Source organism: Bacillus rossius, chromosome 6, assembly GCF_032445375.1.
Source record: "Bacillus rossius redtenbacheri isolate Brsri chromosome 6, Brsri_v3, whole genome shotgun sequence".
Classification (NCBI taxonomy): Eukaryota; Metazoa; Arthropoda; class Insecta; order Phasmatodea; family Bacillidae; genus Bacillus; species Bacillus rossius.
In genome coordinates this window covers 15926679-16059581 of record NC_086334.1, presented here as the reverse complement: position 1 = coordinate 16059581, position 132903 = coordinate 15926679, and the positions used below count along the sequence as shown (strand labels likewise).

At 39.8% G+C, this 132903-nt stretch overlaps 2 protein-coding genes across 6 annotated transcripts in view; both read right to left on the bottom strand.

Annotated features, from left to right (window-relative positions):
• LOC134533395 (ketosamine-3-kinase-like) overlaps window positions 1–5029 on the bottom strand; it is a 15734-nt gene extending 10705 nt beyond the window's left edge. Inside the window, 6 exon segments of the mRNA XM_063370915.1 lie at window positions 1118–1174; window positions 1177–1350; window positions 1352–1384; window positions 1386–1445; window positions 3461–3616; window positions 4785–5029. Of these exon segments, the coding sequence (XP_063226985.1) occupies window positions 1118–1174; window positions 1177–1350; window positions 1352–1384; window positions 1386–1445; window positions 3461–3616; window positions 4785–4787 (483 nt within the window). The 5' untranslated portion in view covers window positions 4788–5029.
• Window positions 5030–15112: 10083 nt separating this feature from the next.
• On the bottom strand, window positions 15113–96019 carry LOC134532710 (scoloptoxin SSD14-like). 5 transcript variants are annotated; one of them, XM_063369477.1, is made up of 12 exons: window positions 95745–95846; window positions 80284–80387; window positions 72813–72999; window positions 34128–34364; window positions 26996–27216; window positions 25716–25908; window positions 24012–24212; window positions 22136–22385; window positions 19717–19907; window positions 18258–18498; window positions 16414–16527; window positions 15113–15476 (listed from the first exon to the last, which is right to left on the bottom strand). In XM_063369477.1, the coding sequence occupies exons 1-12, from the start codon at window positions 95750–95752 to the stop codon at window positions 15330–15332; spliced, it is 2094 nt and encodes a 697-aa protein (XP_063225547.1). In that variant the 5' UTR covers window positions 95753–95846; the 3' UTR covers window positions 15113–15329. The 5 variants fall into 5 exon arrangements, with proteins under 5 accessions (XP_063225547.1, XP_063225548.1, XP_063225549.1 ...); XM_063369478.1 differs by lacking the exon at window positions 95745–95846 and adding an exon at window positions 84911–84998; XM_063369479.1 differs by lacking the exon at window positions 72813–72999 and having other exon boundaries at window positions 95745–96019.
• Between the last annotated feature and the right edge of the window lie 36884 nt (window positions 96020–132903).

Here is a 132903-nt window from a genome sequence, read left to right as displayed (position 1 = left end):
TGAGAAATTTCAATAATCTACATTATTGAAACTAACTGGATCACTATATAACTATTACTATTAAGAATTAGGACTTGCACGAAGCAAAATAATACAAGTCCTCATACTGTAATAAATAAAGTATTTTGGATAAAAAAAATTAATATTCCTAAATAATTGTGCAATGGAAAATGGCCACAAATAATGAAGAATTAATTTTGAATTATTTCTTTGAGGCATAAAAATAACATATGATATGATTTATTTATTTTTAACATTTATATATGTACAAATTAACAGCAAGATTGCACATGGTATCAGTGCTAACATCAAATATTAAAATTAACATTTATCAACATTAAAAATAAGCCTATAAAATAATTAATTGAACTCTATCTGCAGGAGCCAGGGCATATTCTTTGGAAATTCCTATTTAATGATTTTTTTTTTTTTAAATTTTGCCTATGTGTTTGGAGTTTCTATGTTATTGTTAAAAAAAAAAAAACTTTTTTTACTTAAAATTTTTTAGAAACCCAATTTTAGGTTTCACACATACTAATTGAAAATCACAATGAATTTCCTGGAAGATAGATGGAAACATTTCATGACATGAAAATTATATTGTTAATTCTTTAGTTTTTCTAAGCACATTCTGGACTTTTTCTAGGCTTATGGATAGAGACCCGGAAATTTCGCGGATTCATTTAGTCGCAACCTAGAATGCAAACCTTCACACTCTCGCACCGTGTTCACGATCGGCACGCAGTCATTGGGACACGCCCCTCTGCGACCGTAAGAGCCGACGATGCCCAGCTGGGAGGGAAGTAAGCGGAATCAGGGTAGTGCCAAATAACGAGGATGAAAATGTTCTCGCTAAGAAACCAACCAAATGGGAAAGTGAACACATGGGTCGAGCACACCTACAACTTTGAATTCCGTCCTGAGGCCAGAGGAATCCGCGAAATTTCCCGGGACTCTACTAATAACCCAATTTTTTTTTATTTCACACATACTAATTGCAAATCACAATGAACTTCCTGGAAGATGGAAAATTTTCACAACATGAAAATTATATTGTTGAGCACATTCTGGACTTTTTCTAGGCTCATGGACTTGTCCCTGGTGGGACGGCACTCACGGGCCAGTCGTCGCTCCAGGTGTTGTCCAGCGGCAGGTAGCCGCAAGCAGCACGTGGGGCACGTGGAACCCGAACCGGGCCTCGTGCGCCGGCGCCCCGCCCCGGAAGGCCTCGCCCAGCCCCGCGTTGTGCAGGTGGAGGCGGGCCAGGCTCTCGCCCAGCTGCCGGGAGGACCCCCGCAGCCCGCACATGTCCACGTACTCCAGCACCAGCGCGGCGCCCCCCCGCGGGGTCGTCCACCAGGGCCACGGGCTGCGGGACCCGCACTCGTGCGCGTGGCCGCGATGGCCCGCAGGCCTTCGAGCTCCCCGTCGAACATCAACCTCGCCTTCACAACCCGCCACCCAGCACACCGAGCACTTCAAACACTGCACAGTGGCATTTCTTTTCTAACCAACAAAGGTTCAGGGAATGAACATCAATATATGCATACCAGTAAATACCTTTTTTGAATTTTAAAGTACATCATTGTTTTTCTTAATAACTGAAAACGATAACAAATGGGAATGTGCAAAAGTATAATTTTTTACAAAAATCATGTTTGTGAGTGTATGTGTAAGGTAGGTATACTAGAGAAATATGATATCTTATCCCATACTTAATCCACACCTCCTTCTCGTTACTGCACATTTATACGAGTCATTCAATTAAGTAAATGAGTTAAATCAATGTAACTCAAAAATGGTTTATTTAATAAAAATAAAATTTTACTTGTTTTTGAACATAATCCCCCCCCCCCCCCCCCCCCCCCCCCCCAACAATTATACACTTATGCACTTCGGAGCCACATTTGCGCCTGAATCTTGACATCTTCGTTAGAGCCAAATCTTTTGCCATGTAGAGCTTCCTTAAGGGGACCAAACATATAAAAGTCTGAGGGGGTGAGATCTGAACTGTAAGGGAAGAGGGGGGGAGGAATCTCCCAGCCCAGTTTTTGAATGCATTCTTGCATTATCTCTGCTGTATGCAGTCATGCATAATTGTGAAGTAAAGTCACACCTTTTTTTTCTAAAGTTGATGACTTTTAGTGCAAATTGCAGGCTTTCATTCAAATGAAACAAATGTTTTCCTGCATATCAGTGTAATATTTATTGACAGTTGATTGTTCGTTGATCTTCAAGAAAATCGCATAAAATAGGGCCTTGTGAGTCCCAGAAAAGTGTGTCACTTTACTAGTAAATCACTGGGTCTTGAATTTATTTCGCATTGGAGAACTTATGTGTTTCCACTCAAGGCTTTGTCTCTTTGACTCAAGCTCGTAATAGTGTATTCATGTCTCATCGCTCGTTACAATTCTTTCAAAAAAAGCTTTCTCAGTGGAACATCGAGCTTCCAACTGTTAAACTGATTTGAAGTCTCGTTTGTGGGTGTCCGTAAGTTGTCTCGGCACCCATCTTCGCGGGTTTTCTTGTATTGCAGTTTATTTTGAATGATGTTATGGACAGTTCCACCACTTGCAGACACTTTTGCCGGTATAATTTCAACAGTGATTCTTCTGTTGTCTCGGATTATCACGTCAATGTGAGATTCAAAGGAGGAAGTGGCAACTTTGACTGGTGGTACACTTCGCTACTCATCACCGATACTTTTGCGGCCACTTTTAATCTGTTCTACCCACTTGTTTGAACGGTTTAAACAATTCTCAATCAGACTTGACATCTTAAACTGACTAATTCATAGGTCATGTTTACAAAATCTTATCCAACAGCTGATCAGAAGTCATTACAAGGATGCCAACTTAAACTTTCACGTTTATTAAATTAAAAAATTTTGAGCTGCATCGATTTGTTTCGTTACTTATTGAATGACCCTCATAGTTTTTGAGACGCCATGTATCAATTTGTTGCCAAGTGATTTGATAAATGAAATTAATATTTTATTACAAAATATCTTGACACAAAGTTGATTTTAAACAACTCTAAGAGTGTGTGTGTGTGTGTGAGTGTGTGTATAGACACACACACACACACACACACACACACACACTGTTTTAAGCGTGTGCGCTAACATACATGTGTGTCTATCTTCTGTACCGAAATGCTTTGCGCAGTTATTTCGGTTTTATCAGAATTCACAATATCATCTTGTCCCTAGTAGTCATTACGTCACCAATTTATAATTTAACCACTTTGGCCGAATCAAGAATTTACCTCATGTAACTCACATTGCTAGCAATATTAAAAATCTGATACTCTTATCTTTATATTCACTTCTTAATCAGAAATTAAATTAGAAAACATTCCAGACATGAAGCGTGCACCATGATTATTCAGCCTACGTCATAATGCAGATCCAACAGAGCAACATAAAGGATAGGTACACTTATTTCTATTAAGTACTGACCTGCGACTTCTTGTTGCGTTTCACGAATACTGTTCCTGAATCAACGAGGTACGCTTCACCTTCATTTATGCATCCACCTCCTCTCTTTCCCGTTGGTATCAGTGTGAGAGTGCTTAGTGCTTCCTTCAGAATGTCGTCCATCTTGAGACTAGCAACCTTGGGAAACAAAAAAAAAAAATTGTCTTGATATTAACACTACAAGTAGTATCATTTCACTGCACTCAAATATAAACCTAGCAGTTATAACAAAATCAGTCATATATATATATATATAAAATTAGACATACATTCTTCAGAAACTGCAATAGTAAAAATTTTTTTTTACCTAATTCAAAATTCATAAAAATAAAAAATAGTGAAAAATTAAATATTATGTGGAAAAAAATTTAAGTTCCACACTTGAAACCCAAATGATAATCAAATAATAAGGCATGTGGATATTTAGTTAGGTTAACTACATTTAAAATATGTATAATGGTATGACCAGTTGGTTGGACAGGTGTTAGACATTATAAATAATAAAACTTTTTGTAAGGCTATAAACTAACATTAGTTTTAAAAAATCTATTATGAATTTATTTTTCCATGGAAATCTGCACTCATGCAGAATTACCCAGCACTTATAACCTAAATTCCATACATTATTAAAATGGGTAATGAGTAGCATTCCATCCTTTAGGACTCTCCATGGGTCCGTGATTAAAAACCCGACAAAGCACCCAGATCATGAGGCTAGTTATCATTAATATGACAATTTTCTGCATAACCTGTGCAGCATTGTTCAGTAAGAAACTATTCTTAGTGAGTGACCATTGTCGATGATAGAAAATTGACAAGGTCTAGGGACGGAAAATTCGCTTCGTGAAATGTGGACGTAACCTACACCAAGATTCGGAGGTAATGACATACACGACTCCATGAAATTTTTTTTTCTTCAAAAAAATGAAAAGGGTATTATTTATTTTCTGTAGTTAGGTACCTGTAACTATTCTGTGAAAGGGCGTTTTGATATACTGGGTAGTTCAACAGTAATTTACTGTTATAACAATTTGTTAGGTTATGTTCGGTATATTACATATAGCGCTACATAGTGTGAACAGTTGATTTGGTTCGATTCGCTACATTAAAAATGCTGTGAAATCGTGCGAATCGTTGGTTAGGTTAGTCCTATTAAAATACTATGAAAACGTTTGAACAGTTAGTTAGGAATTATAATGAAGCTAACAAAATCTAACCAACCATCTACACAATTGTACAGTATTTTTAACACTTGAACGACCTCTCACACACAGAAAAATTTTCTGGTACATTAAGGAAGTAATACCATTCTAGATATTTTAGTATTTATTTTATTGTGAAGCTCCACTTATATGTTATTACCGATTCGGAAAAAATTTTGATTTCATTCCAACTTATTATTAAATTACACCATAAGCATTTAAATAAATTTCACTAACAACGTTTATAATGAATAAAATGAATCACAATGTTCAACATCTATATATTAAATCATAATGTTTACCCGCTCCCACCTTGACACCAATGTTATTGAAGAAAAAAAAACAAGTAGACAAAACACGCAAGGAAGAAACAATGTTTTAGTTCGGGTATGTTGTACGTTTTGCAACTTATCAACACTTAGTGTCGATAAGCATTGAATAGGAAGGTGTAGAAGAAAAAAAAAACGTATTCCAACCGAGCAAACAACAGCCTGCCAGCCGTCAGCATTGTTGCGAGTCGCTCTGTACTAGCAATGTTCATTGTAATAGTGGAATTCAATGTTTAAATAGCGCAGTAATAAATAATCTTGGCGTGAAGTCATTATTTATTAATTAATTAATAAATACAAAATTTCAAGATGACATGCTACATTCACGAAATCATTAATGTAAAAACATTTACTCCGGGAGGAAGTTAGGAGCATTCTCTTTAAATGCTAATCAATGGCGGACCATTAAAATTTTAGTATTTTCAATTATACAAATAGACAATTTGATTTCAAAATATGTCATAACTTTGACGCCAACCGCCGGTGCTCCCTCTGGTCCACAAAGGTCGTTATGTCACAACAACACTTACTCTTAAGTGCCTCGAACACGCCCGAGCGTGATGTCCGCCGAGTGTGTAAAAGTGCGCCGCGACGAACACCAAAGCGACGACAGCGCCGGCTGGGTGTGTTAATGCACCTAATTAAATATGTCATTATTCTGTTAAAACAAAAACAATCATATTAATAACAATTAAAAGAGAACTAATTCAAAGGAAATTATGTCTAATTGTTCTATAATATGTATTGTAAAATATGTCATTTAAGTCCAAATCTGGTCGTAGCTGTTTTCCCGCGCTTCACGTGTCGAGGCGCGAGGCCACAGGGTGGTCCGCGCTCAGTTACCGTCGGGAGCTCGCAAGAGTCGGTCGCTCCGCGAACGCAGAGCCTTCAACTTTCGCGCTACATCCAAGTCTCAGCAATAGTGTAAGTTCTTCAAATCCTTTTTACCAGCTCTGCGCCGACCCCACTCAGTCGCACGATATTTCGTGCGACTCGTTAACTAATTATTTTATCCCAACAGGAAGCTTTGCATTTATTGCGTAATTTCATTTCCAGAGTTTAAGGACAGCGTAATAGAGTTACGCAGTTTTCGGCTACAAGCCAAGTAATCGTTATCGTCGAAGATTCTTAGCAATGTGTGTCGAGTTCTTACTCGTTAATTTACGTCTCTTAACTTTCATCGTATGTAAATGTGTAACTTGTAACGTGCAATCTAACCGAGTAATAACTGATTAATAAGTGACTGTAACGTGTATGTTTCCATCTTACCGGGTCTACGTACTTTTCGGGACTTTAATATTCTGCCACAGGTTAGATCGCAAATAACTTTAGAATATTCGTTTGTATGTGCCGTTTTCCATGTTAACGTAAATGCCTGCATAAGCTGTTGCAGCACAGTAGCTCCGCGACTATCCACCGCATCTTTCACGTTGATAATCGGCCACTGTATAAGTCCGTGCATACCACTTTGCAACCTATCCTGGTCACGCGCACCGTTTACGCATAGAGACTCGCGTGCCGCAGAGGTCAGACAACAGACGCGGCCAGTACTGGGACCAGTGAGTGTAACGGTTCTGAATAAAGTGCAGTGTCGTGCCAATCAGTTTACCATTTATTTATAAGGCGTCCTGGGTGGCCTGAACAGCCTAGGTAGGTTTCGAACCGCGACGCGCTCCTGCCTGCAGCCACGAGGCCGAACCCCCGTTAAAATCCCTGGGATCACTTTCCAAATTAATAATTACTTTAAAAAAAACTTAGACAGGCAGCGGGAGTAGCGTCAACTCTGCCGTCGTCCGGGGTCTCGGGCTCGAGTCCCGGTGTGGCTCCTAGTGGGAAGAGGCGGTTCTTGATCTGTGTTGTCCGGGTGGGCGCCAGACTAGCTCGTTTCTAGTCGTGAATTTGGGGTCGTGGATGTATGTGCCCCTGCGTGGCCCACTAGGGCCGGCGGCGGTGTTGCGTGAGATGATTTTAAATAAGAGACGTGGAGTTGAGGTGGTGGTGTCGTACCTTTTATTCAGAGGAGCGAGTCGTACACAATACAACACTCTACAGAGGTCCCCGGGGGGTTGTTACTTGTTATTCCGTGGCGCCGTATTGTTTGTGTTCCGCGTTACGTGGCCTCGGATGCTGTTATGTCTCAGACGTCTCACTGGGTACGCAGGTAACGTAATTTCGTAACACAAAGGCGGGACACAAAATACGCTGAATTAAGGGGGCGCGTACAGGTTACGTGGCACTCGTTACTCGGGTAACGTAAGTTAGCAATACAAAATACGGGATACAAAAATACACTGAATTAAGGGGGTGCGCACAAGTTACGTGGCACTCGTTACTCGGGTAACGTAAGTTAGCAATACAAAACACGGGATACAAAAATACACTGGATTAAGGGGGCGCGCACAAGTTACGTGGCACTCGTTACTCGGGTAACGTAAGTTAGCAATACAAAATACGGGATACAAAAATACACTGAATGAAGGGGGTGCGCGATTGGAGACGGCCAATCCCGTATGCAAATGTCTCGGCGCGGGTGTTGTGCCCACTGTGGTGAAACACGCACCGCAATTAAGTTTGTCCAAGTTCCCTTGCGGGTATTGTGGTCAGCGCCGTGCGCGTGACCTTAAATAAAGTTCTGTACGTTGCGGGAGACGGCCCGTGCCGTATGCTGAAGAGCAGCCCCGTTGACCAAGTGTGGTGCGGGGTGTCCTTAAGTTGATGCGGCCGGATTAGGTCCGGGACCGAAAAAAGGGACCGGGTACTCACGGAGAGGTTAAGTAATAAAAGGGGTTTGGTTAATTAGTGACTATATTTACCGGACGTTACTTTCAATGTAGACAAAGGATGTTGCCTCTCCGTGGGACGTAGGTCCGCCCCGGTCCATGAGCTGCGCTGAACTGCCGAACTGGCATGGCGTCCGAGGGAGGCTCGGCCTCTCTCGCGCCAGGCGTGACCTCATTACGCTAGACTCCAAACGGGTGTGTCTGGAAGAGATTTTATTGTCGCTAAAATCCTCATTTAATGTTTCAGGAGGAATGGGTACGGTTCTTCTCTTGTCTACTCAGGTTTCCGCGGCTTTGTCTTTAATTGCTGTTCGGGTCGCCTGACTCGGGTGGGCCATGGCCAGGGGTGTGTTCCGTTAGCGGGAGCGTATACTGGCGGGTGCAGGTCGGGCTCTGGGGTGGTCGTCGGCCAGACGACGTCAACTCAAAAATCGATTCAGCTTGCGAGAATGACACTGGCATGTTCGGGGGCACCCGAGCTGAAAAAAGAGCTGTAAACTGCTCGACTAGGTGTGATATGTTCCCCCTAGTCCAGTGGTCGGGGGAGGCCCTCCAGCCTACACATGACTGGACTGTTATGTCTAGCCAGGGCTTTCTGCGTTCGCCGCCGGATGAGTCCAGGCACATCCGAGCCTTAATCGGCTGTAAACCTGTCGGGCCGAGGTACAGCAGGTTGGAGGGTAGTCTGAGGAGACGAGGACATCCAATGGAGTAATTCTGATGAGTGGCGGTTGGCTAGCCTGTTGGCGAAAGGTCAAGTGCCACATAGACACCAAGTTGGTAGGTAGTAGTACGGGAAGAATCCATGAGAGATTGAATGGTGTCCCGTTGAGGTTTTCTCCAAGGCCCAGTATTCTGATTAGGTAGGACTTGTATGTACTTTGTAGTGGTGCTCCGATCGCTTGGAGCAGGCTGCAAGTGTTTTCTAGCCCGATGCGGAGTCGACGTGGTGAGCGACGACACAGCTCCGGTACTAGCCTGGACAGCTAGTAGAGGTTAGATAGGCCACAACCGGACCAAGGGTTCACTGGGTGTTTTGAGGGGTCCCAGTGTGATATGGGAGATTGGGATAGGCGCCAGCAGTGCTGATAGTCTTAGATCTGAGGACACAGCCAAAACTGTCTGGTTAGCTGAGTGAGGCAGGGGGCTAAAATGATGACTTCGGTCAAGCTGAGGCTCTAACACCTTCCTAATCAAAGAGGTGAGTAATCCCTTGACAGCTCTGTCGTAATTTTACTTGCTCTGGAATTAATAAAAGGGTCTGTAAGCCTCTCCCATTCTACCCTTATAGGGCGTACATATGGGATGACTGGTGGAGGATGCTGACTAAAAGGTTGGAACAAAGCTGTGTAATAAGATGTTTACTTCGAATTTATTTGGCCCTTAATTAAATCCTGGGTCCCAGCTCTGTCCGCAGCACGCCGCAGCTGGAGCTCATCTCGTCCAGACTACTGCCATCAATGGCATCAGTCTGCCAGATGTAGTTCCGAAACTGTATTGTATAATTCTTTAAATGTACCCAATTGTTAATCAAAATATCATCATTTGTCTTGCATAATTAACCAAATATTATTCAATGTGCGACTATGCCACAAATCTCAGCCCAAGTCGTTCCTGCGCTCTGTGTACTTCGCGAAGAAAATGCAGTCTTCGGTACCTAGCGCAGAGGAGCCGGAAGCGCGCGAGTCGTGGCTCGCCTGGCTCAGAAGTCGGTCACGTCCGTGCACCATGGGGTACTCAACACTTTGTATTCACAGCTTGTAACCACCATAATGTAAGTTTTTTACTAATTCTTTTTCATCGGCCTCGTGGCCAGCCCCAACTTCATTTGTTGGAAATAAGTCATCGCACATCATTACATTATCATTCGCAACTGCGCTTTCGAGAGTTCTTTTGCCTTTTTCATCCGTAGTCAAAGATCCTCATGTGTGCCACATCCTCGGATAGAAAACTGTGCTTTTGAACTTTTCATTCTTCGCCCGCACTCGGCCATCCACGGATGAAACGTGCAGGCTTAAAAATAAGATAATCGTCGTATCCTGCGCAACTTCGTCAACGTGGCGATTCTTAACATAATGGAACTGAACTCTACTTTGCATGAGATACGTCAAATGTTTAGCAATCGCACCCACACTCTGAATCAGGTACTGACGTCCCTCGGCTTTAAGGCCCTGATTTCCCGTTTACGTAATTGTCCTGTTATGCCCGTACTGCTCTCGTCGGTGAGGTGTGGGTCCAGGCCGACGTGGCCGGGACCGGTAAATGCGGGACCTGGAGGGAGAGTGAGGGGGAGAGGAATGTTGGTAGGCTGTCGCAAGGAGAACACGGCATTGACGATTTCACGAGCCTCTTTTATTAACGTCTTAAAGCCTGCCGCAGCCTGGCGGAACCGTCGCGGAGCAAGCGCCCTACCCGCGGCGACCCGGACTCCCTGAAGACCGAACTGTCCGTGAATACGTTTCAACACGAATTGGAAAGTTCCCAACGTAAAACTGACCCCGTTAGAGATGACACGGTGACGATGCGCTGTACGTACGCGGCCCGTTACGTAATGTTCCTTAAGGCGGCGAAGGTTCAGAAACCTGTAACAACACGTTCGCGTTCCAGAACTCTCAGCTGGACACGTCTCCCGAAAAACTCGTAAATTAAGCACGTTGATGGTTCGCGGAGGCAGCTCAGCAGCCGCGGCAATCTGTGAACTGAACGAACGACTAGCCACGAGCTCAAGGTACGCGCCTCGCGAGCAGCGCGGAGCGGCGTACACGTCTGTCTCCGCTCGAGACCAGGACACGACTGACTCTCCCCGCCCGCCCGCGGGCCGCGGGGAGGGGAGGGGAAATCGGCCGGCGTGGGAGAGGTCCCATCCCGCGGCGCGCCAGGCTGTGGTTACATATTAACACGGCGAAACCCTTCAGAAAAGTTACAAAATTATTTATACAACTTAAACGAGACATTAATCAAACAGCGAATTTACACAAGAATTAATAAATAAATTAAGTTATTTACATACTTTTAAGACCCGTGATCGTTTGAAAATATATACACACAGAATTACAATTACACAGAGAAAACCTCACTGGCATGCTAGGGCGCACGCGGGTGCGTCCCTGGCCGTCGCACTTCACAGGGGAAACAAGGGAGGACGTTGACGAGGCATAACGGCCTGAAGGAGCCGAGGAGACACTTGGGTCGACGTCAGTACCTACATATGCAATTCTAGTGTTTTTGTAACACCACATATTATCTTGCAAGACGACCTCCAACACCACAGTATACACAATGAGATTTGGTAAGAACTATTTTCTGCTAAATGGTAGCAAGGGACTTCATCCATTTGCATCACCAAACTGAACTTGATCTGTTAACGTAATTCAATCTAAATCAATTTTATATTATCCTCGGGGCTCGCCTTGGCAGGTAGGCTGTTCAATTCAGTATTTTTTAACACTTAGAGGGACTTTGCCAGACAGTTAAGCAATATCATCTTGTGCGACCACCACGTGGTCCAGCTCTTGCCTAGCTCAGTTCGTGCTGTGGGTACTGTGTAACCTAAAATGAAACATAATAAAAACCGTACTGTGTTCACTGTGTTATTTACTGACCATGTGCCAGCTCTCCCAGGTATCAGGCTTGCGAGCCGTCTTTAAGAGCCCACTGGAGTGTGCAACCATCTTCATCATGTGTAAGCGTGCTGGACACAGAGCGGGCCAGGTCTGTGCAATAGTTTGAGGCTAGGAGGGACCAAATCTCGTTCCCCATACGGGCGATGTCGCACCCCGAGAGGAGTGTCTGCCAAGGTCCCCCGCCCTCATCATACGGTGGCACCCAAATTCACGACCGTTGACGATTCACACCCTGCAGAACCACAACAGGGCAAAAAAAATCCTACATTTCCATAGAAAGGGTTGCCTGTGTGTATGGGTAGCAGGACCATACGTCTTCACTAGAGTTCCGTGGATACAAGTGGTGTTCCTTTTCTCTGATTATTGGTGCGCAAGATTGATCCTCAGCTCTTTTTTGGTTTGTTTATGGGAGGGTGTTAGGCGGTCCAATCCCCTCCCCCTTCAACAAAATATTTACGATTCATCCAATTCCCGCACTTCCCAACGGGACAAAGGAGAAGACTGCAACTTTTTATACCCTTGTTTTCCTTTCCTCCTTGGAATTTTATTTTTTTACCCATCCCTTTGCAGCAGAAAGAGGCAGAAAGCTGCGCTTTGTCAGTTCCGTCAATAAAAACTACCACACAGTTTACCACGAGGCTCGAGGATTATAAAAGGTGCTCTTATAAACACCAGCTATGACTTAAGTTTTGTCATAGTATGTTCAGTTAAAAGCATGGGAAATCTCATTCAAAAACCAATAACGATTGGGCACAGTTGCATCATGAACTGTCGAGATAGACACATTAATTGTGTGGGTGCCAGTTCGCAGGACATTTACCAAGAAGAGAGGGAGGGTAAAACCATCAACACTGCTGTCATGTCTCCTCCCCCTCCCCCCATCAACACACACATGCACCCACCCATGCATGCACACACAAGCACACTAGCTCTATCTCTCTCCTCTCTCTCTGGCTGGTTTATTTTTAGACTTTCCTCTCTCCTCTTCCTCACAGCACAGCAGACGCATCACTTGCTGGCGCCATGACAGGTCGGGCGGCGGACAGGGCACACAGTACACACACAATAACTACGCTGTTCACGGAACTTCACACGACTGCCGAGATGTTTTGATTAAACAATTTATACTTACTCGTGGTATTGTATTTATTATTAACCAACATAGTGACGACAATCGTCGTACCCTCCCAGATGCAGAGGCCGTACCTGTCCACCGACGTGGTCCTAAGGGAGTTTTGTCCCCCCAGTGCACCATCTGTGAAGTGCTACGGCCAGGGACGCACCCGCGTGCGCCCTAGTATGCCAGTGGGCTTCCTTTGTGTTGTAAATATTTATGCTTATTATGTATTTTTACATGGTCACGAGCCTCAACAATTGTGTATATTTTGTAACGTAACAAAACTCTCACGTCTGAAACACTGTGTAAATACTTCGCTTGTCATGTAATCGTAACTAATTAATTCATGTGTAAATTCGCTTTTAAATTAATTACTCGCTAAGTTGTGTTAATAATTCTGTGATTTTTCTCAAGTGCTTATGCCGTGCTAGTAATGTAATCGCAGCCTGGCGCGTCGCGGGGCGGGCCTCTCCCACGCCGGCCGTTTCCCCCTCCCCTCCTCCGCAGCCCGCGGGCCGCGGTCCGTTGGCGGGCGGGGGAGCGCAGTGGTGTTCAGGACACGACAGAGAGCAGACGTGCGCTCCGCTCCGCGCTGCTCGTGAGGCGCGTTTTCTCATCTCCGTTCGCCGACATTGAAACATCACGGGTCGTCTCTGCAGCTGAGCTGCATTCGTTGTATCGCTGGACGTATTCAGTCTTAAGAGTTTTCCCGGAAATTCACCAGCCAAACGTCATAGGCCGTGTACGCGCATCTACGGACTGCCGAACCTCTCAGTCAGGACGAATACTCATAGGACCTTATTTCTCTTACGTGACGAACCGCGCACGCGCTGTGCATCATTACAGAACAATTGTAACCGGAACCATAGTTACGGGATTACCTCCCCTGTTCGTGTCGGGACGTATTCTAATGACGAGACTTGTTTCCGAGAGTCCGGGTCGCGGCGGGGAGAGCGCTCATTCCGCAACGTGCCAGCCAGGCTGCGGCAGGTATTCTGTGCGAAAATAAAAGGGGCTCGTGGAAACGGACATCACCGAGTTATCCTTGGAGCTGCCTACCATTCCTCCTTCCCACCTAAAATTCCCTCCAGGTCCCGTATTTTCCGGTCCCGGCCACGTAGGCCTGAACTCACTCCTCACTGACGAGAGCTACACGGGCAAAACAGGACAATTACGCAAACAGGAAATCAGGGACCTAAAGCAGAGGGACGTCAATAGATTAGTTATTTACCCACATATTCAACCCCAAAATATAATATTATTTTCTCAAACCCAAAATTTGCATATAGCTCACGGTACTTTTTTTTTACACTAAAAATTTGTATAAAATATACCACTCTTACGCGGGTAAATACAGTAACACATTTTACATTACAACATTAATAAATTTTTCAACACAGAAATACTTAACGGATTAATTAAAATTGTTCCAAAGATTTATACATGCTTATTTTATAACAAACTGTATTTGGAAGTTCATATATATCAGTAAAAATAATCATTTTTTTGGAGAAATTAGTATCAAGAAACATTTAAGTGTCATATTTGTTCAGTAACATAGTATAGTTTTTAATAAATAATTTTATAAAAAAATAAGAATAACAACACTGAAATCTCCTGTTTTAAAAACTAAATAGGCCTGAAAGTAAAACCATAAAATCTTGTCTGACTATATCTTAAATCGCAAAACAAATATGAACCAACAATATCACTGATAAAACTGAATATATGGTGTAAACTGATGTGAAGTTCAATCCAACCATTACTATCAAACAGATGGACTTGTTTTTTTTGTTTTATATAGTAATTTATTGCATAAAAAAGGGACAGTTTGGGTTAAACTAGGTGAAACTGAAGTAAAAAAGGTAACAGAACAAGGATGGAAGTTTGTAGGAACAGTAAAAAACTTGCGATGGGATCAACATGTACCTAATGAAGAAAAAAAAAAGCCAGTGGAGTTAAATGTAACATAGATAAACTGAATGTAAATGATGTGCAAACTGAATGTAAATGATGTGCACTTACCACAGGATAAAATAGTTTGTAAACATATTTACCTAAAATGAAGAAAGTGACCTGACAACAGACTTAGAAGTGAAGATATCAGAAAAAAATTAAAGCACAAAAATGAGTACCAGACAGAAGGTAATTCTCATGATTCATCCTCTAATGTGAAAAGGAAAGCATAGAAATCCCAAGGAAATAGGTACTAGTTAAATGGATATGATGATTTCTGGAAAGACAAAATATAAGGAATTCCAGGGAAGAGGATACTTTCAAGCTAGACTGATAGTTAACAACCATAGAAACTGAATTCAAATAAATACTGTGTTATACTATGTACAAGTGCAATTGTGATTTGTATGTAAAAAAAAATTGGTTTTCCTTGGACTTTCAACTGCATCAAATTTTAATTAACGTAATGGTTTCTAACATTTCAGTCAAAAATTATTTCTTCAGTTTAAACTTTACCATGCTAAATTCCACAAGCCAATCCAGACAATGGCAGGCAAAAACCTGCAAATGGTAATAAATTGATTCAAATTATCATTTACACCAAATGCTGAAATAAAAATCCAACAATTTCAAAAATAACATATTTATAAGAATAAAAACTATGTCTTACATATCAATAAATACAGGTTTCAACAAGCTAACAATGTTAAAACACACACACAAAATACAACAGGAAAAAAAAACATGTCTGTAGTAATAGGATGTCGTTCCTTTCAGAAGGAAACAATGCAACACAAAATTCTTAATACTGTCGAAGTTCCGTGCAGATCCAAGTACACTGCCGTTACATGCCGAACACATCCCCTCCTTTCCTGTAGTCAGCGTTGGCTATTATCGCATCCCCTTGCTTAGCAATAGCACAGATGATCGACCCTCGATTCCTGTACCGAGTCATGTTGTGGCCGATCTTCGCTAAGCTTTTGACAACTCCCTGAAAAAAAATTCCAATAGTGTCATTACTCATTAGTGCTTTAATTCTTTTTAGTATACAAAAATTACAGATTATATCTATTCATGTTAATCATTTGGAGTTTTTGCATCCAGACTTGGGTTGCACATTTTGCATTAAATGTCAATTATCAAAAAGTTCTAAAACATTATTGATTAAACAGCTGTGTTAAGAATTAAAGGTATTAGGTAAGTAAATTACATTAATATTGTATTTGTAACTGTAATACATGAAAATAAAAACCATGATGTACATTCAAGAAAGAGATTTCTAGACTGTAAGACAATGAACAATAGTGTATGAAACAAAATTAATTGCAGAACTGTCTAACATGTTCATCAGGACAGCAGAACTAGAAGATCGGGGAGTCAAATGACCCCCTAGAAAACTATTGTAGGGGTTAGATATTTCAAAAGAAATAATGAATCCACAGACTGCAGCAGTATTTTTAGACTATCTGATCCAATATTTCTTTACAAAAAAATATCAGTTACCAAAGAAAATTAAAAAAAATTACTTTTAAGGTTTTGTGTGAATATTAATGTTAAAACACTTGAATAATTGTTACAGTTTATCAACTAAAAAAAATATATTCTTTAATTAAATGTAAAAAATGTCTCTTCAAACCTCAAAACTTGTCTGACTAATGACCCTTCCTCACCCCTGTTGTACAAAAATTAACACTTAGTTCAGCAAGTTAAAAGTGACCAAAAATTTGAAATGTTTCTGATAAAAACAATTTTTCCTGAAAACGAGACAAAAATTGAATATGAGTATTCTCCCAAATCTGGAGTATCATTTTCGAGGCTGTTTCTGATTGAGGAAAAAATAATTACAATACATATTACATTGTCTTCAAACCATTATGCAAGTCAAATTGACCTTCATTTATTATATGTGAATGTTTATGTCAACTTACATCCAAAACACCATACTCGTACTGGACTTCCATTGGGAACAACTGGTGGTGTATCCGGCTGGCATCAACAGCCTCCTTTATGGTGTTTCCAAACCAGATGTACCTCATTATCACCTGCAAAAATATTTTTTTTTACACATTTCATTAACATTAAACAATTTTGATTACAATAACAGCCTTCATTCCATAAGCGTTACATTCTGCAAAGTGATAATTTAGTTTTAAATAATTAATCTGTTGTATTTCAGAAGATGTGCACGTGGTGAGGAAAATGTGTAGTCGATTCACTCATTTCATTTGTCTCAACTCCTCACCTAGCCACTTGCACCAGTTGCACCAGGAAAGGATTTGTGAGACGAGTCTAAGGCTGCACAAGACAAATGGTGAACTCGGTGTTTACAGTCACCGTTGAGTTCACAAGTGTTCTATAACAAGTAATTTTTTTTTTGTAATATTTTTACAAATGAAATGGAGTAACCAGGTACATATTTTAATTTTTTTAACTGTACACAGTTTTCAGATAGTTGTCAATACTTAGCAAGTGCTAGTGAATGTCACCATAACCATGGCAATGTCCAGAGAAATGAACACTCGAAGAGTGTGTAAACGGTCATTCGCATATATGGACGAATGCGTGAATGCCACTCATGAATGTTGGTGAATGATGAGGCGAACCACAAATGCAAATTTGTAAATGCAGTATAAGATGTATATCTTATTAAATCTTCACACTATCTGGTTATTCTGCCTCTTCCACAAAGCAGCTAGTAATTTTCTGTAAAAATAGGTGAAATCACTGGAATAATCCATGGACGCATATCCGCAATAATGCAAAATTCATGCAAAACGAATTAAGAGTTGCATGGCCAATAACCTTATATCTAACATGAACACTAAGAAAAGAAACAGCTCAAAAATTGTTTGTTATAGGCAATATGCTTTTGTTTGTCTGCTACTGCAGTTTCCTTACACTTGTCATCACTGTATTTGTCTAAAGTATGAAGAGATAAGCATGCAAATGTGTGCATCAGAAATTAAATCCATACAACAAGCATGCCTTTTTTTTTAAAAGATATTAAACCCACAAGCAGCATCAAAGAATATTAAAGAATGTGTCTCACTAATGCATGTACAGGAAACAGCTTTCTGGGTTGTGCTGCACACAACACGGGGCTTATAACACGGGCAATTAGTGCCAGCTGCCCCACCCGAGGTACAGACACACTGTGGCAACCAGTCTGAAGCAAGGGTGAAACAGATGAGCAGCAACAGAATGTGTTTGGTGGGGCATGTACATGGTAGTTGCAATGCCCTTGGGAATGAAACCTGGATGTGATGTGGGTAAGTGACAGGATAGCCAGATGACCGTATAGTGGCTGAAAGAAAAACCTCCAGAAAGTTCCGAAGGCAAGGAAGAAATTGGAGTGCTATTAAGAAAGGAGTAACTTGGACGAGGAGCATGGATTTTGAAACAGTTCAGGAGAGAGAGGTCAGTGGAAAGTAGGGAGGATTGCTTGCATCAAGAGTGTGAACGACATAAATGAAAATGATGGATGATGATGATGGTTGATGATTGATAATATATGATGGATGATGGTTGATGATGATGGTTGATTGATAATATATGATGGATGATGATGATGGTTGATGATTGATAATATATGATGGATGATGATGATGGTTGATGATTGATAATATATGATGGATGATGATGATGGTTGATGATTGATAATATATGATGGATGATGATGATGGATGATGATGGATGATGATTGATAATATATGATGGATGATGATGATGATGATATAACAACAATGACAACACATCCACTCATGACATTCACCAAAGCAGTGGCTGTAGTGATCTTGGTTCCGCCAGAGGCCCCGATCACCAGCCGGACGTCTCCGTTCCGGTCGACCAGCACGGAGGGCGACATGGACGACATGGCGCGCTTGCCCGGCTGGACGGCGTTTGCCGGCGAGTACGGCAGCCCGAAGTAGTTGTTGAACTCGGGCACTGAGAAGTCATCCATGCCGCTGTTCAGGATGATGCCCGTCCGGTCAGAGGCCACCCCGGCACCAAAACTGAAGACAAAACAATTCATAATGTAGTACCACATGACGTCGCAGGAAGCATTACATCTGTTAAAAGTACTGTATTTACCTGAATAATCTGCGCCCTTAAAGGAGCCTCGCACCTCTAATATTTAGATTGTAACGAAAAATATTTGTTTAGAAAAAGCTTCCCACCAAATTCTTAAAAACAGAACTTGGGACTGTATTTCAAGTTTCTAGTAAATGTTTATTCTGGACTTACGTAACCACTCTAAATTGAAGTTAAGACCGGGCAAATGACTTGTTAATACGAAACACAAAATACATAAAAACATGTGAGAAACAAGCTCGGGCCAAGCAGGTGCCCATAACCTTCAAGAAAGGAAAAGCATTTAAACACAAGGTTATGAAAAGGCACATGAAACTAACCTGACCCAGCGTGGCCTTACGGGTGTTCCATAGGACAAATGGGTCAAAAGTACAGTGCCACAACCCACACAAAACGTCTATACCGAACCATAATTTAGAAAGGTTGTGGCCGAAAGGTGAATGAGAACAAAGGGAACATTAGGAAGTAAAGTTAATGTGCAACCACAATGCACGCAATCAAAGAAACAAACGAACATACCCAACATACCTTGAGGCCATGCCTGGTAAGATGATCCTAACAAACACCCCCCCACCAGATCAAGCAACGGACTTAGTCTAGCACATAGGTGAGTAGAAGTGAAGACCGGCCTGTAGCAGCGGGGGGGGGGGGGGGGGGGGGAGGGGGGGGAACCAACACAACCTACCATCTGCACATGCAGAGAGGCGACTGGGGAGGAAGTGGAGGAGGGGGGTGGCAGACAAGGCATGACAGGAGAGGAGTGCAGTCTGGTTATAGTGGACTTAGAAAAAAAACAAATGACTGCATAAGTGACAAATTAAAATGGATTTGTCTATTATGATTCTAAACCAATTATAGTGTAAATTTAACATGTATGGTCAATTCAAAACTACAAATAAACTACTGACAATCTCAAAGAAAAAAATACTATAGAAATATGTCTGAATGATTTTGGTATGATATTATTACTACAGAAAAAATGACTGCCTTCAAGTTTCTGTGCTCCATGAGCTAAAATAGTGGGATCAGAGAAACAGAAATCATAAGTGGGTTCACAAAAATCTCACCACAAAATCGTAGACACCACTGTTCAAAGAAAAAATTGTTATGCTAAATCATTGTATGATTAAAACACTTACTAAATGTTTACTGTACTTGTAACAGACACTGCATCACCGTTGGGAGCAATTATAGAAATGTGCGAAGTGCCATGGTCATCTTGATTGTAGTACACAGCTCCATACTTGGATGCATCATCCATCGTGGCATTGTCCTGGATTTTCTTCCGTATTAAAGCAGCGTACTCCTGCGATGTCAAGTTACGGATCAACTGGAAAAAAGAACACAAAATGTTGATCATTAATACTGATTCACCATCACAGAGTTAAGTGCCGCAACGGTACACGTTTGACTGGTATTTGAGGGATCCTAGTTTGAATACCACCCATCACTCTGGTAAATTTCACACAAATCATCTATGCTTATATAAATTATATAACATTATATTTTTTTGTTTGACATTTTTTTGACCATTTAATGGAGTTATAAAAAAGTACTTGATGGAAAAGACAGCTGTTTTTAAAGGGAAAAATGTCTAAAAATTTCCAAAAAGTGTATTTTTAAGTATGTTATAATGATACTATATTATTTTGCAATGGGGCTTTTTTTTTTATTTGAATAGTTAAAAAAAATTAATTGTCTGAATTTTAACCTGAACAACTGTCCTTACTAATTTTATAGTACTTTTAATGAAGTAATTATAACCTAAAAAAATTGTCAAACAATTTTACAGTATTTTTAAAATAGTCAACTTTATCTAACCCATGAAAAATGTGTATTAAAGTTACTATCAATTATTTTTTATTAGTTAATTCACTAAACCACACAATTTTCCTTGACTTCGAAGGCCTTTACACCTACTCAATTTTCCAGAATCCAATGGGAATAAAATAATTTTACAAGCTTGTAATAGGTGGGGGCCTATTAGGGATTGAAGGAAGACCAGAGCCTGGCTAGGACTGCAGATTACGTGAATGGAGCAGTTGGGTAATCAAGGTTAAAGGTTTCAGGTACACAGACATTTTATTCAAATTCAATATTAATTCATAATCAATATTACGTTAATATTCAGATACAGTTACGTTTAACGCAAGAACAAATTCAATATTAATACATAATAAATATTACGTTAACATTTCTGACAAAACGAGTTAGTTGACAATTATAATTTGCATGGGTAAGCCGGCTACACAGTGAACGATCCAATCAACGATCGTCAAAAAGGGACATAATTTCCTTGTCTGAAGTTATATTACAAAAAAAAGTTACATTTACAAAACTACTGCAAAGTGCAGGTACACGAAAGAAAGAAGTTACATTATTCTTTAAAAAGCAGTACCAAACAAATACGTGCGACGACGTCTCAGGGGGAGACAGTTACAAACAGAAAAACGCAAGTTAAGTTAAATTTAAATTTAAAGCAGAAATCCAAACAACTTTTTGATGGTGGCGGCCGAAAAGGAATTTAGACAGAACAAATTTAAACAATACTGATTCTACATTAGGGTGAGGGCCACCGCCTCACTGACGACTGGAACCAACTTACATTTCTCCCCTGAGGTCGCACACGCACGAAGACTAAGTCGAAGCTCTCGGACTACATGCTAGTGAAATTAACAACTGGTCAGCTACTGCTGACAACCAAGCCTCACAAAGGCTACCAGTAGAAGAAGGCCCTCATCATGTCTGCAGCTGGTTTTATAAACTCGCGCCGCAGCGCGCGCATGCGCATATTGAAAGGGTGGGGGAAACGAGTACAAATTGAACAAACACTAGGAGGGGGAGAAAAGGAGGGAGAAGGATGAGGGGAGCGAAGTGCCGGAGGCCCGCGATGACGCGCGCTTTTCAAATCGCTACAAGCTACATATCATAAATATGTATAAATGATAGTTATATTTTACTTTACTTAACACAAATGACTAACTCATTGAAGCCATATATAAACTTAAAAATAATGCTAATGGTACCTAACATTAACAACATACCTGCATTCAGCCATTCATTGTCCGCTATTAGTCTTGATTAAGGAGTTTAAAGAATTCTTAGTGAAATATAAAAAATAAGGTATTTTAAGGGCCCTTATTCAATTAAAGACAAATTAAGGACTTTTATGGATATAAAGGATGTGTATGAACCCTGATAACTCCCTAAATACCAATTTAACATAAGAGACAAAAACATAACTTGTGACTCGAACTTTACTATTATGGTTGAAACAATGTGAAAATAGTGTTAATGCCAATATAATTTTTCACTCAGGAGATGTGAGGATTGCCAATCAACTTATTAAACCAAATAAGTTAAGAGCTTTGCTATTGTGGGAATTATATTGGATACAGAAATCGCTTGGACGGGAAAAGACATGAAAAACATATACAAAAAGTAAAAAAAAATTGACAGAAAGTGAGGGTCACAATGTTTGGCAAACAGGCAGCCGACAGGTATCTTCACAAAGGCACACGGCGGTCCCAGCTGCAGGCGAGGAGGAGCGGGACTCACGTCGTCGACGTTGACGTATCGCGGGTCCCCCAGCTCAGTCCTGCGGGCGTACGCGTACTTGAAGGCCTCGATCACGCGCTGGTAGGTGGTGGTGGTGGCGGCCACCGAGCCAAGGTCATCCCGCGTGAAGTTGTAGCCGTCCAGAATGTTCAGGATGAAGGCCAGCAGCACGCCGCTGCCCGGGGGCGGCACGCTGAACAGCCGCTCCCCGTCCCTCAAGGTCACCTTCACCGGCTCCTGCCACTGCACCCTGCGGCACACGTCGGCGTCACCACCCGGATCCCGCTACGCCAGGGTTCCAAGAGGCCCTTCGGCACGCATGTTAGCAGCCAAGAGTGGTTGGAGTAGGATGCGTGTTCAGGGCCATATGGTGCCATGGCTGCAAATGTGGCCAAAGGGCACATCTCGAAACAAGAACAGCATGGTTGGTAGGGCACACGAAAAACAACGGACACATAGAAAGCATTGGAAAAAAGCGGTGTGACAGTGCAAGTGGAGAAACTTAAAGAGGCCCGCTAGTGAGGGGAGTATTTGTGTTAGTGAGACGGGATGATAAGTGTGACGCTCGCTGGTTCCCCCAGCAAGGCCGTGAAGTGGCGCGCAGACTTATCGTCGTGCATCGGGCAACTATGAAATTTGAGCAATAGCCACAACATCATATGGCGGACCAATGAAGATAAAGGTGTAATGCAGGTCCCTGAGTTCTTTCAGGAGTCTGTACTGAGTGTTTAATGTCAAACAATTATTTTGAACACACGAGTTGTAGACATTTTCTCTCTTCTACAGATAACAGTTTAAAAAAAGAACGAAATACGGAAAACAGAACTACTCATCTGCCCTCCATATATATTTAAATACTTTTTGTAACCAGAAACTACTCAAATATCTTGAGCAGTTTTCAAAACGTGTAGTTTTTTTCTGAAGCTCTGCACACTGTGTGGCTGTCCAAATAGGCGGGACCTTCAAACTATTATTGAAGCACGGTTGGGAAAGGGTAGGGTATATTATTAAACAAACAAAATTACTGGTTTGCTGGGTAGTAACCAGGATTACAGCACTGCCATACTGCTCTGGTGGTGCACAACCGAACAGTGTCTCTCACCCCAATGGACTGAATTTTGTCTTCAGAACTACCTATACTCAACCATGGCTCACAATATAGCAATAGAGCTGCCAAAAACAGCTGCTTTAACAAATGACAAGTTCATTCGTTTACAAACAGTACCTGGTACTCCCAACAGACAATTGTGTTAATATTATAAAATCCAAAATTGTATTTTGACGGTGGTCATTTTGGACTAGAGGATCACAATATCAAAAATGTACTGCATTGATTCCAAGACATACAAAGTGAGACAATATTTTATAATCTCAAAAAATATGCTAGCACCATCCGCCATGACATGAGGTCTGGACAGTTCTAATGTTAAATAAGCAGTTCTATGTTGGGGCAACAAATATTTTTTTTTTTGCTGTGCAGTCATGCCTACTTAGTCCACGGTGACGACAGTGTCGCTGGACTGCATGCTGGTGCGGTGATCATAAGCTTCTACAAACTTCATTGAAGAATCCTCCCCTGGAACGAGTTTGTTGAGAAATAGTAAGTACTGAGGCAGAACGTACAAATTGTTACATTTCATGGTTCTCCCCCTCCCGCCCAACAGCCTTATGGTGAAAGTATACTCCAGCAAAAACATATATCGCCTAAAATATGCTAAATTCTGATGAATAAACATACTACAGTTAACTTTTAATTGGCTGCCGTACCTAAAAACTGTCGGAATCATCTACCAGACTTGCATGTTCCATCGAGTGAGCGTTGCTGTTTCTCCCTCGCTGAAACAAAACGTTCCCCCTCCCAGCGACACCGACTCACGTGTAGTCGCGCAGGTCGTCCTCCGTGATGATGCCCCCCATGCTTGCTATGTCCTCGGCGAGCGTCTTGGCCAGGGCGCCGGTGTACAGGTCGTCTCCCCCGCGCTCCGCGACGGCCCGCAGGGTGGAGCAGATCTTCCCCGGCCGGATCAGCGACCCCTGCCGCTTCAACTTTCCCGTCGCCGGGTCCACGAACATGGCCCTGCGACGCAGCAACAACAGCCCTCCCTTCACCGCACCACTACTTCCAAGTTCTCGTACACCTTTGCACCGTGGCACATTGGTGATGGGTCGTGATGAGAAACAAACATGTAGTAAGGAAATGCGTTGAATCAAATGGTAAGTTGAAACCGGTAGAAACCTTCAAGTATCTAGGAAGTGTATTGGAGGGAAAAAAATTGTAAGGAGATAACAAGGAGATATATTCTGCATGTGTGTGAGGGATTTGGTACGAAAGATGGAGGTGCCATTAAAATGCAAACAGTGTTGTATGATACTTACTATGTCCCTGTAGTCACTTACGAGGCTGGGACTTGGAACTGTAGGTAAGAGAGATGCTGGGAGGATCAGAGCAATAGGAATGTAGTTTATGAGTATGTATTTCGGTAGTCGCAAGGCGAGATAGGATCAGGAATGAAATGGTGCAAATAAGAGCGAGAGTATAAGACTTAAATGAGATCATGGAAAAACCAATAATGAGATGGTATGGACATGTCCAGAGAATGGGAAAACAGAGGCTGCCTAAAAAAATTATGCTACACAATCAACAATGCCAGTCTGTTAAATAAAACCACTATATTAAATCCAACTTTTTAAACAATACATTATTGATTGTAACTATGTGAATGACTATCGACATTTGATTATGCTTCAAATTATTAAATCAACAAACACTAGGTTGGTTTATTAGTTATGTTAATTGATAACAGATTTGTGATGAAGTACAGATTGAGGTTTTTAGGACAGCAAAGAAACATTGCAGTATTAAAAAATTACTAACCCAGTTTGGTAATTAACATTTTGTCAATTTCCCTGTTTTTTCCAAGTTTTGAAGACAACTTTTCAATTCCCTGGGATTTCTCTGTTTTCCAGATTTTCCCTGTATGCAGGAAGCCTGCTATTACTATTCATAACATGCAGCAGTCAAAATCAACAAGTGCGCAAATCCACCCTAAAAAAACTCCAACAAGAGCAGTCTGATTGATGCCAGATTATAGAATGTGCCGAACTAAAGAAATCAGGTTTCAAAAGTGCCATCTGTACTTTACAGTGAGAAATCCTAAGATACAAACATAATTATTAAAAGCTTGGATGCAATCCTGTGGCTACGGACAGGGTCGCTGAGATGGGGGAGACAGGATAGCCAAATACCGGGGCACAGGCATAGTTTCAAGATTTTTTTAAAGCTAGGGTTTATTCTGACAGAACGAAAATTACAAGCTGTTGTTGACAGAATCTGTTGGAAACCTTAAAAAAAACAATATGCATGTATCATTTATATACAGTTACGGCTATAGTAACATTTAAAATCTTTATTTTTTTTATTTTTTATTTTTGAAGTTTCAAAAAATTGTACATTAAATAACAAGGAGGGGGCCAGACAAAACTGTTCGTCCCCAGACGCCTTTGTTTTTCTCGACAGCCCTGGCCACGAATCAGTTTTAAAGTTTTCTCCGGACGCGGACCCCCCGGGCCGGAAGAGTACCTGAGGGTGGAAGAGTTGAATATGCTCTCGGCCCGGATTTCCAAGGTGTCCTGCACGTGCTTGGTCATGTTGTAGCCCTGCTCGCAGATCCTGATGGTCGGCTCGACCAGCGCCGCCCACTCCAGCCGGCCGTGTCTCTTGTGGGCCTCCCAGTAGCCCTTCAGCTCGCCGGGCACCCCGATGGCCAGCGGACCTGAACGGCAGAGCGGCGAGACACCTCTGGAGCCCTGGAGCCTTGCGCCCACTGCAGACCTCGAGTCACCTGGTCGCTCGCACCACGAGTCGCGCTGTTCCCGTGACACCTGAGGCTCGTCATCTTGCCCAACCACTTCATGTCTGGGCTTAAGAAGGAGTTCTATAGGATCCACAGGACATTGAAGGGTCCTTAAGGAATAAAACATCAATTTATAGATCTTAAAAGGAAATCAAGGAGGCGTATGAACTCAAAACAACTTATTAATGAGGACGGTTAATCTTAAAGATGACATATAATTTTTACGGACCCAAGAAGAAGTCTGGAGTTCGAGCAACAAACTTTAATTGATGGTTCATCACAACGAAAGAAGTTTTAAAAAAATACTTCACTCATGGTCTAAAGTGCTTCCCAAGGTTAGTTGGAGCTGAAAATTTTTTATTGTAAATAATAGAGAAAGTATTTAAGATGGGACGCTGAGAGTCTGAATTATTTGTAACTGAATGAAGTTTTACAAGATCCCGAAAATTTTGTAGCCTGTCCTAAAATTATTTCAATTTAATAATAATGGCAGATAATACCTTTAACACCCACATACTTTTGTGACATGTCAATTATTTCAATGACATACGTTTGTGACAGTGACAAAATTTGTGGTGGTTGTATAACTTAATTCAGTTGAAACACAATCCAGACACTATTGTGTTCCATCTTAAATACCCTATTGTTTACAATAAAAATGTTGTTCAACACCAACTTCCAAGCATTGGGAACTACCAGCACTGGAGAGCACTGAGTCATGTAATAATTTTCAACTTATTTTGTCGTGATAAACCAGCAGCCGAACGAAGTACGTAGGTCAAATTCAGACTCTTCCTGTATAATTTGATGGTTACCGGCTGAAATCTCACAGCTGCCCAATGCAAGACGAGAAGCCAGCACACAAGTCCACAGCCTTGCGCTTGAAGCCCCAGCGGGCATCGCAATCATCGTCCCGCCTCGGCGACACTAATACACCCCTGACCAGACGGGCCCACTAACGACGATCACCTCGCACCGCCCCTGAACCAGCCTCCGGCTCACTCACCCGTCTGGGACGACTCTGGCCTGCCTCGGAACATGTCAGCCGTGGCGGCGGCGGGGGCGGACTCCCGGGCGTCCAGGGTCTCCGCGGTCTGGCTGCCCCGCAGGTACAGCGTCATGAGGAAGCCCCCGCCCAGCCCCATACTCTGGCTGGTCACGATGCCGTTGCAGAACATGGTCGCGATGGCCGCGTCCACCACCGAGCCGTTCTTCTCCAGTATCTCCCTGCGCATCGCGAGGCGACCGTCACAATTACATTGTTGCTCTGTGCTTAGTCCCACCCCACTTCAACATTCAACAGAATAGGCACTGCAGTGAATAATACACCAAAAAAAAAAGTCTACTAATACATGAACCATTTTAAGGAATTTTAAATCAGGATTATACAGGATGACTTGTAGAGGGTTAGCCAAACTTAACAGAATGTTGGTAGACCCATTTAGATAATACATATAGTGCAAAAAAAAGCCCTGGGGGTTCTAATTTTTTTTTATTTCTTTTTTTTTTTTTAATTTTTATGAAAATTTGACCTCTTAACCCCTACAGCTTTTTTTTTTGTCGCAAAGGACGTATCAGCGACCAAACGTAAATAAAAAGACCAAATATAAAACACGCAACAAAAAATCTATCTGGCCAAATTTAGGTAAAACTTAAAATAGCTTTTTGTCATGTTATATATACGTGTGTGTGTGTTCCATGTAAAATAATAATAAGAACCAAATGCAGAATTTCATTACATTGATGAGGGGTGGTGGGGGAATATATCCACTTTGCCCACCTGTTTGCATTCAAATTATTTCCTTTTGTTGATGGAAATGATATATTTAGGATTTCAGTGGTCAGAGGGCAGGTTATATCCTATCAACCTTGTCCACCCCCTGTGTAAGCCCCTGAATGTAATATGAAATATATTCTCAGAAATACACTGATTTCAGCACTGATCCCTCTATTTGTATTTCTGTGCAAATATAAACTGAACTGATGTGTAAAACAAAAATTGCAGTTTAGCAAAAGGATGCTGAAAATAATGTTTTTCATTAGTTCCAGCATCATTATTGTTAATTTTGGAACTTTACCCACTTTTGTGAACATTCCAGTAACCTTACTTTTCCAGGACTTGCAACAAGCAAAAAACCCTGATAAAGGAAGCTACAACCACATTGAAAAATTCCTATGAAGCTTTACCTACTGTTATTGGCCTTTTTCATTTGTGTTACTGTGGGCAGGCCCATTGCCAGGCCAGGAACTTTTTTTTAAAGGCAGTTTAATTTTATATGTTCACGAGTATTGGCAAAAACATGAGATCATTAATTCAAATTACATACTATAATGCAGAAAAATAGTTGCAAACTCACAAAAATTGTATAGGGTTGTTTTTTTTCTCTTTTATTTTTTTAATTTACTTAACAGCCTATTAAACTCTCCTTGATTAGATTTTATAGCCAGGGGTATACGCAGAATTTAATTTTAGAGGTGATAAAACCCCTTTGCCTGCCATTTGATTTCAAATTCTTTCCTTTTTTGTTGGTGGGGATATCATTTTTATTGATTGTTTTAGGATTGGCAGGGAGGGGAAGAACATACATTCCCTATCCATCTACGTACACCCCTGGTTATGGTTAACAATGTTTACTTTTAAATTGCACAAAATTGTTGTATCTTGAAATGTAACAATATGAAATACATATCAATAATTATAGTTACAGCTTCTTTATATTTTCAGGTTTTATCACACACTACTGTAGTACAATGTAATGATAAATCAACATCACCTTATATTACACTTACCTGCATCTTCCAATTTTTTTGTGGTCCTTCAAAAGTATTAATTAAACAAGGGAGTTCAATGTATGTACTTGCAAGTGTATAATAGCAGGAAATACGAAAACAAGAGATTCAGTTTAATAAGGGAATTAGTGTGTGATAATGTCCATGGTAACCGCCATTTATTGATTGCAATGCACAATCAAATAAGATGTTTCACTATCAAAAATTCAGAATTTTCATCTCTAATAAGTTTCACTACATACCATATGTCAATTCTATCAGCTTATTGAGTAAAAACATACACTTGCCCAAATCACAGATGTAAAATGAAGTACAATTGCATCAGAAAGTGTTTATATTAAGGTGCAAAAAAAAATCCAATTTTTAAATTTCTAGGAAAAGGTTAAAGCTAATTTTATGAATACAACAAAGTTTAAGTTAACATTTTTATCCTGATTCCCATAAAATAAATCAGCAGGGCAAGTGATATTTTCACTCTTTTTTTTTTTGCTAACTCCAGATATTTGGAAAGAAATATTTAAAAAATGAGAATATATGAAGTTAACTGTACGTACTGCTCAGCTGTTGGGAAATACGAAATTCACTCCTGGTGAGTGACCATAGGAGTCTAGCAAAAAATTTGTTAAATATAAATTATTTACTCAACTATTTACAAACTGCATATAATGGTTAAAGATTGAAACATTTAAGTATAGGTATTGCGATAAAACAAAGAAGTCAAAATGCACTAATCCAACATGAAGGGTGAACTTGAATTATTCTGAACCAACCAGGGGGAAAGTATAATACATAAAGACTGTGTCCAAAATTGCCTAAGTAAATACATACAAGTTCTTGTTCCTGGAAGACACACCATAAGGACTGCCCGTACTGGATACAAAGATATATGGAATCTAATCTGTTTTTTTTCTAGCATACTTCAAGTTAAAGAAATGTTGCCATTTCTACAATTGTTTAGCAGGTTCTATTTAATGTAACTAACATTATTTAACATAATTTAAAGACTTTTAAAATAATGTTCACTTTATATTTGACTGGCATTAATAAATTTAATAAAATATAAATATTGAAAAAGTTAACAAAATATGCATATACATGCACATATGAATCTTCTGCATGAAACAAAGGTAGAATCAAAGTGATTTACCATAAATCTGGCACGATAGTAATCAAGTATAAAAAAATTACTAGGGCAAATCTTGAACCCATATCAGAATTCGTCCGGTAGGCTACACTAGCCCTGAAAGTTACCTGGATCTCTTAGGTCTTCTATTTACCACCTGGATTTGAATATAATTACATATTTTAATTACTACATAATATGTGTATGCATAAAATGTATATAAGTATCTAGTTACATTAAAATAAAATGGTTCAGTAATACTGATAGAAACCAGTAAAACTTGCCAATATTTCAAAATTCTTAATAAAATAATAAAAAAAACACCAAGTGTATCGTATTCAACTTCAATGACATGTAGAACCAGACAAGTTTTTTTAATTATATAACCCAATATTATATTCAAAATAAATATTTTCTATACATCAAGACTTTAATTATGAAATATGTACAAGAATTAGAATCAGAATTTGTGAAGCCATTGCAACAAATCACAAGTTAACTCTATTCTGTACTATTTCACTGGGTTAAAATTGTCTGGAGCAAACACCTAATTTAATACAGTACTCATATTTACTAAAAGATATTAATGAGACTCGTTTTAAAAAGATTTCATTTCTAACATTTAACTAAATCAGTGTGTTACAACCCTATGTGGATATACCCTGGTAACAAAGATGCATCTAAAATTAAAGCCACTAAGGTAATTATCTAGGAGTGGTACATCCAAATATATAATTCTTTATATGTATGTGAATTGCTTTACCAACTTTTTTATGATTTCTCTGTAAACCCATCAAGTTATATTTGTATGATCATTTCAATATCAGACAGATTTTGATGACACCAGTAAACTACTTGTACTAATGCCATTTTGACTATACTCGTTTTTGGATTTTAATTTTCTTTTTATAAAAGTGCCCCTCTGCTGGATATCAACTTGCACCTATGATAAAAGTTTATGAACAATATTATCACACTTCGGTTGTAGTTTTGATGATACTTAAAAAATTAAATGCCATAAACAATCGAGATTAGTTCTCATGACTTGTAAAATAAAATACCTATAAAAATTATGTCAGCTATAAATTCATCATTCCTTTACACTTCTGTCAAACTCAACGATGGCAAACTAACCAAACCTTTTAAATTTCCACTTAAAGGGCAGTTTGAAAAAAAATAACAAAATTAAAAAAAAAACATTGGGTTTAATTTACTTTATACGCCAAGTAACAGCCCATTGAGATTTCATAACATGAGTAATATAGTTTTATGTCCGATCAGCTAGTGCAAACACAGATAAATTTAATAAAACCTACTTCAATAAAAATCACACTATGCACATTTCCATTACTACAAACATTGAAAATTATAATAAAAATTGTACCAAAACGCTGATGCGAATTTGTAGACTTGCACAATTAACTTAAAAAGTCTTCTCGCCCCTTCAAAAAGTTCCACCGCAACCGTCCTTGGAATAAACCGAATCACTAAACCAAAATTTCACTGCCATAAAAACGTCAATGTTTTGAGTAGTCCACATTTGGAACAACGCACACATGATTTAATTCTTCACTTTGTTTTCAGTCTTCTTCTTCTGTTCGCTGTTTTGCAGTTTAGTAACTATCTTGCGACTATGTCCAGAGGGATCAAAATGGTTCGTGTGTTCACTAGCTTCTTTCTTCGAACGCTGCTTACCGCTGTGGCCCGAAAATATATGCTTATCATGCTCAAAGTTGTAACGGTCGTATTCATCCAAATGATTTTCGGACATCTTGAAACAAACACGAATTTACTGCGCAGCCAAATACACGACGTAATCGAACGACAACAACTTTTCTTCTGTTCGTTAAATGGAACGTTAGCGCTTTATAACGCCTTCTTTGTTGCCTTCTACGCTGGTACGCTTCTGGCTACCTCTACTGCGCACGCGCAGGTTTATCTTCCTGGCGTTTCATTGGCTGAGATCGGGAACGCTGCTCTCCGGATAAGACGGTTTCAACTACCATGCTTTAATACAAAGGGAAAAATCTCGAATTGTTTTTTATTTTTCTCTTGGCATTGAGTTCCGTTAAAAAAAAAAAAAAAAAAAAAATGCCACGTATCTTAAAAATAATTATCGAAGTGATTTACAAATCTTAAATAAAAATCGTAGATATTTCACAACCGTACACTGGCAATGGAAATGTGTCCTACGAAAGACGTGGAAAATTCAAGAAATGCGTCCTCGTGGTCTCGTCCAGAATGTTTTCTCTCACTTATCTCTCACTTGTGCAGCTAGGACTTACGTCACATAGCCTACTCACAACTTAATCAGCATCAGTAACGGTTGTTGTTCAACGCTAACGAGCGAACTTTTTTTTACAAACATGTTGGTATACTTTAAAATTTAATTCCTTTCAGCAAATATTTTGTTTTATTCTTTTTTTACTAAATAAGTATAAACACAGGTTATATGTATGGTATATACATGTCACTGTTAGTAAACAAGCTGATATTTTTATTTAAAATATATGAAACAAAACATGTATGTATTATTAACACGATTAGAGTTATAACAAAGTAAACAGTAAATTAACGCGTGGAGTTCCACAAGGCTCAATTCTTGAATCTCTTCTCATGATTTTAACAGTAAGCAGTGATAATTCTTTCACAATGTACCTAATTTTTGTTGTTGTGCGTTACCGTCTCTAATGAATGCAGACGTCGCACGGCTCCTCGCGAATCTGCCCCCCGACGAGCTTTTGTTTTCCACTAAACGTACGTCATAGCACATACGTCAGTAATACCCGACAAACTGTAAAATTGAATGGATTTTTTACTATGTACTTCTTAACCTCAACTATTCGCGTGCTTCTTTGTTATTTTTAAATAATTACAAACAGCTTCGCCGATTGGTTAAAGCGCGGGCAGAAACTCGGTGCTCATAATTTTGAGACATGCCTACCGTGGTGCCAGGATCGAACCCACGACGGGCATGGGCCTTGTGGTCCGAATTCTTTGCAAGGCTATATATAAATTATAACCATCACCCCCCCCCCCCACCCTAAAACCCCCGAATTCCTAAGAAATCCTAAAAAAAAATATTCTCGCCAACAAAAGGAAACATTTTTAAAGCAAATTGTTGGCAAAAAACGTGCCGTAACACACACACACCCTTCGCCGCGAAATGAAATTTTGCATACGCTCTTGTGTGTAGTTAGTTGTAAAATACAATATTCGCCAACATAACCACACTAGTTACAAGATTTAACAACAAAACAAATTTCTACTTCATCTAAATTTTTTTAATATATTAACCTATAAGTTACAGAAATAGACCAAACTAGCAGTATTATTAGTAAAATTGTAATTGAAACATAAGTACACACTTAGTAGGTAGAAAATAAGTACTAAAAGAGTGTCATCTGCAAGTTTATAAGCTACAATATTCAATAATCCAGGTTTTTGTAGTAGCTTAGAAGTAAACAACTTGTGAACGTGTGAAAATTCACTTGTAATTATTCAAGTTTACAAAAGTAGTTTTGATGATATTTTCGACTCGATATTTTTCACAAACTTAACAATTTTCCTTTTTCTTTTACAGATAAATAGACACCAGAAAGGGCATTTAAGTAGTGTTAGAATTCAAGTACGCAGTTGCGTAATTGCGACCTTGAGTACTTCTCTTGCCATTGTGGCGTACTTGACGAGTACAGACGGGTTCGACGTAGGCCTTTTTCAAACAGCCAGCCAAACAGGCTGTACAATTTGTTTTTTTTAAAAAATCAATTTATTAGGAAAAAAAAATACTATGTTTAACTGAAATTAGAGAATTGTTAGCACTTCTTTAGTAACACGCGAATCTACGGCAATTTAATTTATGATTCTTTCTTTAAAGGAGAGAGATGGCGCGAACTTACGGTCGCAGATTCTGACGTCCCTTTACGAGAGAAAAGTATGTACTTCCCAATAGCAATTTACCCTGTGAAGGGGAGAAAACCAAAGGTGTTGATGTAAATATTCTCACTGCTATGTAAATAATGGAGTAATAATATGTAAAAATTTGGCAAAAGAGCAGGAAACTGCTGGTGTGTCTGTATAAACTTGTAAAACATGTACCATGACAAAAAGAAAAAAGAAAAAAAAAAACCTATTAATTGTTGTAATTGTTGTCCGACCGTTGTGAATGGTTGATGGAGTCTGAGGGAGGAGGGGTGGCGGGGGGGGGGGGGAGGGAGAGACTCACTTGCCGACGGCGGAGCAGGGCGCGCCGTCGGAGCAGACGGCGGCGGTGCGGAAGCGGTGCTCGACGGACGGCGACGGCGGCTGCGGCAGCTCCGGGTCGGGCGGCTCGAGGGAGCGGCTGCCCGCCCCCGAAGACGACGACGAGGACAGGCTGTAGCTGAGCTGCACCACGCCCGCCGCCGCGCTCACCAGCAGCACCACTCCGATCAGCAGCACCAGCCGCTTCTGCAGCTTGGGCCTGCACGCAATCGTGTCTCTGCACGCACCGGACACTGGACACTGGACTCTACCACCCCCCCCCCCCCCCAACAGTTTCTTTCACCAAGCATCCCGCCTACCTGGACACCAGGGACGTCGGAACAGGGGGACAGCAGGGGCGAGTCGCCCCCGTGCTGTTATGCATGGGGGGACGGGGACGAGAGTAGCATTTCGCCCCCCTCCTTTTCCCAGAATAAATGTTTGGTCCTAATAGTATTTTTCTCAACCAGTAGTTACAAATGTTGCATTAGTGATCACATTGAATATAAAATCAAATTTATGATTGTCAATATACTGCAAATTCATAGATGGTATTTTATTGAAATTGTACTACATCTACTGTCAGAGTATCAAGCCATAACAATGTTCACATGTTAAGGAACCAAAAAAATATCTATTGACATTAAATTCCAAAACCGAAGCTAAGGGGTAGATCACATGAGTTAGGTTATTTGTCACCCACTACCCACGACATTATAATCCATATTTAATACATACTACTTCATCAAATTCTTGAAATGGTAAATTTAAAATTTTGGTTCGGAAACTCATTAAATAGCACAATTTTTCATCTAAAATTCCAAAAATTTCCGGGGGAGGGCCCGGACCCCCGCTCTAGGACTGAGGTTAGTGTGATACTTCTTTTCGGCCCCCCCCCCCCCCACCCACAACTCATGAAAACGTTCCGACGTCCCTGCTGGACACACACACACCGTGTGCAGAGCTTCAGAAGAAACCACTCAATTTGAAAACTGCTTAAGATATCCGAGTGGTGTCTGGTTAGGAAAAATATTTAAGAATGTGGTTCTGTTTCCGTATTTCATTTTTAAACTGTATTTTTAGCAGAGTGAAAACCGTGTTTTCAAATTATTTTTTTAATGTGAAACACCCGGTAAAGATTCTTAAAAGCAACCTAGGGCATTGCATTCCCACTAGTGGTTCTCGTGTAAAAGCACAAATTTACAGATATCTGTCATGAATATTTCTGTTCCAGTGCATCAAATGCGCTTTGGAAGTCGGCTAAAGGTTCGGTTTCAGGTTGTAGCCGTTGTTACCATAATACGACTTCCGGTAGTGTTTTATAGCTATAGCTTTTCGTTTCATGGTACATAGACCCAAAAACAATTTTCAATTCAAAAGTTTGTGTGTATGTGTGTATTTGTGTGCATACATAGGTGTATAAATGGAAAAGTTTTTTTGAAAAAAAAAAAATCTCTGTAACTCCCATAAAATTACACATTTTTTCGGATCCATTTGAACGTATAACTCGCAGGAGTACCTAATTAATAAATAAATTTTTGATACAACCACCCGTAACTGCAAGAGGTGAAAAAAACGTGTTGTATGACAAAAAAAAATTCATATTATTCATATAATTCACCATAGAATCAGTTAAAACTATTTTTAATCTTATAAATGTTTACCTTAAACTTTTATCTGAAAGAATTTTTGAAAATACGAACCAATGCTGCAGAGGGTTGGAAAAAAACGTAGAAATAAACATGTCTTACCATGTACCGTTCTTGAAATGTCCGGGAAAAAAAATTCAATAAAGGATTTTGTAGCAAATAAAGAATTACTTAATACAATAAAACAACGTTTCTTAATATTGAAAGTTACAAAATACCGCTTTAAAATTACATAATTTTTATTACCAAAAAAAGCAAGTAACAGAGTAATGTCACACTTCTGTATTTAAAAAGCCACATAATATTACGTTAAACCTTAATGGAATCATAGATTAACTAAAGGACAAATTTCGTCGCGTGTAGCAGCATTTGGGACCACTATGAGACGTCGTAAGGTGTCATACCTGCCACCTTTCTCCGCGAGTCGAACGAATTAATTTTTTATGTGGGTCTTACGTTTCTTATCGGAGGCAAGGTCGTGACAGACCTTCTAAACTTAACATAATTATCAACTATTCAACATTACTCTGTGAAATTCTTTATTTCCCAATAGACCATTGTTATTAAAGGGCAGAAGAATTTTTTTAAGTCAAAACGTAATTTTTTTTTTTGTGAATGATAAATGCAATTTGAAATATTGGTAGGGCGTATAAAAAAAATTTGGTTTTATATGTGCAGTAAAATTTGAACTCGTACAGACCCAGGTGGCGGACGCAAGGATGGAGGGTAGGGGGAATATATCTCCACTTCCCCCTTCCTCCCTGAAGTTGTTAAAAAAAAACATGAGAGATCTCGGTGACGGCAGTTTGTGTTATTTTCAATAATGCAAGGTGAGATGTTAGGACCACAAATCACAAAGGCAGTTAGTTATGTAGGTTGAGAAATATAATATAGCTGTCCAAAACCTTTGTTGTTAACGTAGGTGTTTTTAACACAAAAAAAAATTTGTTTTATAAGTTTTTTTAAACCCCCTCCCGAAATAATTGCGTGTATCCGCCACTGTACGGATTGTTTTCGCAAGCTCTAAGCACGTGACAGTGACTGACGCGGGAGTTTCGAGCTGAAGGCTGACGCGGCAACCGGCCGGTCACGACCCGAGATACGCGTCTGGCCAGTCAGCTCGAAGCACGAGCCATGCTTCCGGAACTCGCTTGCCCACGGCATCGGCTGCCACCCAGGGTGTCCACAGTTAGTACTTTCGTACTAGATCTAGTACTTTTATAAGTTCTTTAGTGGTCGAGTACATTCACGCTCAGATCTAGTACTTTTTTCTTTAATATAATATTACAGTAACTCCAATATGTTTTATTATTAAGCGTAATTATTTTTAAAAATTATGGAATGTATGTGTGTGTGGTGTAATATTTAAGTTAGAGCATTGCAATGTCATAATAACTTCCTAAATTGTTAAAACTATAACAAATTATAATTTAGTACTATTTTTTCAAATCTAGTACTTTTTTCTCACCTAAATTGGTACGAAATATTTTTTCCTTGTGGACACCCTGCTGCCACCATGGATCACAACACGGCGACGGCGGCGAAGCCGAGATTCCTTAACCAATCACGTTCGACACATCTATGAACGTCAGCGCTAAAAAAAAAAAAAAAAAAAAAAAAAAAAAAAAAAAAAAAAAAAAAAAAAAAAAGATGGACGCGACAAAATATAATTTTGAAATGCGTGTATGAATTTTTGTTTTCGAAAGATGGTTAAGCTGGTGAATTGGTATTCATATTCATATTATTATTATTATTATTATATTTTTAATCTTTTTTTTTTACTTAATTTTCCTGAGAAATCTCTTCAATGTGTTTATGCACAGTTTTTTTTTTTTTTACAAATGAATGTTAAATTAGAATTAAATTACTTTCGTATATATTTAAAAAAAAAACCTACAAGCATTGATGTCTGACGTATGTTTGGTGTGCACGTAACAACAGGAAACATTTTATGCACGACCGTTCATTGTTAGTTGTGCGGATAAAAACCGTATGTTCACAATAACGCGACATTTTGCTGTCGCGTCGCCATCTTCGCATCGCGCCTTCGCGCTATTGTGATTTCAACATCACACAGAAAAAAATATTTCTGTACTTTTACAAAAGATTCCTTTGGAATGTTATTTAAACTTTGAATAACACATTTTATAAATGAAACACGTTTTTTGAGATAATACCGAGTATTTCTTACGAAAATTGGCGCATAATTTTATATTTTAATTGATTTTTCATTCAAGCATATTGGTTTTAAACCACGGAAAAGATGATCTAATATTAAATAATTTGACTTTATATTGTTTTTAATTATGCTTTTTAAGGTAAGCAGTGAATAATGGAAAGCTATTCAGGGAACGGTTTACAAATAAGTTAACTTTTAAAGGTACTGGGACAACACACAGAAAAAAATTGCCTGGGTAAGAATCCGAAACAGTGTTACTGCGAACTCTAATTTTGTAGTGATGTAGTGGTTCTCGTGTAAAAGCACAAATTTACAGATATCTGTCCTGAATATTTCTGTTCCATTTACAAAAAAAAATTGGTTGTCTGTAAAGTCGGTTTACGGACGATAGTTTAACGTGACAACGTCATTACAAAACATTGATGAAATTATTGCATACTTTAATAAATCAAACTGAATAATTTTTATTGAATTATCACTATTTTGTATGGATACAAAGAAAGACTGAAATGAAATCTACAATTTAATTGATAAATTTACTTTTATTTGCACTCATTAATTCAAATATGTTTATTACTTTAGCGAACATATTATTTTAACTATAACTTTTATACATGTTTGCTATTTAACTTCTTCCAATCTGGGTTTATTCTGTTAAGGATAGGACGATGATAGGAAAAGTAGGAAACGAATGGGAGTGTTTCAAGTTTAATGTGCTTCGAAAAAGTCAAATCGATGGTTTTTCCAATCGAGTGGAAGAGAGATAGATGCGGCGCAAGCGTACAATGAGCGTAACGGGACACAGCGGTAACGGGACAATGTGCGTAACGGGACACTTTTTCGTGCGTGCAGCCGGCGTTCATCGATTTATTAGACGTTGTCACGTCAAAAAAAAACAGTGCAGCCACGTACACAGAAATGAACGTCGCCACACAGTTTCGAGAGAAAAGCACGTCCGCTCTGTGGGCTGTTGCAAGACCTCCGACGACGGACACCCGGGACTCAGAGTTACCGACCCACTGGGTGTCGTAGTTGTGGGGGAGAAGTACTGGGAGAGGGGAGTGTGTTCCGAAGGCGCCAACAGCGAGCATGCTCCAGGTTTTCGGTGACACCTGTATCGCTGCAGGCACACAAGAACACGTACCCAGCTCATGCGGATCAGTGGTGTCATCTACATATATATATATAAAAAAAAATGTAATGTGCGTTCGTTCAAAATCTAAAATATTCGAAAGTTCTTAACCGATCGCTTTGAAATTTTGACCCAGCGTTGCATTCGAATAGCGCATGTTTTTATGTACTATAATATATGTATAATAAATGTAAGCGTGGTTTTCCGTGCGCGCCGCTATAGAGATAAAGATTTTATAAAAAAATAAAAATAGTGCGTGGAGTCCCTCCGTGCGGAAGAAGTGAAACTTCGTAATGTGGAAATGAAAATAGAAAGGGGTAGACATTGATTTTTAGTGAAATGATATTGTATCAAATCAAACTAAAAAAACAAGTAAATGAAATAATGAATGTTATAAATTAAAATATAACAATAAAATAGAACAAGTACGTATTTCAGCTAATTTCACGACGCTCACACTGTTTACTTCGCTGCATAGCAAGAATACCACGCGCATGTGCTTGGAATATTGGACGCTACTCGTTGCTAACGCTCGCGCTGGCCTGTAACAGGTATACTACGCGCATGCGTTCGAGAGCCACGCATTCACTCTCGCTCTGTCTCTTTCTATTCCCCCTCCCCAGGAGCGTTGAACGTTTAACACAACAGTGCTTTCATACCCCCTCCATTGTAGCGTTACACGTTTAACGCAACCTTGTTGGAAGTCGCATTAGAAGTTTCACTTCAATAAATATTTAAGGGGAGAGATAGAGAGAGATGCTTTGTATATGTGTACTTACTTGAAACAAATTAAAAAAAAAAAAATAGAGAAGCATTGCAACGTATGCTGGGCCTTAGCTAGTACAGTAATAAAAAGTAACAAAAGGATGAACGTATATATATATATATTATATATATATATTTTTTTTTACTTTTCGCAGATTGTGCTTCTTATCAATGTGTTAATACACAACAGCGGAAGGGCATCATTTCTACCACTCCCATGCAGGCATCATAACAAAACAAAATTAAGTACTTTGGAGTAACATCCGAGACACATCCTGTTATTCAACACAGTTTATATTTCCCAATCATCTCTAAACCGCTCTTACACTATGGAGCATAATGTTTTCATTTCATGCTGCCCTTCACTTTGGGGTGAATTGATGTAAACGTTTATCAGGATATTTTGCAGCCACGAGAAGCAGGCTCTCGAACGAACTAGACCAGGTGACAAAAGATTAGCCACCTTTAAACACAGGTTGTAAAAAGCATCTTTGAAACACCTACTCCACATGATCACTTCGATGCCTGCATACTGCATGAATCTGTGTGACTAGTAAAAGAGTAGCTAATGCCATTTTTTTTTCTTGGATTGCCAAAGTTTGATATTTTACCCTTAATTTTATCCAAGCAGATATATGCTTATAGTGAATATAGTGTAATTTGTAATTTTATGAGTAACAGACTCCCAAAAGGAAAATGTAGGGGTGCTGTAATAACTTAGAAACATACAAATTATAAAAAAAAAAAAAAAAACATAACTCATAAAAACACAAGCAAAAATTGTCTTAGTTATGCTTGCCTAAGGTATGCAGTTATAACTTGTGATAGTTCTTAAGTTATGAGTTTATAACTTATGACAGTTCCAAGTTATGTGTTTCAAAGTTTTGACGGTTGTGATGATTAGTCACGAAGTTTCAAGATGAGATTTCCTGAGTTATGGTGGTTCAATGTTGTGGGTTTTTAAGTTATGATCTTTATAAGTTACGTAATTTTATTGAGATCTAAGTTATAATTTCTTTAAATTGCGACTTTTCGAGTTGTATATCCCGAAAATATATTATCACAGTTTTGTAAAAAGACGCAATGCATTCGTCCCCTACAATCCGAGAAGTAAAACATTTTAAAATAGGTACATTTATCAGATAAGACAAACATACAAACAAGATAAAAATGAGTAACAGGTCATGTTATCTGTGCTGAAAAAAAGATTAAAAGCTGATAACACTTAGGTTTAAGAAGAGGTAAAACGTCTTCCTGTTATGAAACCGAAACGTAGAATAATCGAGGCTAATAAACTTACACGTGAAAAAGATAAAAATTTACACGAAATAAACAGATAATACAGAAAGCTTTAAGCTTATCAGCAATTATATAGTTGCTACGCATATGGTTACAAAATCCACACAGGATTTTCAGATATTTTTTTACACGTTTTTGTCTAAGTTTCCATATAAACCTTCGTAAGAGCATTTCTGTTGAACTAGACAGTGAGGAGGAGTAGGAATAGAAGAAGAAATGAGGCGAAAAACAACAAATTCTTATGAAAACATGAGTTTTCGGAAAGGAAAAAAAAAAGCAGAATAAGATCAAACCTTTTATAAGTTTATTATAAATTATTTTAATGAAAATGAAACAAAGTAAACTCTACAACTGACTTTAAAACTCCTGGCGGGTTCACACCCGGACTTTTTTTTTTTTTTCCGCAAGTGGGAAACATGTATTTTTTGTCATAAGCACACCTCGAGCATTTTTCAGGCTAGCCGAAACGACAAGCAAGTTACTCTTGCAGGGCAGCCAACTCCTACGAGGGCCTGCCCTGCTCCATCCATTAGCGGGGAACTACGAGTAAATGTTTGGCGCTATAAATACTAGGTAATACACATCCAAAATCCTACAATGCAAATTTAACAAAGGAATTTCAAACATAAGCAACATATACTAACCATGCAGAGAGACAAACCTTCATAAAATACTAGAAAAGACGATAAATGTCAAGAATAATGTAAATAACAATATCATTGTCTATAAAAAAATGTACCTTGAAGATGATGAGAAGGGCGTATCTTAGACGAGGGGGAAGCATCTGCTCCCCAAGCCCCTTTCCGAAGCGAAAAAAAAATATATAAAAAATAAACACAAAGCAAGGACCAGTACTTAAAGGAACATTTTAACTAATTCTCACATACTATTTCAAGATATGTGTTTTTTTTATTGTTGTTTATTACTGTAAGACCGCGTGGACTTTCCTCCCCCATGAAAGAGGTTGAGTTCCGTCCTTCTGTCGGATGCCCTTCAATGATGATAAAAGAAACAAACTGCAACAATGCGCTGAAGACTACAGTCCGGTCTACGTAGTGACGACTCTATGGTTGCGGCTGTACCCAACGCGCCGCCTAGCCCCGCCCGTGCCGTTATTGGTGTCAGGGCCCGCGTGACGCAACGTCTGCTGAGCCAACCGACTTCTGGCCTTTGTTATCTTATCGCGGCGCGCATGCGCACGCGTGACTGCGACACGCGGGACGAACAGAACAGACGTCCGATTCGTTCCTGGCTGGCGAAATGAACTTCCCCGTCGGCTTTGGGCCTGCGTCACGCTATGGGGTTGACCCGGAGCGGTTGCCTTTTTCTACTCGGGTTATTTCTTCTAGATATCTAGATCAATAATTGTTTACATGTTGGATTTTGGTAAATCTACTTAGTGCATTCTTTAAAGACCTGCATTATATACGATTGAATATTGATTGAAGGAATATTAAGCCATAAATCGCTGCGGAAGTTTTAGCCCCAGCGAGCGGCAGAAAAACGCTTTGTGTGACACCAGCCTCGTCCTTCTCGGCCGGGGGGGGGGGGAGGGGGGGTGGCCATGCATGCATTACTATACCTGCGGGTTGTTTACGAACACTCACGCAGACATGCGGTATATTCTCCATGCTCTACCGGAACACGTACCGTATTTGATGATTACGAACCAACATCCGCGGGACTTGTAGGCCACGGTAAAATTCAGTTACGTCAGAGGCAAACAACCACTGAATATTTAATGTATATGTTAATATATGTTTCAGTGATATTTAAATATATATTTTTTTTTAATTTTTAAATACAATTTTTGTTCCAAGCATTTAAAACTATCTGTGTTTTATTCAATAATTATTTAATTTAAACATGGAGTAAAATAATTGTTTTGGTCGTCAAATTTCAATACCTGTTTTTGCCATAGTAGGCCTAAACATAAAACCATAGATATAAGTATTGCGGTAACAGTTCCTAACTTCAAATACTGTTTACGTTCAACTTAATTGTAAATAGGTTTGGCTCCTAGCACACTCAGCTATGTTAACAGAAAATCGCGACACTAAAATTTCACATTATTCAGTACTTATTATTGTTAAATTACATCGCTAACCTCTTACTCGTTTCACGCCACCAACGATACACACGTGGTACACACATAACGTAGCACCAATGCGATAAATACCGTCCGAAATGAGCGATTACGATACACACAGTCAAGTCACAGAATAAATTGTTTATTCTGTGGTCAAGTCATCAATAGTCGGAGTTTAATGAAAAATGTTTTGTTCTTAAACAACCAGATTCTTCTTGCGGGTATCTCCACGACTATCGTTGCTTACCGTATTATCTATCGCAAAATGTGTGTTCATAATCAGCCCTCTGGAAACGGCGTTTTTCGTTCAGCCATGTTTGTAGGGCACAAAAAAATATTGTGAACAACTGTGAAAACAGTTTTAAAGGTTTGCTCTGTTTCCGCAATATACGCCAGTCTACGCGCCAGACCCTTGGCGTGTCCCCGGTTTTTAATATTAACGAAATAAAAAAATACGGAAAAAAAAATCGGTTGAAACCAAGATGGCGTCTTTCTGTTATATTTTCCTTAAAATACATACTTTTTTATTATTATCATATGATGCTCTAAATGAAGTACACAATAAAATGTATTTTAATAATTCTCATTTCTAATTTTGCTTTTAAAAATAACATTTCTTTTGTGCGTTTAAAAGATTTTGTCTAACACCTTTGTTATCTTTGGATATATCTGGCAACAGAGCACACTGAAACAAGAACAGCGCTAATAGCAGACATCGTGCATTGGGGAGAGACAGCAACTGCCCATTTAAACTGCACACTGCAATCTAAGGATGAGAGAAGTTATAGCTGCAGCTGGGCTATCATCACAACAACTGCTTACTCCGAGGATGAATGCCAAACTAGGGCACCAAACCGCGGAGTCCGCCGGAAGTACTAGTACCTCCAGTGTTGAATTTTATTAGAGCTAGGTTACGATTTTCCTGTTTTACAAAGAAACTGGAAATGTAAAGTAGCATATTTGAATTTATTTTTTGGTCTCAGCCGTGGTACGGGCCGATAGTTTCACATAGGGAAATAAGGTTATTTTTTAAAATTGAATTCACTGGCAGATGAACGGGCCAATAAAAACTCAGCTAGTGTAAACGTATATGTGTACATCATATGACGTCCATGATTCGTCTGTAAAGAACTACGGCATGTTAAAAATAAATATATAATAAAAATTCTTCCACGGCCATGAGTACCGGTGTTTTGAAAACCTACTTGGTTTTAAATGTTTGTGATAAATCCAAATATTCACGAATAAAGTCTTCCCAGGTTCGTAAAATAGTCATTCTTGTATAGTAGCTGTAGATACACATATAGGGCGAGTTCAAGTTTCTGCACATAGTGTTAAAATTAGTACACAAAAAAAAGTATTTTAAATTTTTGTAACATACTATGTTTATACTGAGTGGTTTTGGGTGTGTTTTCTGGGTAGGAAGGGAGGCCGTCAAGCAAACGTGCCACATGTTTGTAGGCACCGCAGATGCTGGTCACAAAAAATTCTCCTCCGCGCTACTCCTCTACCACTTCATCGACTCTACGGCCAATTTTCCCTTGCAGCCGTGACGGGAAGATGTCGGATGTTCGATGCAGGTGGCCTTGGCGAGCGTGGGCGAGCGAGAAGGGGAACAACCTGTCCACCAAGAATAGACGTGGGGAGGAGAAGGGGAGGCGCGCGGTGCTCTTGGCTCGCCCTCTAACGAGGGCGTCGACTCGCCCCGCGCAGACACCAAGCCGTGCGCACGCGCTCACACGCACGCACGCACACACGCACCATCGGGGCACGTGCGCCCGGGCGCACGGGAACACCCGATCAGCCCCGAACACTTCCGAAGCTAGCCGCTCGCCCATGCAACTTTGCGGTCAGAAAATATAATTTAAAAAAACAACACTCGGAGTGGGAAAACAAAACAACTGTTGGAGTACACAAAAAAAATCGTAACTCCCTTCGTAGGCACACTCATCGAATCCGTTCAAGTTGTTTATAAATCTTATGATTTTTATTTAAAACCTTTGTCTGAGACTATTTTTGACGAACCACTATTGCAAAGGGTGGATAAAGAAGGGTTAAAATACAAAAATAAATTCATAAATACCTTATTGATCTCACCATTGAATCCGTTCAAATTGTTCGTAAATCTTATAATATTCATTTAAAAATTTTTGTCTGAAACAGTTTTTGATAAGATTTTTTTAAAGGGGAAATGAAAAAACCGAGGGTAGAATTTTAAATATATATATAATATCCGTACCATGTACACTATCAAATTCGTTCTATATTTATTGTAAAACCATAAATTATTGTCTACAACTTTCGCCTGAAAAAAAAAATTATACGATGTACTATTCCTGCAAGGGAGGAATAAACAGGGATTTAATAACAAAAAATAAAATATAAACCCTTGCTAGGCACACCATCAAATACGTTTAAAAAAAAATTGTAAACCCTACAAATATTATTTTTAATTTTTTCTGAAACCATTTGTTATAAAACCAACCATCGCTAAGGGTGGGAAAAAAGGGGTAAAATACAATAATAAATTAATAACTCTATTAGTAGGCACATCATCAAATCCGTTCGAATTGTTTATAAATCTTAAAATTTTTTTATCTAAAACTTTTGTATGAAACAATTTTTGATAACACAAACCATTATTGGCAGCGGTTGAAAAAACCTGGTGTTGGAATAAGCAAATAAATAAACCTTCCCCAGAGTTGGAATAAGAAAATAAATAAAACTTCCCTACCATGTACACTTTCGAATTCATTCTTATTTTCATTTAACTTTCTAAATATTCTCTAAAAATTTTGTTAAAATTACTTTATATATATATTCAACTATTACTGCAAAGTGTGGAAATAACAAGGGTTGAAAGTAAAAAAAAAATATATTTTTTTAATAGAACCAAATCCGTTGTAATTTATTGTATAAATATTAAAACTTTTGTTAAAATTACTTTATATATAATCAACTATTACTGCAAGGTGTGGAATTAACAAGGATTGAAAGTAAAAATATATAATTATATATTTTTAATAGAACCAAATCCGTTGTAATTTATTGTATAAATCCTAAAACTTTGGCTGAAACAACTTATGATGAAAAAAAATTATTATTTTAAAACAGGGGTTGAAATAATAATAAAATCACGTCTTCCTCAGTATAAAATTCGTTTGCATTTAATTCAAACCATCTTAATAATATCGTAAACCTTTGTGCAAAGAAATTTTTAATATGACCACGTTATTAGTGCAAGGAATGAAAAATAGCGTTTAAAGGCCCAAAAAAAAAAAACTACCTAAGTTTGCATAATATGAAATTCGTTTTAAGCTATTCAATGCTGGATGCATTGAGTTAAAAATATTCATAATATTTTCACTGCATAGAAAATGTTTATTCGATTTTTGTTGTAATATTGGAGAACATAAAGATGTTATGTACATTAAGATATTAAAATGTTCCAGAAGTTTATAGAAGTTTCCAAACTATTTCCAGAAGAAATAGGTACTTCGAAATCTACCTACGTCTGTAGGCTGTGCCGAAAGGGATTTCTTGTTATCATAATATCAGAGTATTTTAAATGTCAATTTTCTTTAGGCACTGTGTCCATCTGTGCTGTAATATTTCTGACTAATTACTTCCGCGGAATTTTCTGTGCTTTCTGTTTTAAACTTTGACACACACTGGTTTTGACTTGTTTTATGTGTGTTTACATAGTCATATTTTTTGTCGTTATTAAGCTTTCTTATAACATACAGTGTAATTTGCAATATCGAATGAAAAAATAAATTTTTAATCAATGTGTATGCCAAAAAAAAACATTTGAAATCAATCTTCCCCATTGTAATAACCGTTGAAAAAACGCATTTTAATGTGTTATGCAGCAAATTACTACTTAACATCAATAACTTTAACGAAAGTACAGATTTATTGGTGTACCCTTAGTAAACAAATGAACGTGGTAATGTTGACATCATGGTTCTGAAAGTTGAAAGCTAATCGTAAGTCATTTTCCAATGGAACTTTTCAAAATATACAGATGTAAAAATGACACATACGTTTGTTTACAAATACTTCAATATATACATATTTTTGTTAAAATTATTAAATGCATTTTATTTGTACCTAATTTGACGGAGCAAATACGTATTTTAACACACTTTCAGCAATGTACTTTCTGTTTCTGCCACTGGAAAAGTTTTCAAAACGTTCATTAAGGAATTTTTTTTTTTTCAGTTGTGTTCAAACGCACGAAATGCAACGTAGCACGAGGTTAATTTTAAAAAAGTTAAATAGTTAATGCAACAAAGCAATTTAAAAACACTTGCTCATATATTTTTTATATTTAACTAATAACTTAAACTACTAGTTTGAATTTTTTTAAATGATAAAACCATGAATGCTATTTGATTTTCTTCAGGATTACATACACATTTTTTTTAAACTGAGATAACTGTGTTAGAACATAAATCGATGTATTTACCACTTTGTTGGTTCTCTTTCATATGACAAACGCTGCACTATCTCTTCCTTTTGATGTTAACTATATTTAGTTTATTACTTCTAACACACGTATATAAAGGCACACACTTTTTATTTATTTTTAAAACACATTTTTGTATTTCAACAGTCTGTGAAAATTTCATCGACCAATAAAAACATATAAATGGTAACGAATAGTGACGAAATCAGACCATATTCAACGTATCTCGCTGGAGCACAAATCTGCGAGGGTAATTTGGTTCATGCGATGCTTTTACTCTGAGTGGATGTGCAGCGTTCAACCCACTTTGTGTGGGTGGGGATAAGGACTGAAAAGCCAGACTGGAAAAATAAAAAAAAAAGCTAAACGGAATTACAAAAGGGGGAAAAAAAATGAACTAGCCGAGTCAGATTCAAGGCTGTCCAAACTTTCTGTGTCAATTCCTTCAGAGAATCTGTCTTCGTCAGGCAGTTGTAGGGTCTAACATCATTTATGTATGTACATACCGTACAACATAAGTACAGGCGGCTCATAATAATCCCTTTCCTCCGTAGTAATAAGAGTATTTTTAAAAAATTAATTATTAAAACAAAAGTTTGGCAAGCTCTAAAGGCCCACTACGATCATTCCGAATTTTAAGTTTGGACTTATCAGTCGGAACTTATGGACTGACGAACTTATGGCTGTCCATCATATCTGACTGAGGGCTCGAGAGCTGAGTGTCATGGCAAACATAATTGTTTGTACTCTTTGGTTACTTTGCTGTTTTTCCTTTCTTTTTTCTAACTGAAAGTGCAACTGCAGTTGCAACATCCAAAGTTTATTCCGTATTCTACAATAAAACTATACATCCAACAGAAACAGCAACCACAAGACTGATCATGTGTGGTAAAGGCTGTGACCTATTAGTGCAAGACTAAAGGCGGATCCGTCGAACACAGTTGTGAAAAACTAAACCCTAACTGCACCATCGAAAAAGCTGAGAAGGCATTAAAATACATGAAAGATCACCAGACGTCGGTTGTACCTAACAGCAATGTTGCAACGTGTTCAACGGACTTGCAGCAAGTTATTTTTCTTCCCTTTCCGAAACATTACAAAATGTTTTATTTAAGACAGTTTTAGAACTTCAATTTTGCGACGCACGTTGGGGGATTACGGTGCGGGTTTCATGCACCCCTGGCATGAGAGGACCACAGGCCGTGGAGGAAATGAAATCGCCTCTTGTGTCCTAAAAACATTAGACTTCGGAAAATTCGCAAGAAAAATCTGATTATGGGGAGCCGACAAACCAAACACAAAATGATAGTGTTTCTTTGGATTTATATAGGGACAAAGAAATATTTGAAGAGCATTAATCGCAAGTTCCTCGTGTCCAAGTCACTCATTATTGTGCTGCGACCGTGATTTTGGGTTGATTGAAAAGCGTAAAAAAATTCAGCAAATGATTGGTGCAAAGATATCTGGTTTAGATGATAAGTAATTCCAGGCATGCACGCCCCGTATCAAGTCACAGTTATGAACAGCGTGGATTTATATGACTTCAAAAACGCAGCCGTAAACTGCATTCATACTACCAAACTTTAAGATATCTACAGTTCAATGATTTCAGGTGTCTGGTGACAACTATAGAATAATAAAAACAAAACGCACTTTGAACAGTTTGGAATCTTAGTAAACGTTCAACGTCCTAAAGAAGGGAGTTACTGTCAACAAAATAAAATCTATGACGTTACCTCAGCTGGAATCAACTAGTAATATTTCTGAAGAAAATAAGATAGATTTCGAGCAAATGCTCCCATACTTGGATTAAGATAAAAGGCACACCTTTTATTCAAAAATCATCAGCGTATGAAACGCTTAATTAGCCTCAGACATTATTTTGACAATGGCAAATACAGCCTTATTCAAGAAAACGACATGTAGACTTTCATCTTTTCAGTTTTTCTGGTGTTATAATATATTTTTCTCATTTTCCTATTTATTTATTTTTATTTTCAACCATAATTTGTTTTCAAGGTACATTAACTACCAATTATAATGTTAATTTTTTTTAAATGAATTTGTATTAAGCGAGTGTTAAATTGATTTTTCTCAGAACGTTCAATTTGGCCCTTACAGTATTTTTTTTTTTTAATTTTCAGTCTTTAATTATTAGTAAACTATTAATATATGTCTACCAACCTTCAGAGATAGGTTGATAACAAGTGTCAGCTACACGTTTATTAGCTACAGTTGTAAATAACCCAGAGGTTTTAGGTAGCCTACAAGTAAATAAATGGTAAAGTTTTGAAAAAAAATATTCACTTGAAATTACGAGATTACAAGAGTATTTTGGTGAAACACTTGTAACTGAATATTTTCACGAACTTGTGAAATTATACTTGTTGGTTGCAAGTTTGTACTCGTTTGTGGAATGGGCTCCTCACAACACGTCGTCAGAAAACACGTCAGTCGAGCTGCGCGAGACAACCTCGCTGAAAGCTTCACACAGTTCTGGGAACTGCGGCGGACAGCGGTGACGCACTCACTTCAGCTTCAGCGCTCATCGCAGATAAACCAAAGTTGGTTGCACACGTTGTGAAACAGAGACGTCACACGTCAATGTTGTTACGTACATGACTGCCAACTGCCGCCGGCAAGGTGTTATGAATCGCCGCAAGGAGTTTGGGTCCTGTTTGCTTATGTTAGCTTCACTTGTAACTAACTAAAGAACTATGTAAACAAATTTTGGAAGGGCGATTTTAACTACTAGTTGTATCGATTTGAAACTGTGCAAATGTATGTACTCCGGATGACAATACAATAATTTGGTACCATCGAACTGGTCTGATGATGGAGCCAGGAGGTGGTAGTGGAAATCTCAATGACTACTAGTAAAACCCCCTACCTTTTTAGTCCGTTACTGTCTAAATCGAGTATTTTAAAACTACAATGTATGAACTTTTTAGTTCGTAAATGATAAAAGCGTGTTTTTTTTCTTAGTTTTTAAACTATAATTTTTTTTCTCGCTTGTACAAAGCCAGCCAGTGCATATCAAACCGAAACCGGAAGTTCCTTCGAAGGTACAGAACCTTCTGTGACATTATATAGCATTCTTTAAAGCCGTGGCACATTAAAGAACATTCTCAAACGTTCAAGAATATTAAAGAGTCTACAACATCTAGAACGATTCTATAACATTCTGGAACATTCTCCAACATTCTGGAACATTATGGAACATTCTGGAACATTCTCCAACATTCTGGAACATTCTGGAACATTCTCGGCCACTTCTGCACTCGATGCCGAGCTGCTTCACCGACTTCCCATAAGAAGTCCATGCCATATTTTGACACCCGTATCCTCGAACCTAGCCCCTGCAGTTCCAAACCGAAACCCTCTTCAGGGATGGGGGATGTAGGGCTACCATACCATACCATACCATACCATACCATACCATACCATACCATACCATACCATACCATACCATACCACTCCTAGATGGTGCGCGGGTGGGTTGCGGAATTAAGCGGCACGCAAGGACAAACCACGCTTACATTTATTACATATATTGATTTATAGTGGGTCAGAATTCAACCGAAAAACTTAGGTTGCAGGTTCATAAAGTATAAAAATAAATTGAAAACATGTATTTACGACGTATGGTGCTACCCAAGGCTGCTATACGACTTTGAAGTTAGACAGGAATTTTTTTTATTGCAAATAAAAGAGAAAATATTTAAGGTGGAGCACTGAGCGTTTTAATACTACAACCACCGCAATCATTGTAAAATTATTTCTTTGAAATAAATACCGGTAACATCCGTAACACCTTTATTTCCATGCATTTTCTCTTCCGACAAATTTTTACCCCCAATTATTTAAAATAAATCATTTTTCGACAGTGGTAACGTTTGCTATTGTTGTCGAAATTTCAATGAAACAATATCCAGATGCTTGGTGTTCCAGCTTGAATTATTTCTCTACATTATTTGCAAAAATATATTTGTTCAGCTCCCAAGTCAAACGTTTGAGACGCACTTTAGACCATATGTAGTATTATTCTTTCAACTTATTTTTTATTTTCATGCACTTCCAAGTTTGCTGGTCGGATCCTGACTCATACCGTTCAACAATACGGCCAACAGCTTGCGTCAACTGCCACTCTTCTTCAGCGCGTGGGAGTTGGCATGTACGTTTCGTATGAGCGCTGCTTTTGGAAGAAGTTCGGAACAACCGCCCTGCATATTTCAAAGCTTCTGAGCACTCCGGTATACAAGAGCGGCTCCGGGAAGACTTTCCAGAGAAATGCTATCGTGTAACGAAGGATGCAGTTGATAAAATTACATTAAAACAAGTCATGGCATATTTACAATATTTATGGTCTCGAATAGTGGACCTTTGGTCTTTCTTGAGATTTATTGAAAGAAAATGTTAACCCACGAATTTAAGTATTTAAGGAAATATAAATACACTCTCTAAGATAAAAAAAAAAGAAATTATAGATTGGGATACGGAGAGGCTGTCGCACTTAAATATATAAAAATATACTAATAAAAAATTTAAGTTATTGCTAGATACCGGAGAAATTCGCGGACTCTTTCACAAAATGCTAGAATCCAAACTCAAGTACGTTCATGTTGCTCTCTGGACTCTGAGCAAAAAAAAAAAAACAACTTTGACCAAATAAGTATCTGTAGCCAATGAGCAGATGGCATTTGGCCGAGTACGTAGGGGATTGTGGTCACCGAAAACGCGAAATTGTTCCAGTCCCTAGTTATTGCCGCTACCATGTGTAACGAGACTAATGGAAACTGAAGACTGAAGGCGCGGTTGGCAACACTGCAGGCTGCTGCGCCAGAGACGCCGTCGAGTCGGGCCTCGAGACCCGGCGCGGTGGCCTCGACGGTCGTGAAAGTTGTTGTTTTCTACGTCGCGTCGCTCGCGCGAGAAGGCAGCAGCCGCCTGCAAGGTCAGAGTGGGCAGCTGGGCACCGGGACACCTGGTCCTCCCGTCATGGGCGTCGCAGACGGGGACGCAACACAACGCCGAAATACCACAACGCCGAACGTACAATAACGCCGAAAACCATAACGCCGAATGCCAAATTGACTACAACGCCGACAGCTAGAAAACTGATGTGTACCACAACGCCGAAATACATTAACGCTGAAAAATGTCATTGCAGAGCTGCCACAAAGGTTAGGTTAGGTAAGGTTAGCACACAAATTCGGCGTTATTGTACGTTCGGCGTTGTGGTATTTCGGCGTTGTGGTAACGACCCGTCGCAGACACGAACTGTCCTCACTCCTGGCCACGAAGCAAGGAGGATGAGAGTCGCAACCCAACGCTAGAACCATTGCATATATATAATGTATTTAATGCTAGAACTAACGCTCTTATTTTCTTTGGAAATCAGAGCATTGTGCGGTGTTTGCTAACAACCTAAAAGCGGTTAGATTTTCGAAATTAAATGTTGGCATCATTGATTTTTATTTTGTTGTCGTTTTTTTCTGAGGCTTATTCGCCATATGTATATGTTAAAGACTATCTATTTTTGCAATACGGAAAAACCAAAACACTATGCTAGAATGCTTTACCTTTCGTTTCCAATATTATAAATTGCGTAGCCACAAAGTGTAAGTGTTGAAAATCATAACCTCAGTTTCAATTGAAAAAAAAAAAAAAAGCACACACCAGCACACTTTTGCACATGGCAGCCATGCTCATTTCATTGCTACCAAGACAACTCAACATTGTCAAAAATGTAAAAAAAAATATTCCACACTATAATATTTTGCAATCATATTCAATACTACCACTCCTTTAATACAGAATTCCATGAATTCTGAACTAAACATGTTTGCAAAAGTTTTTTTAAATTCAAGTTATTATGTTTAAGAAAATTTTATTTTTTCTTTGTATTTAAAACTTAATTTTTTATTGTTGGCAACTCTCAACCGCACAGCCTTTTCAGTGGCCATATTCCGCCTGTTCAGTTGCGCCCCCTGCTCCTAGCCCAGTCAGCACGACAACCTGCGTGGCAATGACGCAACGACGTAATAACTTGTTTTATAAAGCACGCCAGTCGCAAGACGTCACCAACCCTACAACTTGTATTTGTTAAGACAGTAGGAAACAAAATTTTTTTTTCTCCGGGCTTCTTTTGACAACTCACGTTTATCACAAAAAAAAAGTGAAAAAGTTTTATGTAAGACTAAATAATAAAAACCACACATAATATCTGCAAATTTTAAATTTTTTGGAACACTTCCACTTCAAAATGGAAGGTGGAAACGCAAACCAAAACGCAAGAATTTGGAAGCTGGTCGATGCTTGCGTTGCGTTTTTGTGTCCTGCATAGTTTATGAAAGGACTTTATACTCAACCTTTTTTTGTCTTGCACTTCTTGCTTTCTTGCGTAATTTATAAACCCAGCCTAAATCTGAAATCACAACACTCTTTGAACGGAACGCGAACGGGACACCAATACACAGAAAGCAAGAAGAGAATGGCTAACATTTACAACAAAACGATACCGCGATGGCCTGACTATTCGGACCCCTTAATAATTTACACTCCCAGATACTACTTAACTAGATTAATGAATACCATATTAAAATACTTAAATGATATAAATATTATAAAGAAACCAATATTACTATTTATTTAGGTTTAGCTGTTTATTGCTTTGTGAATCACGTTGGTGTGGAAGCGAAGCATGGAAACCTGATAAAGGAGCGTGCGAAGGCGGAATCCTTACGGTGAGAACGAGTTCCATGAGCTTACCTGGTTTCTGCACTGTTCACCTACGAGGAAAAACCGCGCAAAGGGACAGCTATTGAGTTCATGGCTATAGCCTAAACGCTGAAGGGCGGGCATTCGTTCCCGCGGGGAATAGATAAATATACATGCACCCATTAAACGCAAAACCTTCAACAGTATAACCTAGTACATACTAGCCACATGTGGGACTACAGAAAATCAAGCCTAGTTCAAACATGATAAAATTCTGCCACTGAGATGAAATGAAAGACCTACCTAAAAATTTATATGCAAACATCGACTTTAAGAGATATTTATTTTCTTTATTTACCAGTGTAAAAAATTCAGCCAAAGGCTATTTTTTCCACAAATGCGTGTATCTCCTACTACTGCATTTAGCATCTTCAATGATGATAATTAATATTATAAATAATAATTGAAAAAGAAAAATATTTACACTAACTATAATTACGTAACCATCGTTAAACTAGATTTTATTGACATTTTTCTGTTTATCTTTTATCTTTGAACATTTAGTAAGTATTCAAGTTTGTTTTCTATCATAGGTAACAATTTATCATCAAATTTCTTTATGCTGTATTGCTTTTTTTGTAACATGCAATTTAATGCAGAGAATATTTTAATGTGGTTAAGTGTGAAAAAAAACGTATCGCCTTAACTTCGCCACCAATAAATACCATAAATAAGTAAAAATAAAAAGTAACACTCTTAAATATATTTTTGTATGAATTATATTGTTTGGTTAAGTCATTCCCAGTCTGCTGACCGAGTACATAAACTCTTAAATTGTTTTCTTGCCTAGTGAAATGATTAAATAATAGCTTATTAAAGAGATATTTAGGCTTCCAATGAATTTTAATTTTGACTACCTGCCTAGTGCCTAGTTAGTTGGAGCAGTCATAAATATTCTAGGATATTTTGTCAATTATTCAAGTTTTATGCATATCGCTGACATACGTTCTGAAGTTTCCGAACTCTACACTTAACTGCACAGAAAAAAAATTTCGTGGTCGCAATGAACACACCCTACCAAATATGTTGTGATAACGAAAATTATTTTCGACTAGTAGAGGCACAATTGATTAATTACAGCAAAATTAAGTGGCAATGAAAAAAAAAATTCATTGTGCATGTCAATAATTCAAACAACTTAAAGGTTTCATGAAGTTTAAAATTAAAAAAAAATTATGCAAATTTACAGTAAATACAGAATTTTCCCCTGTAATGAATTTAACAGAACTTTATATGTGATACTTTTTCGTTAATAGTATAAATATTAAAAAGGAGGCTAAAACACAAAAAATAATGTTCGATGTTAAAAGTTTAAGGGGAGAAAAGTAACCAGTGATGTATGATGTAACTACAAAACAATAAAATCACGGCATAAAAAGTTATAGTTACTCCATGCTACATATTGGATATACTGCAGTGTACGGCCGTGGGAAAGATTTATTGACATAGTGAGATACTTGGTTTTCAATCAAACACTTGCACGTTGTGAACAAAAACGATTCATATGAAGACCTTTTGTGTTTTGATGTCAAGTCTAGACAGGTCTTTCAGAAGAGATTCGTCTTCCGGATTCTACAACCTAGCAGCCCACCTTGACGAGAGGAGCAAGTGGAGTCACTCATGTCCAACCTTCAAGGTTCCCTTCGAATTGCAATTTTTCGCAAAACGTGTTAACTGCGAATCACAGGGGACAATTGCGACAATTCAGAGAACCATGGTAAACAGGTGCACAATTTTTGATGATTAACATCTTAGCTCTCGGTATACGGCATTTGGTAGGAGAAATATCGTGAATGGAACGGAAATCACATGGAACGGAAATGTGTAACCACGGTGGCAGCACTGCCATCTGTGGCGGAAGGCGCGAACCAAAGTTCACAAAGCCAGAGAACGTTATATTATCAATAAGATATGCATTATTTTAATACAATTCCTTGTCGAAAATTAGGTCCAAAGCCGGGGTTTGGTATTTTTTAAAGTCTTTTTCGCTTTTTTTTCAGAGCCGTTTCATTATATAGTTTAAAATTGCTGTTTGCTAATGAAATGATTCAATAGTCGACGTAGCTGCTCCGGCAACGAAATCTAGCGGCGGGTGCGGAAACTACATGTGATTCGCGTCAAGAAATGTATGTTAATCTCGTGTCCGAGTTTCTTATTTTAAATGGATTTGCAACATGAGAACACATGGAATTTGCTTGTTACTGAGGTTAAATGTTACTCTTCTCTGGCGAGTACAAAAGTCTCGCTCACGTGTTTTTTTTTTTAAAGTGAACTTATTTACAACCGGTTGGGTGTATGACTCATCAGAGCGCTTCGAAGAGTGCAACATCCAGGCTGACGTGTGCTGGATATATGTAGTTTGTTACAGTACAGTCCAGAACACAGTTGATGTTCAGCTGATGTCCTTGGAGGCAACTTTCCACCTTCCAGGCCCCTACCACTTCACTGACAAACACACTCGTTTCAACACACACGTACGTAATTATGTACATTTCGACCGAGCAGACACGTAAAGACACTGATACCAACTCCATGGAACATGTCACTAGAATACATAGGATGGGATAATCAAAATGCATGATGTGGAATCAAACATGTAGTTCGCTTCCCGATGATGACTGAATCATAGAATGCAAAACTTGTGTTGATAAACCGTACTGTTCGCAGTTTTCACTAAATTCACACGTAAATTAAAAACAAAACTGCCACACACTCATATTACATAGGGGGAAAAACCATTCGACATGAGCGCTTTGGACGAAGGAATTAACTAACGTGCAAACTTTAGGATTATAAGGTGTTAAAAGCAAATGAAAATATGTTACTAAACACGGTGCTACCATCTGTGGAAGTCTCGGAAATCTCTAAAAGATGGCGGATCAGCGTTTTTCATACGTTTATTTGAATTTCTGCGAACATCGGGGGATGTACTAAGCGAACTTGTGTGCCAAACTTAACTTTATAATAGAACAACTATCCTTAAACACTTATGTTATAATATAGTGTCGAAAAGAAATAATAATAATTTAAAAAATACGCATTGCAATTTGGACAATCCTTGGTTAACATTGAAATGTACAGCTAGCGTAGCTTCATATCTTAGAAACACAAGACATTGTTGGCCTACATATATTCATGTTGAATAAAATATGTTAAATCTTAAATCTTGAATCAGCTCAATAATTTTGTTTCTAAGAAAATATTTACAGAATGCAACTTTTAGTTTCAAAAATATAAAAAGATCACGCCACGTTCGTAATACTTTAGAGAACCAACAAAATGTTTTAAATATCTTTGACACCGTGTTTGTTCCAACACAATTTTTCCAGATACTAATCTATCGGTATTTCTAAAGTTTCAATTATATCTGGTTATGATTATTCAAATTTACAAAGTGTAAAAAAGGGGAAAGTTTTTCCCAAAAAGAATATTTTTCGTATATTTATCACGCTCGGAATATTTTATTTAAAGAATTCTCCGTTAAATTTCGTGTCCGTGTTTCATATTATAAGTTTATTTGCAACATGAGGACACATGGATTTTGCTCGTTACCGAGGTTAGATGTTAACACATCACTGGCGAATACTGAAAGACTAGATAACATTTTTTGTTGTTGCCATAACTGTTCATCGTTCAGTATTGAAAATTAGCCTTTGTTAAGGCAAAAATCACACGTTCAAGAATTTTTGAGGCTATAAAATAGAGTCCATTGAAAGTATTATTTCTGTTGTAGTCATACTCATGAATTAATTCAATATTAAACTCCAATAGCTGTACAACTATTAGTAGCAGCCAGACACTACTGACTTCTAGCACATTGTTTTGACGAAGCCTAATATTCACAATTAAGCTATAAAAAGTAGTTATGGCTTAAGAACTGCTGAAAAACGGATCACATCTCTCCTTATGGCTAACTGTAAAACGAGCGTGGGGGACAGCCTACAATTCACGGGCAGCCTTCTTTTCACAGACGAGAGAGCCAAACGTCCGATCGTGCATCTTAGTTTTTTTTGGTTCATTGTAAATAAATATGGCGGTGTTGATAAAATGATACTAAAGTCAATTAGGTTAGGTTAGCTACATGTTGAATACTTTAAAACATTGTGGACGGTTGATTTGGGTAGGATAGCTACATTAACTTACGGAAAATAAATAATAGTTCAAAAAACTAAAAAAAAAAAACACGCTTTATATAGAAAACCAAACTAAAATGTAGAAAATAAATTTTAATAAATTTGAATTAAGAATAGTGTAAAATTTTTGTATAAATATAAATTAATAATATTGTAAATAAGAAATTATGTATTTTATTTTTGTATAAATATAAATTAATAATATTGTAAATAAGAAATTATGTATTTTATTTAAAAAAAAGCGTGGGGTGCATGGTGTCAATACATACAAATATTTTATTGACAGATATGAGTAGAAGGATTATCATTTCGATAATATCTTAAAAAGCACCCCACGCTTTTTTTTTTAAAATAAAATACATATTTCTTATTTACAATATTATTAATTTATATTTATAAAAAAAATTCACACTATTCTTTATTCAAATTTATTAAAATTTATTTTCTATTTTTTAGTTTGGTTTTCTATATAAAGCGTGTTTTTTTAGTTTTTTGAACTATTATTTATTTCTACTTTTTAGTTTGGTTTATTTATAAAAGTGTTTTTTTCCCTCAATTTCTTCCAGGTAAAAATCCTTAAACTGTAAGTTTTTCTCTCTATCCAAATATGTTTTTTGATATATCATCTGTCAAACTTATACATATTTTCCGTGTTTGATGTCTTTTATTTAATGATTTCCTGACCTTGGCATAGTTTGGAGTATTTGTAACTGCTTGGTGTAGATTTGCAGGTTGGTGTTCGAGTGGAATTTCAAAATTCTGCTAATCAGGTGTAGCTATTGAGGTTTCACAGCTAAATCAAACCTCAATTTTTCCATGTTTCGTGAAATATTTGCATAAAATGTTGTTTTATAATAATGTTTCACTCTTGGTTAATTGGTAAAATGAAACAAAGACGTAATTGTGTTTCTCTATTTAGCGAAAGAAACAACATTTAAAGCCCTTATTTCAGGATTTTTTTTCTTCATATTTTTACAAATATAGATAATATTCTCTTCAAGAAAGTATATATTGTTCACAATAATCATAACCCACTCTCACTTTTCATTTAATTAAATGTCACAATATTTATTAGGCTTTGTTTATATCGCGCCAAACACAAACTGAAAGAAAAGAGTTCGCACATGAGCGAAATGGTTTTCTTTACATATATGTCTTTGTTTCATTTTACCAATTATATAAATTGACAAAAATCTTATTTTGCAAATTGAAAAATGGAATAATCTTATTAAATTAGTGTATTGTCATCGGTCCTCGATAAATCTACAAAGTTTCAATGAAATCTGGCCGTTTAAAGTGGGTCAAAATCGCTCCCAAAGAAGTCGGTTACAAACATACAAACAAACATACAGGTGAAGCTAATAATAAAGCGTGTAAAAACATTAACTTCGGGGAACTTCGAGTTTTGGCTCTCTCGTCTGTGAAAAGAAGGCTGCCCACAATCACAACCCGAACAGTTCCGAAGTAAAATGTTAGGTTCGGTTCGGTTCGGTCAGTGTAATAAATGTTTTAATTCTTTTTTCCGGGAGGATATTTTAGGTTAGGTTATAGTAACTAAAATGAAAAAAAAAGTTAGGTTAGATTAGCGTGATTATAAATATTACATGACTGAAAAATATATAAATCTTTGCAACATTCTTATTTTTTTTCACGAACGGTTCGCAAACTTCGGACAACTTCGGAACTGTTCGGGCGTGGCCCTCGTCCGTGTTGATTTCCGGGTGCTGGAATGAGCGGTATTCGGCGGTACACGCCTATCGGGTCATCAAGTAGGCCGCGCCCGCAGGGGGGAGCTTGAAGGAGGTAACGGAACAGCGAACCCACGGCCCGCTGACAAGAGCATCAGCAGTTGCGCGTTTCAACTGAGTTACACGTTGCAGTCCGTTACCATGGCGCGACTTCGGAACATTTCCACCCAGTTTTTTTTTTCCTTGTCGTGGTCCCTAGACCCCAAAACCATCGTCAACGACGGATTTTTATATAAATATAAATTTTTGACGTGACAACGTCTAATAAATCGATGAACGCCGGCTGCACGCACGAAAAAGTGTCCCGTTACGCACATTGTTTCGTTACGCTCATTGTACGCTTGCGCCGCATCTATCTCTCTTCCACTCGACTGTTTATAAAGTGAAGTGAAAAGTTAATGTGGTTTTCATTGCTTATTACAACAACAATTTCGGCAATAAAGGTTAATTATTTTTGCATTTTAAAAATCTGATTACTAGTATAATTTCAAGTATTTATTCTTTTATTATTAAAATAAAAATGATTCAATTTTATTCATAAAATTATGCAATAATTTCATCAATGTTTTGTTATGAAGTTGTCACGTTAAACTATCGTCCGTAAACCGACTTTACAGACAACAAATTTTTTTATGGACACAAGCACCTACCTTATCTCTACTACGTTTGAGGTTTCTGTGATAAAAAAAAAACTAGCACTTACATTAAACTACACGAGTCTACATTACTGTACCAGGTATTGGAATTATCGTAGGCTATCATTCGGGATGAGGTAGTATCTATCGATGGCCATATTTCAGACGACAGCAAATTACATTAATTTGAGCTAATGTGAGGCCAATACAAAGATCGATATACTGTGAACACCTGGAGAGAAGATTAATTATTTTGAAGAGTGAATTTTTACGATGGGCGCGCACCATGAAAAGATATTTTCACAGGCTACATAAATATAAAATTTATATATGTGCTTTTAAATCTTATACTTAGTTATTACTGGTCCATATTATTAAAAATTAATTTATTTGAAAAAAAATATAGTGATAGAAATTGTGTTGATAAACATTTTCAAGTGTATTTATATAAGTTAGGTTATGTTCCGGTATGAATAATTTATTGGCATTATAAATTATTACATGATTATTTAACACATATTTGAAACTGATACATTAGAATAACATTCCGCATATTTTATACACGTGCTTAAGTTAATATTGAATAATGAATATTTATTTAAATTTTCTAATTTGGTCGAATTTATATTTTACAAACCGTTTTTGACGTGAAAACGTCTAATAAATCGATGGACGCCGGCTGCACGCACGAAAAAGTGTCCCGTAACGCACATTGTCCCGTTACGCTGTGTCCCGTTACGCTCATTGTACGCTTGCGCCGCATCTATCTCTCTTCCACTCGATTGGAACAACCATAGATTTGACTTTTTCGAGGCACATTAAACTTGAAACACTCCCATTCGTTTCCTACTTTTCCTATCATCGTCCTATCCTTAACAGAATAACACAGATTGGAAGAAGTTAAATAGCAAACATGTATAAAAGTTATAGTTAAAATAATCCCTTCGTTAAAGTAATAAACATGTTTGAATTAACGAGTGCAAATAAAACTAAATTTATCTATTAAATTGTAAGATTTCATTTCACTCCTTCTTTGTATCCATACAAAATAGTGATAATTCAATAAAAATGATTCAATTTTATTCATAAAAGTATGCAATCATTTCATCAATGTTTTGTTATGACGTTGTCACGTTAAACTATAGTCCGTAAAACAACTTTAAAGACAACCAATTTTTTTTTTTTTTTTTTTCGGAGCAATATATTTTTTTTTTATAGTGTGCCAAGTAGGTGTAACTTCTAACGTGCCCATGGTGAGAAAGGAGGGGGGGATCGGCCGGCCTGCCGTGCCCGGATCTGAGGACAACGACCTGCCTCACTCCCACGCGCCGTGCGAGGGCACGGGGGAGCCTGTTCGCCCGAAGCCCCGCACGACTTCCTGTCACGAGGGAGAGCAGGGCGGCCCAAGATGGCCGCCCGCCCGTCGCCTGGGCGCAGCGCCGTTCAAACGCGCCCTCTTCGCACCGACACTTTTATTTTTAATTTTAATGCGAAACGGCCACCCGATTTTGCATTTAAAAAAAAATTTGAAAATATCTGGTAATTTTTTTTCCCTTCGTAAATGAATGATTTTTTTTTAAATGCGAAACGGCCACCCGATTTTGCATTTAAAAAAAAATTGAAAATATCTGGTAATTTTTTTTCCCTTCGTAAATGAATGATTTTTTTTAAAATGCGAAACGGCCACCCGATTTTGCATTTAAAAAAAAATTGAAAATATCTATTTTTTTTTTCCTTCGTAAATGAATGAATGAATGAATGAATGAATGCATTACCAGGGCCGTCGAACTAAACTTAAGGGCCCGGGGGCAATAAATTTATTTTTGGGACCCCTTTACCAATTTCATTTGAAGCAACAACTTTTCCAACCCCAGAATTAAAAAAAAAAAAAAAAAAAAAATTTGTAAACGTTAGCATTGCCGAAATCGTAAATCTGATCTGCGGGGTATCGCATAAAACATGAAATTACCATCCCACAATCAGGTAAAACTCACGTATTAAAAATATTTGTGGAAACTAAAACCTCCATCGAGGATTTTGCCCCCCCTGCCCCTCTCTACCCATTAGGGCTTAAAGTCCTTACGACACTGATATGTCATCGGAGACGATGAGAGGCGACGAGATGCGAATGAGGCATTGACGGATTGAACGGGTTGATGACGGAAAAGGGGGGGGGGGGGGGAAGCGGGAGCGCCCCGAGCAAACCCACCACTCGCAGCAACGTCCGCCACGTTATCTACTGGCGAGGACGAAGCCTGATCAGCTCAGTGGGAGACTCCCCGGCAGTCTGGCCACTGCAACCTCCAACCCACAGCATTACAAAATACTACATTACGGATTCACGATATTGATATCAACCTTTACAGTAAAACGCACATATCTTAGTGAATCCACAAATTAGGCGCGTTGCGATCAAAATAAATATTATAAATTACAACTACCCAAAATTGGCTTTTTTTTCTTAGCACAACTGTTTAAATGAAAATCAACAGTGGTGCAACAATTATTTTTTTTAGTATAGTTGCGTTCGGAGAATTTGAGTGACATATCAAATAAAATAGTATGTTGTTTTAAATACTTAAATTAAGTTTTAAAATGTTTAATATTGATCGCATAGTATAAAAAAAACAAGTGATTTACAAGTGCATACGAAATAATTTAAATTATCAGCAGTATATACAATTTTCTGTCTGCTTTCTCAAGCAAAATCACTACATACTTGAATTTCTGTGCGTAGAAAGGTTGGAGGTAAGAAATTCCCTGAGATTTTAGTGTGTCAGTTAATATTCTTTTAAAATTCAAGTCTAAAGCAAACTCTCTAATGGTTATACTGGACCGTGGAAGCCCCTCCTTCACAAACTTCTGGTTGGGGCCCTGGATATAGTTTTATTGCGAGCATGAACGATTAGAATTCAGCCGTTTTTGCTCTCACAAGTATTATCTTGGTTATCCAAAAAGTTTATCAATCATACTGAAATGCCACAAGAAATCTCTAGAGTAAACACCTTGAACACAAATTATAAGTGGTACTGGCGAGTTGAATACGACGCACTATCGATACTGAAAAGTCCACTTATACGGTTGTTGTCGACATCTATGGCTAACTGCGCAGGATTACTGCGTAATTGGTCAGGGGAGCTAACAAAGGGACATAAAGATAACAATAATGATACGGAGCAAAATAAACAAACCGGTGAGGTCAAGTATTGATAGTGGATCCGTATAACTAAACATTTATGCTCTTTTAAATTTACCGCACAATAATCTATAGGAATATAGGCATATATTTTAATGCCTGATACAGTATTTTGTACATTGTGAATATAACTAATCATTAAAACGTTTGTTAGAAACCATTATTTTCATGTAATTTGACAATTTATTTCTACTAAGGCCCGTTCTACAATGGCGCGGAAACGGAAACGGATTTCACGGATTAGTTCCGTTTACGTTGCTCCGTGCGAACAATAGAAGCCGAGAACTTGGTTGCGGTGTTAGCCATGTTTGTTTATGATATAAATACGTTAAAAATTGTTTCAAGTACATACAATGTAGTGTTATATTACTTTGTGGTTAATTTATATTATATATGTAAATTCTGCTCATGTTTTTTTTAAAAATTAAATTCATTATTCATAACTTTGAAATGCAATATAATTGGTTGCTATGTGTTACTTTTCCGTTAATTGTGGAAGCAGCAGACGTGATAGTATTGAATATAATATATTATATATATATATATATATATATATATATATATATATTCAATGGTGATAGTGAAATGTTCCGGGTTTTCCATCTCCGTTTACGCGAACCGTTTACGTTTCCGTGCTATTATAAAACAGGTCTAATTACGCTTTTCATTGGCGAATAATTTTCAGGAAGTCAGATGCACACGATACAGTTGTAGTCTGACCTCCAAGGTTCAAGTTTACCAGATGTCAAACAAATGAGCTCCACGCAACTGTCCCGTAGGAATCCTGACGTCACGACGATAGATTTTTATCGGACCAACTATACAACAAATAGGTATACATATAATATATAGAAATATATAAGAACATTCACAGTCTTTTTAATATTAACTTGTGCATCAGGAGAAGTTGAAACAAAAATGTAGCATAAAGAGTACCTTATTCAATACAACAACCAATCCATCATATAGGATATAAGGGATGTAAACGTAAATTATAATCTCAAAGAATTACACTTCCACAAATAAGTTCAATATAAAAGTTATAAAAGTGTTAAGATCCTACTTTATTCGGATATCATAAAAAAACAAATATTTATAATATGTTAGCTAACACACATAATCCACTTTACAAGATTTCAAATTTATGAATGCAGTAACAATACCTTTCAAAGTTCAAACATTGTACCGCAAATTACATGGTACCGCATATTATACTAAACGTTTGGAACAACAACATTAGAGAGCACATAAATTTGAGAGCCGATTTTCTAAATTCTTCAGGTAATATTTAACCATTGATTGAAAAATTTTTATTTTGCGAACAATTAATTTTTTTTTTCCACGGGTTAAATAAAAACTTTTTTTTCGTACACGACAAAACGAGTACCATTACTACGTACGTAGTGATGGTGCTGGTCCCATAGTTATGGTATGGGTAGCGATACGAGAACATGGTACAGCTCCTGCCATCTGTCGGAGGTTCCGCGTACCGCGTGGATCATAATGGCGGGAGACTGAGTTTTTCGAACGTCGCCCTCGCGGGCGAGCGAAGGCGGGGAAGTGACGGAAGGCGGGGAAGTGACGGAAGGCGGGGAAGTGACGGACCGCGAGGGGGGGAGAAGTGCGCGTCTTACTCACGTCCAGGGGCGCCGCCACAGGGACGTCATGAGGCCGGGCGACGTCTCCCGCGGGCTTGCGGTCGGGAAGGCGACGACTGGCGTCGGTTGGCGTCGGCGTCTGGCGGGCGCGCTCCTGCCGACGACGACGAACAGCTCGCGGCCCGCCCATGCCACCATGCCGGCGGCGCGGTTCACATGGCGGCCACGCGTCCCCGGTCGACCGACCCCCTTCCCCCCATCATAACACTCACAACCCTTACGTGGCAGTCGGCGCCGCGATCAATACCGGAGGAGCAGGGCGCAGCGTCTCTGCGCACACTCGCAGTGGCCGCGAGCAGCCTCGGGTATGGATCCTCAATGCGTGCACCGTCTCCTTCACAATCATCTCTATGTACTAACCGAGCAATTGTCATTGTGTTCTCATGTTGAAAATACACTTATAATACGAAACTCGGACACGAAATTTAAATTCTTTGAAATAATGCCGAGCGTGATAAATGTACTCAAATTGTGTTTTCTACTACATTTCTGAACGCGAATCACGCGTTGTTTCCAACACCCGTCGCTAGAATTCGCTGCCGGAGCAGCCACGCCGACTACTGAATCATTTGATTAGCAGACAGAAATTTTAAACTATAAAATGAAAAAGGCCATGATAAAAGAGAAAAAAAAAAAGAATTGAAGAAATACGAAAACCCGGCTTTTAACATGAATTTTTGTCAAGGATATAAACTATAGTTAGCACTGAGTATAAGCACAGGTTATTTTTGGCTACAGATTTGGATCATGAATGAAAATAGGTAGAGGTGATATTTTAGAACTGGTTTAGGTGTAGGTCATAGGTCAAATTTGAGCGTGGGTAACAGGAAAAAAGTAATTAATTAGTGGGGGCGAGAGATATAGCTGCTGAAGAGCTTAATGTTGAGGATCTCAAGAAGATAAAGGCTATCCTGGAGAAAATATTGAAGACATGAGGGCAATTAATACCGGTATGAAGAACTTCGTGAAAGAAATGAAGATTGAAGGTAAGAGTGAGATGAAAAACTGCCTAGATGAAATTATGAGTAATATAAAGTTGAAACAGAAGGAAGAGAAAGGTATCCAGGAAGACACAGATAACGAAATTAAAAGTGAAATGAAGGACAACCAATAAGAGATGAGAATGGTAATTATTAGCGAACATCAACCAAGAAGAGACGAAGAGAGACCAAGAATAAATAATGAAGAGAGACAAAGACGAGATGAAGAGAGATCAAGATATAGGCTACAAATAAAAGATAAAGCTGGACCAAAGATAGATGAATATGGGACAAGAAGAGCTGGAGGAAGCCGAGAAGATTATTAAAAATATGATGAAGGATAAGGCAATTGAGCCATTAGCGAGTCCCTGAGCGTTTCCAGTCGTTCTGGTAGCAAAGTAGGATGGCAAAATCGAAACTACAAGAATAATGAATATTAGGTTGTCAGATAAAATGTGGGTTCGAACTGTGGTCTGTGATGTTGCTAGAGAAATGCAAGAAACGCATTTTATCTACTAATCTATTTTTAAGCTTCCCTTTTCCTCATTCAAAATTAGTGTGATCTGTAAAAAAAATATACGTATATAATTTCAAATTAGGGCACACAATGATCCAAATAAAAAAAGTTTGGTAACTAATTTTAAATTTAACTCTTACAAATATTTATGCTGACGGTGTATAAATTGCTTCTTACTAAGGTTCATTTCGAAATCCAGAGCTCGGCCTAAACACATGCATAAATTTTCTTGGTTTTATCTTTTCCTACGTAGGTACTACTTGAAAGACTTTCTTCGAGATTCCGTTGTATGAGAACCAATTTAGCTTATTGCCATCCCCAGGCCACCACTTTCCAAAAAAAAAAAAAAAAAAAATTATAATAATTAAAAATAACACATGACATGCGGCTCTCATTTCGAGATGTTTGTGGTGATTATGCAATGACGAGGTATCACCCATCTGTGTCTATACTCGAGCACTTAGGACGGGAAGCCACAGCGAGGGGGCGTAGCAACGGACTTTCTTGCGGCTGGCCGACCCGACCCGACGCACCTGTGGAAACACGCGCACAAGTGTTCGGTGTTTGACGGCACACGCGCGCGTGCCCCAAGAGACAGCAGTGTTGGCGCCGACTGCGCCACGAACAGTGACGAACAGTGACCGCCATCTTACAGTTCGCCACCGGGAGTGGGATCAAACCAAAGACCATTTCTCTCTCTCTCTCTCTCTCTCTCTCTCTCTCTCTCTCTCTCTCTCTCTCTCTCTCTCTCTCTCTCCCTCCCCCCTACCTGTTCCTGAAATGAAAATCACGTGCAGAAGTCTCTTATTTGCTGCTTGGAGGATGTCTGTCAACTCGAAACTGGAGCGCGTCCACCGGTGCAAGAACGTGTTTCTTCATACGTTTATGTGATTCTTCTGCTTCCACGCATAGTCCCATTCAATTGCAGCAATTTATTATCTCACGGCACATGTTCACACTCACGGTAATAGTGACGTATCCAGTCTTGAGAATACGTGCACTTTTATTGACACGTGTATCCACTGTAAGATCCATTAACTTTAAGTTTTGAACTTCCTCAGAAATAAAAGGCGCGACCACACTTTTACCATGTGATGTTTGACGACAAGTTGTGGTTTGTTCGGCATTCAAGTTTATGTGCTTTAATCTACGTCTGTAGTTGTTTTAATTTAATTATTAGTTCAATGTTTTCTTCAAAATACATAATTGGCGTGTACATAAACAACCAGGGAACCTGATTTTAGGCAGGTGTTTCAACCTGGGTGATGTGAGAATTGCATATCTGCCAGGCATCGAAGTATTTCGTTCTAAATAATATAACTAGTTTTACTCGAAAAACCATTTCTTCAAAAACCTTTATTTTTTTTTGTACTTATGACGTGAAGATTAATAATCAGCCTTTAAAATACACATTCTTCCTCCACAATAAAAATAATACCGTAATTAATTTTAATTAAATAATATTACTTAAGCAACAATGTGTGCTGTGTTTGTAGAACTTTGTTCGATTAGAAATTATCCAGACGATTGGCATTCCGTAATACTTCCTTTACTATTTTCGAGAAACGACTGGTTCAGCTGCAACTTTAAAGGCGTATACCAGTTTTGTAAATATATTTAGATCATAAGTCTTATATGTTTTCGACTTATTTTTACGCGATGAACCCGCAGCAGAAGTTTTTCGGTCGAATTGCAACTCACTTACATCCGCTGTGTTCGAATTGGTCAATTAGAAATTTTTGTAATTTACGGTTAGGTAGGTTCCAATTCAAATGCATTCGACGTGCTTCCCCCCTCCATCCCTCCCTTGAAATCACAACCCATGAAATATGTTAAATTTATATATTTTAAAAACATTTGTACAGTTTTTCAGAGTTATAATCTCGTGCCATGTTATTAAATGCATCACTCAAATGCTTCAAATGCTACTATATTTAATTTTTTAGATGCATCACCAGTAATGGTTTTCATTAAAATAATTTTAAATCATTATTTTTTAACCAAGTATCGTGGCTCATTAATGGTATAAGTACCATTTAAATGGCATGTCTTAACATTAATGGGAACCTTTTACTTGCTCAGTACGATAAATATCGAACACTCGAAAACTGTGTGTTGAGGTGCTGCTCGCGCGCTCCTACGGGGAGCGTACGAACTATCAGCACCATTAGTTCCAAGAGTCAACACAGATGACTCTCTTATCAACTTTCACGTAAAGTAATTGTCTAGTCATCGCGATCACATATTGATAGGACATAAAAAAAAATTGTTTGTCTGTAAAGTTGGTTTTCGGACGATAGTTTAACGTGACAACGTCATAACAAAACATTGATGAAATGATTGCATACTTTTATGAATAAAATTGAATCATTTTTATTTTAATAATTAAATAATAAATACTTGAAATTATACTAGTAAACAGATTTTTAAAATGCAAGAATAATTAACCTTTATTGCCAAAATCGTTGTTGTAATAAGCAATGAAAACCACATTAACTTTTCACTTCACTTTATAAACAGTCGACGAAACAGTTCACGTGTAGATGACTTGTAATTAATTTTAAAAACTGGTGTTCAGCTATAAAGTTTAAATATGATTATGAACAAGTATTCATATAAATAAACTGTAATCAAATATCTAACATAACCTATTATTACTGCACTCGCCGACAGATGCTACTTTTTTTAATAATAAAAGAATAAATACTTGAAATTATACTAGTAATCAGATTTTTTAAATGCAAGCATAATTAAGCTTTATTGCCGAATTTGTTGTTGTAATAAGCAATGAAAACCACAATAGCTTATCGTTTAAATATAATTATGAACAAGTTTTCATATAAATAAACTATAATCAAATATCTAACATAACCTATTATTACTGCACTCGCCGACAGATGCTACTTTTCTTAATAATAAAAGAATAAATACTTGAAAATATACTATTTATCAGTTTTTTAAAATGTAAATGCAAATTGTTGTAATAAGCAATGAAAATCACAGATTAAAATTCGTCGAGAATATTTTACGTTTTAATGTCATCCAGTGCTCAAAATCATATGCAATTGTGGCCCCGGGCACAAAATTTTATTTATAATTCATTAATAATAACGCCCCTCGCGATAAACAAAGTAAAATATGTATTAACCAGTGCCTGGTTCCCGCAACAGTTAATAGATTTCATTAGCACGATTCGTTCGGTTCGCGTCCGTCATCGTAGATGGCAGCACCGTACTGGAATAATATTATTTCGTTTTTATAATACGATTTTATAACAAATATGCATCCCAAATACACCAAACTTATTTATAATGTGTTACAATATTTTTTAAAACATTGTGCAATAGATCCCGGGTGTAATTTGAATTATTATGTGTAACTGTAAAACACCATTGTTCGTTAAAAACGCATTTGAATAATCAACATTACTTTTAAATAACCATACCGATTGTGCTGAAAATCGGTGGACGATCGTTAAATTACTTAATATTAGTAATTCAAACGACGAAAACATGATTGAAAAGTCAAATCGATGGTTGTTCCATTTGAGTGGAAGAGAGATGCCGCGCATACGTACAATGAGCGTAACAGGGCACTTCCGTAGTGGGATAAAGTGCGTTACGGGACACTTTTTCGAAAGTGCAGCCGGCGTTCATGGATTTATTAGACGTCACATCAATAATGTTCTAAACTAAGTTGTTTAAAATTTTTCAACAAAAAAATATAATAACCTTTTATTGATTTATCGTAGTCTGTTTATCGCAGTAGTTACTATGGTGAAACATCCGAAAAATATCGACATACTTTTTTATCATGGTCCCTAAACATAAAAACTGTAAACATTCATGATGGAAATCTTGGTCGATTATATAAAATCCGATTAAGGTGGCCGCCCGGTAGGACACACGAGCTTTATGAGCGCGGCGGCGCTAAGGGCGACAATGGCCCGCGCATCACATACCTCTTCGCCTCTACGCAACAGGCACATAGCTGGCGTGCAGTCTTCACGTGCCTCTGGTGACACTGACATGTTATAATGGGATATGAAATATGAAGGCTTCCCCGCACGTGACCTATACCACGTACAATACTGTATGTTAGAATTTTTCATACTGAAAAAAATGACCGCGAACTATGTCCAAACAATACACGTTATATAGATGACACCGTGGAACAAACTTGTATCATTGAATATATATAGGTAATATATTCAATGCTAGTATGGAAACATGCAATGGATCTTAAATGCTATTCGTACTACTCAGACACTTTGAATAAATGTTGACCGGGTTTAAATAGCGCTATAACATCTGGCACCTTGCACGTCGCTCCTGCCAGGTCATTATAATTCCTTTAAAATAAAAATATTGTGGCTGTATACTATACCTCATAAGATACCAAAAAACCTTTATTCGAAAGGTTTTTTGGTAACACCACACAAGGGCCTTACCTTTGAATATATATACTGTATAGAAGTCGCGAGTGGATAGGATTTACTCTACGTTTTTCAGAGCAGCTTGGGAAGTTCACCGCTGCAGTGTGCTGCCGTAACGCCCTGTATCGTCTTAGTTGTTATTTACACGTTAGAGCGCAGCACTGTCGCCCGCTGTCATTCCCCGCACCCCCCATCCATCATTCACTGCAGCTCAACGTCGTTCAATGGGAGGGGGAATGGGTGTTTGAAGAGTTCGACACTTATCCGCTAGGGACCACTACAAGTCGATGCCCTAGAGATGGTGGCGATTGCGGCGGTGAATTAACCAACTACCTCAAAACCGTATTAGAAATTTTAACCTGGGCTGGCGACTTCTATACAGTATATATATTAAAAGGCCTTACCGCGAAGCCTAGGGAGTATAGAACAGCTCCCTAATAAAAGCATCGAAGACCATTTTAAAAATAGTCTTGTAAACCATGTTTTATCTTAAAAAGTTCGATGTTTTTTGTAGAAAATTTATACTCTGTTTAGTTTCATTAATGCTATCGATCGGATTCCGGTGAAATAGCGTCATTATACGAGACAATAAAAACATTTGAAGGTTTGTACTTTTTTAGAAATCATGAAAAATCAATTGAAATCTTTAAAGGTATTGCACTTTATATTAGATGCGATTAAAATTTATTTCGCACAGAAATACTAGACAAACGGTTTCCCGACTTTAGGTTACGACTTTTGGTTACGATCTTCATATAGAGGTGCGAAAAACCACTCTTCCGTGCGGAGGGGGGTTTAAGAACAAAATTTTGCGAGAATATGTTTATGTAACACCTAAACTATATACCCTTTTGCTTTTACAACAGTGATAAAAAAAAATATGTAGATGCCCGAATGTGGATCATTCGGGGGTGAATGAGTGTTGGGTTCCTCCGCGGTTGCCAAGTCCGGACCTGAACACGGCGCGGCGTCTAAGAGGCGGGAGAGTGTCCGGGCACTCACCAGCGCTTCTGGTCGATGCCGACGGCGCTGTAGCCGACTCCGGGGCTGCGGATGTGGTAGTGGTGGTGGACTTCCTTCGGCGCCATGTCCCGTCGGAGCCGTCTCTTCGGCGCTGCTGCTGCTGCTGCTGCTGCTGCCGCTGCTGCTGCTGCTGCTGCTGCTGCTGCTGCTGCTGCTGCTGGGGTCCCTGCCGTCGCCCACGCAACCTCGCCAGCGCGCCGACAAAGCAGGGGTTCACAACCGGGAAGAATGACCGGGAATTTGAAATCGATACCAGGTTTTTTTTCTCGGTACTTTCGGGACTCCACGTTTATTGCGTTGTTATTGCGCGCTAAGGTTAGGTTCTTTCATTTGTTACTCTCTGGCGAGGCGATCTCAGCGGGCGCGCGTTGCTCCTCAGGTGCCAGTCGGTGTGCAGACTTTCACTTTTGCTATGAAAAGAAGAAATGTTATTTTAAGTTAATAATTCCGTTTGTTTAAATGTTTTTTTTTTCTTCGCAAAGTTAAAGAATTGAGAGCAAGGCTGTGAATAAAGCTTTTTGTTCAAGTTAGCAGATACTTATTTAAAAAAATGTAACACAAATGTTTATCATTTTACTTTTGGTCACTAAAACTTGTTTAATCGTTTCAGAACTATTACTACTTCAATCACCGACTGCTGCACCGTCAATTAAAGAAGAAAAAAAAACTACCTAGTACCGAAAGTACCGGGAATTCTCGGTTCCAGTTCCGGGTACCCTACCGACAGGCGTGTCGAGGGATGGGCACGAAAGAGGGGGGGGGGGGGGGGGGAACGTCACAGGTCTGAAAGATACACGTGAAGTTGCTGTAGTCGCGTGTGTTTTGTGCTGAGCGGATTCTGATTGGTTGAAACCATTCAACATCAAAGAATAATTAGAGCGTGTTATTAATTGAAAAAAAAAAGAAAGGATGAAAATGGCCAACATTGAATTCCAATCAGATGAGTTATGACGTTTCAGTGACGTCAATTGACGTCAGATTATATCTTAAGTCGAAGAAGAAGCAGTTTGACGGAAAATTCGATAATGAGAGAGGGGCTTCATTGGCCGTCATCGCAGGTAATGGAGAAGGCACATCGTTTTCCTAGCATGGGAAGGAAAACAATTTTTTGAAACAACCACCTCCAGAACAAGCGGTTGGCTTGTCCGAACCGAACCAGATCTATGGAAATACGGTGGGAAGGAAAAACTAATTGTATGTCACGTGCGGAGCAGACAGACATCGCGGTGAACGAAGGAATGGTTTAAGGGGGGAGTATACTAAATTATTTTCCTTCTAATACGTCGTTTTTTGTACAATATTCCAAATAAATTCAAAATATAACTATATTAAATTGTTTATCAGATTTTTTCTACTAATCATGTCCTTATTTAATGGTTTTTATTAACTTAAACTCGATGTAGCATGTACTGAAAGCGTGTATTTATATAGTATGTAGCCTTCGTCTTGAAACTATTTTTAGTACATCAGTGATAATTAAATAAAAAAATGGTTTTCCTGAAAACAAAGTAACTGGAGTTTCTCACGGTTGTGGGAAAAGCGAATTTTTATTGATTTACGAATAATATACTACTAAAAATGAAGAGTGTCAAAAGGTCCACATACGAACGTTTAATCAAAAACTGTATGCTATATTATTTTATGCTTTCAGTACATGCTAGGACTTACACGAAAATGTGCTTTAGGTCCATAAAAACCATTAAACTAGAACTTATTTACTAGAAAATAATATTATATAAAATAAAACCACGAAACGTTATAAGCAAAATTTTTTTGGGATAGCATTTACTTCAAAGACGTCTACGCCACGACCACAGAACACACAGACATGCAGAAGGGAAAATGGCCTGTTCACAGCCAACTTATTAGCGCGCGCGTCAGCAATATGGCCGACTGGCCGGCAACACGGCGGAACGCAGCTTACAGATCAGTGCCCAGGCCTTCTCCAAAGCGTGGAGCTGCCAATCAGACGTTAAGACCATTTCGGCAGTCGTGCTCAGCCAATGAATGACAAAGAGTAGCCTACGCCTACTTCGAAGGAGTCTCTCCCCCCCCCCCCCCCCCCCGACAATTCACCTCTGGTAGCTCAATTATGTTGCGGTTAGACAATACCGTAAGATAATAAGTAGGGGTGTTATGTACTTGTAGCCAGGGGCGCAACAACAGGGGGGGGGGGAAGGGTATTTTGCCCCCTCCCCCCCTTTTCTGAAACCTTGAAGTGGGAGCAAACGGGGGCAAAAAAAAGTGCTGTGTAATAAATTTTTAGATAATAAAACTGCTTAAATAGCACCATTTTCCACCTTGAAATACAAATTTTCCTGGGGAAGGACTCCCGGACCCCCCGCTTCAATAGGGGGATCGATGATTCTTTATAAAAAGGTATATTGCCCCCCCCCTCTTGGAAATTTAGTTGTTGCGCCCCTGCTTGTAGAGAAAAGATTTCCAGACCAGCCGTGTGATAAAACTACGTATCATTGTCTGTGTTTCGTGGTCGGCTGGGTTTGTTTCAGGCGCATGTCCACTGTCAGCACACCAATCACAGCCGTCCAGTGCGGAAGCACACGAGTCCAATCAGGGCGACGGCTTCTCTTGCAGACGGCCGGCAGTCACAAGAAAACAATTGCTATCAGGACACGTATTTCTCGCGAAATAATCCTATCGCTAGCGATCGTTCCCTTCCAATTGGCGGTCGTCTGCAAGAGCAGCCACTGCCCTGTTTGGCCGGGTCGTTCAGGATGGGCTTGCTTCCCCACTGGACGTCTGTGGTCGGTGTGCAGACAGTGAACATGCACCTGAAACAAACCCAACCATCAACATGACACAGAAGATGCTACACAGCCACACGGCCGGCGTGGAAAAGTACACGGCTCTAGCCATCAGATCGCATGCCCCTAATGATAAGGCATGCTATAGAGACCGGAAAAATTCGCGATTTCAGTGACCTCTAGGATTGACTCCATGCACTCGGGAAAATTTACATCTGCTCATTGGCTACTGACTCGTGGAAACTTTTTTTCTTTAACCGGGATGCTCGTGATTCGATGCTTGTTTGTTGGGAGTTTATCATTGGCACAGAGTCCTTCAGATGAACTGTGTACCAATCACTGAAGCAGTAAAAAAGGCAAACGTATTTGGATTCCAGCCAATCGCGAAATGAATCCACGAATTTTTCAGGTCTCCAGCGCACGCAGAACCGAAGCTGTCATGTTTGCGGCGAACATGACGTCACCGTAACGGCCGGCAGCGTTGGCGGAACGGAAACCGCGACAGTCCACGGGGCCCGACGCGAGACCGACCCAGACAGCGCGGCGGGCCCTCTCCGCTTCTGCAGGCTCGCTTGTTCTGTGCCGCGCGACCGTACCTCTCTGTATCTCGCGCCGCCTTTCAGCCGACCAGGGTCCCCGCGCGCGACTGAGCGGTCGGCGGAACCGAGCGAACACGAAGGTTTTTTTTAATCAGCGGCGGGCGATAATTGCCTGCTCTTCCTTCGTTAGCGCGCCGCGAATTGGCCTTCGGGGCGCGTCGCCCGCCCTCGCCCGACGCGTGATCGGGGGCCCGGCCGTCTCGCCCGCGCTTCCGGCAGCTAGGGACGGCCACATCGATACATCCTTCCAATTATATCGATTATATCGGCTTGGAAATACTGGTAATTCCGATATATCGGGTGGGTTACCAGTAGACCATATAGGAAGAAACTCTCAAACCTTTTCGCTTAATATAAATTCAATATTAAACGTATATGTTATACTGAGCTCTTCATACATCTAATCTTTTACGACGCATGGAATTACGTAGTACGAATTTGGCTATTACTTAAAATAAAGTTAATTCAACTGTGTGGATATTAAATTTACTTTGTTTATTGTTCAGTATTCTATTCTATACATGCTTCGACGGCTTCTTTCACGCCATAGTTCTGTTTATTTTTTAAAGTAATTTTTAGGTTCCTGAATATGTTGATCGAAAAATAAGTCAACAAACATGTAAAAAAAGAATACTGAATAATAAAAAAATTGAAAATTTATTTGGCTGTATTTACTATTGCTAGTATTTTTTTCTTTAATGTTCTCCTTAGAATGAGAGTCAAGATCAGTATCGTTGCTTTTTATGGAATGTTTATACTATAAGGAAGTATAATCGAAGTGGGATTATATATTTCTCATAATTGTCTAAATAACTATTATATATAAATTCGATAGGCACCATCGGGACAAAATATCCAAGTTAAATACAGGAATTATTATTATATAAATACCAAAATATCAATATTTTGACCGGAAATATCGATAATTTCTATATATCGATATATTGATACCATCTCGACCGGGAGTCGAGCCAGCGCCGACGCGACACCGTCCACGTTTCACAACGACCTACAATTACCCGGCGAATTAATTTAAAAAAAAAGTTTCTTGACGTGTTGGGCCAGAGGTGAAGAGTTCACCAACTTTTCGGTCGACATTGCAGTCTCTTCAGAAAACTAAAAAACCAAACTCTGCAATCAGCAATAAAACAGATTGCCTCTGACTCATTAATGCTTTTGTGTTGTCCCAGTACAGTACCTCCAGTAGTTAAAAATTCAATTATTGAATGTTTCCATGGTTAAAACAAAAAAAAGCTTGAATGAAGCTTCAATCAAAATATAAAATTATGCTCCAATTTTTGTAGGAAATACTCGGTATTATCTCGAAGAACGTGTTTCACATATATAAAAATAACCATAGCCATGTGTTGCAGGTACAAAGTTACAATATCTTTCTTGTAGTTTTACAGCACTTTGGTTTCTAAAGGAATCTTTTGTGAACGCGCAGAAAATCTTTTTTCTGTGTAGCAGGCGGCAATCCGTCACATGGAACTCCCCGCCGGTCCTCGGTTCGATGTCCGATCCGGCATCCGACAGCCGGACCAAGTCCCGCATTGTGGAAACAGTTTTACGTTTATGGACATACGCCGTTTTTTGTTTACACTGTAGTCATAGGAAAATCTAAAAACTTGTCAACAAAGACGAATACGTGCATCGTCGGAAAACTAACCAAAATTATCTGATGTAAAATGTTAAATGCCCAGATAGCACGGAGAATCAATCAGTGAAAAAGAATTTTAATCAGAAAAAAATATTACAGTGCAAAGGAACACAGAAGGCAACTGTTTTTGTCGTAGGAAGCCTACTGCGTGTTGCCCCGAATATCAGTTTAGTTTCATCGCTGTGTTCGTCTGTGCGTCGTTGTGTAGTCCAGATTATCTGTTTAGTATCATCGCTGGGTTCGTCTGTCACTGTTTTGTCCAGGACTGTTTTTTTTATTGTTACTGTTTACTGTTCTCGTTGCAACTGTCTCATCGTTGACAGCCCGCTGTGTTCGTCTGCTCTGTAATATTTCTTCCACGGAATTCTCTGTGCTGTCTAGGCATGTAACATTTGACATCAGCTGATTATTGCTTGTTGTCTGTGTGTTCGTGTATTCATCTTTGTTAACCGTTTTTGGGGATTTTCTATGACGAAAAGTGTAAATCATCAACGGCGTATGTCCATAAAATTGTATTTAAATTTCTCTCTCCCCCCCCCCCCTCACTGCCAGAATCATTACAAGGGCCAAATCACGTTTTGCATTTAACACTGATTAATTGGTTACGACCACAAAATAAATTGAGCAAGGTATATATTGACAAAACCTTTTTTTTTTTTCAGCGCGTGTGTGAAGTACATTTATCACAAGATTGATAAAAATATACATTTACATTCAATTTAGTTTCACATAATTGAACAGAAACCTCAGTCTCGATTCAATGACTGTTACATACACGATGGAATTATCACAGACATCTGACATATTAGTAAATTATTTTATACGAGTATCTGGGCTTAGGCAAGCATTTTTTTTTACTTCAGAAAAAATTATCATCTTTCCCATAACCTTCTAGAAGCAGATACAGTATAATGTTATCTTTCCCACTTTATTCACAATTATACTTAGATAAAGTTTGCTATCTTTTGAGAAAAGTAGGTCAGTGATTATTATAAATTTCAGAGTTATTACCAACCAAAAAAAAGTACTTTCAAGCAGTGTGTGAACAGATATAAAAAGTTACGTAAAATGGATGACATCAATCAATGTAATTATATATATATACGTACAAACATACTTACATATAGGAGTTATATACTTACATGCACACATGTACATTCACATATGCAACAATGAGTAAAAATCTCCCCGATGGTCCGATTTTTTTCATCAACAAACTCAACCGTAATTTGCCATCTCTATATTTTAACTATCAGTCTGAAAGTAATTCCCAAAAAACAATTACAGCAGTTATCGTGTCCATCTGAAAGTATAGAATTCTCGGTGGATATTTGAGAGATAACCAAAGCCAAGTGTAGCGAACAAATACCGATATTTTTACTGCCACGTTACTGAATGGGATAGGAAAACGACGAAATTTTTCTTTGGTTGCGTTGCCATTCGTATCAAACTCGTGGTAAGACACCGAAGAACATTCCACGGATATTTCAGAGTTATGCTGAATTTCGTTCGATTACCGCTCCAAAAACAATGTTACGAGTGCAATGGCGGAAGCAAGAAAGAAAAAGGAGAGGGGATTGAGGAATATTTCCTTCCTCCCCCCTCCTCCGATTTATGAAAAAAGTGAAAGATATCGGTGAAGGCATGTCATTTTGGGTGAAGTGAGGTGAGATGTCAAAACACACCTGCAACTACAAACCACACAGGAAGTGACATAATTTAACTGTCAAAAACCCCTTGTTGACGTAAGTTTGTTGAAAAAACAAATTACACTGTAATTTTATTTTGCAAATGGAACAGAAGAAAATTCACGTAAAATCACAGCTATTTGTAAATTTTCACACTTACACGAAAATAACTCTATCACTTCAAGATAGTGCTCGCAGTAATTCTGAGCTCGGATTCTTACCCGGGCACTTATACTTTGTGTTGTCACACTACCGCCAATAGTTAAGAGTTATTTGTAAATGTTCCCTGAATAGCTTTCCAGTATTAACCGCGCACATCAATGAGCACGATACAACAACGACAACAAAAACAACAACCAACAACAGTTGAATATTCGATTATATTTTCCATGGTTCAAAAATATTATAATTGAATGAAAAAATCAACTAAAATGTAAATACTCAGTGTATTATCGAGAAAATAAAACGTATTTCATACATACAAAAATAACCGTAGCCGTGTGTTGTACAAAGTTACAATATCTTTCTTGTGGTGTTACAAGCTATTTCTTGGCAGCGGAATCATTTGTGAAAGTACAGAACTTTATTTTTTCCTGTGTGTGTGTGTGTGTGTGTAGGCCTACATGTGGGGCGACTGCAGTTGTGAGGAGATGCTGCAGACGGGGATGCACTCGGATGCACTCGACACCAAGAGCGCGAGCTGCAACTCGAGGAAGGACGGCGGCGACCGGCACTCACCTGCAGCGCGACTTCTCTGCCCGTCTCTTCGGCCTCCACCTCCCGCCGCCATCTTCGTCAGAGCCGCCGCCGTCGGCCCGGGACGCCGGCGCCTCCTGCGCCACCTGTGACAACCGCAGCACACGCACTTACGTCCACTGTTCGAGCGGAGACCGTGGCGGCCTCGCGTCGTGACACCAAGACACTGGGCGGGTCGTTACCACAACGCCGAACGTACAATAACGCCGAATGTCAAAATTGACCACAACGCCGACAGCTAGAAAACTGCTTTGTACCACAACGCCCAATTACCACAACGCCGAAAAATGATTTTGCGGGGAAGGGGGGGCCACAGGAGCAAAATGAAAAACAACTGAATGAATTTGTGTGCTAACCCTACCTAACGTAACCTTTGTGGCAGTCCTGCAATGACATTTTTCGGCGTTAATGTATTTCGACGTTGTGGTAATTCGGCGTTGTGGTACACAGCAGTTTTCTAGCTGTCGGCGTTAAGGCCAATTTTTACATTCGGCGTTATGGTATTCGGCGTTATTGTACGTTCGGCGTTGTGGTGCTTCCCCCACTGGGCTGCTTCTGCGATCCATCCCCGGTCCGCGCGCAGGACTCTCTGACCAATGAGGAACCTTCTAGGAAAAAAAAAAAAGAAAAAAAAGAGGGGGTTGTCTGTAAAGTCGGTTTACGGACGATAATTGTACGTGATAACGTCATAAGAAAACATTCATGAAAAATTGCATACTTTTTGAATTTTCAAATATTATTTACAGTTTTTTGCAAAATTAATTTAAATAATTCGTTTGAATATAATCACAAACAATTAGTTAAAAAGCCCGCCTTAACCTGTTTGGTATTATAGAAGATTTTCTCGCACGGTGGTTGGCCGGTTCTTGCACGCTCGTCTCAGGCGGAACGTGACAATGAGTCATGCTTTTTTGTGCGTGCAGCCGGCGTCCATCGATTTATAAGACGTTATCACGTTCAAAACGAACTAACGAATCATGGCCAACCCAGTCTCTTGAACGAGCTGCCAATGAGCACATGACATTGGTTCGCGTACGTAGAACTGCGGAGTCTAATATAGAGGTCCTTAGTTAACTTTTTCTTTAGTTAATTTACCATACAAATATCGCATATTTTCTTTACAGCTGACTTTTCCCGATAAAAATGGAGGACGTATCATAATTGTATGGTACAATTGGTATACAATTGTACACGTAAACAACTTCTATGTACTGTACCAAAAAGTTTTTTTCTATAATAATGTTACATTTAGAAAACTAATATTTTATACAGTTATATTATGAATCGGATTTAGTCTAATTTCTAATTTAAGCTGTATTTGGATGGTATTATCATTTCCGTGCATGCTGTCGCAAACTATTAGATATAAAGAACTCTGTAATATATATTTATGTCGTAATACATATTGCTTTCCAATATTTCTTCCACTCCGCAACGACTGTCATGCCGTTATGTTCAGCATGACAACGCAGACATTCAGGGAGACATAATTTAATCGGCAAGCATACACATTGTAAAAGGGTTTCGATTTTTTTTTTAAATTTCACAGATGGATTTTAAAACAGTTTGTTATGTATTAAACACATTCTGCGAGTATTTTTTTATTTCGAGTAGGCCGACAAGCGAATTTCGGCCGCGCCCATCACTTTGGGATGTCAGGGTGTCGATAGTAATTACAGTTTTCTATGAAGAAATAATTTGAAAATGACATTTTAAAAAGTCAAGCTGTATACATCAACCTCGCGAGCAAAAGTGCACAATAACAATAATTAAGAAATGGGAGTATTACTTTAGTAAAATAATTTAAATAAGTGGGTTTTCGTCAGTATAAATATAAATATAAATTGTATTTGTATAGTTCCTTAGTCGTTGCAAATTTACTGTGATAAATTTTATGCACTGTTAAAATGATGTACAACTACTGTGTATTGACAATAAATAGAACATTTATTAATTTATTTCTTGGTGTAACTATGTGTAATTTTACATATACATCCAAATTATTTTTTAACACATAAGTTATTCAAATAGAATATTTATATTTTTGTATTTTTTTTACCGAAACCTGTAGCACAATTTGGTTATCTAGTAAAATTACACAAACTGTACTTGTTTAAAAAAATTACACTAAAAATGTTTCATTACTAAACGTTTGTGTATGTAATTTTACGAAATATGTTTTCAGTGCGGGTTTAAAATTGTTAAAGAATCGTTACTATACAAGGCAACTGTGTGGGTATGTTTACCAAAATGTTGAATTTTCATAATATCGACCTACATTTAGTGTAAACTTACACATTATTGTGGTAATTTGGCGCATTGCATAATATACCTTCATAGATAAAAAGTGAGTAAATATATACTTGCTAGTAATTTTTTTATGAGTGTTTATCACTTAGTTTTTTTTTTACTTAAGGGTAATTTCCTTTTTTTAAAGAACAATTTGATCATGTGTGTTAGTTTCTGAGGACATGACGCAATAGTGCAATTTCAATTCGACACACTTCTTCAACCGAGTCGTATCACGCCCATACCCGTGATCAAAGCGAACTTCAAACGTGCGTGGTAAACACTTGTAAGTAAGTGCAACAACACCTGAATAATGCTGCTGATAAGACTTATCAGCGATGCCCATGAGACATCCAAATCGTATCACCATGTGCATAGAAAGAGTGCGAATACAGCGGTAACTTATAGCATTTAGTGGCCCACATAGTCAGGGGTGTATCTGTGTTAGTGAGGCGGGAGGATAAGTGCGACGCTCGCTGGTGTTTCTAGTGCGGTATCGCCTCTCAGCGCAAGGCTCTGAAACTGGCGACTAAGTAGCTTTTAAACAGCTTGATGATTATTTTCTCGCAAGAGAAATTTAGCATGCACTGCCGCAGGGGGTCTTGAGGTAATACTTATTTCCTACTCACATAATTATATGTAATATTTTAGGTTGTATTCAACTGTAAAAAATACAAAAACAATCCTGTGTCCCTCAAAGAACGTGTTAAAACTTTAGGTTTTCTTTCTTTCTAGCCAGAGCTAGGAAAAAGTACAAAAATGTAGTCAGTAATACCTGCTTTCCTGCAGGGCCGTCGAGAGAAACTAAGAGCCAGGGGGCAAATAATTTTGACGGGTCCCACAATTTAAAAAAAAAAAAAAATCTAAATAAAGACTGTAAACGTTACCGGAAATAAAAGTTATAAGGTTTTTAATGAATGCTATTATAAATAGACATGTAATTTCAACCTTTTATCAGGGTAAACTATTGCATTAAAAAAACAAAAAAACAACAGTAACACTCACACAGGCCCCCAGGTGCCTGAGGATTTTCCTGCTGACCAGCAGTTTCTTCGGGTACCAATGTACATTTTTTTACATCTCAGCTTTGCAGGCTGTCCTTGCCGCTAAGATTCTGAAGGACTCCTACCAACAAGGCAATCGCATCGTCGGCTCGTTGCTTCTTTTATATATATATATATATATATATATATATATATATATATATATATAAACTTGGTCAGTTCGCGTTGCCTGGGCGCGACGCGTCCGTACTTCTACCCAGCAGCGTCCGCAGAATTTCATTTCAGCCCGGGGTGGACCAAAAGGAGGGGAGAAGAGAATCACTTCATCTGTTGTTTGCATTAAGGTTCTTTCCATCTGTTGGTGGGAATGCTACGCCCCTCCCTCCCTGCTGTGACACTCCTCGCGACGGTGAAACGCCGGATTCGTGACCGGCAGGACTGGGGTTCGATTCGCGGTCATTCCAGCCTGACTCCGGATCCACTTTGTTCCCTCGGGAACACTCCGAGAAATTTCTGGAATGAAAAGGGCGCATCCGAGGGGAGGGGAGGGGAGGGGAGGGGAGTGGGGAGGGGAAAGAGAGCTGGGGGAAGGGTAAGGCAGCTTTCGAAAACAACAAATACACAGAAATAAAATTATAAACAACAAATTATTAGCCCAAATGTAATAAATGTATCACTAAATGTCTAAGAATACTATTGGCGAAAACAGGTTTAAAACGGGTTAGCTATGCTAAGCATTCACCATCAATGGGTTATTGCAAACATGGTGCAAGAAGCTGTAATTAGAAAATTCGTAACTAATGCTTGCAAATAATATTGTTAAATGTTTTTTAAAAATAAATAATGTCCTTCCGTTTGTAATTTTTTAATTGTGTGGCAACATTCACCTCTCTCTCTCTCTCTCTCTCTCTCTCTCTCTCTCTCTCTCTCCCCCCCCCCAAAGCATTAACCTCATACCCTCTTTTGAGCTGGAATGGTCGATTTTTCACCAATACCTATTCCCGACTTGTAGAGCATAGTGTGTCTATGAACAACAACAACAATAATAATCTTCAGCGCGCATTGTTGTAAAAGGACATGAAACCGGCTAAGTCAATACTCTACATTACGCTTTACAGTCTCAAGAATGGTCAATCGAACAACGAGGAAAGAAAGACTAACTCGCTCTCTCTCTCTTTAGCCCCCCACCCAACTTTTCCTCCCTTACTTTTTTTTAAACACGCACGGCCGCTCTGTGAAACGACTGATTGGCTGGAAACTGCCACGTGACAGTCCCCCTCCCCCTCCCCCTCCCCCGGCCCGGTAAAACGACTCACCTTGACGTAACCTGCCGCGTCACTGTCGGAGTCGGAGCTCGACCGGAAGCTCATGTTGACGATGGTGCCGCGGCGCGCGGGCGACGCGCCCTTGTTCGCCCAGTCCTCCATGCCGTACTCGTCGCGGAACAGGTCCTTCACGTCCTCGCCGGCCGTCGCGAACTCCTGCAGCAGCGACACGTTCTCCCAGCCGTGCGCCATTTTCCCCCGTGCGCGCGCGCCCGGTCGCGAGAAAACATCCGTCACGCCGCCAGCTGCACGCGGGCCGCCATCTTGTCAACAACGGCCCGGCTGCGGTCACGTGACCGCGCGGGCAGCGCTCCTCCGCCGCGCGCCGCGCAACAGTTGGCAGCACTGACAGCTTCCTCATTACGCAACTGTTGTTATCTGTGACGTGCCGCCGGCAGTTATACGCGCACGCGAGGCAAAACTACGCCGAAAAAGCTTGAAAACAAAGTTGGGCAGTATTTTAATAAAATTCATTGTCGAAAATCAAGTTCAAAGCCTTGATTTAGTATTTTTTTTCAAGTCTTTTTCGCTTTTATCGGAGCAGTTTGATTACACAATTTAAATTTTCAGTTTGCTAATCAAATGATTCGATAGTCGACGTAGATGCTCCGGTAGCGATTGCTAATGGAGGGTGCGGAAACGTGTAATTCGCGTCAAGAAATGTAGTTGAAAACACAATTTTCGTATATATTTATCACGCTCACCATTATTTTAACGAAATTCTACGTTATATTTCGTTTCCGAGTTTCGAATTATGAGTGTATTTGCAACATGAGAACACATGAATTTGTTCGTTACCGAGGTTAGAAATTAAACATGACTGGCGAGTACTGAAAGACTTGCTCATATATATTTTTTAAATATGTTGCAACAGCTGTATCCCATCTCATCTTGGCTTCTCTTTTCCTCCATTCTTTCATAATCCGGCATTATGCCCCCCATCGCAACCACCGTCTTTAAACTATATTAAATTACAATTCAGTTCACATGCAAATAGTAGGCTCTTGAAATTATCAGGCGTAACATCATTACATCATAGTTGGAATTTAGAAAAACTATGTACTAATGAAATTTTACTACTATGCATTTGAAGTTGGCTCCTGGAAATTATCAAATTTGTAAACTGATTTTTTTTTTTTTTTAGTTGCTTTGCTTCTATGTTGTAGTCAAACTACAACCTAGAAGCCAAGCAACTTCAGACAATGGCCGCGAAATCCTATGATCAAAATTTACTTTATCATTAGAAATGACAAGAACTTGTGTCATAGCGTGCGTTATTGACACATTGTTGAGGTTATTAAATCATTTGTCGCCTTTTAAACTCCAGTTGCAACGCAGTTTGTATTTGACATTTCAAATTCAGGAAACAAATAATGTTCACCTCCATCGTTTTGATCAAGCAATGAATATACGGAGTTTCAATGGTATATTATAACAGTTTAATTTAGACTATTTACAAATTAAAGGTAAACTAACCTAGTTTTTATTACAAATTTTCAATATGTGTACCTTCACATCCAACCTTAAGTCCAATTATCCCTACACTTTGGTTAACACTTACGGAGTACATAATGGAAGCAATGGCCTCTTCAATTGTGTCTCAACTCTGGCAAATCATTAGCCCTAAAAGGGGAAAAAAATATTCGCATGGCGTTATGTCAGGTGAACGTGGAGGCCAGCGAAAAATAGCTCTGTAGTCTCGACCATTACGACAAATCGAATGGTCAGAGACTTTGGCAATGGATCACTTGAAATGGGGTGGAGCCAAGCAGTTCAAGTAACGGCCGGTTGAAGCGCCACTGTCAACTGTGAGACACAGAATGTAAACAAACAGCTACTGATAATGGAATAAGCTATGTTGAAAGCATTTTCGTTGACAAAATTGTACCATTGTTCAAATGCTTGAAAGGAAAAAATACTGAATGATTCCTTGCGGCCATATGCAGCATAGGGCAGCGACTGCTTTCTTTGTTTCCCACAGTTCCACCCCTCTCCCCTTGTGCCACGTGACACCGTGACGTCAGAGGGAGGATACCCCAAGTCGTCCATTAAACTCTAGACGAAACGCACGTTGAATTGAAAATTACAGTCACACTCTTAGCAAATTGCAGAACACAAAACGGTTTACGCTCAGGAGTCGCCATTTTGCGTATGTGGCTCTGCGAGCGAGAATTCGAGCATGCGCTTATCTTAAACTGTTTTAAGTTTCTCTTTAATTGTGACCTTGAACCAAAACACTGCCACGCTTACAGTTGATACTATTACAATTTATAACCAGGACATACTATACATTCCATACTCATAACCGAAGTTGTAAAAAATATTTGCGATATATAAGTGAAGGCAGTGTAATGCAATGTGAGCTGTTACAACGCCTGTAATTACAACTGTGTGGGAAGCTGCGTCAATTGCGGCCACTTCGGCAGGCCCATAGTAATGTAAGCTCTTTTTGAATACACGTGTTTGAACTTTAATTTTTTTTTATTTCCCCTCCCCTCCCCGGAAAAATTCAAGGTATGGCCACTGCATGGGTCATATGGGATATCGAAGATGTCAAAACCCAAAATTGGGATAGCAGTATCCTGGAGCAAGTTCTTAATAAATGGGCCATTGATAACTAAAGTAATATTTCGAATATAAAAAAAACAGGCGTGCAACTTGAATGTCTACGAAATAAGAGGATGAAACCACTGTATTGGTACAGAGTACGGTGATAAATATATATTAGAACACGGAGAACATGCCAGTGACATAACTGATGGTCTAGAATAGGGCCAAGTCTCGTAATCTTTATCTTTATATATATATATATATATATATATATATATATATATATATATATATATATATATATTTCTTGTGTGCGTGTGTATGTCACTGAACTCCTCCTAGACGGCTGGACCGATTTTGATGAAATTTTTTGTGTGAGTTCACGGGGATTCGAGGATGGTTTCGATTCACAATTGGATATTTTATCTCGATTCTGAGTTAAGAAAAAACTAAAAAAACACGCTTTAAAAGCAAAAAAACTAAGCATTGTTGATAATTAGCCTCCATGGCAACGGGCTTTTGCATTGTTGTTGCCTTCTGCGTAACCATGGGAAAGGTTTTTGGTAACGGCAGTGGCGTGCCCAAGAGGAGGGGTATGTATAATGAGAAGATACAAAATGTCCAGCGTAGAAATACTTACCGCCATATCCATATCTCACAAAAAGTACATTTGGGCAGGACAATGTCTGTCGGGTCCGCTAGAAAGATATATAGAGATATATATGTAGAAAGATATATAGAGAGATAGAGATATAAATATAAATATAGAGAGAGTTATAGAGATATACATAGAGGGATAGAGAATTAGAGAGATAAAGAGAGATGCTTAGAATACGTTAAAAAAATTACAAAAAAAATATTGATTGAGGCATTGCAACGCATGCCGGGCATTATCTAGTATATGTATAAATTTATACTTACTGAAATGCTGACAGGTTCCTTTTTTGTATTGACGAACCAAAACGATAATTTCAATTCGGTTGGCAAGCATGGAAATAAGCGCCTGGCTGGCCGCCACTTCCTTGGCTTCGGTGGCCGATGTTTGGCCTATGCATTAGGCGCCGATGTCACGTCGCGTCGCGTCAGCGAGAACGCAAGAATGCGAACGCGCAAGCATGTGAGGGCGCAAGTATGTGAGGGTGCAAGTAGGCAAGTACTCAGGTAGGCAAGTGCTCAAACATGCGAGTGCGCTACAATGCGAACATGCCCCACTCATGAAATCATCGAGCTCCTCACTCCATATTGCCCTACGAGTGTTACACTTCCGTCATGCTACGAAGTCAGTAGTACTTACACAAAAGTCAGTACTGGCCCTGGAGTCGGAGTGGGGAGCAGGTGCCCGCCACCATGGATGGTGACGTCACGGCGGCTATCTTGTATGACCTTGACCTTTTATGACCTTTTATCTTGCATTGAGTCCTTGTTCTTAGTAACGAATACTAGCAAACTCGACGAATGGTAATTTTAAAAAGGCTGTAAACAATAATGTTAAGCTCGTCACCTAGGACACAAATTTAGTACAGTAAGGCTGGTGTCACACTATGGGGCTGAAGCTAAAATTTTTGCAGCGATTTTTTTTTTTGGCGGAATATTCTTTCGACCGCTTTTCTTAGAGTGCACAGGCAGGTCTCTCAAGAACGCACTACATGAATTAATCAACGTCGATCATGTAAACCACTGATCTGGGAAAAATCACCGAATGGAAACTGGCATCTGCTCGAAGGATAATAGTGTGGAAGTATATTTGCGACATGTCACTGTTTCCTTTTTAAAGGCTGTCAGAATGGTAAAATATCAAACACGTGGTCCGGTACTATGGCTATTTCAACGTTGATGAGTGTATTAGTTTTTTCTATTGTGAAAACATCACTGAAGGGTTATATATTTCCATTTCGTCACAAAACATTCTGATCAGCATAGGCACACAGCTCCGTATATGCTGCGATGGAAATAACTGATATCCGCAGTGGTATTACCATAATAAAGTAGTAAAGAAAAAAAAGTTGCATGTGTCTCTTTTATTATAAAATTAAATCACAATAATAACGAAAATTAATTTATATTTAAGCCTATTGCTATCGCTGTATCGCGGCCCGTGACACCATCCAATATAAAGAGATGAAAACATATTTCCTTATATGTGTAACGGCTTACGCAACGTAAGCCAAGAAAACAGTACATTTGGTTTGGTTTAACCTATTTTTTAAGTTAAAAATGTTGATATATCTCACTGATTATATATATATATATATAATCTGAAGTAACGTTGATTTATAACAATGAAAGAAATTTTTGAAATATGTTCCAGTAGTTTTCACACATTACTTCTTACAAACACACCATCAGACGAACTATATTTATCAGTGTTGATGGACTATGAACAATAAAGTATTAAATATATGGAGAAATCAGTAAAAAAAAAAAAAAAAAAATCATTCATCGAGACATTGAACTGATTTTCAGCAGCACGAAAGGCTGGAAACGCTCCGAGACCTCTAGAAGTCTGACGGAGGTTGTCAACCTCGGGGCGGGGGAAGTGGCGGAGTGTTTCAAGGTCGGCGGCTGGTGGCGAGGGCACGCACCACTAAGGGGGCGTAGCTCAAGGTTAGTAGAGAGAGGTTGCCTCGATCGCTTGCGCATCGCGCCGCTTGCAGCCCCGGCTCGGCTTGTCAGCCCGTCCGCTCCTATCATTTACTTTGTTTACAAGCACATTTGCTCGTAATAACGTGTCAAACTACAGCGTAATGCAGGGAGAGTTATTTTTGTGAGAGAGTTTAATTGAGAGTGCGTGTGTTATAAAATGTTAGTGTTGCTTATATCATAAGTGCACAGGTGCTTCGTTAATTATAACTAGCAGGCAAAATGTTAAGAACACGAATTTAAAGTGGATTTGTTTTGTTAGGCTAAACGCTGTTAAAAAGTTGTATTTAAACATTAAAATGCCAGGTACGCGGTGTACAGTGGCTGTGTGTACAGATAGTTTGGTAAAAACAAAATCTTTACCTGAATCAAATCATATAAAATATCATCTATTCCCACGCGATGATCATCTGTTGAAAGTGTGAGTTCAGAAATGCCGACGTGATGGTGAGTGGAATCCAAAAACAACTTACATATGTTCAGAGCACTTTACAGATAGATGATGATTACGAGCCCGACTTGAAAGCTGAGTTGTTAAATACATGCGCTAAAAAACGTCTTAAACCAAATGCTGTACCTTCATTAAAACTTGGAAAAATCATTCTTCGTTAGAGTTCCGCATGCGGAATATTCTTTCAAGTGTTTTTTCAAAAAATCAAATTGACTTATTACTTTCGTTGCAAAAAAGAGTAAACTGGACCAATGAGGAAATATCTCTCGCTTTCACTTTGCGTTATTTTAGTAAGCGATGTTATTTATTTTTAAAACAGAAACTTAACTTCCCATTGCCTGGACTTTCAACTCTTCAACGATGGGCATCTTCATTTGACATGAGAAAACGTATCCTAGTAAAACATGTTTGAACTTTTGGATGTAGCACGTTCTTCGTTGCTAGACTTCGAACGCATTGTTGTTCTTTGACGAAGTAAAAGTGATGAAAACGCTCGAGTATGATGCAAAAGAAGATGAAACGATTACACGAAAAACTGCTCTATTCATGTTAGAAATTTATTTTTAAATCTAACTTCAGTTTATTTATATTGCAAACATTCCCAAAATGTTTTAATGATCTATGGCTACTTTTATTAAACACTAAGAAATTGATATGCAATTATTTTAAATATTATAATCTTGCTGAGAAATAAATACAAATAAACCATTTTGTTTAGTTGTTACATATTAATTATATTAATTTTTAAAAATTCATGGATTCATCATTGATATTTTGAAAATTTTTACTGTCACTGAAAAAATATGTTGAAATTAATAATTCATCCTTGTTTTCAGTCACAGCATATTGTCATTTGAAAAGCATACCAAAGCAATTATAATAACAGTAATCTACAAAGCATAAATGAAATGCTATAAGTATTGCGTATCAGACATGTGAAACGAGCCGAGCTGATAAGAGAAAGCCGTCAGTCAGCAGGTGTAGTATTACGGCTGGGAACGGCGGGGCTGGAGATGACGTCAGAGCGGAGTGTCGGGCTGTCTACATTGTTCTTATGGGATCGAGACAACCTCTCGGCGTAGCTGACCCGCGCCAACGAACTGCCGAAGGCTATCACAGGCCGGCCGCTCTCTCCCGCTCCTGACGAGTGGCGGACCCTGGCGGCGGGGTCCGGTACCTCCTCAGTCACCAGCGGCACTTCACAAGTTCATAACTAACATGTAAGAATTTCAAAAGTTTCAAGTATTTCGCAAAACAACATTATTGGAGACGTAGAATGACAAGTGAATTTTACATTGATAGTAAAAAAAAAAAACCCTTGGTTGTTGAAAGCTGTAGCTTAAAAACTAGAAGTTTTTGATTACTAACTTTCTACATAGCCCACATTTTAAGTATGTTAAATTTACAAGTTCACTTATTATCCTCCAAGAAATATGAGGTCCAGTTCTAATAAGTTAAAATGTCAAAAAAAAAAAAAAGTACAAAAGTGAACTAGTCATAAACAAAATTATGCTGCTGCTAAAAAGTAACAAACAACTACACCTGAAACTTTATAAAATCTACGTGAAACGCTAGTTTGTAACAACTTGTGATATACAAGATTTTTTTTTCTTTTACAATCTTGATAAAAATACCTTTGTGAAACAGGCCTTAGTTAAAAATGAAATAACCAACTCCCGTAAAAAAAAAAACAAAAAAAAAGTCATTTATTTACAAGCGAATCACTTAAGTCAACGACCCCTAACTGGGTTGAAGGAAGAAATAATTCGTGCTTACAGAACGAGACTATCGCCACCCAAATTCAATGATTTCACTTCAAATGGATTTGAAGTTAGAAAGTTTATCAGACAATCTTAGTGGTCACGGGATGTTATGTTTTAATTTTTGTTCATTAAACCTTTATCTGTCCACGTGCAATTCTTATTGAGAACTAGCTGCAGTATCCGGCGTTGTCAGATGTCTTCTTAATTTGAATGTCAAGTGTGCAAAATAATTTCTATCACTGGCAGAACCAGGCAGATGTTGTTTTGCCAGTGTATAATTATTTACTTATATATATATATATATATATATATATATATATATATAGATGGTCTGTATGTAATATAGACGATATGAAGCGATATAGAAAAAAGTAAAAAAAAAAATGAAAAGTTACTGATATGAAAAGATTCCATTATCTAGCTAATGTCACTTATATGACATTACCAAATGCGATCAGATTATATGTGTGAGACTACAGGAGACTTTCGCATCGATCAACAGTCAATATGTTTGAAACAGCCAGTATAAAGCTAAAGCTGGAGTTGCAATTCTACGACCAACACGACACGACAAATCCGATTAGGCGTCATGCAACGTCCTAGCACGACATAGTTAATAGCATAGTCACGATACCACGTCAACACTAACACGACGAACTCTAATATGGCTGTCGGAAAATCATTCCACACCAAAAAAATGCAGTATATAATGTACCAAAAACAGTGTAGGCCGTATAGGAATCTTTTATTTCCTTTTGATAGTTGAAGTACATAACAATATAATATTTAGTTATCTATTGCACAAAACGAGATTGTTTATTTTAGATAAAAGGAATATTGATAAGGGACATAAAATAATTCCGCTGTTAGCTATGCTAAAAATTAAACGTAATAAACAGTTGAAGTCACACTACAAAAGTGTACTCAAACGTAAAACGAAACTTAGCTTTCTTTCAGCACAAAGATTTAACAAGTAGGTAAATATTTTAGAAGTTTAGTTCTGCGAGTATTCCGCCGTGCGGCACGACACGACAGAATTAGAAATAGAATCAGCTTCTTCGGCGCCGTCGGGGCGCGCATATTGTCGGGGTGACGTCACGGCGACTGGTGGTGGTGTTTCATTGGCTGCTGAGCGTATCGGGCCTGTCGTGTCGTGCTCGTCGTGGCACTGCGACCCCAGCTCAAGACGTCTGGAATTAGAGGAAATCCAGCCGAGCAGTTCCGATAACCAGCCAGCCAACATCAGTGGCTGCTAAGACGCTTGGCCTATGGCAGGATTAGAAAAGGGGGGGGGGGGGGGCGCTCCCCGGTCCCGTGTTGAGCGAGGCTGTCTCCTTGTGCAGTGTGTCATCTCACTCATGTCCACAAGTAATTACCTACATCGGTTGCAAATGGTTTTCCTGATCGAGAGGGAAAAAAAAATTTCTCATTGGCACTTCGAAGCGGTGGCTTGGCCTCTTACTCCAGGCGCGCCGCAACCAATTACCGACATCATCATCACATTTTGTGCAAGCCCAGTAATTACGGCTGATGCACTCTCTCTGCTCAATCAATCTACAAACTCTGGCAATTAGAGCACAGGGCAGGCAGTACGACTGAAACAGCTCACGCTGGGATTCAAACCAGTTCTTTTTTTTTCCCCTTCAAAATCTCACTCATTTATTTCCTTCCACTTCTTCATTCATCGCATTGCCCTCAGCAGCAGGGGCGTAGCCAGGGGGGGGGTTTTAGGGGTTCGAACCCCCCCCCCCCTTAGCACCAAATCTTTAATTAATTTCTTATTCATCACTCAAACAAAATTTCATATTAAAATTAATAAAATTTTTACCATTACAATATTTAAATTTAAGTACCGAAAACTGCTAAAATAGCACTATTTTACACCTTAAAATCCAAATTTTCCCGGGGGAGGACCCCCGGACCCCCCGCTTTAATACGGGGGGAAGGGGGGGGGGCATGCTTCTTAACACCCCCCATACGCTAATCCTGGCTACGCCACTGCTCAGCAGCACGTGGGTTTGAGTCCCTACCGCGACCCCGCCGAAGAAACAAATTTTAACAACTCTTTGGAATTAACTCAGTATCTTCTTTTTCACAGACAGCCACACATAACCTCAATTTCACAAGACGTAGTGGGCGGCACTCCGCAGCCTGGAACTCTTCGCGGGACCTTGGTTCGATGCTGGGTTCTGGCACACGGACCACGAGGCCCGCAGAAGCTATGATGACAATACAGTTTGCGGCACACTGTGTCGCAGTGTTGTCTGACTAAGCAAACAGTCTGAGTTGCCTTACTTGACCGAGCCACTCAGAAAGCGTTTGCTTCCGCACTGAATTACTGTAATCGGCATTGTAACAATCGACATCTACCCGAAAGGAACTCTTCCAATCCCGAAACACAGACGATTCTGCGGTGTTTTAACTTTCCCCTAGTCTCGGAACCTTTTCGAGAAATATGCATGCCCCTAGTTAAGGGTAATGGTAGAAGAAGTAAACATAGGTTTACTCGGGGTTAACTTAGCATTATACAAGTTTGTTGGGTAAGTCCGAAAAAAAATCACTAAAATAAATTTGAATTCGGCGTTTACCCGAGTACACCTAGGAAACGCCAGCTAAAAGGGCAAGAAGTTGAAATCTGGCCAATCTGTGTTGCTCTTGCGTCTTGTGAAGAATACGAACGAGTGCTACCGTATCAATCGTGAACGTTTTACTTTGCATTGCGTGACTTGCGTTCTAGAGTCGGGTTGTGTAGTTCACAAACTGGTACCTCCTCGTGTGTCACGCTTAGATTGCAGTACAAAGTAAATTGCGTCCACTGTTGCTAAAGTGTTACTACCCGGCTTAAAACTAAAATTATTATATAATATTTATATATATTTTTTAATTTGGCTATTTCTTGGAGTTTTTAGAACATAAAATGTTGTTTATTAAAAGTAGGTATTATAGTTTTAGTTTTTATGAAAGAAAAAACAATTCAATGCTAAACATTAATTATAATTTCATAGGAGAATCAATTTGTAGTGGTCAGTCACTATTTAATACAAGGAATTCCATTACATTATATACTATGCTCAAACAGAGCCAACATTTTGTATAATAAATTATTTATAATAATTTGCCATAATCGTTAAAACAAATGTCGCTTCTTTCGGTTACGTTTTCCTTAGAAGTAAAAAGTGGAATATTATCAGATGATGTTCTTGATCAAATACAACAATAAAATGTATTAAACAATTACTCATTCGAAATCTTCCTTAAAAAAAATAATTACATTACAAAGCTGTTGTCTAAAACTGCCGCGCTCTATGGCGTATATCTGGCAACAGCGCACAAGGATACTAGAATGGCGCTATTGGCAGAAATCGTGCATTGGATAGAGAGAGAGAGTAAATGCCCACCGCAGTCTAAGGACGGGACTCACCATGGCATAGCTGCTGTTGTTGCGACTCATGTCCTCGCTGTGTCGCACGCGTACACACACACACACACACACGCACCGCGAGTACGCGCCGAACGAAACACCCGGGCTAGCCCACCCTCCTCGCTGCACGGGGCGACTCGGCGCGCGCTACTGGCCACCACGTGACCCGGGCCGGCAGACGGCGTGGCGGGCAGGGACGCTGGTGCGATCTGGCGGGCGGGCGCCGAAGCACGCACCTCCCCAATCACAGCTGCCACCGAGGCCGTGCGACGCGCGGTTCTGGGAAGCGAGCTGCTCTCCGGGCATCCCCCGCCTTCCGACAACTGCAGACAAGACGACGGGGAAACATCTGGAGTCGTCAACAAGTGTCTCGTTTAGCTGGAATCATCTTTCCGACAACATGCTTCTCTTCTGTGGAAAATCTTTTTTTAACGATCACTACATACACTCAGCTGCATATTTAAAAGTGGAAAAATACAATATAATAACGTAAAATTTATATTGAAACGTCACAGAAACCTATACAATTTGTAAGACCTCGGTCAACGATTTTTAACGAACATGCCAGAAACGTCACTTAACGTGGCGAGGGACGCCACAATAACCGCCTGCTACGCTTTATTCACAAACCACAACCTTGCTGCACGTCGCGGCTGACGCAAGAGGGGCGGGCGTAGCGCTCGGTCGTCGGAATCACCATCAGCATGACTTGCAGGTTTCAGCCCTAGACCAAGACCACTCCAGCAGATTGCGCAACAGAACATTATACCTGTAGAAAACGGATATCACGGCGGACGTATTTGACGGATGGTTGGGGTTATAAAATCTCAATGTGCTTTTCATGTTCAAGTTCCAAAACGGTACCTAAATATTTAATTGTTGTCCATCATATTTCATCTTTAATAAAATTTAAAAAAAAAAATTGTAAGCGAGTCTTTCAGCACCAGTCGGTAATGTGTAAACATATCTACCCTCGGTGTACGAGCAAATAAATGCGTTCTCATGGTGTTCATGTTGCAATCAAAAACCTGTAATACGAAACTCGGACACGGAAATTAAACGTAAAAATTCTTTAAAAAATTTTTGCTGAGCGTGATAAATGAACCGATAAATAAAAATGTTCGCTTTTCAAATACCAAAAATTTCTGGATGCGAGAATCACACACGTACTTTCTGCGCACAAAGGTTGGAATATTCTCTGCGAGTCAGCGGAACAACGCTGTTTCCTGGCTGCGAACGTTGACCTCCGAGCAGACTACAGTCCGCCCGAACTGACGCCTGCGCCGGCGGAACATTCCTCCGCGCGTTCTCCGACGACGTCCAAGAAACTCCACGTCGCGTCGGCTTGCGTACGTCTTCAGCGGACGTCATTAGAAAATGTTAACACGGATTGTGGTGTTCTGGCCGCGTCGAACACGCGGAACGCACAGACGTTTTCGGTCGTCTTCACAAACGCTTTCTTCAGGGTAATGAACAAACAGACTGACGACTTTGGTGTCGACAGATGTTGAACCCCCCAGTTCAATAGTTAATTTCGGTAGTGACGTCACGTGCCGTTATGATAGAATTTGTTTTGTGGACCAGGAAAATAAATGTGAAAAAACTTTCTGAAAAAAATTCTCATTAAGTCAAAATATAAAAAAATTAATAATACCAAGGTCAATTTCGAAAAAGCACAAGTTTTTAAATAACAAGAAAAATTTTACAAATTGGTTAAAATCTATTGTTACAAGTGTTTCACAAAAGCACTCTTGTAAACTTGTAATGACAAGTGAATTTTCAGAATTTAAAAGTTAAATACTTGCAGGCTGGTCGAAAGTCTCTGGGTTATTGACAATTGTAGCTAATTAAGCTGACACTTGTCTACTTGGAATTTTCTTTATACTTCAGAAGGTAGGTAAAAATTACAAGATTACTAATAATCCTCGTAGTAAAATGTGGTTTATTCCCCCCCCCCCCTTACTGAGTTAAAAGAAAAGCAAGGATAAATTATAAACATAAACAAATCTATACCACAGCTAAACAGCAATAGCAGTTAAAAGTGCGTTAATTAAATAAGGCTATGTTGCCAAATCTTTATCAGTTACAAGTGTGTTTATGTCACCAGGACTTGTCACACACACCCAAACCGTTTGTGTGTTAGTGTCAATTTTAGACAAAATACGTGAAATGCCTGTTCGTGATTACAAGTGCTTATTTCTTACAACCGTTACTTACAATATTACCCGTTGTGAAATGTTCCCCTTATAATTTAAATACATTAAGACTTGTTTAAAGTTAATATTTACAACTGAGAGAAATTTAATTTAGCAATTTTTTTTAAAGCTGTTAACTGCAATAACTTTATTCTTCATTGCAACACCATTTTTATGATTAATATATTTAATAGATGAAATTAATAATCCAATAATAACTACTAAAGCTATTGGATATCAATGATATTGAACCTATGAATATTCATATTTTGATAATACAGAATTTTATTCATATATAATTAATAGAGAAAATAACAATTTTCGTTTATTAGATGTATATAATCGAATAGTATTGCCTTCAAATACTTTTATTCGAATAATTGTAACATATATAAATGTAATTCATTCATGAACATTACCATCAAGTGGAGTTAAGATTGACGGAAGACCTGGACGATTAAATCAAGCAAGAATAATATTAACGGTGGCCAATATGAGATGTCGAACGTGTCCCTCGCAGTACTTGTCCGGACCGACAGCCGTCCACCGATACAAGTCGCGGCGCTGATGGTCGGACCGGCTCGCTTGGCAACGCCGCTTAATCGGACGGCCCCCCCGGGGCAGCGGAGTGGTCACGGCGAAGTTGATTGGGCGAGCGGGGTCGCCCTTGAACCACTTCAGGAGTCCGCCAGCTCGTGGGACGAAGGTTCCTTCCCCTCTTCCCCCCCTGGCACATCACGCCTCAGCAGCCGAGCACAATGCATGATGCGTCTAGCGCCGCGCCGCCAGTACAAGAGCGAGCAGAGGTTAAGGATCTGTCTCACCCAATGGAGTTGATTGCCCATGGCGGCTGCAAGGGAGGAGGGTGTACATACATACCCCTCCCTCGAAAGTTGGGAAGTAATTCGCAAACTAAATCAGTGAAGCCAGTATGTTATCTCGTGTAATGCGAGACAAGCTGTTACAGCACCTGCAGTTTCAACTGAATTAGAAGCCGCAGGCGGGTACTCTTGTATGCCCATATGACAGTGTGTTAAGTACCAGTGGTAATGCAAGTCCTTCTAATACACGTGTTCACATTATTTTTTTAATATTCACCTCCCCGACTCTAAAAAATAAAAATCCTGAATCCGCCACTTTCGGTAACTTCATTTAACTGCCATTGACATTTTATCAAGATATATTCCTGTTAGTATTTTTCGATAGCTGATTTTTATCATCGGATATTTACTGATAGTTATATTCGGGCTGTAAAAAGTTACGAACACTTGCGTGGCGAACACTTTGTTGTGTATTCAAAAACATCTCGGGCCGCAATTCCCCCCCCCCCTTTTTTTAGACAGTTTTCCCACCTTTTGTGGGAGGGTGCCATTTTCACGTATCCGGTCCGTCCATCCTGACTTGGGTTTCTACATGTGGTTTCCCGAAATCATTCCAGGTCAAGACTGATCCTTCCCCCAGAGGACCTGATCTGAGTTGTTCTTATGGTTCGCCTCAGATCACACGTCTCTCGACCAGATGTTACGCCCAAATACATAAAATATAATAAGAGAGTATTCCAAAAGAAGCAGCTCAACGAAACGGTGGAGTAACGAATTCAGAATCGTTTGGTACATTTCAACTCTTGCATTACATGAACCACTGTTCAATTTGCAGACTGTATAATCCTGTAAATTTTTATGAAATAAAAAAGAGTTTTAAAATTTTTTGCGTAATTGTCTGACAAAGTCATTTTCTTTTAAAAAACATTTTCAGCACCTACTCAAGATGAGAACCATGTTGATTTTAAACTGTAACTTTTCAGGTTATACGTCATATGTAATAAAAGTTTTTATAATTTCTTTTAAAATAAATTTATGTAACTTTAGCTTGGGGTAAAAATTATCATCGAATGGAAATTAAGAGATGTTTGAACAATGTACGCAGACAACTAAGCAACGAAAAAGAAAGTTTGGTTTGTGTTTAAGGTAATGTAAAAATATATTTGTATTTTAAGACAAAAACAACTTACCTTCAAGGTTTTACAACTAAGGAAATACAAAGTGAAAATAGTTCTTAAAAGTTCAGTGAGAATCATACACAGGATTGGTTTTCAATGATATATTTCGACAACAAAGGATCACATACATGACATCCTCGTTTTATTATCTGGACAGCACTAACATGCCTTTGTCTTCATGGGCGGATGAAATGCGGGGGAAAAGGAGAGGCAAAATGTCCTAGTTTTTGCACATAACAAAGATGCTATAAGGATACAGTTAACGATCAAACTAGTAAAACATTTACACACATTAATTTAACTTGTACACCTGCGATTTATAAGGCTCGAATGTGTCTTAATGTTCTGCAGTGATAAAAGGTGACTGTACTAGCACTAGGTATTTTTCACTTCATTGAAATTTCCTGCTATACAAGCTTTATCTCTTTTCACCATATTATTTTTAAAAAATTAAGTAATTATTTTTCAAGAAATTTATTGTTAGTAAATAATTTCAATTAGCTTTTAAAATAATGCTGTCAATATTATTTATTGACATAACAATTTTAATATAAATCAAATTTTAAAATTTTTATAAAAGTTACCTTTCGCAGACCTTTTTCTAAAAAAAAGTTATGTATATATACTATCTATGTTTACATCTATTTAAAACTACTGAGGATATTGTTTTTTTTAGGAACTGTGGTATTCTTAATATTTTGCAAGGAAATGAAAAAAAATAATTTTGAAATCATCAATAACATAATAATTAATTATTTTGTACCGTATCGTTACATTGAAGATGCAATTTGTTAACGAAATAAGATGGCCGAAACAAAGTTCGTCTCACAGCCAGGGAATATAACCTACAAATTTAGAGGTGTTGTTTTTCCCCCTTCCCCCTCATTCATAAAATTTATTATACTCCCGCTTCTTAACAACTGTAAGCATTGATATAAATCAGTTGTCTGTGCGCACTTGCGATCCATGCTCCCATGATCCATGCTCAGCCGCGACTACGGAGCTCGGGTTTGAGATGCAGAAGCACGTGAGACTGTCCAAGATGCAGCCAGATCCATTTTCATGGTGAAGCGACTGTCGCCAGCTCGGATCGGTCGAATGCACAGTAGCGCAACTCACGCTCACTAGGTACAGTCTCAGTCTGCTGCAATAGATAGATATTTAGATGCAGTAAGAGACATTCCTCCGTCCGTGGTATCACAAAAATTTTTTTTTTATTTTTTTGGTCCAATGATTATTGCAATTCATCAAAATTGCTTTTACCCATTTGGTATTACCGAAAGGAAAAAATACAAATATAATTACGCGAGTCTTCCAATAACTTGTAAAATTTAACTTTCGTCAACACTTTCATGATATTGGATGCACACAGTAACGCTCTTCAAGGAGTGGTGTATCCATAATTAATTTAATTATAATATTTCGTATTTTTGATAAGATTATAAATAATTTCTTAATATAATTATATTCAATTGTTTAGAAAATGCTTTTTTTCTTCCTATTGAACAAGTCTTTATTGAATGTTTTTTTTATGAACTGATTGGAATACTTTAATGTCGGTCCTAGAATGTAGTTAGTGAAAACATGAATATATTGTGGTATACAGTTTTTTATTAAGCGTTCGTATGGTCTTAAAACTTTTCACTTCTAGTATATCTTTCATCAAATCAATAAAAATTTGGTTTCCAAAAAAAAGAAAACAAAAAAAAACAGAAACCTGAGTTTTTCAAGGTTTTGGGAAACCTAATTTTAATTCATTTATGAATGATATACTAAAAATTGAAGAGTTTCAAGATGAAGGCTACATATTAACCGTTAATAAAAAACTGTATGCCACATGATTTCACGCTTTCAGCATATGCTAGTGCTGACATCAAAATATGTTTTCGAGTTCATAAAAAACATCAAATAAGGATTATTTAGTAGAAAAAAAGGCTTTTATTAACAATTCAATATTGTTGTATTATGAATTTATTTAAAATCATTTATTTAAAAAAACACTAAATAATATTAGCAAAATCATTTAGGGCATTGCCACCTTAAGTCGCTTAGTATCGACATGGAAAAAATAAGCGAAATGAATTCAATCGCATTATGTGTTATTGAAGAACCTGTACTTCATCAGTCATGGAACATTTCTGAGGCAGCGACTTTTCATTCGCCGAGACAAGAAATCGCAAGTGCGCTCCTAATCATACTTCAATAAATCAAATACTAAAATCTCTCGGGGGCACTTGTTACATTTTTATTCGCTCTCCGAAGTCATTGTAATGTGATCATAAATATATATTTAAAAAAGTAGGTTACCAATAAAATTTCAAGATTTTAATTGATCTTTTTTAATAACCTATAAATATATTTTAAGTACTACTTACCTATATTTCGAAATATTTGTTCAGGTCACTAAGTGATAATATGGCAGCTTTATCAAACTAAAAAAAAGTACACATGTTACCGTTACATGTTTAAATGACCTTTTATTTGAGTATAATTTGAATTCGAGTATTTATATATAATATTTTTCTCGCAAACACGATTAAATTCGTGTGGACAAAATTTGGAACGTATAAACTTTTTTCCTTGAGTAGAAAAATATAGGCCATGTGTGTAGATATGTCTCAATATTATTGTTCGTTTTAGTGTAAATTACCGGTTTATAGCAGCTAGCGGAAAATTAGGCTTTTTCTATTTTTAAGAAGTGGTTTTGACAATAATTATTTAATAGTACTTAGATTATCATGTTTGTTATATTTCCGCGTCATAGGATTAAAATGCATGCGTGCACAGCTCAATTATCTATTAAAATAAGAATACAAATATTGATTTTTATCACCCCAGTTACTGCAGCAAACAAAAGATGATGTCAAGTAGAATTTAGAGCTTCCAATTAATTCTTAACTATTAACTGAAAGGTAAGTAAATTCATTAGGTGGCTGAATTGAGGTAAATTCTCGACAGTCTCTCCTTATTGGCGTTATTTATTTTAATCAATCGAGGTAAAAAATTATAAGATCTGAATGAGTAATATTATTATATTTTTTTATGCATCTCATCTAGGTAATAAAATTCCATCACAATTAAGTCATAAATACAAACGGATACCTAATATGTTTTATAACTTTCCTAACTTTCACTACGCAAATGAAAATGTAATTGTTTGTCGTATTGACAAAATTGACTATACGGGTTGTAATGTTTGGCGAAGTTTCAACCATATATATAGCTATAAGCAAGAAAGGTTGTGGATTAAAAAATCAATGTCTGTAGTAACATTTCGCTTGCTACTACTTACACAATATTTCACCAAATCAGTTGAAAGGTAAAAAATTTACAAATGACAAAGTTCGAGTCAGAAATTTAAACTGCTAAATCATAAGCAATATTTGCGTCAAAATTTAATGGGATATTTCAATGTGAGTAAAATTTTAAAGAATTTTATTGTGTAAATTATGATTAAAAGTGGAAATTTCCGAATGATAGCTTGTAGCTAAAGATAATGGTACAGCTACAAAATAAACATTTTCTATTAGAATTTGGAACAATATTCACGGTTTAAATCTGAATGTAACTTGGATATCCGATTTACGTGAATGTCTCTAAGAGGATTCAAATCATACAGCTCTTTTTTTATACCAGAATAGTGTATACAAGAAAGAAGAGGTGGTTTTTATTTTATAGCACTACATAATATTCAATCACAATACATTTATTTATTGCTTAAAAAAATTTATCGTAATAAATTAGTAAATTAACTACGGTAATTTTATTAGATCAGTTTATACGTATTTACATAGGTAATGTTATATAATGAATTTTACATTAAAAAAACCTTCGTTGAGCTTCGGAACGTCACCAAATGGTACCGTAATTAATCAATAAGCAACTAAGTGAACTGGTAATGTAATTGATGGGCTTGTTAAAAAATAAATTCTGAGCGAGTCTTTTAGTACTCTCCAGAGATGTGTAATACATAACCTCGGTAACGAGTAAATTCATGTTTCATGTTGCAAATACACTTATAATACAAAACGGAATTTGACATAGAAATCTTTTTAAATAACGCCGAGCGTGGTAAATATACGCAAAATGTGTTTTCAAATAAATTTCTGGACGCGAATCACACGTAGTTCCTGCACCCGCCGCTAGAATCCGCTGCCGGAGCAGCTACGTCGACATTCAAATCATTCCAATTGCAGAACGTAATTTAAAACTGTGTAATGTAACGGCTCCGATAAAAGCGAAATAAGACGTGAATAATAGACCACGGCTTTGGACCTGATTTTCGACAAGGAATTTTATTGAAAATACTGCCAATCTTGTTAAAATGCATTAAACAGTTCATAGTCTGCTATAAAGGTTTCCCTTTGGCTTTGTGAACTTTGGTTCACGCCATCCGCCACAGATGGCAGCACCGTGGTTACACATTACCGTTCCGCGCGACTTCCGTTCCGTTCAAGAAATTACTCCTACCAATTGCCACGTAGCGAGAGCTAATATGCTACACATCGAAGGCAAATACGATGTCCCGACGATAGTGCCTTCGTATGGGTATCGAAGTCGGGGGGCGGGGGTTTACGGGAATCGGACGCCCAGGTGTGCGGGACTACGATCTCTCGGGAGCACATCTCCACATCTCCGCGAGGTCCAGGCACAGCTGCTGGAAAGAGTCGGCCGAGAGATCAACTCGCAGACACTTTCACTACCACAAGTCCACTGAACCTTTCCGCGTCTCTGCAGCTCAAGTGGATCAAAGAAAAAGTTATCATAGACTTAGATTTAAAAAATATATATATATATATATATATATATATATATATATATATATAGCAAAATTTAAATCATTAATGGCCCCGCCTACCTGGGAACATATACGGTGTGCAAAGCCTCAGAAGAAACCGCGTGATTTGAAAACCACTCAAGATATCTGATTGGGTTTGGTTTACGAAAACAGTTTAAACTGTATTTTTAGAAGAGAGAAAATGGCTGAAATTCGGGTTTTCAGAACAATTTTATAGGCATGAAACTCCGGGTAGATATTCTTGAAAACACCAAGGGATTGGCATTGCATATTTATCTTCGTTTCCTCGTCGTATAGTGTTAAGTTTACCACTCGAATCTCACAGTTGTCTTATGCATGACGAGAAGTCTGCGCGCCAGTTCAGAGCCTTGCGCTTAGAGGCGACACCGCGCTAGAAGCACCAGCGAGCGTAATACTTATCATCCCGCCTCACTAGCACAGACACTGGCTAGGTGAGCGTTCTTGCACGTCCAGTTGGTTATTTAATGTTGTTGTCATTGCCGTTAATTACGGGAATTTCCTGAAAATTTATTCCAGAAGTTCGCATGCATTTGTTGTTGGCTCACCAATGTTCTCATTGGATGATTACAAATAGTTATCTTAGAGCTTTAGAAGGTAACGCAACCGATTCTGATTGTGAACATTTGCATAACGTTTTACCGCGATTAGATAATATTTACTAAACAAATTTAAGACGAAACCAAAAACGCAAGAAAATATCGGGAAAAAAACTTAACAGAAAAATCCCATGATTAATAGTAATGATGAGGATATTACGTAATAAAATAGGAATATAATACTGAGCCTTAATATCTCATATATTTGTTTTATTTCTTAGCAACTGATTTGGTGAAGTAATATTTTTTCTAAAAAAAAGATGTATTTTATTGTTAAAGTATCTAATTGAGAACAATGAATTTTATGGACCTACGTATATTGAAACATAAGTAATGAGTCAATTAATAGTAATTTTACCAGCATCAACCTATTCTTATCTCATTCCTTACATCTTAATTTTCTGTACAAGAATATCTTTCTTCCACAAAAATATCTTAATATTTCCTTCTTTTGCTATTATTTCTTATTAATATATATAGCATAATCTATTTTGTTATATATAAATTTTATCATCCTCATACTATCACATCGACAGGTTCAGTTACTTTCACAATGTGCTGTGTCATGGTACTCGTAATCACAATTATTTACTCAACATTATTCGTGTAATACAATTACTCTACTGTAGGCCATACTTGTGTTGAGTTATTCATTACATGGGATGCACATCGATATAATCGCTCTGCATGTAAGTTGCACACTCGAAAGTCTACGGCAAGACGCTCAAGCGCAAACTATATTCAAACACTCACTACAGGAATGTGACATAGTTACCTTAAATTTTAAAATCTTTGATTAGCTTCTATCTTTTAAGTACACGGCGCATATTTTCTGTCGCATATCGAAAGAATCGCACGATACAAACCACAGCTTGGGAATGGCTGATGGTATTCGACATTTCTAAAATGGCACAAACAACACTTATCTGGGATAAAGCAAAACATTTTTACGTGATTGTCGAAATGTGCCTAGACATAGACCTTAATATAGTCACATAATACAAATTAATAAAAGAGAAAGTGCAATTAAATATACCTAAATTAAGACATATGGTTTGACTGACTGCAAGTGTATGGAGACCTACCATTTGCAAGTCTACATTTCTTGGGAGAAAATAAAAATTAATTTAGTAACATACAATAAATGCGTGATTAATACATTTAAAATGACTAGACAATACAATATTGAAGTTTTTGGTTTGTACACATTACTTGTAGAAAAATAACAGTAAACGCATACAAAACAAATAGTTCAACAAAAACATTAGTTCAGATAAAAATTTAAATGATTAAGTAATTATTTCAACCACAGAAATAAAACTATCACAACAACTTATAAAAGTTGGTCATAAATAACAATAAAATACGACCAATAGGCTACATTGTATGCATGGCAAGTCCAGCTAAAAAATCTCACAGATTTTATTAGATGTCCTTTGCTTCTCAAGTAAACTTTTTCTGAGAGTCCATAAAAAACTAAATTATGAAATAATATTTTTTAAATCACATTTACACAACGAAAACCAGTCCTTCAAATCCACTAGAATAAAAAAAGTTTAACCCGAAATAAATGCAGTTTTCGATCACCCATTTGTGTTTCTTGAGATCAAAAACATTTAACACAGTTTCTTTAACATTATAAAAGTTTGTAGTATTTTGATTTGATTATCTTGGCTTTTGAATTGAGACCACGTTCAAATTGTTTCGGCAATCGTTAGCATACGTTTTTCCTTAGACTGCAGTTAGCAACTTAAGGAACACAACACATAACTTAAAGTAGGCCTTCTAAGAAATTTTTGTGCAAGTGCAGTTTAGTTGGTACCACACTCAAAATATGAAAATATTATAACTACTGTAAATAAGTGGAATTTCAGTAAAATTGTGCTCAAAATATAGCAGTTTTAACAGTTTTCTAGTGATATATTTCTGACTTGGCATAGTTTCAACAGTTTTAAAGTAAAGTGCAGGCCAACAATTATTTATATTTTTTTAAAGATAAATTAAACTAAGGTGTATTGTTTAGGGACGGAATTCTTGTAAGTTAGGATTATAACTATCTCGATATCTGCATACCGATTAAAGTACCATAATTATTTTAAGTAGATGCCTTGTAGCAAAGTAAAGACTATGCTGATAAAACACTTAAACATAAAAGATTTCTCTTGCACGAATAACTTTATTGCCAGGCACACTGCAGTTTGTCGTGGCCCTACTTTAAAGAAAACACAGTCGACTCCAGCTAAATAAAACAAAAAAAGTTGGTCAAACTACGTGGACGACGTAAACGTATCATCGACCCACGGTGAGCACAACCTCAAACGTTTCACAGAATATTTATAAAATATATTTTAGTATAGTATATAGAAATATATATACGAAATGTGTTTTGATCCTGACTGAAGCAGAAATCATTAAAAAGTCTAAGGAACCTGGAAACCAACTTATTTGTGAAATATTTATCTCAATACTGAGAGGCTATTGGGTTCCTTCAGAAATAGTTAGGTACAAGAGTCGAAGATAAGAGTACTTACTACTAGAGTTTTGTCACGATATCACACCTCATTAGTTTTCACAATTTCTATTACGCGATTCCCACTCCGAAGCCAAGATGATCACCCGAAAAGTCTTGGGATGTTGTTAAAAAATATATATAAATATATATTTGTAGAGAGTGCCGAGTCATGATTGAAGAAGTTGTCCGTGAGTTGCTTCCCGGTAATGAAGGAGCAGGACTACAGCTGGAACCTGTGTATCTCCGCGACGTCCTGCGAGCTCCTCGCGAGGTGCAGCGACGGCCCGGCGGGGCCGCTCTTCCTCCTGGTGGGCCAGGACAGCACGTGGGAGCCGGGGGCCTGCTCGCAGCGCGGCGACCCCGCGCCGCTGCCCGAGGCGCCGTCGCAGCAGAGGGGCGCGGCCGAGCTGGCGTCCAGCGAGAAGTACAGCCGGCCCGACGAGGCGTCCGAGCCCTCGTCCTCGTCGTCCTCCTCCTCCTCCTCGGTGGAGGAGCACGCGCACTTGCCGCCCGGCGACGAGCCGGGGCTCGCCGACGGCTGGCGGGACTGGTAGCGCCGCCACCTGCGGTCCAGCAGCGACGTGGTGGACGTGGAGTAGTGCCTGGCCGGCGAGCAGGGCGTCTGGGGCGCGTGGTCGCTCTCCTCCGAGTAGGCGCGCGTGATGAGGATCCGAGGGGAGCGGCGCGGCGGGGAGGCGGGCGGCGGCTGCCCCAGGCCGAACACCCGCTGCAGGAACAGGCTGGCGCCGCGCGACGGCTGGTCCTCTGCCTCGCCGCGGGACACGGTCTTCAGGCGGTCCGCGAGCTCCTGGGCGGCCAGGGCCGGCGCCGGCTCGTCGTCCGCCGCCGGCACCTGCGGAACAAGCCCCGTCAGCGGCCATGCAGGGAATAGCTTACTCGAGTTTTTCAAAAGTAAAAAAATGCCGTCTCTAGAAACTAAGGACTATTTTCAAACTTATTTTTGTAATCAAAAGGCTCACGTTGGGTGAAGCGGCAAATAATATCATCCAAGTGCTGAATACAGTGGCACCTTTGAATATATATATATATATATATATATATATATATATACACACACACACACACACACACATATATATATATATATATATATATATATATATATATATATATATATATATACACTGTATAGAATTCACGAGTGGATAGGATTTACTCTACGTTTTTCAGGAGCGTATGATGAGCAGCTTGGGAACTTCACCGCTGCAGTGAGCTGCCGTAACGCCCTGTATCGTCTTAGGTTGTTATTTACACGTTAGAGCGCAGCACTGTCGCCCGCTGTCATTCCCCCCACACCCCCCAACCCAATACTCACTGCAGCTCAAGGTCGTTCAACGGGAGTTGGTGCGTCACAAAACTGTAAGGATGAGAGGTGGGGTAGAGGGTGGGTGGAGGACAACGCATTTTTGAGGGAGGGTGGGGAAGGGGTGTTTGAAGATTTCGACACTTGTCCGTTAGGGACCACCACAAGGCGATGCCCTAGAGATGGTGGCGATTGCGGCGGTAAATTAACCAACTACCTCAAACCATATTAGAAATTTTAACCTGGGCTGGCGACTTCTATACAGTATATATATTCAAAGGTGGCACTAAGGAAGCACAAATTGCCCAAGGATGAATGGACTTACAATTCACCAAGGAAGTACGAATCGACCAAGGAAATGAGAGCTTTCCAACACAGCAGAAACTGCCCGAGGAAGCAAGACCCGACCTGCAGCGTGTTGCAGCTGGCGGCCTTGCCGCGCTGCTCCGCCACGTAGGACCTGGAGCGATGCAGGAACCGGGGGGCGTCGAAGGAGAAGCCCACGGAGGTCGCCGGCCTCCAGTCCATCTCGGAGGCGATCCTCTGCATGAGGGCGCGCTGCTGCGGTCCCGCCGGCGGCGCCACGACGTCCGACAGCCGGCGCTGCTGCGGCGCGCCCGGCCGCCCGAACAGCCCCAGCGGCGTCAGCGAGGGGCGGCGCGACCCGCAGGTCGAGGGCGTGCGCGCCTGGATCTCCTGGTTCATCTCGCTCTTGGACATCTGCTTGCGCCAGTAGTTTTGGAACGTCTTGCGCAGGATCTTGTTCCTGACGCCGTACAGCAGGCCGTTGACGGGCGGCGAGCAGGTCAGCAGTGTGGAGGCCAGCATCACCAGGTGGGGGTTCACCCGCGCCACGGCCGTCATCTGCGGGCAATCAGGCTTTGCTACGACTTGCATGAGGCCATGATCATTTAGTGAAGTCCATGGGATTACTCAGAATTTTAGAACCTTTGCTTGCTCTCAGAAAAGTTTAGTGAACTAACCGAGGGATCGTTAACCAAGTCACACAAAGAATGATAATAGAAAGTTCTTTACGGACAGTTGGATTTAAGAAAACTATGTTCACATTTACTGTGCATCCTTCATTTCTTGACCATGTACATTGAGAGAATTTCAATCCTTACTTGAGTGTACATATAGGAAAAAGTTTGATTTACCATTTTAATATCGTGAATAGATTTATGATTAAAATTTATAGATAGACATAATTCTACCAAGCACAAGAACAATATGAATATCCATTGTTTCACGAAATACAACTGTCTCTATCAATTTAAACATAAGACTACAATTCAGCAGTTTAAACTTCTAAATCATTTTGGGATTTTCGTCTCTTCCGAGATCATTATACACATTTAACATTAATAAAATTGTACAGAAATTGGGGGAAACAAATAGGCAAAGATCTATGTCATGATATCATTCCAGAATTGCCTGGACTAATTTCAAGAAACAGCGAATAATCGAAATCAAGATGAATGAATAAAGATTTCATTAAAGAACTGTTAATGAATATATATTTGTTACTAGTTATAAAACCTTAAGCATATTTGATTAGTTTCGTGCCATTTTCAGTCTTTAGATGGATAACTAAAAACTAAAAATACACAAAATGTCAGGTTGGGAAGAGCCTAAATGGGTGGAAGCAACGATGTGTTCTCATGGTTGGAGGAGGAGCACACAGACAACGTCGCCAGTAGTTTGGGTGTGAAACACTCTTAAAAGAATGATCCCATAGTGGAGGGAGTACAACATCAGCAGAAAGCCCAGCAGCTGCAGCACGGTGGAGAAGGAGCTACTGCAGAGGGGAGATGAAGGGAAGTGGAGGAGCGGCACAGTGACCTTGTGCGCCAGCAGAGTGGATGTCGACGACTCCCAGATGATGACGCCGTAGTAGGGGAAGTAGAGCACCAGCAGAGAGCCCAGAAGCTGCAGCACGGTGGAGAAGGAAGGAGATGAAGGGAAGTGGAGGAGCGGCACAGTGACCTTGTGCGCCAGCAGAGTGGATGTCGACGACTCCCAGATGATGACGCCGTAGTAGGGGAAGTAGAGCACCAGCAGAGAGCCCAGCAGCTGCAGCACGGTGGAGAACGAGCTACTGCAGGGAGGAGATGAAGGGAAGTGGAGGAGCGGCACAGTGACCTTGTGCGCCAGCAGAGTGGATGTCGACGACTCCCAGATGATGACGCCGTAGTAGAGGAAGTAGAGCACCAGCAGGGAGCCCAGCAGCTGCAGCACGGTGGAGAACGAGCTACTGCAGGGAGGAGATGAAGGGAAGTGGAGGAGCGGCACAGTGACCTTGTGCGCCAGCAGAGTGGATGTCGACGACTCCCAGATGATGACGCCGTAGTAGGGGAAGTAGAGCACCAGCAGAGAGCCCAGCAGCTGCAGCACGGTGGAGAACGAGCTACTGCAGGGAGGAGATGAAGGGAAGTGGAGGAGCGGCACAGTGACCTTGTGCGCCAGCAGAGTGGATGTCGACGACTCCCAGATGATGACGCCGTAGTAGAGGAAGTAGAGCACCAGCAGGGAGCCCAGCAGCTGCAGCACGGTGGAGAACGAGCTACTGCAGGGAGGAGATGAAGGGAAGTGGAGGAGCGGCACAGTGACCTTGTGCGCCAGCAGAGTGGATGTCGACGACTCCCAGATGATAACGCCGTAGTAGGGGAAGTAGAGCACCAGCAGAGAGCCCAGCAGCTGCAGCACGGTGGAGAACGAGCTACTGCAGGGAGGAGATGAAGGGAAGTGGAGGAGCGGCACAGTGACCTTGTGCGCCAGCAGAGTGGATGTCGACGACTCCCAGATGATGATGCCGTAGTAGGGGAAGTAGAGCACCAGCAGAGAGCCCAGCAGCTGCAGCACGGTGGAGAAGGAGCTACTGCAGGGGGTGATGAAGGGAAGTGGAGGAGCGGTGCGGTGACCTTGTGCGCCAGTAGAGTGGATGTCGACGACTCCCAGATGATGACGCCGTAGTAGAGGAAGTAGAGCACCAGCAGAGAGCCCAGAAGCTGCAGCACGGTGGAGAAGGAGCTACTGCAGGGAGGAGATGAAGGGAAGTGGAGGAGCGGCACAGTGACCTTGTGCGCCAGCAGAGTGGATGTCGACGACTCCCAGATGATGACGCCGTAGTAGGGGAAGTAGAGCACCAGCAGAGAGCCCAGCAGTTGCAGCACGGTGGAGAAGGCGTTGCGGCCCTTGAAGCGCGTCGGCGCTAGCACGGGCGGCGTGAAGGGGTTGCGCTGGTGCGTGATGGTCACCTGCGCCGACAGCGTCACCTCGAAGATGGCCGATGCGATGCGGTGTCGGTGGTAGCGCGCGATCATCAGCACCTGCGGTCACGCGCTACGGTGAGTCAGGCACGCAGTTAGGGATACAGAAGTTCGCTAACCCACCCATGGGAGATGTTTGATCCAGGAATAACGTATATTTTTCACCAGAAAATGTTTTATAAACCTTTTTAATCTGCAATCGGTAGGATGAAGCTAAGGTCCGCCCCTTGAAGCAAACAGATGTAGCATTAGGTCTGTTTCTGAGCGAGGACAAATTCATGAGTAATCGTGGCAAATTATTTGCTTTCATTCATATAATTTGTATTGACTTCTGAATCACAGGTGTATTTATGGATAGAAGAATGGAACTTTTAACAGAAGAATCCATTAACGAAGACCATAAATGACGATGTTTAATCAAGAACAAGGAGTATTAACTGAGACCATCGTAAACTAAAGTAAGCCAAATCGGTATGTGAATAACAAATTAAAAATAGGGCATTATAGAATTTTTTTTTCTGCTCAGGACTCACGTTCCAGAGAAAAAGGGTTCGACTCCGGTACATTTCGGTTTTCCATAGTTTTTCGAGCTCGCTCCAGGTAAATGCTGGTGGATCTCCTTACTGTAGCTCATGTTACTGCTTCCCCCAATATCCCTAGTCTGTGTAGTTGTGTGTCGTCTCTAATAACCTCACTGTCGAAGACACTTTAAATTAAATTTATAAACATAAATTTTTCAATTGAAATAAAAAAACTTAATATATAGACGTTCCCCTCAATAATTTAAATGAAATGTATTTGCGACAGCGACAAAATTAGTGGTGTACCTATGTAGAACTTCATTAATTTAAACATAATCCAGACGCACACCGTTCCATCTTAATATTTTTTTATTAGACCATAAGCCTTTAAGAGTTTTTTTTATTTTATTTTGTCATGATGAACCAGCAGCCGAAGTTGATCGGTAGAATTCAGACTCATCCTGCATATGTGTACCTCGGAGGCATAAGACACTATATTTACTTCTGGGCAAGATGCACTTTTAACCATAAACCTGACCAGAATTTGACGTTCTTTCTAGTGACATACAACACTAAGATCTACGATATGTCTAAAATTCACATATTTTTTGGGTAGAAACAGTTGAGTAAATAAGCGATGTACAATTTAAAATTCTTTAAAATTGATCTCATGAAAAATGTGGTTCGTGTGGCATAGTATCTTATGCCTCAAAGATATTCAGTATGTCCATAAAATAATGCCCCAGTTATGAACACTGATAGTATCAACTGTAAGCATTTTAGAGTGTTGATGCAAGCCACAATCAAAGAGTAAGTACATGGGCGAGTACTGATTTGTTCTTTTCAATCTTGCAGCGGCGCCTACGCAAAAAATTGGCGACTACTGAGATTGCGAAAGATTTTTTTTGTGTTCCGCCATTCGCCAAGAGCGAATCTGTAAATTTCAGCTCAACGTATTACGAGAGTGGCTGAACGATCGAAGTATCCTGGCCGTTGGATTGGTCGTAGTGGTCGAGACGACAGAGCTCTTTTTTTTTTTTTTTTCCCCTTTAGCGCTTTATTAAAATGTCGCGTCTATTCGCCAGAGTTGGGACACGTCATTGAAGAGTTATTTCTTCCACTACTCTGGCGTGTGGGAAAGAATTTGACTTCAGGTTGGATGATGGGTGGTTAGTTTACCTACAATTCGAGGGAAGCCTAAGATGTACATACATTAAGTTCTGTCCCTGCCCGAACACGCCCGTATATTCACCTTCGGCCAACCTTGGGTTTATTTATATATATATTTATATTTTTCTATTTTTATTTTAATTTAGCCATACCAACCTAACTAACCGCCCATAGTGATTTAATGTAGCTAACCTAACCGACCACTTTTAATATTTGAATTCATTTTTCCTGCGCAAAAAATAAAACAAATCCCGAGGTTGGCCGAAGGTGAATATTCGGGCGTGTTCGTTCAGGGACAGAACTTGATGTACATCTTAGGCTTCTCACAATTCGACGTCTGGTTTGTTGTGAATGTAAGACCTTTGAATATATATATATACTGTATAGAAGTCGCCAGCCCAGGTTAAAATTTCTAATACGGTTTGAGGTAGTTGGTTAATTCACCGCCGCAATCGCCACCATCTCTAGGGCATCGACTTGTGGTGGTACCTAGCGGACAAGTGTCGAACTCTTCAAACAACCCTTCCCCACCCTCCCGCAAACATGCGTTGTCCTCCACCCACCCTCTACCCCACCTCTCATCCTTACAGTTTTGTGATGCACCAACTCCCGTTGAACGACCTTGAGCTGCAGTGAGTATTGGGTTGGGGGGTGCGGGGGGAATGACAGCGGGTGACAGTGCGGCGCTCTAACGTGTAAATAACAACCTAAGACGATACAGGGCGGTACGGCAGCGCCGTGCAGCAGGTGAAGTTCCCAAGCTGCTCATCACACGCTCCTGAAAAACGTAGAGTAAATCCTATCCACTCGCGACTTGTATACAGTCAGGGGCGCAACAACTAAATTTCCAAAGGGGGGGGGGGCAATATACCTATTTATAAAGAATCATAGATCCCCCCTATTGAAGCGGGGGGTCCGGGGGTTCTCCCCCGGGAAAAATAGTATTTCAAGGTGGAAAATGGTGCTATTTAAGCAGTTTTACTATCTAAAAATTGATTACACACCACTTTCTTTGCCCCCGTTTGCCCCCACTTCAAGGTTTCTGAGGGGGGGCAAAATACCCTTGCCCCCCCCTGTTGTTGTGCCCCTGTATACAGTATATATATTGACCGGGAGGGGGGAGGGCTCGCCTTGATGTTGCAGCCGAGGATGAGCGCGGCGGGCAGCAGCAGCGTGAGCAGCGTGTAGACGGCCGAGTACCAGAGCGCGCCGTCGCCCAGCGCGAAGTCCGGCGCGCAGCCGGCCATGCCGGGGCTGTAGCGGTAGGGCGCCACCAGGAACAGCGGCGGCAGGCACAGCGTCAGGGCGAGCAGCCAGGCCGCGGCCAGCCCCAGCGCCACCTGCCGGCCCATCACTAGCTGTTCCCCACAACTACAACACCTGTGCCTCAGTGCTCGCCAAACACGCTCCCAACACGAAACTCGGACACGAAACCTCTTTTAAGGGCTCCGCCTACCCGGGCACACACACACGGTGCGCAGAGCTTCGGGAAAAACAACGTGATTTCAAAACTACTCAAGATATCCGAGCGGGGTCTGTTTACGAAAAGCATTTAAGAGTTCGCTGAGAGCCGAACAGTACTTCTGATTTCGGATTAAGTTTTTAAACTGTATTTTTAGAAGAGTTAAAAATGGCTAAAACGCATGTTTTCAGAGTAATTTTTAGGCGTAAAACCACCGATAAAGATTCTTGAAATAACTTAAGGGACTTGCATTACACCGTTATCTTAATTTCTCCGCAATATAATATTACGGTCACCGCTAAAAATTTCACAGTTTTCCTGTGACGACGAGAAGACTGCGCGCCAGTTCTGAGCCTTGCGCTTAGAGGCGATACCGCGCTAGAAGCACCAGCGTCGCACCTATTATCCCGCCTCACTAACACACATACACCCCTGACAGTGCGGGCCCCTTAACGTAGAATTCTTAAAAAAAAAAATGCCTTCTGGACCGCGAATCACACGTAGTTTCCGCAACCCGCCGCTAGAATTCGTTGCCGGAGCACCTACGTCGACCATCGAACCATTCATTCCATTTGCAAGACCGAGATTTGAAACTATATAATGTAACGGCTTTGATAAAAGCGGGGAAAAAAAAAGACTCGGACCTGATCTCCGACAAGGAATTTTCATTGATGTACTGCCAATCTTGTAAAAATATTCTTTGAACGGTTAATAGTATGAAGTTTCCTCCACAGATGGCAACACCGTGGTTACACACTTCCGTTCCGTTCGCGTGATCGTCACCTGCCAAATGCCGTCTGCCGAGAGCTGAGACGTGCTTCACCCGGTCACCACGCAGTCGTGCAGATGTGGCCAGTTGCCTCAGTTACCGGATAACAGTGTTGCGAGCTGGAGAGCGCGGTTGTTCGGACAGAAGTTGTAGCTACTTATAGATTTTTTTTTGGGTTGGGACCACGTTTTCAGCTGAGGATGGCTGTAACAAGACATTACGAAACGTCGGGCACCGTCATTATTACCTCGGACATGGTCTCAAACAAACAAAAAAATCCAAGCATTAGTTAAAAACTCTGGCCACGACAGCCCTACGTTGAAGATCAAGCGGTGGAGTCAAATTGCTTTCCTCGGATTTCCGGATGTTTTCAAGAAGTCAAATAAACGTGAATGAATTAAAAGTAGATTTTGGTGTGTTTAATCTGTTAAATACGCTTCTTCAACAGAATTAAAAAAATTCCATAAACAAGAATATGCTTTCGTGACCGGAGTCATGAACTACTTCTTGTCTACTGAGTTGATGCCGCATTCGTGCAAATAAATAAAGCTGTGCTCGACGTTTCGGCTGGCTTTCTGTTAATAACCCCCTGAATATAGCTAACATTGGTATCGTATTTTTTTGAAGCAAAACCATTGTTCATACTGGACGCATATTCTGCAATATACTAACATTAACACCTACAGTCCATTCAGGCTAATATCAATGCTTTTGAAATCAAACGTTAAAACAATTCCAGCCCGTATAATTGGAATAAAATAAAGAAAAACAGTTCAACTTAATATCACATAAAAAGTTCTAAGTTTAGATGTTAATTGTTGTTAAAAATTATTTATTTTCGCATATGTACATTACAATAATATTCAGCACGATAGAAACATTTTTTTAAATATCCAATGATGCAATAAGTTCTCTTTGCTCGACGCATGGCCACATGCCAATGTTCGCGCGACGGTGCTACTTACGCGTCGAGCGGAAGGATACTGGAAGTTGATCTTTAAACATGAACCAGCTGTACGTCCACACGCACGCACCCCGGAGGAATCAATTCTTCAGCTAACGTCATACGGGTGACGACGACTTTAGTTCCTTGAAAGTGTCCGAAGCTACATTCGGGTCTTTCTTGTGAAACCTCACAACACGTCTGGTATCGGTCCTTGGGGAAAGACATTTCGGAGATAACAAAAAAAAAATAAAAAATCAGCCACAATATACGACAGCAAAAAAAAAAAAAAAAAATCGGCACCAGTCGAGATAGTGGTGGATCCGATCTTTGCGGCACCCTGGACACCATATTTACTTTCATTCCGGGGGGCCATTATATTTCGGAGAGTGTCCTCATCGTGCTGGAGAAGGGAGGGGGAGGGCAATGATACAGCTCCCAGATAAAAAGACAGCAGTGCGGGATCCATCCTTCGAAAAAAAAAAAAAAGAAACTCTTTAAAACAACGTATTTTATGCCAGCCTAGAGCTTAAATTTCGACAATGTTTTTTGACGTGACAACATCTAATAAATCGTGCACGCACGAAAAAGTGTCCCGTTACGCACATTTTCCCGTTACGCGGTGTCCCGTTATGCTCATTGGAAGCTTGCGCCTGATCTATCTCTCTGCCACTCGATTTGAACAACCATCGATTTGACTTTTTCGAGGCACATTAAACTTGACACACTCCCATTAGTTTCCTACTTTTCCTATCATCGTCCTATCCTTAAACAGAATAACACAGACTGGAAGAAGTTAAATAGCAAACATGTATTAAAGTTATAGTTAAAATAATCTCTTCGTTAAAGTAATAAACATATTTTAATTAATGAGTGAAAATAAAAGTAAATTTATCAATTAAAATTGTAGATTTCATTTCACTCGTTCTTTAGTATCCATACAAAATAGTGATAATTCAATAAAAAATGATTCAAATTTTATTCATAAAAGTATGCAATAATTTCATCAATGTTTTGTCATGACGTCACGTTAAACTATCGTCCGTAAACCGACTTTATCGGACAAGCAATTTTTTTTTTGCTAATTTTTCTTCTGGTATTTTGTAATTATTATTATTTAAAATTTGAAAAAAAATTATGTTTACGTTAAAAATAAGTATGCAGGGGTTATGCAACTTGACGGAAGGGCTGGAGCGGGGAGGGGGGCGACAGGCGGCCGCACCTTGCGCGTGCTGACTACGGCGGCGTAGTGCAGCGGCGCGGAGATGGCGTAGTAGCGGTCGCAGTTGAGGCCGCACACGGTCCACAGCGCCACGGGGTGCAGCAGCGTGACCAGGAAGCCGTGCAGGCTGCAGGGCGCGGCGGGCCCCAGCCACGAGCCGGCGCCGCCCCGCAGCAGCGACGGCGCCGAGAAGAACAGGAACACGGCGCACAGCAGCGAGTCCACGGCGCCGAGGTGCAGCAGCAGCAGGTTGTTGGCCGTGTGCACCTGCGGCGAGCGGCAACACAGCGTAACTTAGAACTACCGTAACTTAGAAAACTTGGAAAAAATCCACGTAACTTAAAAAAAACACAACTTAGAAAGATCATACCTTAGAAACACACAACTTAGAAACACACAACTTAGAAACTTCATAACGTAGAAAGTCACAACTTAGAAACACAACTTAGAACTGCCGTAACTTAGAAAACTTGGAAAATTCACGTAACTTAGAAGCACACAACTTAGAAAGATCATAACTTAGAAACACACAACGCAGAACCACACAACTTACAAACTCCATAACGAAGAAAGTCACAACTTAGAACTATCACAACTTAGAAACACACAACTTAGAAACACACAACTTAGAGCTGTCGTAACTTAGAAACACGTAACTTAGAAACACGTAACTTAGAAACACGTAACTTAGAAACACGTAACTTAGAAACACGCAACGCAGAACCACACATAACGTAGAAAGTCACAACTTAGAACCGTCATAACTTAGAAAATTCTAAGTTATGTGTTTCTAAGTTGTGTGTTTCTAAGTTCTTACAGCACCCCGCGGCGAGCGACCAAGGGCGCGTCCTGCTCGAGCCACGGGCCGAACACTTCAGGGCCAATGGCGGCTCCAGGAAGACCTCTCACACACAGGAGGATGCAGTTAATAATCATGACATTGCCCTTGGGATATGCACAAAATATATGGTCTCAAATACTGAAAATTTAGTATTTTTCGTACAAATTTTGATTGAACGAAAAGTTTAGCACATCAACGAAAGTTTTTAAGTTAACATTAATATTCCCTACAAAGAAATAAGCAGTAAAATTTGTGCTCGGAAGGGGCTATCGCCCCCTGCGCCCTTCCTCTGGAGCCGCGCTTGTTCGGGGCGGCACGTGGAGTCCCGATGTAGTCAGTACAACTGTACCGCAGTAATACTGCGTTCGGGTTCTTACCCGGGCATTTGTGCTTCGTGTTGTCTTAGTACCTCCATTAGTTAAACTTATTTGTAAACCATTCCCCGAAGGCTATTTTATTGCATTTATAATATGCCAACAAAAGTTTAATAATGTTAAAAAAAAGTACAAGTAATCGAACCAACTTAAAAGATCACGTATGGCCTGGAATATATATTTTTTAGTTTTTCCACCAATTTGTTTTTGGTTTATTTCTGAGTTTATAGTAGAAAAAAAAGGAGGGGACAGTTATTAGAATTTAACCTCTTTCACGGGGCCGTTGGGACATATTAATAAACAATAAAAAAAAAGGAAAAAAATCTAACAAAATTGGTTGTGAGTATTAGTTACACAATTTTCTCTTAATACAGGGCCTCGATCTTGGTTTTATTTATTTTTTCCATTTCGGAAAAGAGGATATGGGGCAGCTGCCCCCCGTCCTGGGCCCTTTGATACGTCCGTGGTCTCGCGTGCGTTATTACGGCTAAAGGTCTTTAGTACAGCACTTTCGGGACCACGGCTTCGCTGAATTATTTATTTATTCGTCTTATTTTCGCACATGGCCAAGTTAAGGCGTGGACTCCGTGTTTTCTTATACTTTACCACAGATTTAAAAAATACTATTTTTACAAATATAAATTAAAAATTAAATAGAAAAACAAAGATATATAAAAATAATATTTAACTAAGAAAATAGCTCACACTTGAACTATCTATTGAAAAAATTGAATAAATAATTAATATTAGTTTCAATCTATGCTCTTGAGTGGTGGTCAGCCATGTGCCCCATGGGATTTATCATTTTCATTTTTTTTATGAATTACCATAAAACGCTGATACAACTGACTTTTATTTATTAAACCCACTTATTTAAGCTATGCGTTGTATGTCAGTCACTGTTAGAGTTTTATTTAATATATCTTTAAATGACCTGCACCTTCTTAACACGTTAAAATTACTGGGATAAAATAGTGTGCATATTTTCCTTGTACAGATCAACGAACACTCCTAGTAAATCTTCCCAAACAGAAGGAAGGTAAATGGAAATACACGTAACATGTTGCGTAACACATGTCATCATCTTACACTGTTCTGCGTTTTACGTAAGGCTTTGCCCACGAGGCGTAACATCTCGTATTCTCTCGCTTGCTATGTGCTGTGTTTTCCTCTACCCCCAAACTAAATTACTCTCCGTTAAAGTGCTTGAGCTTAATTTCAAAAACTAAATTACCTTAAGTAAAAGCACGACCGATTGTAACTCGGGAGTTGGAATTAGAACGGATACTTCACTCATAAAAGCAGTGTAAGCGTCATTGAGGACAGTAACTAGATTTCAGGTATATCATTTAAAACATGCTTTGTTGGCATGGCGAAATTCCCTATGAGAGAAATTTAAGACGAAGGAAATTTTCCTCGCAGCCGCCTTTGTTTGAATTTAATTTCGTCAAGAGGACACGGTTACGAAGAGGAGTCTGCCGCGAGTGCCAAGCCACAAAAGAAGCAATAAACGTGTTCTCTCTAGACGTGTTCAGAATGTTGTCGGCGAAATTTTTAATAACAGCTATAAGCCTCCTTGTTTCCCGAGGAATTTTCAAAGAGAAATGTCCACGGGACCCAAGGACGGTAAAGAAGCTTACCACGAACATTCGCAAAAAAAAAAAAGTTTCAAATGCTCACTGTAGGCAGGACTTTTAATTCACAGTTAATTAACACAGTGCCTTTTTTTCTGGTTACAATGAAATTCAACCATGAAATATTATCTCTATTTTTGTATCGTGGAGTCATTTTGCTTGCCTATTGTAAACAGGCCCTGTGATATTTCAGGTATGGACATAAGCTCACAGCTGCAAGTGTTATGGAATAGATTTTACCTGTGTGCCAACCGTACCGAACGAAAAAAAAACTGCTTTTTTATATCTATACTAATTAAATGGAATGAAAGCTACATTATAACATTTAAACTTCAATAACAGCATTAATAGAGGATACAGATTACATTTACGTTCCGTCGACACTGGTTTCCTGAGATCACTTCAGTCAAATTCGGATCGTTCCTTACTGAAGGTCAAGGTTCATTGCTTACTAAATTTCTTCGATTTGTGATGTGGCATGTTTACTTCATCATCCGCTTTGTTTAATTTTTTTACCAAGTCCATATTTTATGAGAAATAATTTTTTCATGCAATATAACTACTGGAATTAATTTGCAAGCCTTGCCCAGTTGTACAGTTGTAGGAACACAGGAATACAGGTATAACCTCCGTTGTTAGTCAAAATACGTTTTTTGCAAGTAAAATGAGGGTGGCCAAACTTTTGGGCAGGTAATAATTTAAAATCACTAAGCCACCTCGATTTTATTACGGAAGGGGCTAGGATTTGTTGAACATCTTTTCACAGTTGTAATCGGTGGCAATAAACAATATTCGCAGCCTTTTAGCTTCCCACTTTACTTGTCTGCACTGCGAGTAGCCGCACTTCCTGGCGGTTTAATTCGCAGGTGGCGAAATTCTACGCGGAGTGGTTAAATAAACTAGTGCAACGTTAAGAAAAGTGCTTAGAACTTAATGGCTATAATGGGAAAATGCAAATAGATATGTATTAATCTAGAACTTTCAATAAAACCATTTTTACGAGCTAATATTTTTAATGACCAAACGGACCTTATTAAAAAAAAACAGCCTTCGTATTTCAGGTGCTCTATTTGTTGGCAACTACTCCCTGCAGTGGGCTACGACGCCACCGATATGAGACCTTAAGAGCTGTAGGGAAATGGATACGTCATTTCATCATGACTTAGAGGTTGTAATTTTTCATTTTAATTTCCTAGGCCTAGCTTTTTCGAATACGAGCACAAGCACTGCACTCAACCTAAAGTGAAGAGCCTAGACACTAACTTTCTGAATCAAATTTTAACACTGAGAACATTTACCAGCATTTCAAATAATTTTAAAAAATGTATATAATTTATGACATTACATTCAATAGACATTTATACAGTCTTAACCTAAATGTTGGATACCAAGTTATTTTAATTCTGAAAAGATCCATATCAAAATTATTATAAATAACATATTACCCTTTCTCCATACAAAAACTAACATTGCAAGGAATCACAATTTTTTCTATGACAGCGTAATGATTCGACACTTAATGATATTTTGTCACAAAAAAATATTAAAATTTCATCTGTGTTTCTACAAGGTGTTTGAGGCAGATTTAAAGATTGTTCTGACCTACGGCCGGAAATTCTAACTGTTCGCTCCCACATATGCGGCCTATAAGGGTAGGGTGGGAGACATTTCCAGTTCTTTTATACATTCCAGAGCAATAAATTTAAACAGAACTGCTAGAGATCACTGCCTATTTTTTGATCGGGAAGGTATTAGAGCTTCGGCAATGACCAGCGGCTGGGGCCACCAACCCAGCATAGTACCTCGCTCAGATGACCAGACAGTAGGCTGTGTCCTGGGCCCTAAGACTTGATCAGCACTGCTGGTGCCTTCCCCAATCTCCCACATTACACTGGGACCCCTCAAAACACCCAGTGAACCTGTGGTCTGGTGGAGGCCTATCCGGGTCGTTACCACAACGCCGAACGTACAATAACGCCGAATACCATAACGCCGAATGTCAAAATTGACCACAATGCCGACAGCTAGAAAACTGCTGTGTACCACAACGCCAAATTACCACAACGCCGAAAAATGATTTTGCGGGGAAGGGAGGCCACAGGTGCAAAGTGAAAAACAACTGAATGAATTTGTGTGCTAACCTTACCTAACGTAACCTTTGTGACAGTCCTGCAATGACATTTTTCGGCGTTAATGTATATCGGCGTTGTGGTAATTCGGCGTTGAGGTACACAAGCAGTTTTCTAGCTTTCGGCGTTGTGGTCAATTTTGACATTCGGCGTTATGGTATTCGGCGTTATTGTACGTTCGGCGTTGTGGTATTCCGGCGTTGTGGTGCGTCCCCGGCCTTATCCTACCTCCGCTAGCTGTCCAGGCTAGTAGCGGAGCTGTGTCGTCGCTCACCGCGTCGACTACCCAGTGGTTGACTGGAGATAGCCAGAGAGAAAGACAGAGAGGGAGACAGAGAGGGAGACCCACCTGCTTGGTGAGCACCACCACGACGAGGATGTAGGCGTTGAGCAGCAGCCCCAGGACGGTGACCATCGTGAGCGGCACGCCGAGGGTGAAGGGGGTCATCACAGAGCCCTGCATGCGGCGAGGTCTGCCGAGGTCACAGCGGCGACGTTACCTCCGCCCGGCCGGCCCGCCATGCCCTGCCGACACACGCGCTCCAGTCACACACTCTCGAGACAGCTTCACGCAGGTAGGACAGCTGGCAGGAGAGGTTACCTCCGCCCGGCCGGCCCGCCATGCCCTGCCGACACACGCGCTCCAGTCACACACTCTCGAGACAGCTTCACGCAGGTACAACAACTGGCAGGAGACGTTACCTCCGCCCGGCCGGCCCGCCATGCCCTGCCGACACACGCGCTCCAGTCACACACTCTCGAGACAGCTTCACGCAGGTACAACAACTGGCAGGAGACGTTACCTCCGCCCGGCCGGCCCGCCATGCCCTGCCGACACACACACGCTCCAGTCACACACTCTCGAGACAGCTTCACGCAGGTACAACAACTGGCAGGAGAGGTTACCTCCGCCCGGCCGGCCCGCCATGCCCTGCCGACACACACACGCTCCAGTCACACACTCTCGAGACAGCTTCACGCAGGTACAACAACTGGCAGGAGACGTTACCTCCGCCCGGCCGGCCCGCCATGCCCTGCCGACACACACACGCTCCAGTCACACACTCTCGAGACAGCTTCACGCAGGTACAACAACTGGCAGGAGAGGTAAACCTCCGCCCGGCCAGCCCGCCATGCCCTGCCGACACACGCGCTCCAGTCACACACTCTCGAGACAGCTTCACGCAGGTACAACAACTGGCAGGAGACGTTACCTCCGCCCGGCCGGCCCGCCATGCCCTGCCGACACACGCGCTCCAGTCACACACTCTCGAGACAGCTTCACGCAGGTACAACAACTGGCAGGAGACGTTACCTCCGCCCGGCCGGCCCGCCATGCCCTGCCGACACACACACGCTCCAGTCACACACTCTCGAGACAGCTTCACGCAGGTACAACAACTGGCAGGAGACGTTACCTCCGCCCGGCCGGCCCGCCATGCCCTGCCGACACACGCGCTCCAGTCACACACTCTCCAGACAGCTTCACGCAGGTAGGACAGCTGGCAGGAGAGGTTACCTCCGCCCGGCCGGCCCGCCATGCCCTGCCGACACACACACGCTCCAGTCACACACTCTCGAGACAGCTTCACGCAGGTACAACAACTGGCAGGAGAGGTTACCTCCGCCCGGCCGGCCCGCCATGCCCTGCCGACACACGCGCTTCAGTCACACACTCTCGAGACAGCTTCACGCAGGTAGGACAGCTGGCAGGAGAGGTTACCTCCGCCCGGCCGGCCCGCCATGCCCTGCCGACACACACACGCTCCAGTCACACACTCTCGAGACAGCTTCACGCAGGTACAACAACTGGCAGGAGAGGTTACCTCCGCCCGGCCGGCCCGCCATGCCCTGCCGACACACACACGCTCCAGTCACACACTCTCGAGACAGCTTCACGCAGGTACAACAACTGGCAGGAGACGTTACCTCCGCCCGGCCGGCCTGCCATGCCCTGCCGACACACACGCTCCAGTCACACACTCTCGAGACAGCTTCACGCAGGTACAACAACTGGCAGGAGACGTTACCTCCGCCCGGCCGGCCCGCCATGCCCTGCCGACACACGCGCTCCAGTCACACACTCTCGAGACATCTTCACGCAGGTACAACAACTGGCAGGAGACGTTACCTCCGCCCGGCCGGCCCGCCATGCCCTGCCGACACACACACGCTCCAGTCACACACTCTCGAGACAGCTTCACGCAGGTAAAACAACTGGCAGGAGACGTTACCTCCGCCCGGCCGGCCCGCCATGCCCTGCCGACACACACGCTCCAGTCACACACTCTCGAGACAGCTTCACGCAGGTACAACAACTGGCAGGAGACGTTACCTCCGCCCGGCCGGCCCGCCATGCCCTACCGACACACGCGCTTCAGTCACACACTCTAGAGACGGCTTCACGCAGGTACAACAACTGGCAGGAGACGTTACCTCCGCCCGGCCGGCCCGCCATGCCCTGCCGACACACGCGCTCCAGTCACACACTCTAGAGACGGCTTCACGCAGGTACAACAACTGGCAGGAGACGTTACCTCCGCCCGGCCGGCCCGCCATGCCCTGCCGACACACGCGCTCCAGTCACACACTCTAGAGACGGCTTCACGCAGGTACAACAACTGGCAGGAGACGTTACCTCCGCCCGGCCGGCCCGCCATGCCCTGCCGACACACACGCTCCAGTCACACACTCTAGAGACGGCTTCACGCAGGTACAACAGCTGGCAGGAGACGGTGTGGTACGTCAAAGGTACACAGTAAACTATTTTCTGCACTTTTAACAAAAGATTGTTGCTACGAAATAGTTTGTAGTACTACAAGAAAGATATTGTTAACTTTGTATAGCACATTACTATGGTTATTTTAATGTATATGAAATATGTTTTTTGAGATGAACAAAAATTTGCGCATTATTTAAAATTTAATCAATGTTTTATTTATGCACAATTTATTAAATTATAAAAAATATAATGCATATTCATTAATTGGTCCGTGTTTTTTATGCTTATTAATGTGTACAGTTAATACTGGAAAGCTATTCAAGGAATGGTTTACAAATAAATTTAAGTATTGTAGGTACTGGTACAACACAAAGCCCTTTAAATGATCTAAACCCAGTATTACTGGGAATTTTTTTGTGTTATCTTTGTTTTCATGTAATTGTACAAATATACAAATATATTAAACTTATACATGAATATTTTTTGTTATTTTACAAAACAGGATTTTCAGTGTATGTATTTCTATGCAATTACATTCCAGGAATGCAGAAAAATTAAATCAACAAGATTGAAAAAAAAAACTCACGTTTATGTAGTATGATGTATTGACTAAGGTAACCTATAAGGTTAGATTAATTTTCAATATTTATATTTTTAATAAATTATATTAATAAACTTTGTTTAAGTGTTTCCGAATTCAATTATTTCAATACAATAATAATTGAATTAAATAAAAAAAATGACAGTATGAAAAAGTTAAACGCGTGTCCTATTTGGCTTAAGTCAAAGGTAAGTAAGTATATTACGGACTAAGGTGACAGGAAAGAACGAACTTTCCTGGTAATGATTTATCTGGGACGGGAAGTTTCAGGAAAAATGGATACTTGCGTCACTGTTGCGCGTAGACCTATTAGTTAAATATTATCATTTCGACTTACTCGTTTTGGCTAATGTATCTGTTTGTAATTTGGTTCAAATGACATTTTAGTGGTAATTTGCTGGAAGATGGTCTCATGAGAAAATTGAAGTGCTAGTGATAATATTATTAAATGTAAACTTCATGACTTATTAATTCAGAACCCTAGTGCTGTACTTAAAAATACATTTAACACAATTTTTTAAATTAATTTTAATTCTGCGTACAATATTTTCTAAGCACAAAATAATATCATCCTATCACAAGACTCTGTGAAAATTAAATTTTTAAAAATACATAAACGTGTCATCTGCTTTCAGAAGTTTTGTAAAATAAGAATCAGTTATTGAAGTTATAAACGTTTACGTGCCATACAGAAAATATGAACATATTAAGGTTTTAATACTGTCATTTAACTATGAGAAACAATGCTATTCGCAAGCCAACTGAGATGAATTTCATAGCTATGCGATGGTTTCAACGGAAATATGACCTAATATATGAATCGGGACGTCAGTGGAAAAACTAGAACAAATTCGAACGCAGTAAGAATCTGTTCTTAAAGGTAAAGGTTAAAGGAAAATTTAAAGGATAATCGAATATTTGAAACTTCCTCACGCTAAATAGGTAAATTCGACGGTAAAGTCGGCGACCCAGCAAAGGAAGGCAGAGAGGATATTCATTTTTTGATCTAGTTTCGAGGACGGTAAGTAGTTTAAGGAAGGGAGGGGGAGGACACTTGGTATTCAAGGAACGAGCGCCGAACCAGGCGCCGGCACAGAGCCAAGAGAGAGCGCGGAACTTCTGGAGGTCACGACTTCGGGTCTCGAGGGGAGAGAGCGATAAGAAGGGAGGAAAACGAGGGTCGAGAAGCGATAGCTAGGGACGAGAAGTGGGAGAAGTGATAGCTAGGGTGAAAAAGTGATACCCAGGGCCGAGAAGCGATAATTAGGGCGGAGAAGTGGGAGAAGTGATAGCTAGCTAGGGTGAAGAAGTGATAGCTAGCTAGGGTGAAGAAGTGATAGCTAGCTAGGGTGAAGAAGTGATAGCTAGCTATGGATATGAAGTGATAGCTAGCTAGGGTGAAGAAGTGATAGCTAGCTAGGGTTAAGAAGTGATAGCTAGCTAGGGTGAAGAAGTGATAGCTAGCTAGGGTGAAGAAGTGATAGCTAGCTAGGGTGAAGAAGTGATAGCTAGCTAGGGTGAAGAAGTGATAGCTAGCTAGGGTGAAGAAGTGATAGCTAGCTAGGGTGAAGAAGTGATAGCTAGCTAGGGTGAAGAAGTGATAACTAGCTAGGGTGTAGAAGTGATCGCCAGGGCGGAGATGTGATCGCCAGGGTGAAGATGTGACAGCTAGAGCAGAGAAGCGATAGTTAGGGCGGAAAAGCGAAGGAAAGATCACGATGGATGAAATTAAATGTTAATAAGGTTAATGGTAAGGGTTTTACTTCGTTAGATTACGCGCCTGTTGAAAGAAAACCATCAAATATTATGAAAAATACTAATAGCTGACGACACTATTTCTGAAGGAAAAAAAAATGTAGTTTTTTAGCCTGCAATTTTTTAAAATCTGTTTAACCATAAACGTCCCGATGGAATTGCACACCAATTCAAGGCGGGAGAATGCTTAATGACGGTAAAACTCTAACAACTAACCCCTCTGATCACGGCACTGACAGTCGCGTGAAGAGCCTTAAACTAGCGGGACCTCATCAGAGACCACAGCATCGGATCGATGCTCGACAAGCGAACCACGCCGGGGGCTGGCTTCACAGAGCACGAGGGCTGGCCCTTCGAGTTGCGTGGGGCGACCTCCACGGGCTACGAGCGAACATCTCGCACGCTCACTGCGTCTTCCTCTCGTTGGTCCCGCACAGGCCACTTGTGCACGCATCTGTGATGGTTGTGCCGATTTATACAAGCCCCCCCCCCCCCACCCGCCCCATGCAAGAGTCGCTGACTGAGAAAAAAAAATCCACCTTCGGAAACGGAAGTTTCTCAGCTATCGGTACACGGCATTTATAGTAGGAACAATTTCGTGAACGGAAATGTGTCACAAAGATGCGGACTCAACGTACTTAAATCCGTATATAGTCACTTTAGAAAAACATTAGGGTGACATACCAAACTTATTGGTCTGCCAAATGAAACTTTATGATAGTGGAACTACCCTGGAATGTATTTACTGTGACTAAAATAGTAACATGAAAAAATTGTTTGTCTGTAAAGTCTGTTTACGGACGATAGTTTAACGTGACAACGTCATAACAAAACATTAATGAAATGATTACATACTTTTATGAATAAAATTGAATCATTTTTATTGAATTATCACTATTTTGTATGGATACAAAGAAGGAGTGAAATGAAATGTACAATTTAATTGATAAATGTACTTTTATTTGCACTCATTAATTAAATTATGTTTATTACTTTAACGAAGATATTATTTTAACTATAACTTTTATACATGTTTGCTATTTAACTTCTTCCAATCTGTGTTATTCTCTTAAGGATAGGACGATGATAGGAAAAGTAGGAAACGAATGGGAGTGTTTCAAGTTTAATGTGCCCCGAAAAATTCAAATCGATGGTTGTTCCAATCGAGTGGAAGAGAGATAGATGCGGCGCAAGCGTACAATGAGCGTAACGGGACACAGCGCAACGGGACAATGTGCGTAACGGGACACTCTTTCGTGCGTGCAGTCGGCGTTCATCAATTTATTAGACGTTGTCACGTCAAAAAAAATTTTTTGTTACAACTTTATTTTGAATTTTAAAAAAATGTTTCACGGAAGCGCTGGGAGACATGGCCTGAACCTCCCGGAGCTGCCGACATCGCCGCCGCGAATGACGGTGCCCGTCAGCACATCAACTAACGAATTTCCGAGAGGCGGACGCTCTTGTCATCCCCCCCCCCCCCCGCTTACACGCACAACAGAACCCAAGGCTTCCTTTCAAACTCAACTCCTACCCCTCTTCTGCCCCCCCCCCCCCCACGCGAGCTGCGCCATCCCTCTTCCACCGCTGCAATTACGTTCGACGCAGAGTCGATCTTAACCGCGCCCGATTCTCATCACAGATTCATAAGAATTTTTAAATAATTGATCGAGTTTCTGTGGTGAAGTGCTCGGAACACGTATCTCTCTCTCTCTCTCTCTCTCACTCTCTCTCTCTCACCCTTCTGTCTTCACTGCGAAGACTCGAGAACCCACATCTCCCGGAGGGGGAGGGATTCGACTCCCACCCCCCTGGGAGGAGGAAAGAACTCTTCGCTCGCTGTCTAACGTATTCACGGGCGGAAGAAAGAAGTCCGTAAGCTTTTGGTCATTTGTAGAGAGAAAATTGTCTGAGTTGAATTTATGTCCGCGTAGATTTTTACTTAGGTTACTCTCGTAGAATTGTTGTGTGTTCATGAAAGGCGAGCTGTAAACATAACGAAGTGTACCTGTATACCGTACGTGAAATCGAATTGTATTTTTTTTTTTTTAGCTATGCGTTCTTAGTATTACGGAGAAAGAAATTACCTTTTAGTCACTTTTACAGGTTTGCTAAAGTTGAACGGTAAGATAAAAGTTGTAGTAAACACACGGTACTGTTTAATGCAATCTGCCACAACCCTGTAGCCAAGACGAACTCTACGTTTACACAAATGATTCGGCGTCTATTGACATTTTGACTGCTGCTACATGTAACCTTCGGGCCTGATCGCGTGTGATTGGGTCGTTTGAATTTTTTTTTTAATGTGGTTATTGGGGTCTTGACCTTCGGAGCTGGTAACAACTACCTTTGGGCCGATGAGAACGCAGTTCTAGTTCTAGTATATAATGCATTCCAGCCGATATCCAAAAAGTAATGTGAATTCACAGGTGTCTACAAATTCAATTCGAACAGAAGGTTGAACGTTACAGCAGCCAACGAACTAAACACACTTGCGTGTTAGTGATCAAGTATGTGGTGTCCAGCCTGCGGATTTTGCAGGTGGAATCCAACTGCTGACAAGGACAACACACTTACGATTCTCCAACACTTCAGCCAAGACTGAAAGTACAACCACCAGATATGTAGGCGTTCAGAGGCGAGACAACAATTTGTCGTGAACTTAAGCCACACCTGCAACCAAAACGGTCTAACTGGCCAGCAACACGGCACGGCGCAGTATCATTGGCTAATCAGTGAAGACTCACTGAATTTTACTGGTTCATTTTACAAGTTAAAACTCTGAATACGTTTATTTTTTTTGCAACAATTTCATTTGGGCTACAATTGTGCTGACACCCCATGAAGCAGCGCAAACCAACAACACACCAACGGGAGCTGAACGGTCGAATCGTGTTCATGTCGCTTAGGACTACATGTATTCTCTGGAAGACAACAGCCAATTAGCAGATGATTTAGATCCTAGAAAACACAGCGCAACCAAGTATAGCCTGCCGGTCTTTGAAGCCGCGAAATGTTCCGGTCCCTACTATTCGGTAGAGATTGGAAAAATTCGCCGGTTCAATTACCTCTAGGATAGACACCATAGTCCTTGAATACTCGAACAAATGTCACCTCTTCAATTGCTGCTGATTTGTGAGCTGTCTCAGTTGGGTAGACCGAGATTTGTTTATTTTTTGGTTGAGGATTTCTGACTGGTCCAAAATCTTCCAGAGAATCTATATGAGAGAAAAGCAGAAGCAGCACAAAGTTATAAGTATATTAATTCTAGCTTATGACGAAATGAATCCGCGAATTTTTTACGCCTTTGCTAAACCGAGAGGAGCTAGTTCGTACGCTTCGTGCTCTAAATCACCTTGACCTCGAAACCAACAGAACACCATCGAATCGAAGCTCAGACTTGTTACTCGATTAATGACATGATCCATGATGGCGGACGACACTAGCGACACCTAGCAGCGAACTTTGGAACTATGTTGGGAAGGGGTGATGGGGTAAGAAGGAAATGTAAGAGAAGGAAGGTGAAGGTAGGAGGAATGTTGGTGGTAATGAAGGGGAGTGAATGCGGAGGTGTAGGTATAGGGTGGTGAAATACAGGAGTGGTTGAGAATGAATACGAGAGACAGTGGAGATGGTGTGGAGGGTGTGGAGTCATTGATGGAAGGGGGAGAGGAGAAGGAGTGGCGAGAGGAAGGGGTGGTGAAAATGGATAGTTGGAGCAGGCTGGAGAAGGGAAAGGAGGGACCTTGAAATTACTCAGTATTCCATTCCCCCTAAGCAAGTTGCAACTGTGCTGTCAGTTTTGATTGCGATGTAAACTGAGGTGAATTAATTAGGCGGCGTTGCGGCCGGGGCTCGACACGGTGCTAAGGGAAAATTAAAATAAAAAGTCGGGAAAAAAATAGACGAACGAGATCCGGGAACATGGGCTCGAATCCCAGTGGAAGCAGTTAAAGCTGTGCTGCCTGTCTGGGGCTGTGTGTACCAGGCTCGTAGGTTATTTACATCAGTTCATATCCGTTGTGTAAATTATTTAATTATGTTAATGTACAGGGCCGTCAAGAGAGAGAGAGAGAGAGAGAGAGAGGTATAGAGAAAGAGAATAGGGATGAACCGGGGGAAGGGGGTGTGGTGCATAATCCTCGGGGGCCAGAACAGACCGTCTGAGTTACTATATACCTTTTTTTATGCTTGTGTTTACACTGACTGCAGGACAATAATTAAAACTTTATTGTTAACATATTTCATGGGAAACCTTACAAAATGTGCGAAACGTGCAGATAACATTTACAGTAATTTTTT

Coding starts and splice junctions, on each gene's coding strand:
- LOC134532710 (XM_063369476.1), bottom strand. CDS start 85,111: ATGGCGCACGGCTGGGAGAACGTGTCGCTGCTGCAGGAGTTCGCGACG. Junction 80,388..84,910: donor ACGCGGCAGGTTACGTCAAG/GTGAGTCGTTTT, acceptor CGGTTGTCACAG/GTGGCGCAGGAGGCGCCGGC. Junction 18,499..19,716: donor ACAAGTACAGTAAACATTTA/GTAAGTGTTTTA, acceptor TTTTGTCTTCAG/TTTTGGTGCCGGGGTGGCCT.